Genomic DNA, 144,179 nt, shown 5'->3' with positions numbered 1-144,179 from the left:
AATTTGGATACAGTATCAGTCATGAGGAATGTGTTACATCATAACAATGACAGTGTGGGTAAAACTGGCAGAACTTGACTCGTTCCTCATCAGAGTGATTTACTTAGTGTCTGGCAATCTGTTTTTCACATGATGTTTGTTTCCCATAAACAGTTTCAACATGGGAGAGTATGGTGTCAAGATAACACGCATATCATCAGTCATTGCAGAACATCTACATGGGCTGCCAAGAAAATGAGACTCTTTTATCTCTAGCTCCTCTAAGTGCTTGTGTTTTAGCTATTGTTTCTCATAAGGTGCATGATTGTTTTCTGAAACCTGACCATCACCAGCTCCATTATGTTGTCACCTCAACCTGAGCTGAAGTCTATCAAGGGAGCAGGGCTGCCAGGAGGGACGGGGTGAGACTGGGGAGAGACTCTCTTCCAGAGGCACTAGGAAAACAGTGCTTAGAAAGTAGCACAACAATAGAGAGACTGGAAGTTAAACCACAGGCAAACACTGAACAATCTGTGAGAGATGCATTGCACCACACTGTTTTTATGTGACCTTTCAAATCAAAGGCTTTTGGTATTAGTCAGATAGGATGTGAAATTTTTCCATCGCTTTTTGTGTGTATTCCTTGTACTTAAAAACATTCTACATTTGAAAGAAGCAGGATGAATACAGCTTCAAATAGCAAGGAGGCAGCTAACAACTGAATCTCAAGGCATGTTTTGATGGAATGTAGCTATGACTTGAAATACAAACAACAGAAAATAAGAATACAATCTTATCATCTTATTGTCATAACTCACCATTTTATTCAAGGTAACTTACAGGAGCTTTGGGGTAGATTTATCTCACCCAAACAGAACTGACTTATAGCTAAATAAAGAGGATATTTCTGATTTGAAAGAAAGATATTTTGAGTCCTGCACATGGCTGCAAAAAAAGTTCCCCCAAAACCAGAGGGGTGTCAGTAGTCTCCACACCTGATGAACATGCATTTTTTCACAACAGTTAGCTTGCCCAAGTCTCTGCTTCTGACTTAACAAAGGGAACTGGTGACTAAAAATGAGACTTCAGTGCTTCTGAAAACACTACCCCTTGTGGACTGCACAGCCGCAGTGTCTCGAGGCAGGAGATGCTCTGAGTCACCTCACATCCCTTCCAGCCCTTTTTCCCTAAGATGCTGTGAGTTCCTCTGGACCTCTCTGGAGCAGTAATGGAGCTTGGCTGCATGTCATTTATAAAAAGGAATAAGCCATTAAAGCATCCAGTCATGTCCTGGCACCTGCAGGAGAGCTAGCTGGATAAGAACTTCTGAGTGGATCTTAATCTTGGCAAAGGAAAAAATAAAACTTTGGACAAAAACAGTGCAACTCTGGTATGAAATCTCAACCCCGTATGCCAGATGAAACAGAAAGTGCTCAGGACAGCCTATTCAGAAGTGTCTGCTCGGGCTCAAGGAAACCAGCAGCTGCAGTTGTCCAAAAGAGAAGCTTTTGGCTTGGCCTCTGATTAATTTCTATAGCCTCTACTTCTGGGGTTTAGAAATATCTTGGCATCTTCTGGCTCCTCAATGTCCAAGAAGAACAAGACTCAGTTTCCTATCCCAAAACATAGAATTGCTGATGCAAAAGTCAAGAAAAAATTACTATCATTTCTGGCACTGAAGTCGGGGATGAAATTCCTGTCAGCAAACTAGTGTGGCCCGGATCAAGGTTTCATCCAGGCTACTCTGTAACTATTGTGTATAAATTATTACACATAAAAACTACAGTCTTCCTGCAAAGCCCAGGGTGCTCTGGCCTGCAGAGCCAATCCATACTGGCCCCGAACAGCTCATCCCTGTGCTGGGTGTCCCCAGCTGAGATGCAGTAACCCAAGGCAGTACCAGGAAGGGTGCAAGGGTGCAAGCTGAGAGTCACACACAGTCTTGGCCACTGCAGCTGGAGGTGCCTGGTGCCAGAGCTTGGTCACAAAGTGCACAGGCCTCCCACTTTTGATTGTCACTTCCCTGTTTCCATCTCCTGGGACAGAGCTGGGCTGGGATACAATGTCAGCACTCTTTGCTGCCACAGACCTTCTCTTCCACCTTCACATAATTTCTTGCCCTATGATGTCCTCACCCAGCTTCTCTGTCATTCATTTCAGGAGTAGTCCTATCTCCACCCACATTCCAGTTGCTTCTCCCCCCACCACTCCCAAAAGTTTTGGATCTCTACCTTCCTTTCTGTGCCCTATCACTTTCCAGCTCAGCTCTCACACCAGCCCCTTCATCCAGTGTTCCCATTCCTGTCCACGAGGATCATCATTGCTCCACATGGTGTTAGGGGATGGCTGTTTTCAATCCTTCCCTCCCATATTACCTCAGTCCCAGCAGTGACACTGAGTAAGAGCCCAAGAGTCACAATCTCCATTTTAAGCTCTGAATATCACGGTAGCCCCTGGAGATAAGAGAAGTAATTGCTTGGAAAGTCCTACTCCATCCAGGAATGGAATATGCCCAATACTTCATTCATACAGTGAAACAATCCTAGTTCGAAATTTCATTATAATCTACTAGGCCAAGTGCAACAACACTTGCAAAAAAGCCAAGTTTCAAGTGAAACTGGACCAATTTACCATCTGGGGTGGAAAACTTCATTCTTCCTATTAAGTTTTGCTCTGCATCATGGGATCCACTGGAAGCCAAAACAGAAGGTGAACTCATATGACAGAGACCCTCGTCAGCTGAAACATAAGGAAAAGTTTATGTGCTCCTATGCAGATTATCTACAGTTCTATGTCCCTCTTCCTTTTCAGAAATTTTTTTTGCAGGTGAAGACAGAACAGGCACAATGTATTAATTCTTATGTATGTTACGAGGGACTCGAACATAGGATGCAGTAAACTGGCCACTGAATAACATATGTGAGCACAATTTGCATTAATAAAAGCAAAATGTTACAAAGGAACAGAATACCCAATCATTTGGGGATTTTGTCATTCCTTCCTGCGATTCTCTATAACAGCATGTTACAATTATTTGTCAAGACCTCCTAATTTTTCCCAGAGACAAAACCTCTGAGCCTCAGGCAAGCCTTGGCATTGCAGGCAGCCTAGAGATCCAACAAGATTTTGTACGTAGTTACTTCTCTATAATTTCACCTGAATGCCAGTGGAAAACCCACTGCTGATCACAGTGAGCTGTGAAAAACAAAAATGTCAGAGGAACTGCAGAGCCACCTTCCCTTCCATGCATGGATTCTAAACTGAAATAGCTGTTTCAAGTGAAATATGAAGAATTATCTCCAGCTGTTTCTGGTGAACAGCTATCTCAAAGTAGTGATTTTGTAAGGCCCATTTCCAGTCTCTGTTACGTAGTGTTACTGTCAGCCTGAGCACTTAAAAATCTTCTCCAGTGAGAGCTCCCCAAAATCACAATATAAAAGCCCTGCATTTTAATTCCTTTTATGTGCCTGTTGATTTACGGCACTGCAAGTGTGGTACTTTCTGTTCACATTCCCAAGCTTTTCTCCACATGCAGGGGCTGGGATGAGCCCCGTACCGCAGGACTCCAGAAGAGCAGATGTTGGGACTCTAGCAGAGGGCTGGTTGACACAACAAGCCTCATCTCTGCTGTCCCTCAGTTCCTGATTCCTATATATTATATAGATATATTATATAGATATATATTATTTCCACAGATGCGATACTCCCTGTCCTGGATGTAATTAATTTCACTGCAAAAAGAGCTCCCTGGCTATCGAAAATCTTATATTTGTTCAGAAGATCTCCTGGTTTCTCAGGTTGTGTGTGTGTGTCTCTTTTCCCTAACCCCAGCTAAGGTACTAATATTTTCATGAGCTGGGCTCTGTCCCTTCTGATGGCCACTTAATTGGCAATGCTCTGACCACGTATCTGAACTTGGCAGCATGGACTGTAGCTTTTGGCTGAAACTAAGTAGAAAAGGGGAAAGAAGGAAAGGAAAGAGGTAGCGTATTTTTTGGGGTTGGGGTTTTTGAGTTGGTGTTGTTTTGGTTTTTTTTCAGAAGCTGCCTTGTCTTACCTGGATTCACATCCTGCCCTTTAGCTAGAAGTTTTCAGACTCACACCTTATCCTCTTCCCAGCCGACAGCTCACCCAGCAGATTAAAGGCTGGCTGGCACAAGGAGCCTTTCTGACGTTTCCCCGTTTTGGAAAGTGGTATCTGAGTGGAGGGGTTAAGGCATCCCCTTGGGTTTGGAGTGACACAGCTTTTATCCCCCAGCCCAAGACACTTTTATGTGGATGACACAAGAAATGCCAAATCTGCCTTTTCATCCTGTATTTTCTGTGCTTTAGCAAACGTTCTCAGATTAAGACCTGTGCTGCACAGAGGAGTAAAGCCAGCTCTGATCCAGCTGACTTGAGCCATGCTATTTTACATGTGTTGAAGTGTTACTTTTTAATCAAGCACTAGGACTTATTCCCACACTGGGAGCGATTTCACATATCCAAATGATACTCCTTCTGCCTCAGACTCACAAGGTACAAAAAAATGTATCACTGAAACAGAAGAGTGACTAATGTGGGGATGTAAGTAATTTGTGTGCAAATAGCATGCAAAGAGCAGGACTGAGACTGTGTCTGAAGCCAAGTGTTCCGTAAGTCAACTCATACAGAGTGGGAAGTGATAAAGGGTGTGACCCATGAGAGAAAAGTCTAAACTAATTAGGAGGATCTCCTGCTGAATGATATGTGGAAGCCTTGACATTTAAAAAAGAGAATGATCTGTTTCAAGCAGCATTACCATGCAAGGGGTGCTCACAGCCTGTTTGCTCCAAGTATGCTTTTTGAAATACTTATTCCAGATCAGTCCCTGCTTTGATCATTTTTACAGAAACACCCTTTTGCTTTATATCAAATTTGGAAATTGGCAGTCTTGGCCTTCATTTCCTGGTATGAGTCTCCCAACACCAGACATCATCATGGCAACACCCCTTAATCTTAATGCTCCTGGGACTGTGACTAATGAAACAGAGAAGAGTAATAGATTTTTAGGCCAAATAAATTACTAAGGTTGCCTACCCTGACCTCCTCTGCATGCCACAGAGTCTCAAGCAGAGAGTGAGTCCAGCACAAGAAGGTCTCTTTAGAAAGGAAACGTGAGCAGGGAGCCTCCTGAGGGAGCTGCTCCAGTGGCTGGCCATGGAAGAAGCACTGGCAGCGCTCCCTGCCCTCCAGCAGAGCTCGGTGGGCAGGAGGAGGGAGTGGCTGCAATGAGCAACTGCAAAGCAGGAGCATAGCTGGATGACACACACACTCTGGTGAAGATCAGGTTGGTTTGGATGCTGTTGTTTTCAGAGGCTGAGGCTCCAGGAGACAGACATCTTTCAAATGGAACATCCATGTCAGAAGTCCACCGCAGGTACTGCAAATCTGTGACCCTTGAAAACTACAAACGGTGTTCTAAGTCCAGAGCTGTTCTGTGCCAGAAATGAAGGCTGACAAGAAAAACCTAGGCTCCTCCCCACTGAGGGGAAGACCCTTCCTTGCCTGTGTTAATCCAAGCCACAGGATTATATTTTCATTCATGAATCTTCAGAAAGGTTTTAAGGAGATAAAGAAAGAACAAGAAGTTACTTATATCAGGTTGGCTCTCAGAACTTATGTCCCAAAAATATTGCACAGATTTTCTCACTACTAGTATTTTTCTAGAAGCAGTGGAGTTCATGCATGAAAGGTGATGTGGAAGTACAAAACCTGACTCTCAGATGTGTGGTGTTTGCAGTCAGACCTGATCCTTCTGTTGAGTGCAGCCGAGCTGAGCTGCTCTGGGCGCTGGTGGGAGGTTGGACCTCTGGAGGCAGATGAAGATCTTCTGACACTGACAGTGACTCCAGCTGCTGCACATTGTGCTCAACAGGATACAAATGGGGTGCTGTAGGTGAACTAGGCTGTGGTCTTTCCCAATGAGACCTGATCTGGACTTCAGGAAACCATCACCATCATTTTCCTTATAAAAAAAAAAAATAAAGTAAATACAAAAGGCTGCTTTAAACCCCAGTCATTACCAGAATAGAAGCACAGTCTTTAAAATTACAAATATGTACATAATTGCACGGTCTTGATTATAGCTTTCTGTGTTTGCCTGGCTACAGATCTGACAACTTTGGGAGACCCTGGGCACTCAGATTGCCTTTTTTTAATCAGATCACTGAGTTAAGTGTGTGCATATAAAGTCTTTGGACCCTAAGTTTAGTGACCTATTTTTGAAAATCTTGTTCTGTTTGCACCCAAGCAAAATTACCAACAGTATAACACAAAGGGCTCTTATAGCTGGACTAAACACAGAAAAAACTTGAATTCTCATCATAGGTACTCAGAGGCAATTAATCCCCAAGCTGAGCAGCTGTAGAAGATGCCACTCTGAATTCAGAAATGCAGATGTTTCACCCATTTCATTACTAATCAGCTAATGCCACGTTCTGTTGAGTGACTGCTATGAGTCTCTCCTCCTCAGTATGGCACCCACCATCTCTTTACCTTCAGCTATCATCCGTCTCAGAACATCCCAAGGCAAGGCAGGATTTCCACATGCTGTCTTTGGATAAAAGCTTCTCCCCAAAGATAAAGAGGACCCCAGGGCATTTCAGCATCCTGGGCAGCTCATTACACAAACTCCCCTCTGCCCTCTCCAGTCTTCTCTGCCCTGCCTTTGCCAGCAAGGACCTGGCAGAAGATCCAGGGGGGTGCTGTGAAGTCAGCAGAGGCAGCATCCGCAGCCTCCCCGACTGCACAAGGTCCAGGGCTCCATGGAGTATTCCTGCTTAATCCTCACTGAAGAAGGAAGAACAATTTTAGAGCATAGTAAAGCATTTGTTTAATTCCTCTTAGGTGCATGGTGCATTTTAATGAATAAAATATTGGATTACCTCATATAAACAAAGTTTAACACGATCATGAATTGAGGCCTGAGAGTGCTCTCTGCAAGCTCTGAAATTGCCTTTGGGAAACTGGCAATGTTTGGCATTTCCTGACTGTATATATTTTATGGAGTATATTATTCACAAACATAAAATGTGCATTAAATAAAGGTAAAACTTTGTCCAAAGCAGTGGGGTCATTAAAGATCCCATGGCACTTTATACTTATTGTGGGTGTTAGCCCTGGTCTTCTGGCCAAAATCAATTTGGCAATTACAGGCTGTTTGCCTAAATTCCCAAGCAGTTTCAGTCAGATGCCATATTCCTTGCTTCCTCCTGAGACTATTGAGTAGCAGCATTGTGTGCTATGCTCAACAGTTTCTGTGTTTCATCTTTTAAATGTCTGTATGGGCCATGTCAGAAATGGGAAAAGCTAGAAAAAGTAAGAGGACACTTGGAAGGTTTTGTTTGTCTTGGGAGGATCTTTCTGGGGTTGGGGTGGGGTTTATTTTTGCTATTTTGGGTTGGGATTTTTGTTTTTTGGTTGGTTCCTGGTTTTGGGTTGGTTTTTTTTTGGGGGTGGGGGGTGTGGGTTTGTTTTTGATTTTTTTTTTTTTTTTTTTTTTTTTTTTTTTTTTTTTTTGTAATTTTTATTTATTTAGTTTAAAAGTAAAACTGAAGAGAATTAAGACATCCCCAAAAAAAGGGTCCAGCTAATCTGCAGCCACACTGGAAAAATATGGTTACAAAATGTTCTTCAGCCCTGACCCAGTTACAACCTGAATTTAATTTGCTGCCTGCATTGCCCATGGCTGTAATGCATCTCAGGAGCATGTTATTCACATGATAGGGTCCGATCCAACACCCATTCCTTTCTGTGAGAGTCAGACTGCTGCTGCTAATAAGGATGGCATAATTCTCTCCTCGTCGTTATGGCTGCAATCGTGTGCCAGAGGTTACATGTTCCTTCAGGCACATGCTTTTAAAGAAAGAGTTTATTGTGCACTTTGGTGGAATCTGGAGCTGAAGCACAGAAGCCATATGTCAGGGGCTAGCTGTTTTTATATGGAGGCTTGCCATAGTTACAGCTGTAGGTAATTATTACAAATAATAATGACTAACATTTATGTAACAGCTTTCTCCAAGCATCTCAAATCACTCAGTAAGCCTTATATATTGATTACAAATCCTGAGCCAAATTCTGCTTTCATTCATATGCACACAACAACGATGGTAATCTCCACTGGGACTAACATACGTAGCTGAGGGCAGAAGTCAGTCCTGTGCATACATGTGTGTACATGTGCAATGGATATACACACACTTAGGTAGGGATATAGAGATTGGTTCACTTGCTGACTGAAAACTGGAGCCATGATACAATCTCTGAGCAGCATTCAGCAACAGCAAAAGCAAATTGGGATTAATAAGTATTTCCACAGCACCGTATTCTTTGGGAAATTGGGCTTTGTTTTAATCAAAAAATTTCATTTGGACAAACAAACCAATCTCCAAAGAAATCAGAAAGAAAAGAGTTGGTCTCTGTTCTTGGTTTTTTGGGGTTTTTTTCTGAGAAACTAAATATCTTCAGCAAATCAAGATATTTGCATATTACCAGAGTAAAATGTATTTCCCAAAATGAAGATAAAATACTGTGACATGTCTTAATGAGTCCTTTATTTTTTTTCCCTTGATGAATAATCTGTGAGAAAACAAAGAACTAACTTTCTCATTGACAACAAAAACAAATCTGGAGGAGTCAAATTTCCCATGAAAAGAAATTCTGTTCTCCAACCAGATCTCCTCAGCTAAGAGATCAGAACAAAGATAATGACCCTGAAGCCTTTGCTCTCTCATGTTTACATAACCTAGGAAAAGTGGACAGAGGAGCCTTTGCACCATCTTTTAACTTCCCACCTACCTGTGAGTTTGGTTTAGCAAAAGTTTGCACCTGCAGGTTGTTCTAATTCTTGCATGCTAGTAAAAGAGAAGAAAGCAAACTGTTTTTGAATGAAGCTCTTATATGGGAGAACTTTGGATGAGTACAACATAATCATCGTAATTATGAGTCAATCAAGAAGCTGAAATAAGCAATCCATCTCCTGAGAGAAGTCCAGCAGTGAAAATTTTCTCTAGCATTGTAAGAGGCCTCCAGCTCCAGGCTAACCCAGGAAGACAAGAGTCAGGATGTGAATATATGACACTGTTTCCTACCACACATGGTTTTTGAGATTTTCAATACCTGTATTGAGCAGGCACAAGACTGCCTATACAACAGAAAGAAAAAGTTGAATGACTTGGCAGCAGACAAATCTAACAAGTCTCAAGATTCTGGACAGCTTCAGAAACCATAATCAAAGAACACAAATCACTGAGACAAAAAGTGCAAAGCATTTACTCTGATGCAGTGATAAGAACACTCAGATTCTGCAGCAAGTCTCCTTCTACAATATCCATTAAAATGAACAGCACTGAAGTATTTATTTTAGAAATTAAAAAGCACCCTGGTGAATTATTCATCTCTTTCTCTGACTTTAGAGGAGACAGCATGGTACAGCACAGCTTGTTGTAATACACAACAGCATTTTGATCTGCAGATTTAAAGAATTTCAGATTGCTTAGAGATACATGAGGCTCCGTGGTGGTATGTAACATAATTTCTCACACAGTCTAACCACTGGAACAACTCTTGCCTTAGAGGAGGTAAGTGGTAATGTGAAACATGTTGTTTCCTATTGTGAAGTTTTAAAGAAATACATTACATGCAAGTAATTAGACTTTTTCCTTCATTAATATTCTAGTTAAATATATGCTACTAACAGGCAGCTCTGGGACAGTTTAGACAGCCTGGCTGATACATAATAAAAAACAAGGGCCTTTGCTAAATCATGTATTGAAGTTTTTCATAAGAATAATTCCACTGATTTCAGAATAATTTCTTTTTATTTACTGAGGTACACCTGACAAGAGAATCAGGTTCAAAGTAATTCTATTGACACTTTGAAAAAGCTCACTCTCATCTTCACAGAGAAACATAATAGTTGAGATTTCCATTTTAAAAAATATCTGTTTTGATGAAATACAAAAGCATATGCTTTAACAAGCTGCTGCAGCATTTCCAATCAGCACAAAAGCACAGATCACATTTTAGAGAGGTATTGTGAAATATTTTTAATGAAACCCGCACAAAAGTTCACCCTCAGAGAAAACTCAGTCTACCAGACTAATACATCAGTAGAAAAGAAAATGAAACATGAAAACAAACTCTAGTCAGATGACGATAGGAAATGTTAGCTAGCCTAGAGGAATGGAAAGGCTTGGAATTTAATGCAAAATTTAACTCTTCTTTTGACACAGGCAATTATCAATGCTTCTTTGGTTACAAACTCCACAGACATAGAGGCTATTTGTTGAGGAGTTGGGTGTAATATAAATCATTCTGGGAGAGCTCTCACATCTTTGGCAGGCCTGAAAAATCAGGTCAGCTATTAAGGACTATAAACATAGGTCTGTCTCCGTTCTGGATTTCTTTTTCGCACCATCCTTGTACTCAAATCATCCATACAAAAGTGTATCTTCTTCCTGCAGCCCTTGTGTCTGCATTTCTCTTCTGGCTGTTTAAGTCATATAATGCAGCATTTTTGCTTCTGCAGCCAATGCCTAGATCCTTGTCTGCCCTTATGAAAGAAAGTGATATCCCAGGAGCTTTATCCCATCTTGTCTGCATTTAAATCTCAATTATAAAAGCAATCTGTCATAAGAAGACATGAAGTGGGACCAGTGCAGAGGGCTCAGGCTGTGTACTAATCACCTGAAAGGGCAGTTCAGGGGCTGGTCCTGCTAAGGATCTGCAGTGGGAGAAATTGTATGACTGGGCTGAGCAAAGTCCGTCATCCTGAAGATCCTCAGTTTTCCAGATGCGAAGTGTGAATAGAAGATCTTACTATTATTATTAGCCTTGGTCTCTCCTATCAGTTTTGATATAAAATATTCAGGGAGAATTTATTCTTATTGAATGTCTGAGCTGCACTCCAGACAATGAAGCCCCCAGTCTCCAGTGGTTCCCCTTGTAATACAAATAAACTATAGTGATAAACATGTCTTTCAAGGAACAAGTTTCCCTGAGTCAATGGAGTTCAGAGTAGCCCCCTTAGGCAAATTCACCCTTTCATGCCTAGCATTTAAAACTCATTTTATGAGCTGGTTATATGTTTATAATGTTTAATCTTTGCCTAATACTTTTTATGGGGTCCTTGTGGATGAAGGGTACACTTTGAGCGAAGTCAGACTATGTGAAAACTGCTTACAACAAGAGCTGGAAGGAATGGTTAGCTGAGAACTGGGGAATAATCCTGTAGGTCCTTAACACCAGAATTTGAAAATCAGGGAATTATGGCTCTTTTCTGTTATTCTGCAATATTTTTCCCAGCTTCTGTTTTGGGCCATGAACATTTCCCTATAGCCAAAATAGATATGCTAATGGCTGGATGGCCCACACCATTGTTATATTGTCTCATAATAAAACCAGCATTAACTTGCCTTCTCAAAGCCTTAACTGACTGCAGTGGGGTTATTCAGCCCTTAATACTCCCTGACTGCTGCTGGAGGCACCCACACAGGAGGTTGACCTTTAATCCTATTGCACTGCTTCAAGGTAACTCTGTTCACTGTGCTTTGCAGTGTCTGGCTCTCAAGGGAAGCATCTCTACAATATTTAGCTATGAGATATTATTCTTTTAAACTCAAAGGAAATACATTTGTGCTTTCTTCAGGGGTTCTGGGGAGTTTTGGGGCTGTCAGTGCCTACTGATGACCTATGGCAGTATTACTCCACTCATCAGCACAGAAGTCTTCCTACTCCTCCTTTTTCTTCATCCCATTCTTTCTGGATCTCCTCTGAGCTTGTGATAGAATGAGCTCTCCAAGGAAAAAAATCAAAGCTCAGCTCCTATCAAAAAAGAAAATTCCTGATGATTTCAAGAGACTTAGGGTCATGTTGTCCATCAGGGGTCTGTGTTGGAGCCTGTTCTGTTCAATATTTTTATTTGTGATATGGATTATGTTACTGAGTCTTTCATTGGTAAATTTGCAGATGACACTAAGCTGGGAGTGTGCGTTGATCTGTTGGAGGGTAGGAGGGCTCTGCAGAGAGACCTGGAACGACTGGATGGGAGGGCAGAATCCAATAAGTTGAAGTTTGATAAATCCAATTGCCAAGTCCTGCACTTTGGCCACAATAACCTCCTGCAACATTATAAGCTAGGGACGGTGTGGCTGGACAGTGCCCAGGTGGAAAGGTGTCACTGTCAGACACGAAGTTATTCACACAGACACAGCTTGAAGTGTGATGAAAGAAGAACATTCATTCTGTCCTTTCAGTATTTATGGGTTTTCAACAACAACCAGGGATTGGATAGTCAGGTTACTACCTTCCCACCTTCCCAGCACTGGCTGTGAGAGACGTCCATCAAAAGGCATATAAAGATATGGAATGTATAAACATTTATGTTTATAGTTACTTTCTTGGGAAAGTGGCTAGAAATTATGAAAAAAGTATCAAAAGGCCTGATTCTCGGGGTGACAGAAAGGGACCTGGGGGTGCTGGTGACAGCAGCTGAACATGAGCCAGCAGTGTGCCCTGGTGGCCAAGAAGGCCTGTGGCATCCTGGCCTGGATCAGGAGTAGTGTGGCCAGCAGGAGGAGGGAGGTCATTCTCCCCCTGTGCTCAGCACTGGTAAAGCCACATCTGAGTGCTGTGTCCAGTTCTGACCCCTCAGTTTGGGAAGGACGTTGAGATTCTGGAGCACATCCAGAGGAGGCAACGAGGCTGGTGAGGGTCTTGGGACACAAACCCTGTGAGGAACGACTGAGGGAGCTGGAGTTGTTTAGCCTGGAGAAAAGGAGACTCAGAGGTGACCTTGTCACTCTCTACAACTCCCTGAGAGGTGTCTGTAGTCAGGTGGGGGATGGTCTCTTTCTCCAGGCAGCAGCTGACAGAACAAGAGGACACAGTCTTAAGCTGCCCCAAGGGAAATATAGGTTGGATATTAGAGAAAGGTTTTTTACAGAAAGGGTGAGAAATTATTAGAATGGTCTGCCTGAGGAAGAGGTGGAGTCACCTGGATGTGTTTGAAAAAAGACTGGGTGTGGCACTTGGTGCCATGGTTTAGTTGAGGTGTTAGGGTTGGCTTGGACTCAATGATCTTGGAGGTCTCCTCCAACCTAGTGATTCAGCGATCCTCTGGTCTCTGCACTCCTCTTGCCTTTACTTCTGTGTGCTAATTTCTATAGACAAAAACATTTGTTCCCACAGGCTGGATGACTTACAGTACATGCACCCACAACCACCCTCCATTCACCTTCACAGAAAAACAGTCCCTTGCTGCTCTCTACACCCACACTTGCTACAGTGCCTCTTCACAGAGCTTTGTAAAAACCAACAACCCCGTGTGGTAGAGGGGCTCTGCCAACCCACCAAAGGCTCAGGACCAACAGAATGGAGCCCTGTAAAATGTGCCTTCTCAGAGCACTCCAAAACATCCACAAATCTACCATCAGAACCCAGGGAAAACCCTGGCATTACCCAGGGCTGACACCGAGCTGGCACTCCAACCAGAGGGGGAACAGAGGCACTGGGCCATGAGAACCCTGATCTGTCGTGCACTGGGGCTCATTCAGGTGATCATATGAACACTGCAAGACCCTCTACTTTGTTCTACCAAGCGCAGACCACTGACATAAAAAACTCATATTTTCAGAAAAATATATTGGAGCAGGCTCTCTTTTATGGGAAACAACTCATTATTTCAAACAGTTCCTTTGCCGAGCAGGTGCCTCTGCCTCATCGGGTATCAAGCTCAGCTAATGTTTTGATTGCAAATAAACATCTGCCTTGCTTTTAACTCACTTACACTGACAGTTCCCTGTAGCCATTTGCAGCACAATGTGGTGTGAAATCATCCATGTGAACTGGAAATCTTAATTGTTACTCTTGTCGCTCTCAGTCAACACTGCGGGCTCTTACCTCACACCAAGTGACACCAGAAATGGACAAAGATGTGATGTACTGGTATTTATCTAATACAGTGGCAGAGCAGAAAGGCCCTGAATACTCATTCAAGATGTTGACCTGAGAAAAAATAAAAAAGGAATTATTTGGATGATGATTCAAATCAAAGGCTTGAAAAAAAACACAGAGATTATTTATACTGTAGAAAAACCTTTTTGGCTTGCTGAGTACTTTTAAGCATTTTTCCTTGTACTGTAGTCACAGGGCTGAAATGGATAGTAATTATTTCAGTCCTTAATACAGACTTCAGCCCCCCTCCTTTTCTCCTCCCTCAGGAAAAAAAAAAAAAAGTTACAGGTAGTAATTTTCCTTTATTGGCCAACACATAGCTGTGTGTGAAGAATACTCTGGATATCCAGCATGATGTAGGCTTTGATGGATGGAAATAAAAGATCATTCTCTTCAAGCTGGAGCTGAAATGTTAGCCTTTGAGAGCAAAGGTTATTTTATCAGGAAATAAATCAGAGCTCTCTTTCATTACTGTTTTTTTCCGTGCTCATCTCAGTGATGACTAGGGTGTGTGTTCAGACCACAGGAATCTGGAGAACCACCCAGTCGCTTCATCAGTCCTAGAAGACGACAGGGCCCAGAGTCGGAGCTGCACCATCCTGGATGCTTTTTTTTTTCCCTTTTTTATTCCCTTTTTCTTCTTTTTTTTTTTTTTTGCATTTGGTCTTATTTCTGTTTGTTTGTTTGTATGTTCTCATTTATAGGCTGGTGGTTACAGTTCATTCCATGGACTCTGAGCCAAGAGACGCTGGGTTTTTCTTCCAGCAGCCTGTCCCCTGTGCTGCCATGCCACAAGATGCCATCCCATGGCTCTTCCTGATCCATCCCCAGGGACCACCTTCCCCCAGTCTGTGGACAGCACAGATCCTTCTGCAGATCAACATCCAGGGCCCTTCAGTGCTTTTCTTCAAGGAAGAGGTTTTGCCCTGCTGTCTGAGACGTCTCCCCTGTGATCGCAGCTCACTGCCAGCTCCTTGCGTGTGGCACTGGGACAGTGTGCCAGCCACAGGGCTGGCTCCAAGGGATGTGGCTATGGAGCCTCCAGACCCCCACAGGGTGAGGGACATTATTAGATCTTTCCTAGGGAGGCATGCAGGAAGGAATTGCACTCTGCCCCTGTGTCCAAAGCCAGGGGAAAGGGGGGGCCCGACTGGAGCTGTGGGTTGGAGAGGAAGGAGGGGAGGTTTGGGGAGACAAACACTGGATGGCAAGGAAGGAAGGCACTGGGACAAGCCTGCACATACATAAGCATTCCCCAGGGCGGGTGGCAAAGGCTGCCAGCAGGGCAGAACAACAAGTGGCCCCGGAGAAGCAGGGGTGGGTACGTGAGTGAGCAAGGAGGATGAATACAGGCCTTGCCAGGGAGCCAGCCCCATAAAGTATCCACAGCCCCAGGCCCACAATGCCTCCCTACATCAGTCCTCAAATAAACTGGGACACCACACCTTCAAGAAAAGATACAGCTATTTATAAGCATTCCAACTATGCCTTTGATGCTATTTCAAAACCTAAGATATAATTTAGGGTTGCCTTTTTTTCTCTCTTAAAAAAAAAAAAAAAAAAAAAAAGAGAGAGAGAGAGAGAAAGAGAGAGAGAGAAAGAATCAGAAAATAGAGAAAATAGAGAAAAGAAATTTAAACCAAAAATACAGTCCTACCATCACATCTCACCACCAATTTACAGGCCAGCCCACTCAGCCCCTCAGCCCCTGCCTTCCTGGCAATCAGACTTTTTAATTCATTGATTTAGTATGGAAATTTTACACAATTAAGTGTGTACTTTTTCCAAATAGGAATTTTGCATTTAACAGTTGCTAGGCGTACATCACCCATGCCACTTCAGGAAACCTAATAGATATCACCATTTTACAGATGGTAAAATTAAGACATCAACACACTAGACAACATATCAAGTTTGCCAAAGCAAGCCTATATCAGAGATAAGGTGAGAGCATGACTGCTTCATTTTCTGTTCTGATGCTAAATGCCACACTTTTCTTTTTTAATCTATCTTACTTCAACCTGGCAACAATTTTAAGTCTGACTGGAGAAATAAGATCTTCAAATTGAATGTCTCTCAGTGATCTCACTGTGACTCTTACTTTTTTTTACACCAAAATCCTGCCATAGATGGAGTTTTTTGTTTGTTCTTGACAACAGTGTAGCTTGTACAATGTCTTAATCATTGGATATACCCATCTTTTTGGATACCTCTCTGTTGTATTACAAAGGTCATGAAGTACTTGCAAGACCCTAGCTTTAGAAGTGTCATTGATCAGGTCCATGCAATATTAGCCATGCCAGAAGGTTCCTTTGGATAAAATAAGCAGGATTAATGCTGTTGCAAATGGGTCACCTCATCAGGACATCTTTTGCCTGCCCATATTTTGCACAGCTTGCAGTCAGACATGGTTGTGAAAATTCTCTGATGAGGTTTTGAAGGGGGAACAATCAACTTGTAGGGGCTTCTTCTGGCCTGGCCTCCTCAAATGAGATGAGTTCAGCATTTCATTATCCTGAACACGCACATCAAATCTGATAAATTTTAGAAGGCGGCATTTTAACCATGGCTGTGACCTTTTTCGGTCCTGGCCTTGTGCCCATGATATCAGTCACATGCTATGAGAACAGCAGCTGGGTTTATCACAGCATACATTTTCTTCTACCTAATTACAGTCCTGAAGTCTAAATTATCTGCACAGCTTTGTTTGAAGTCTACAATGCCTGCTTTGAACATCCCTTAAACTTCCCGTCAGTCTTGCAAAATCTTTCTCTGATTGCTCTGTAAGGTTTCTCGAGGACCCATCATTCTGAGCAGGAACCGACAAAGGCAGCATCTTCAGCTAAGTGCAAGAGGCAGAGTCTAATTCAGCAACAGTATGTCATGAGTATATTACAAAATATTTATATCCTTTCACTCCAGAAGTGTAGTTTCAATTCCTCTCCTCCTTTAAGGCTACTTTATGCTGCTCAGGTGATAAAAAAAAGAAATGTTTTAAGGCATTAAAGCCCTTCTGCTAGGAAACATCATCCTTATAAAACAACTTGCCCATTGGCTTGGGAATGGTGTATTGACTCTGGCCCTCTCAAGCCAGTGACCCTGGAGGGAAGGAGGGAGAGCAATGGGAAGGACAGAGCAAGGACAGGGAAGGGGAAAGGCATGCATGGAAAGAGCAGCACGCAGAGTATGAGGATGCCCTGACACAGCTCAAAGGATGCTGCTCCAGGGCATCCATCAGAGTGTGCTGATTTGGCACAGCCTGGTTTTTGGTAGCAGGGGAGGGCCACAAAATTGGTTTCAAGAAGCTGCTAGAATCTTCCATCATATCCAACAGAGCCAATCTCTGATGGTTCTGAATACAGACATGCTCTGGGCCAGTTAGAGAGGCAGGTAATGCCTCTGTGATGATGTATTTAAGAGGAAAATCAAAACTGTAAGCACAGGTTTTTTCCAGGGTCAGCCTGTGGCGATGTGCCATGGCTACCACCACCTTGGCGTGGCCCACAGCGACCCTTCCCTGCCTGGCCCTTCCCAGTGCCCCAAGTGAAGAGGCATTAAATAACACCAGGGCCACGGCAGCCACTGCTGCCTGCGCGGGGCCAGGGGGACGCCTGGCCAGCAGCGAAAACATGGCAAGTGACTCTTCAGTGAGGAACCTAAACAAGATCAGCCTCTGGGCACTGCAGGATCCCACAGGAATCTTTAAATTAGTGGAATTTGTTGGCACTGGTACTTACGAGCAGCAGCTTTTCTTCTGGTTGGAGAAAAAGAGGAAGTGAGGACATGAGAGGAAAAACAACATGGCAGCACCAAGGTCAGTGGAAAGAAAGAGGAGGAGGAGGAGGTGCTGCAAGTGTCAGAACTGAGATACCCCTGGTGATGACTATGGTGAAACAAACTGTCCCCCTGTAATGCAGGAAGTCCATGGGGGAAGCAGAAATCCACTCACAGCCTGTGGGAAAAATACACTGGAGCAGGTGGATGTCAGACAAAACTGTGATCCAGTAGGAGACCTGAACAGAGAGAGAGGGCCCTTGCTTCCAAACCAGAGCAGCCTATCCTTAAAAGACTGCAGGGATGAGTGACGCACACCACAGCAGTTTTGGGAAGACTGTTTGCCCATGGAGGGACCCCACAGCATAGCAGAGAAAAGACTCTGAGCAAACAGAAGATCTCAAGTGACGAACTGGCCAAAACCCCCAGGCTCTGTCTTCCTGCACTGTTGGTAGGAAGGAGGGAAGGCCTGAGAGGGAAAAAAGGTGTTTTAAAGGCTCATTATATTTCTCATATCCTCCTCTGACTCTGTTAATAAGTTTACTTTATACCTTTAAATTTGAATCTTTTTTGCCCTTAGAGTGTTCTCTGCCAATCCTCCTCTCAACTCTTGAGCCCTTCGTTAATATTTTTTTTTTCTTTTCCTTTCCTGTGCCCAGCTGAGAGCAAGAAAGGGGTGAGCAAATGACTTTTGTGAGTGTCTGGCATTTGGCCAGCGTCAAACCATGACACAGTGTGCAAGGGGAAATCCTGAAACCCTCGGAAATGCAGCCCTGCCTCCTGGCCTCACAGAGGGTATTTTATCTGTACCATACTCTTGGTTGGAACTCCATAAATACCTGTTGAGTTTAACATTTGGGACAGCCCAAGTGCATCACTGAAGACATTATACTTAGCTGTGCAATATGGGGGTAGTTAGCAAAATATGCTGTGAACAGACTTTTCTTACACACCATTTTCAAAATGCCATAAGATTATTCACCTCATTTTAAATACATACTGTATTTGAAATCTGCTTAAATATATCTTTAACTGAAGACTGGACAAGTTCCAATAAAGTCATCTATATAGTTGAGTAAATTATATTCAATCTATGACCATATGTTATTTTATTAAATAAAAAACAACAAAAATTGTCATTGCCAAAGAGAAAAAGAAAATAGCTTCCCAGAAAACATGTATTTACTTAGTATTATGGCTGCAATACAAGTTAAGATAAGCCAAGAGATTCAAAATCAAGGCTATCCTTTATGCTTTTACCCAGCAGCTATATGAGGTAAGAGTCAAGTGCCAGCCATAACTTGCATTTCTTGTCCAGCACTGGTTGATGTACCAATTTGTATATTATGGCAACAGGCTTCATCTGTTCTTTCAAACCCTTTCCTGCTTTTGCAGTGCCTACAATAAACATCCAGAATTATCCTCTTCCTGACTTATCTTCCACCTTTATTTAAGCCAGAGCTGCTGCAGCCCAGCTGTCCCTGAGAGGATGCCATTGCAGAGTTGTGGGGCTTGGCCCTCCCGAGCCCTTTGGTGGTAGGGGCAGTACCTGACAGCCTGGCCCCAAACCCAAGGACAGACCCTCCTGGGAGGGGCAAAATCCCAGAGGTCTGAGGGATGGGGGGGTGGGATGGGGGCCAGTGGCTGGCTGAAACAAGGGGTCAGTGTGTCCTGGCACAGGAAGTACCTCGAGCTCCTGAGTTCTGCAGGAACATGATGTATATTTCTCCTGCAGCTTTGGGCAGCTCCAGACACCAGCTGCCTCCACCCAACCTCTCTGGACTCAGATCATCTGCCCTCTCAGGGTACACTCCAGGCCCTACAGGCACTAGTGTGAAGCTGATCCCTGCCCTGAGCAATGGTCAGATGGGCTTGCCCATACTTAGCGCAAGATCCAGCAGGAAAGAGAGCAATGTATCCTCCATAATTCGGAATCACCCAGGCAAAGCTCAGGATTTCACAGGTCCTGCCCAACCTTGTGATAAGGTGCCTAGAACCAAGAAGAGCTGAGTATCAGCCACAGCAGAAGTAGATGGTGAGCCTCAGTCCACAAACTCCACTACTATTTACTGTACAGGTTGCTTTAAACTAAACACCTGAGCCACAGAAAAAGTCACCATCATATCAAGTTCTGTGAGGGATGATCCCTTCTCTGACAAGCATATTGGAAGGATAACCTGACATTGTTCTGGCAGATGAGCTCTGTTCATTTCTCTGAACCAGTATCACAACACCCAAGCAAATAATTTCCTGATATATTTTCCAGAGTTCCCTTATCCACAGTATTTGTCGTCACAGCAGCACATGGAAAGGAGAGAAGGATATGTGCAGAGGTTGGTGTGGGAGAGGGGTCCCCCACCAAGGGTTTGTAGGGTGAATGGCTTGCACTTGAATTCAATGCATGCTGACTGACAGGCTAGAAGACTAAAGGGTTGCATACCAAGTGGAATTAAGATGTGCTAGTTTTTCTAGCTCCCATAATTTTTAAAGAATGGAAAGAAAAAAAAAAATTCTCGTGGAATTAATCTATTTCTTATGCTCATTCCAGCTGTGCTTAATTTACCCTCTGCTATTTCTTCCCTCTGATCGAGGAATGCTGTACCCTTACATTCATATTTCCCCTTAAAAACCCTGCGTTGAGCAGAGCTTTTCTTAATTGCTTTAATATGCAGCATTCTGGGATGGGAGAAGCTGATCCAGAGTGACACTGCTCTTTGTCCCCCAGCATCACCACAGCCCTGCTCCCCACTGGAGTCCATCACCCACCCAGCAGCCCCTGCTCACTGCCTGCTGCCCACTGGCTCATTTGACCCAACTCTGCATTTGCAGAGAAGCAGCCTCGTTATGTGCTTGACACAGTGACACCAAGCACCCTGCAGCAAAGCCAGAATATTTCCCTCCACCTGACTCACTTTCATTCATAAATTGAAAGGTGAGAGAGAGGCCTTTGGGTGGTCAGATGGAACCCGGCATCCTGGCAGGACTGCCCAGCCGTGATTTAGCAACCAACATGCCAGATGGACCAAGGGAACAGGGATGGGGCAACACCAAGCCAAAAGGCAAGGGGAGCACAAAAGGGAGAAACTACGGAACAGGAGGGAGATTCAGAAGTTTGAGATTTTGTGCGTATGTGTTTGTCTCGACCTGGCTGCAGCCGGTTTCCATCTGAAGCGCCTCAGATAACCTGGGCTCTGCATTAGCTCTTGCATATCAGACAGGCTGATGACAGAGCATCCATGCTGCAGGCAGCCTAACACTTGCCACAAGCTCTAATGTCACAGAAAGACCTCTCTGCAGGCAGAACAAGAGCCTTTCACTATCAAGTATCCTTGGCTGGACCACTGACACCTTTATCTTAGCCCAGACCCAGAGCAGGAACGCATCTTCCACCACCTTCACCTGCCGGCTCCTACTGACCCACCCTGCAGATGGGGTTGCAAGACTGTGAGAGTAGTGGCTACTTGAACCACAGCTTCATGTGTTCTTCAAGTGAGTTTCCATGAGTTGTCCCAGTGGTTTCATTTTTCTTGTCCTTGAAACAGTATCCCATACCCCAGCCAAGGTGTTATTTTGTTCAGCAGGACAGGAGTGTCCAGGAGGGAGCTACAGACCTCTCCTGAGGATGAGCCACAGAGGGGTAATGTATCTAGACCCCAGAATATGATGACCAGACTGAATATAACGCAGCTCTTTGCCAAAATAACCACCCCATGTAGGCCAGTCTCAAGTGTACAAGTCATTAGGTCTAACATATGTGGCAGAACTGCCCAGCAAACTAGGAATTACATAACAATTTATGGGGAATAGAATGCATATTCTATGCCAGAACTTCCTCCTCGTGGAAATTTCTCTGTAGGTATTTCTCCCCAGTCCTGTCCCCCTGCTGAAGATGCCCTGACCATCATTCAGTCTTATGTGATGCCTCTTACTAAAAAAATATTTTGTTTAAAAAAAGGCTGAATGTGGCACTCCGTGGTTTACTTGAGGTGTTACAGCTGGGTTGGACTTAATGATCTTGAAGGTCTCTTCCAACCCTGTGATTCTGTGATTCTGTGACTCTGTGATTCTGTGATTACTAGGAGTCTGTGGAGACAGCTCCCTCTCTGAGGTGTTTAGGATTCATTGCTCCCCTCTTTGAAAGCCACTCCAGAAAAGCTTGGGACAGATCATGTAGCAGGAATTGTTTTTTCTTCTATTTTCCTATTTTGGCCTTTCCAGAGTCAGCTAAGCAACCATAAACAGACCAAACTCTTGAAAGGAAGGAAAAATAAAAGAGGCAGGCAAGATGATGATGTGAAGTTTTGCAGTGGGACTGGGAAGGTGACAAAGAGGTAAATTATCTGGCCTTTTACAGAGATGGTCAATGGTGGTGTGTACACAGCGCCCTGCCTTTGGCTTTGGAATGGCCAACAAGCAGCAGCCCAGTGTCTAAAGAAGCTGGCTGAATCCCCTGGATGCCAGGGAACACCGGCACCACCATGCCCACTAACAGGCCAACCTGGGGTTTCCTCCTCTTGTGGCCACAGGTATGCTTCACCACCGTCTGGCTGGCTGCTGCTATTTATTCCATGATTTTTCTAAAAATGTGCTCGACCTAGATGTCCAGACTGTTGCCAACCTCCTTCTTTAATAAAAGTAACAACAGCAAGGTATTGAAAATCACGAGGCATTTAGAAATATACAGACTCCTTTATGGGTGAAATAATCTAATAGACAAGCTGTTGTTAATTTACAGCCTCAATTTTCAGACACACTTCTTGAGTCAAAAGTACTTCCTGCTCCATAATTCCTACAGGGACACAGGTGGCCCAAATTGCAGTATACATCTACTGTACATTAAAATGTATTTCGGACTTAGCTTAAACATTTTTGAAATCTCAAGTTTATGTCTAGACTATTTTAATCAGCTAAATGTCATAATAAGCCATATGTTGGGCTTGATAGGTTACATATACCAGCCCTGCTCATAAAGTATCAAAAGGTGTTTTTAAAAAGGAGTCTGTGTTTGTTTTACCAGGAAAATGGTGCTTTTAGTCAGTCGTATCAGACCTACTGGCAAAGTGCACAGGCTCTGACGTAACTACTGGGAAAGAGGGAGGCCAGGGTGGCCGCAGTGTGGGGAACAGAGATGGCTCAGTCCACCCCAGCAGCCCACGCCAGCTCTGCTGGCAGGGAGCCGTTCTGCTCCTGCCCACTCGGAGCCGACGGCTTCACCCCGTGGAATGGCTGCAGGCACAGTCACCACGCACCCCATGCCGGCTTCTCTTCCAGAAGCATTCCTGGGCTGAAGGGGGTGAATATTTTTTGCCAGACCCTTCCATGCAAGAGCAAAGAGTACCAGCCAGATCCTGAGCTCCACTTTGCATCAGGTCTTACCTGTGTAGGGGGTGACTTGCCAAAGCAGAGCAGTGCTGGCAGGTTCTTTGGGTTACACTAGAGAAAGAGGGCTTTCACCAATAAAACTCTGCCATTACCAAATTAAATTAATTAAGCATAACTGCACAAAATCAACCATTCTTTCTCCAGAGATTTCACTAGTATAAACCAGCAAAAATCAAAGTCTCTTTCCTGAGCATTGTTAAGCCAAAACACCCAGCTCAGGAAATGACCCACGACCAAAGGATGCCTCATGCCAGAAGGATGGTTCCCCACCACGTAGGCTGAAAGGGATCCTCTGTTTGCTCTGAGCCGCAGAGGGCCTATGGAACACAGACACGTAGCTTGGACTGGCTCCAGCAGCCAAGGATATACATGCACACAAATTCATCACACTGTCGTATGAGATTATTTCCTTATGAAAACTGGCTCCCTTCTGGATGCAGAAATTCCCCTTCAGCTTCCAGCCACTGCCGCAGGGAGGTCTTGCAGCCCCAACTCAGGAACCCTGACCACCAGAAACACTTGGTGGCTATGGGCCATGCCATGCTCAGTGTCCCCCCAGGGCAGTATGTCCATCCCCCTCATTCTACTCTCCTGACAGCCCTGGAACAGAAGACTTTTATTGGAAAAACCACATATGGCCCTAGGAGACATATCTGTGTGTGTCCCAGTGGATGAAATCCCAGGAGTTCTACATCTGGGCACTTGCTTCTGGAGGTTCCTCAGGGACTGAATATACATACAGGAGAGCTTAAAGAGTATTTTAATCATAGTCTTTCCTCAGGAAAAACAGTCCATTCAGTGCACAGAGATCCCCAGGGACAACACCTGAATTGTGACTAAAAGTAGAGTAACCCTTTGGTTACCCCATCATAGTTTTTCCAGGGAATGAGCCATTTGAGATAATAGCTAGAGTGACCCACAAACTGTACATCAACCCCCCTCACACTAGCCCAATTCTTTGGTTCCTGGGTAATTTAGCCAGTCACTTTCCAGATGCAGTTATTCTTCCTCCTTTTAACAAGCCTCCAGGGCAGAGGATGAGAGAGAAGTTGTCACGCTCTCATTCTGCAAAGAAAGTGTACTTCCTCTGCAGAGTGTGAAATACAGTCCAGTGGGGTGAAACCATGAAGAAGCAGAGTGTGCCCAAGGTACCAGGTAAGAATACTGGCTTCTTTAAAAATATATTTTACTGTCAGTTTCTCCACCACAAAACATAAATCCTTACGTGATCCCTTTTTTCAGAGTCCCCCTGTTTGCCAGCAGTAAACATCTGAGAGCTGTTTTTATTCCCACAACAGTTTATTGCCATGCAAATACCATAATTTTCAGTCTCTACAAACAGAGAGAGATCGTCATCCACCCAGTTTGTTACTATACTTGCTGGGCAGAAGGATGTAGTAAAAGTCATGATTGCCCTTGATGTCCAAACTGGAATTCCAGTTTTTAACTCTTTCCCTGCCTCTGCAAGCTTAGGGTTTCACTGTGAAACCTGGAAGGTTTCACAGGTTTTGCTGCAGTGTAGGTCTGCCCAGCATCTTCCAGTCTGTCTGTCTATGCCTGGACACGAGGAGTGAGCTTACTTGCTGCAACAAGCAACTTTGGCATGTAGCACTGCAGGAAGGGACGAGGCCAGCCGGACTTAGGTGGCCTCTCAGGGTGTTATTGGTATAGATGGATCAGCCCCTGTAAGAGAGGGCATGTGAGCAAATGTTGTAATTCTGCAACTTCTGGATGACTGATTCCTAATATGGGTGAACAGGAACCAAGAAAAGAAAGCAGGAAGCGACTAGGAATAAAATGGAAAGAGTAGACAGTATCAGCTGAGTCTTTTTTTCTCAGACATGTAGTTCAGCTAGGCTGGGGACATCTAGTTTTCTGTAGAAGTGAATGGTGATACCAGAGCACACATAAGGAATGGGATCTGCACTCATCAATAGAGAGGGTAAATTCTGTTGTTAAATCAGAGACACACTGAGTCTTGCTGTCACAGCTGCCAGGATTATGCATGAGCTTTCAGTCCCTCTACCTGATAATGCTCTTTCTTGCTTTAACAGTGTCACTGAGGCAATAGCTGATCCACGTAGGATCAATCCACTTAATTAAAGCTCCTCTAATGCTTAATACAACGGTTCTTCTAATTCCTTATATATTCATTATGGAAATGACATGCCTCCAGAGACTTCCAAAATGTCAGTCCTGGCTATATCCTTAATAAGGGCCTAGAAAGAGCTTCCCTGGGTCCAGACATGTAACTCACCCAGTCTTTTCTTTCTGTGGGAAGCAAATCTGGCTGTGTTGGAAGGGGACAAGCAGTGTCCCCTCTCACCTGGCTGAAGGGAAAACCAGGGCTATGAGGCACCTGCTCTTCCTGCCTAAAATCAGCTCTACAGGGAAATCAAGCACTTGTTAAGGAGACCCAGATCCCATTAACAAGTACATCCATCTTTCCTGTCAATTTGATGCACCACTTTGTTCCCAGATGAAGGGACTTGAACACAGCTGTTACCTTGAAGGTCAAACTCTGAGTTCAGTCTTGCACCTGAACAGGCAAAGGACACTTCTTGATGTGATCCTGCAATTATACTGAGACATCTCATCTAAACACTTTAGTACACTTTCTTGACATAAAACATTTTCATAAACACGTACGTTTCTTTTATCATCGAAATGCTCTATGTGGCTTGTTTGGGATTTTTAAATCAAATCCTTTTGTAAGGTGTTCAAATTTTTAATCTATTTCTCATTAAAAGTTGTTGTTTTTTTCCTAGAAGCATCTTTGCTTTTATTTTTTGAGGGTCTGTTGAGATTTCCTTTTTTAAACTTACAACGAAGATGATATTTTTAACAAGCAGTAATTATAAAACACAATACCTGATAGCTTCACAGACAGATGGATCACAAGAGAGTGTAACTGGAGGCGGGTAGGAAATTACACCCCTACTATTCACAGATGCCTCTGTTCCTTAGACAGAGACACTTCTTCTGATCCTTGAGAGCTCTTTAATCTAACAAGCACACAGGGAACAAAATATCCTCTTCTACACCGAATGTTGTTGACTACAGCTCTGTCAATCAGCACAACATTTCAATTAGGGTTCAGACAGTGGATTTTGACAAATCACTGTCTATTAGACCAAAGTTGCTGTTGGTACAAGTTGCTAAATGGTGTGATGCATTTTTCATTATTTATCCAGCCCTGAATCAAAGTATCTGTCTTTCTAAAATATATGCTACAGTTTCACCATAAATTGTTGTGTTGGGAGCAGTTTTCATAGTACAAAATCTACAGCTTTGTGCAGCACTAGTCAAAATAGGAGTAAATTCGAAAGCAGCTTGGGACCACAAACAACAACCATTTTTTTGCTGAGTTTTATGTTTTTAAGTACCAAGGAAGGATACAAGGTTGCTAAGTCACTCAGGCATTTCTGAACATGCCTAAGTCTTGAGTAATCTCCAGTGTTTCTGTACCATTTCTATTTCCAGAAATAACCTGTTCAGTTCTATGATGAAAGGCTCACACCCACACAGAAGAGCACAGAGACACCAGGGGTGCCTCAGTCAGAGACATGAAACCCTGTCCCAGCTGCTCCAAGGCTGTCCCAGGAGAGCATCACCCCAGGGGCCAGAAAAGAGCCAGGACCACGAGCCCACCGGGGCAAATCTCTGGGGTACTGCGTAGGACAGGACTGACAGGAGGACAGGATTAGGTCATTTGTGCTCTGTTTGTGTATTTCTATCTGTTTTACTTGGTGTTACTTGCAGGCTGTGCACACAGGTGTGTGTGTGTGTGTGTGTGCACTCAGGAACCTGCTGGGAGCATGTGCTCAGTGTCACTGCCGGCTGGGCCTGAGGCTGTGGAGCTGCAGCAGCTTCCCCTCTACGGGGCTACTGGTTTTGGCAACTTGTAATATAAATCTTGTGGATATTTTTAGACAAAACTTGAAATTAAGCATCCATAACTCTTCAATGAATTGTTAAATGTCAGATTGAAATAAAGCATGAGCTGCAATGGTCATTAATGGAAGAACCATGGGGAAAGTAAATAACAATATCAGATCCTCTTAATAAAGCCACAGTATCTCCATTCCATCTTATCATCCAGTTCTATCTTAAGCTCCTCTAGCACTGAAAAAGATAGACATGATATGGAACATGATGGAGGGAAAGCCACAAGGCAGGGAAAGGCACATCCTGGGAGGTCTGCAGGCTGTCAGCTGTCAGGGCAGAGGACAATTAGATCAATGTAACATATATTTGTAAAAGTGTCCTGACCAAGCAGATCAGCCTTACCAGGACCTGATGCCCTCCCAAGCTGCTGAACCCACTGACCCAGAACAGAGGCAATCAGGAAGGCAGCAGCATGGCCAGCAAGCAAGAAACGTGCACGGAAAAACAGAGCCATGCCCAGAGCAAATCAGATGCTGGTGTTTCTCCTGGTGTCTCCCCTATACCAACACCAAACACATCCAAGAAGAAGCAGTTATAAAAATATCATTCACAAAATTAGAAGACAAGGGGGAGGAGGAGGAACAGAGGGAATTATTGACAACATCAGTCAGTCCAACAGACAGACACCCACACCACTGCCATCCCCCACCAGAAACTGGGCCAGGTCTTTATTTGTTGGGTTGGTTAGTTGGTTGGCTTGCTTGTTTGTCTTGATAATAATACCCTGTGGGTTTCTTCTTTTTCACCTTTTGGTTTTCAGCTTTGAAGTTGAAAAACTCTCAAGCTTTTCTTCAATAAACTTAGAGCATTAGTTAGAAAATTGCCTTCTTCTAACACAAAAAGAAACCCGAGATTCTTCTCTGCTCACAGAAAATGATACTTAAAGAAAATATTAACATCAAGAGCCACACAAGAAAATTGCTGCACCATCATTTTTTCAATTGGCTGCAGAAAAGAATATATTCCTACAGGGCAGGTGAGGAGGGCTCCCCTTTCATATGCTACTTTGACCAAAAAATCCCAATTGCTCATCTGTGAGGGATGATTTAATTTTCCTTAGCTATGGGACAGGCAGAGTATGAGAAGAGTACAGAGGTCCAATGCTGTCTCTACCAAGTGCTGCAAGTCCTGCACTTGGCAGGGCAGAAAGATTTGCTCTTTGAGTAGATTTGCTGTTACTATTATGAGGAATGGGCTGCAAAGTGCCTGAGGCAAAACAGCAGGATGCCTCTGTTTTAAGGAATGTGTGTGTACACTGAGTATATAAACCAGATCTGACATCCAAAGCGGCACCAAAATTAAAAGAAAGTGAAAAGAATGCTATTTATGACTGAAAAGAAAAATCACTTTAAGATTAGGAACAAGCAAAAGAGAGCCGGCAAACTATATAATCCTGTTGCCTTGTCTCTTCCAGTGCTTTGAAACAGCAACAAAAACGGCCATGACATCGATGTTTAAAATGCAGCACATGCCCCAAATGTTTTTACAGTGGTTGCTCACAAGCAGGGTTAAGCTCTACTGCAGCACAGCCAGATTTATCACTCAGCCAGTTGCCCACAGAACAGGATGTATGTACTGGAGAGATCAAGTACTACAGACCATCAGCCACTCCTAAAAAACTGGCCTGAACAAACAGCTACTAAGTGGTAACCTGCTCAATAATTACCCCTTTAATATGCAGCAGGATTGATTTACCTTTTCTTTATGGTAATCATATCATCACTCACCTTTCCTAGGTGGGAACCTTCAGCTCTGTTGCCCTGGGAACTGGGCAGGTGGATACAGGAAGTGGGAACCTGTCACTGCTACAGGATCAGCAGTGGTCACAGCCTGAAGCCATGAGTTGTGCATTAAATATTGGCACATGACATCTTTTTGAGGTGAAAGAAGCTTTTTCTTAGCATTTGCCCAAGACCTTGATTACAGGAATTAAGAAAGGGTAATGAGTGATGCCAATCAGTCACTTCCCGTGCTGTGCCCCAGCCCTGCACTCTCCTGTCAGACACACAGTGCATCTGCCAGCTCCTCCTCAGGGCAGGTTGGGATTTCCAGTTTAAGCTGTGACCACCAGCTGCTGACCCCAGTGTCCACGGGCTGCCATTGATTTGACACAACAGAAAACAAAAATCCCTAGAGAGACCCCACTGCTGGGGTACAGGGCAGCAGCACACAGTCCCCTGCAGGGCAGTCATGCTGACCCATCTCCTGACGGTTTCAACCATCCCTAGGAAGGAGTTTGGGTTTCCCGTGAAGCAGCAAGCTCAGCAAACTAAGACTTCACTGAACAGGCCTTGAAGTCCAGCTCCTGTGAAACTTTTTCTTCCAGTGGGCCAGAAGAGACCATTCAATTTCCAATTTCCTGCCTGCAGCTACTTTGAAGCTGGCCCATACAACTAAAGTGTATTTTTTTAATGTTAAATTAAAAAATTCCTACATTTAATACAGAAAAATTATTACAGATGCTGAAAGGTTTCTAATGTTTCATCTGAAATGCATACATTGGATTAATGGATGCAATGTCTGAATTAATGTACATCGTTGTAAAGAAATAATTGCTAAAGTTAAGTCTATATGAGAAAACCAGTGAAGGTGGATAATTACAAAACAAGGCATGTAGGACTAGATAGGAACACAAATTCTACCTCAGCCACTTATCAATATCAAAGTACTTCAGACAGAAGTGATTATTTCAGGGAATATATGTAACAGCACATAAATCCTTCATCCATAGTGCCGCTGGTGCAGCCAAGTTCTTAACAGTCATCCAGCTCAGCATTGCTCTGTGGGGCCCATGGGCAATCCACAATCCGTAAGGCACCAGAAGGTGGTCCGGGAACTGATTGCAGAAAAATAATTAAGAAACTAAACCAAAACACACACACAGCATCCCACACAGTTGGCAGGCGCTTATGTCAGTGCCTGCCTACAGGCACCGCTCACTCCCTGGCTGCTGGTGCTCAGATCAAAAAACCTTGTAGTTCCTTTGATTTTAAAAGGTTAAGAAATGCTCATGTAGCTCCTGAGAAATAGGGCAGAGCTCTGACTTGGGCTCCCAAATCCTGAGTCTTCTCCCACTGAATCAGGAATGTGCCACCTCCTCCCCACTGTTCCTCCATCCCACAGAAACATCCAGCAGCATGTTCCCTGGCCAGTAACATGCACAATATGCCTCTCAAATTTACTCAAAAGTCTTACCCTGGTCCCAGCCCCGTGGTCCCAACCCCCTGTTGGTAGCATTGCAGGGGCAGGACCGGACCCACTGTGCCCAGGTGCTGGGTGGGCAGTGCCACCACTCCAGAAGTGATGTTGTTTCATCTGCCCTTGCAGAACCACCCCACCCATGATCCCCTGCCTGGGAGCATGACATGGAATGCCTGACCCTGAAGAGTCTACAGGGCAATGGAGTTAAACCATAGCTGCAACTGAGAGATGCAGTTCATCCAGTAGCTAAATAAAAGGTGAAAGGATCCCATTATTCATAAATTTGGCATTCCAACATCACCAAATGAAAACAAAGCTTGAAAAATAATAACATCCAGAAATATTTTCAGCTATGACAGACCCTGGAGGAATTATTGGGTATGCATATTTAGCTGGTTGATATATTTTATTAGTAAAGCAGATTTCTCTGTTACAGAGTCTGTCCCAGTCTCCAACTATGAGTAAAAGAACATTGTTTCTCCCCAGTAAAGAAACAAGCATCTTATAACTGCCCAGATATAAGAAAAATGTAGTTCAGGGATTTTATTTTTTTTTTTAATTACCCTGTATTTAAAGAATTACCAGCAAGCACCCTGTTTCTCTTGTTGGGAGCTACCATCAAAAAGTTGCCTGACAATTTTTCTAAGAGCCAAGAAAGTCAGCTAGTAAACATGTGGAGTTGTGTGGCCAAAGGTACATAAACTGGCTTCACATGGGACCAGCAGTAGATCAGATTGCATTGGGCAGAATGAAATAAAAAATCCCAGAAGTCTAGTTTCTTTGGAAATGTACCAAAACTGTCTAACCATACCAACCTGGCACATCATATGTAAAAAAGTGACTATTTCCTAGTACAGTATATGGGGTGTTTTATAGAAGTCAAAAAATCAGAATGGCCTTAGTCTGACATCGTAAACACAATATACTGTAATGTCACTGAGAGACTACGTGTTACCTACTTGTCCCAAGATTAATGCTGAAATTGAGCACACAGATCTACCTACAGTTTCCCTCTGAGCACAGACATGCCTGAAAAATCTCTTTGACATACAACTTGGAAATAGTTACAATAACTATGTAATAGTAGAAAGCACTTCTGTTTAATTCATATATATTATTTACATTGGCCCAGGGAGTTTACAGCACTGGGAAGCAACACTAAGGGAATGACACCTTCTTGTGCAGCAAATCTTCTTCTTATCTGCATCACAGCTACCCTCCTGCTTGCTGTGACAGCAAGACTGTGTTTGGAGACACAGGTTGTTCTTTCTCCCGGGTCCCTCCCCACCTGGGGCAGCACAGCAGGGACAGAGCCCACAGCCACCGGAGTAGGGAAAGCAGGTCTGCAGTGAGGCAGCTCTCCAGCTTGGGCTGGCTTATCTGGTGCCATCCAAGAGGTAATTTTTTTCCCTTTTGTTCAAGACCAGGCCTGCAAAGGCAAGTCTGTGTGTAAATGGGTTGCAGAAGATTAGCAGGTGTCTCTATGCAGTTGATAAGGTTTAGGTTTTCATGATAGTAACAGATGCAATTCTGCTGTGCTTCAGGTGCAGATGTAGGTTTGACAACAGGGAGGGAGTTATCATTGAAGCCCATGAGCCCAGTCACAAACTGCAATTCTGGAAGTTACTACATCCTTAATCTATTCATATTTAGCATTTAGATTAGATTATCTCTTTTAACAGGCTGCACTGTGTCTTGGAGTCAGTGCTTCATTCTTGCTGAATTAGAGATATTGTCTCCGATGTAACTTAGAGATCACCAGCAGCCTGGAGGCACAAATCACTTAGTTTTCAATAATGAGAAAAAATGGTAATTAAAAGATGTTGCAGAAAAAAAAAAATCTAACATAATTTTATGCAAATCAAGGCTTCTTTAAATGCAAACCAATATTTGTTAAGATTATTTTCTCAAATATAGCTTGTGAACCCCTAAAGGAAAACACAATGACTTAATCTCTCCTGTGAGATGCCAAGAGTGCTAGAGACATAAAATGTAAAATGAAACAACAGTTAGATTTCATGACATTTGCTCTAACTGCAGATACTAATCACCAGGTGTCCATAGGCATGCAGAAAATATACCAAAAAAAACATGAGAAAGCACTAGGAAACCAATATGATCAACTGACTTGTAAACAGCACAGGACCTAAAGCTGGAAGTTTCTGCCCACGGTTCCTGCATGCCAGCTTTCAACACAACTTTATGTACCTCCATCCTAGTGAGGGCAAATCAGTCGTGCTTGTAGCAAGTATCTCCCATACTTAATGGTTAATAGATTTGTGTGGTGATCCTTTTGGGTCCCTTCCAACCCAAAATATTCTGTGATTCTGAATCTAACAAAGGTGGCCTTCCTTGCAAATGTAATGCATGCAATGAAGAGTCTAAATTCTATTTCTGACACTTGCTCCTAAAGTGCGAAGGTACTTCTGAAAATGGAGTCAGACACAAAGATTTACATGCTCTTCTTTTTGCCTTGTATGGTTATTAACTTGTAGCAATTAACTCGGCTGCGTTCCTGCTGGTGCCTCTCTTCTCAGCGAGCGTCAGTGGGTCTCACAGTTTGCTCTCCTCACTGCATTCCTCAGCTGTACCAGATGTCAGTCCCTTCCCTTCAGGAGGGTTAAAAGCTCATGCTCAGAAGGTCCACAGCCCTTTCTAGCCTCTCCATGTCTGTCTTGGTGTTTTTCTCCTTCTTCTGCCATGAATGGACAGAGCACAGAGGAGCTGAACCAAGTACAAGATTTTTCAAGTTATCTGCTTGCTATCACTGTACAGCACTGAATTATTTATTCCAGCTTCCTAGGCAGGTGTGTGGCAAATTTCCATACAGCTTTAATGGGAATCAGATTGCCAACTTCAAACCCAAATTCTTCATCTGCACCACAGCATGACTGTGAAGTGTTGCTGAGCAAGGGCGGGGTAACAGCTATGTAGGAACAGACCGCAGTCACAGCTGGGAGAAGTATGTGGGTCTCACTTAATAAAACTTGATAGAAAATATTTGTAGCTATTAAAAAATATCGACAAAGGCACGATACACTTCATGTAACCAGCACGATTGTCTCACTAGGATGGGCACGTTCTGGATTTCAGAGTTTGATCATCAGTGGGGACTCACTCCACTTTCAGAGCACACGGGAGCAGACACACACCTGCTGGCAGGCACAGGGGAGGGTGGCACAGCACAGCAAGAGCACTCCTTGCATGCAGACTTGCTTTATTCCTGTTTCCAGGTGCAAATGCAGGGTTTTCAGAGTATCACATACCCAGCATGAAGAGGTGGATCTCATCCATGTACAAAAGATATTGGACGAGCTGGCCCTCACCCCCAGTGTGATCTCAGTGGAGGTACCAGGGGGATGTGCATTTGACTGACAGTGCGTGTGCACCTGAGCAGGTAACCCTGTGCCTCCACTGCAGCTGGCAGAGCTCAGGGCGCAAACATCCCATCCAAAAGTGGATGCCTTCATCTGGTCCCCTGACCATCACACACTTCACAGGGAAGCACCAGAGGACCAGGTCCAACACAGGCAGCAGAAGACAGCTGAGATGAACCACTCTGGGGCCAAGTGATACACAAGAGCTCTTGGCAGGTGGCAGCCTCTAGATCAAAGCCATCTTGTGTGGTCTCATCAAAGGGCTTGTACAGGCCAGCAAGCAGCAATCCAGGCGGCATGGCAGCCAGGATCTCAGTGGTACCAGTATTGCTGGATCTGCTCTGGGAATAGGTAGTGGGATGCTCCCTGGGTGGTGGCTCCCAGCAGTGCTTCCCCTGCCAAGTTGATTGCTAAATATTTATCCTACCAACCCACAATCAGGAGAGTTTCCTGAGGAACTATGGGATGCACTTTCTGCACAGCACTCTACAGACCTAGATGACCAAAAAAACCTCTAACCAAAGGCAAGAAACATCCCTCTCCCCAAAAGAACCAACAACCTCCCCCCTCATTTCACAGGGAAAAAACAGAATGCCTTTATTTGTTCCCTGACAATGTCAAACATGATTCACAGTCAGATGTTAAAATAAAATGGCCTCATTTTTACTGTCACTACTACATTGTGCTGATTTGGTCAAAAATAAAACCTCTTAAAAATTACAAAAAACTGCACAGCTTCTGGAACAAAAAAACAGATCTGAGCGGAAGAACAAAAAGTTGGTACAAACTGATAATGTCTGAATTTGTTTCTTTTAATAGATAAATATCTGTGATTATCACAAAAGGGGTAGAGCCAGCAGTTTGACTGAAGAGTCCTTGACTGAAGGGCCCTCATGGTCTCCCTAGGCTTGCACAAATTGAATGACTGCACTGCTGGCATAGCTGCTTGCCTTGCCAGCAGGGTAGCGAGGGATGGTTGGGAAATTATGGTCTCAGTTATGGATGGGGAGAGGGAGAGCTGTGCCTGGATACTGGCCATGTTTGCAGTGCTAGCTTGAAACTGTGCCAAGGGTAGGCATGCCTTTATCGCAGTGGAGCAGACAGAAGCATTCAGTACACCTGAAATCTAAGAGTTTTCATTTGAAACATCTCTAAGGGGGATTCAGTTGCTCAGGGTATCACACAGCCTTGGGTGAAGCACATACTTGGGAGCAACTTCTATCCTAATTATTCACTTAAATAAATAAGAAAATAAAATGGAAATGGAAATGAATGTGTAAAAGAGTTCCATTTTGGTCATTGTTTTGAGGCTCAACATGGAGTTCAATACTGCTGCTGTCTCATCTGGATCCATCTCCAAATAAGATGTTTCAAACCAGGAAAATTACACTTTCAAATTGACTCAGTGAGCTGAATATTGCAAACAGTGTGCAGTAGTGAAGGGGAAGCTCTGCAATGCTAGTAAAGCTAATTCTGAAAGAGACTCACAAACAGAAATGGCAGTCACTGGACAACAGCAAGATGGTGCTGGGGGATGTGATAGGTTCAGGAGCCTTGGTGAAGCAGCTGAGCTCTGGTTTGCAGAATTAAGTGATGAGGACACATTCCAGTTCTTCAGAATAAAGTGTCATCTGTGAACTATATACCTGAGAAAAAATTTCCTGTTCTACCAAGTCCATTTCCACTTAGCACTGGCCCACACAGACACCTACTCTCTCTTCCCAGGTCACCAGCATAGTCTCACCACTTGCAGAAAATTGCTCATCATTGCACTGGCTTCAGTCTGCTCACGTTCATATTTATACCTAGTTTGAGCTGCCTCCAGGCAGAAATCTTCCCATTCAGTAATATGAAAACCCACCTTTGCATCTGCCCTTGATGTCTCCCTTACACATGGGCATTTCATCAAGTCAGTTGATTTGTTAAGGCAGGTACATAGCTCTATGTCTTCCTAGTTCCTTCCCTTTCCTCTCTGCCACCAAGACATTCCAAAATGATCCCCCCTTTGCCTACCCTCTTAATGATCACCTTCCAACCTGTGTTTTTGAAACACATCCTGTTTTAAATCTGGCCCCAGATCCACTGCCCTCTGACATGCCAGGCTGGACAAAGAACAGGCACTTGCCTCCCCCCATCCTTCCTGTAACCTCAGTGTCCTCCTGCCAAAACCACAACACTCATACAAATCCAAACCAAGAAACATGGACCTAAAGCAGGTTTTTCAACCCTTCCATGTCAGAAACAATGCATATTCTTAATAGCCATTACTCTTGTTATATCCCCTTTGGAGAGTTCAGATTTCAATCCATGTCCTTGGCAAACCAGTTGTGACAGGGCAACCTGTGATGGGCACTCAGATGATGAACTAGACTTTCTCTGGTGACTGCTAGAGAAAGTCTTGGAGATGACAAAGCTTTTCATGACCAGTGTGAATAAAATCATTCTTGCAAAAAAATTTAGAAGTTAAAAGCAAATGCTATTAGAACGTAACTTTTTTTTTGCTATCCACAAATTGTGACGAGTCAGAAAAGGCCCTGTTATTCCTGAATATCTCACCCTTCGGTGATGAACAGGATTCAAAAAGACCACAAGAAAGCAGCAGACTAAGGTGGTACCTGTTTGTCAGAAGTGTCTCCTCCTGTGGGATTAGAGAAAACATCTCTGCCCAGCAGCCCAGGTGCCAAAAGCACAAGCTATCTGTTCACAAACCACCACACTTTTGTACATGGTGACACCTGAGCCTGCTTTTGTCATTTGGGGAAATCCATCTTTTTATCCCACTAGTTGTGGACACTTGTTCTTCACTGAAGTTAGCCCTCCTTCTTGAGCACAAGCTGCCCCTACTTTCACTGTGCCCTGCTCTCACCACCTGCAGGGAAGTATTGAGCAGAGCTTTATCACCAAAAGCAGTGGGAAACTGCACTGAGAAATGGCATAGCCTAGCAGTGCCTCCCAGCACTCATAAAGAAAAACAATGCAGGAATTGGTGAGGCCTAAAAGATTTTTAAAAAATAAATAGTTTCTCAGTAGCAGGGTCTCACAGGAGGTGGGTCTGGGCTTTTTTTTGCCATGTTGAGCAATAGTGATGGAGAAAAGTGAGTGGTCATGTCAGGGCATGGCGCAGAACAGGAAGTTATGATCTTGAGAAGATTTCATTCAAAGGGACAAATAAAGCAATGAATTAAGGTATCCTGGTGGCAAAAGGGCTATTACATGTGAAATAAACAACTTTAATGAGGTTGCAACCCTGGATTTATAGTCCCATATTCATGTGCAGGACTTCAGGTGCATAACTCCATTAGCACTAATGGGATGTGCACAATTAAAACCCCATACAACAAGATGAGACTGCTTCTTATCATGGCTATTAAAGTCAGCCACTAACAAGCTTCAAAGAGGCTCTCCCATGTAGTTCAGCAGAGTGATCCAAAAGAGAGAAGCTCATTTGTAGCTGAGATGATCACTTTGCAAGGTGGGCAAGAATGAGCACTTACTGTGAATTCTCTGTATGGTGGATATGAATGGGCTGGATGCTGCTTCTGCCCCTGGATATTTCAGATCTCCTCTGCCAGGAATAGGCTTCTGCTCTCCATAAATTGTCAGTAAAAGTGTTGGCTTCAGTCACCATCAACTCCTTCTTTCAAACTGGGGAGGAATTGGCACAGAGGATAACCTTGAACTTGGGGATAACCTGATTCCTTGGCACACTGCATGGCCACAGGCTGAGTGGCTCAGGTCACAGACACAGTGTGTTCCTGAGGCTCCCAGCCTGAAGCACACAGAAAGTACTCCAGGCAGCTGGGCTACCACAGTACAGTGTGGTGACTTATCTCAGGCAATGATTCATCCCTCTGAACTACTTGCTCCCAAAGATAGCTCTGGCACAGCAGATATTTAGCTCTGAAAATAAAAGCTTCTGGAGATTCAAAATCAACATGACACAGCATTGAAGATACTCTAGATTTTCATGGGGACAAAAAAATTGCCTAACACATACAAAATACAGGACAAAATAGCTCAGTATTTTAAATCTGCAATTGTCTCACCTGTTCTCAGGAGCATAGCACATATTATACACCCAAGCGGCAATATGCCAGCTGAAACCCTGCTTGTTTACCTATTAAATAGTGCCACCAGGCAGCCATCTCCAGTTTGAAAGGGCAGCAGTTTATATTACCAGTTTCTTAAAAAAAACAATGCAGATAATACACTCAGAATTGTTTTCTTGCCAGAGAGAGGTAAAAGCTATTTCAATCTGAATAATGCCAAAGCATATCTGAGGGTAATGGAATAAGGTGCAGAGGCTGAAAGCAGAACTACAATGATAAAACATTAAATACCAATATGACTTTAGATATTATATTATGATCTCCCAAGAGTTGTAACTCTGCAGATATATGAAGCATTCAGAAAAATTGAATTGAACCCATCATCACACCATTATTTTTCTACAATATTAAAAATGTAATTTTACCAGAAGCCATGGAGAGTCCTATGATCTTAATACATTTAAGAGATTTTTACAAGCTGAAGTTGAAACTGACTGAATTTTCATACACATTCTTGTTCACACTTAAGTCTGATCTGAAAGCTATTCTCCTTAGTTTTGCACTGTAATGCCTATATTCTTACATTCTTAATACTCACAGATTTCAACAGTACAAAATTTTGACATCACCCCTGAAAAGTCCACGTTCACACAGAATCCAACAGTTTCACCATCAGCTTTAGTGGCAGCAGGCTTAAGCCTAGAAGTCTCAAATCTGATAGACATTAAAGAATGAGCAAATTTCCTGGTTAATCTAATTTAGCTAGCACAAGAACATTCTCTACAAGGCCAAGGATATTACTGGCAGCACAAGTAGCCACACTTATGAGGAAGCTACTTAACATTTTCCATTGTAATACTCTGCTTCAGGATAATTTTGAACAATTCAGGCTAAACATTCCTGATGTTAGCTGTCTGACTAATAGGATCTTTTTTGGGAAGCTTTAGCTCAAGGGATTCAGCTATTTCCAAGGCTGAGGTTACAGAAAAGGAAAAAAAAATTAAAAAAAGAAGGAAAACTAGAGTTTCATATAAAAGCTCTGGCACTTTCATAAGGGAAAAAAAAGAGTTTTGATCTTAAAATTCAAAGAATGACCAAGGATGAAGGCTGACAAAGAGCACAGAGTATGGCTGAAAGTAAGTAACATGATGATCTAATTACAGAATTAAGAAACACAAGAAATTAAAATCAGGTGCTAAGAAGAGGGGAGGCAGAACAACCTTGTCTGGCTGGTAGCATTACAAGACCAGAAGGGCTCATCACATCTATGCATTTTGGCCACACCACGGCTTTGCTGTTCAGCAGGTAGCAAAGCAGCTCATTAACACCTCTCTGCTGTCAGGTACACATAGCAGGTGTGTATTGAATTGTGCTGCTGCTTTCCATTCTCTTGGCTCTCAAAGAGAGTAACTGTGTTTCCAATACAGCCTCAAACACAGCTGGCATGGCAGTCTACACAAATTCATGCAGTAATTTCTGCTTTACTAGACTTAGGAAATCTGAGCCCTCAAGAGACAGGAAAAACCTGAATTGTCAGTGCAATCTTCATCCTGTTACTCAGTACACAACCTTTTAATAGCCTAATCATGTACTATTTTCTCCATAAGATGTAATAATCAGGCAATTATACTTAGATTCTCCAAACGATATCAAGGGCCTACTGAGCATGGGCTGGATTGAGCACATGAAGTACTTTAAATGCATATGACAGACCACAGCATTTGCCTTAAGGAGCTTACACTCAGAAAATACAAAAGAGAGAATTGCCACTTATTGTACTGGAGGAATGCAACACTGGGATTCAAGGGTGGTTATCTGGATCTACTGTACCCTGGTTTAGATAGGATTCTTGTTGGGCTCACGCCTACAGTTGTGAATGAAGAAGCAGCTCATATGTTTCAAATCAAGAAGAGCTGCCCTCTACGTAAATAAATTATTCACCCACGTCTATCAACAGCACTCCTGACACTCCAGCACCTTGAGTGGCATATTCACAGCTATGGCCTGGTGGCAGCCAGAGCTTGTGGCTGGTGAGCCACAAGACATGGACATGCTTCTCTCCAGGAATGAAGGTTTCCTCCTTTGGGACTGATAAGCCCATGGCCCAGGTCCTCCTTCACTTCCTTCACTGAGTAATGTCCTTCTGTATTTTGTAGGAGAAAAGCACAGTTTGGTTGTCCCAAGAGAGGAAGAAGCAGCAACTGCCTATGAATGGGATGAGAAATTTCAGACAGATGCCTGATTTGTACCACTTCTTTAAGACAGATGAAAAATACCACATATATACAAACATATACATATATATTCCTCTTCTAGAAATGCTATGATCTAATGAAAATTCTTATGATTTAAGAAATATTCACACGCACAAATTCTGAATTTTCTGCCAGCATATGTAATTTGTAGAAAAACACAAATAAGTCACTTTGCAACTGTGGAAGTGGCTTGGTGCTTGATTCAGAAACATCTTATGAATTACCTGATTTCCCTTCTACAGAAACAGAAAATTAAAATATCTGGCTATCCCCTCTAAGCAGAAATTTTTCCTTGCAGAGTGGGGATTAATTAAATATTCACAGAAGTCTTAAAAAAAAATAATTTGCACATGGGAGCTCTATACTTCCAACTAGCTTGTATGACCACACTCCATGTTAGCCAGCCCAGGGTGGATGCTGGTGGTCCCTGCGAACACAGGTCTGCACAGCCTCCCCCTCACACTCACTGCACTATGCACAGCTGGTGGTGTCAGCATTAATGAAGGATGATGCTGAGCTTTTCTAACGAGGCAGAGTTAATGCAGTCATGCAGTCTCTTAGCGCATCTGACACCTTCTAAACTCATTGGCCAAGTGCAGTGACAAGAGAGAGCAGTGAGCTGAGCTGCCAAGGTCCTGATCAGCCCTGCAGGACGCGTGGTCCCGAGGGCTGGGAGCCGCGGCCATGGGAGCCGAGCAGAGCGCTGGACCAGCACTCGCTCCGAAGTGAGAAACTCCTGGAGAGAGAACTGAACATCTAATGTGGCAGTTGTGTGTAGGAGTCATTGTGAACAGCTATTTGTGGTTGAACTAAGAAGACCAAAAAGCCACAAGAAACCAAGCCCATGACTGCTTCTGCTCACATATATAACTGTAGAAAATACTCTTCTATGAACTGAAAAGGTTTTTCCCCCCCAATAGTACTAGAAACTTAGATGTCTTGGAGTACGACTTCAGGAGTCATGTTAAAAATTATTAACTTTAATATGACCTTGAAGTCCATGTAAAGAAGTTGTTAACATTGCTGAAACTTGTAATTGCTATTAATTTTGGAAACTATTTTCTTCATAGCCAGTAACAACGGATTTGCCAGACTTCCGTGTTATGTTAAATGCTACAGCAATTAATATGATCATGCCTTTTTGCTTTATTTTTTCTCAATGAAAAAATAAATAACTGTCTGTGTGGAAATCACACATTTGGTCCAAACCAGAAACTGTTCATGTGTTAAAATTCTTGCAAGACAGATTAGCCTTGATCTACTTACTTCTAAAATACATAAATTTGTCATTATTAGTCAAGATTTCCCTTTCAAGCACATTTATTACCACATCTTGAAAAAGGCAAGTCTATTGTAATTGGTGAGTTCCAGTTATATAATATGCTTTTAAAGATTTGGGAACAAAAAAAAAAAAAACTTAATCAGTTCTGTGACAGAGAAAACCTACTTAAGTGCTTTGTTTTCAAACATCAGGATACACAATCAAGCAAACACTGCACGTGCTATGAAACCCCTCAATCTTTCAACCACATTTCAGCTTTCTAACCTGAGGGATATGGTTCTCCATCAGTTTTACCAAGAGATAAGGGATGAAATCACACACTGAATAATGAAAACATGACACAATTTTCATAGAAAACTATATTTGTATTGGTCAAATCCAGGAGAGGAAAAAAAAAATCAAAATATTAATGTATCATATGACATTTAAGCAACATCACCCTCAGTAATGGAGAGAGACTGAATAAATTGATCATTCAAACCAGAATGACAATCCTTGCTGCACATATTCATCTTACAAAGTCTGGAAGGCTTCACCTGTGTTTCTGATGGATGAATACATTGCTATTCTTCCTTGTTCATTTTACTGACACTCTAATGCCTTTTAGTATCATTGTAAAATGGATCTGGCCATTTTTCCTCACATATAAATGCTTGTTTTAATTGAATAAGACATTAACTATTCTTTTATTAAGGAGCCTTTTGCTTTTCTCTCAGTAAGGAGCCTTTTGCAAAGCTGTTGTTTTTAGAGACATCCTCCACAGTTCTGAACTGTTCACTACTGCTCAGCATATGACAAGTTGCGTCAACAGCAATCTGTTCTGTCAATAAAAGATCAAAAATAAAACACAAGCCCAACTTTGTATAAACCTCCTTCCAGTAGTGAAGTCGACAGGAAAAGCTTCTGAACGAGTCCCTCTGGACTAGTCCAAAGAGCAGCACCACCAGCTGCTGAGCAGCACCAAGGCTTTAAGACCCCGTGCAGCTGAAGGGCAGGGGCATGAGAAAGTTGAATTTGGGACCATACCTCACACCTGAGCAACTCAAACCTCCACCATAAATAGAATGTTCAGATCACAGAATTTAAAGCATCATTCCAACTGCAGACAAAGCTTTCCAGAAGAATTCATGGAAAAGTAAATATGACAGAAGGCATGGGTTTTAGAGCAGCATACTGGTTTTGCTTAAAAATCAACAAGCTGTGGGCAAAATCTGAAGAAAATTAAAAGGCAGCATAAAATTCAAAGGAAGAAATGCACATGCATGGAAAATCATGAGGGACGTATCTCTCACCCCAGGGCTGTCAAGCTGGATGAGAAGCAGTTCTACAAAGAGCAATTCTATTCCTCCTGCTGCACACACTGCACATATTTTGACTGGGATATTATTTGCATCACCAGCTCCTAACGACATCTAACAGAGCACTCGGAGTTCTTTGGCTGCCAAGCGAGAGCCATTAAATAGTTCTTGCTTCTTAAAGATGCCTCAGATTGTCACCAGTGATTTGTTGTATCAGAGATTTGTCAGAAGGCAAAAACTTGAGCAATATAGACCAACAAGATGAATGCATGGGCTCAGAAATTTGCAAAGGGTAAAGAGCATAAACACAAAGATGTCAAATGCTCTTTACAAGCGTTATTGGCTGCCAATGCCAATCCCATCGAGCATTCTTGTTAGCACCAAAGAGGACATCTGCAACCTCACTTGGACCTTCTCTACTCTGCCCCTTTGTGCACATGTTTACACCTGCATAAACACTACCCATCCTTAGATGGCAGTTCCTTATACCCACACTGGTCAGCTCTGCACACATGTCCAGACTTTGACAGGAAACACAGGAGTAGAATTATGCCTCCTAAATGTTTAAGTATTTGGGAAAACATCATGCAGAGCTGAAAAGAAAAAAAGGACATGATAACCTGTGTAGAAGTGGGGGACAACCCTGTGTTTCCTCCATGTGGGCAGTCAGCAGCAGAATGCTTTAGTTTAGATGGAGTATGGTCCAACTTTGGGAACACCAAACATGTAAACAGTGATGTCACACTTGACATCAGCGATGTCAAGGCATGGCCACACCAAGTATGTTCAGATTACAGAAAAGCTCTCCCATTTAGTTTCATTTTCCTTAAATATTAATGTTAAGGACTAGATTCTGACAACAATTGTGGCAGTTAACAGTATCTAAAGAATTATTTGTTTTTTTTAGTTAAACCTATAGATGGTCCAAAGTTCAGCACCTTTTCCTATGGCCTGTCCTGAGGATAACTGGGGTGCCAGTTCAACCAGACACATTTCAGACTGTTAGAAATGCTGAGATTGACCTGTTCCACTTTGCCTTGAGACCGAGTGGGAGCATGCAGCATTCATTGCTGTGACTACCTCAAATGACCAAAGCACAGACTTTCTGACTCTTTATGCAATACCAAGTCACATCCACCCCACCCTTCACCAGCAAAGCCTTTTTGTCTACACATGACAAAGGCACTGGGAGATGGGCACAGCCCAAGTGCCAGTCATGGCACTGGGATCTGAGCTAGTGCTGTAGTTAAGGGAGATGGCGCTTCACATCCACCTGGGCTCAAATCATCAGTATAATTAGACATTTCACAAGTAGCAGTGGAACAGAGACAGTAAATCACAGCAAAATCTCACCAGCTATACTGGTAAAGATCCTATTTATTAAACAACTAGAAGGAATGCTGTTCTTCTCCAGCATCAAAACCAAGTTAATTGTCCCCTTTTTTGTCCTTTCAGATGTCACTTTTGAAAGACTTGCACATCTATCTTGGAGAGCCTGTAAGATTCACACCAATTAGAGATGGATACCATAGTAACACTTTCTCTTACAAGGATTATAGTTCTGCAGAAATAAAAAAAACCAATTACAAGCCAGCAATCCCAACACAAACCTTCACAGTTAGAAGCCTGACAGAAGAGACAACAGCTTGATGCAGACTGTGAGTGTAACTAGCAACCACAGGGCAGTTTTTCCCTTGTGTGCCATTTGGTCACCTGTGTGTGTTACCTGTGGATGTGTAATGGAGAGAGAATCATGGGGCAGAGGCTATGCCTGCCTCTGCAATGGCTTGCTGACCAAAAAGAAGTTCTAACTTTTTTATATGCATTTCTTAAAGACACTATGTCACAACATACTCATCAGTATACAGAAAAGCCTTTCAGACAAGCAAGCATAAAAAACAGGTAGTGCCACAATAATCAGAAACAGAAAAGACGTATCTCATGGTGAATGAGCTGCCAGCTCACTTACATTAGGTAAAGAACAAGTAAAAACAAAGTTCTAGAAATACAGAGATTGTGAGTAAAGTCCACACTGATTCCAGTGTGAAGATACAGCTCCATCCCTATTAATCTCTAATTTCCACAGATGTCGGCTCTCTTTTATTGACCAATACCTTCAAGTGACTCCACCTCTCTTGCTTCCCAGAGAAGCTTCCTCTGATTATTTCCACCATGACAGAAGACCAAAGTGTAATTCAAAACAGAACACTTAAATCATCTCCCAAATCTACTTACACCCCACCTACTTTTTGTATCTTATTTCCCTGACACAGGTCTATGTCTTTAGAAGCCACAAATCTCTACTGAAGTCTTCCTTATTTCTTAATGGACTTTAATTGACATTTAGCACATTCAATCTGGCTAAATTAAATCCAGTGAGCTTGTTAAACTTCAGCACAGAATATTACTGCCTTCTTTCTCCATTTACATCCTCAATCTCAAAGAACTAATTCAAAACACACAGGTTGTTTTTAACCTGTTCCAAGTATTTGTTTTGCTAACTTTGCAGACCTCCTAGTATGTATAATGTTACTGCTTCTTCCTTCCATACACAGGAAGCTAGAGTCAGTCTTCTAGTCCCAGTTATGCAGAAGATCGTTTTTTCTCTCTCAAATGTCTCAGCTTAATTATCTGCTCCTACTTCTGTTCTCTGGCAGTTATTTCAGTGCTACAGAAAAAAAAAGAAAATTTAAAGCAGTTTGAACATTTTTTGTATAGGAAATGAAACTCAAATCATGTGGCACTGTAGCAGGATACTTCAGTGATCTTTGACTTCAGAGTTCACTGTATGAAAACTAACACAAAAAAAGGTGCCTAAGGTTTCCAAAGCAAAAGATCAGCCTGGCAATTTGACAGATATATGAGGGCTGAACAAAATTTGCATGCATATCTACATAAATATTGCAATCACTATGGTTTAGATTGGAAATAAGTACTCAGTCTAAACCCTAGGTTTCACACACTTAGGACTTTACAAAATATTCACCTTAGAGGCTGACATATTCCATGCTAGGTCCATATTTAGAGGATGTTATTTTAAAAGACCAAACCACACTTCTTCAGCCATTTTAGGCTCCTGGAATTCAAGACACAATGACATGCAAGAGGAAAAAGACAAAATCACAACAGCAACATGTGCGAGTTGCCATGAACTAAATCTAAAACTTTCTTGTTAAAAGGATAAGTAGACCAAGTTCAGGAATAAAGACCCATCCACATGACAAAGCTCCTGCAGAGAGGGATGCTGCTCTTTTGCACCACACTGGCTGCTCCAGCTACTTCTGGGTTTTCTGTCATGAACAATTCAGTAGCATCACTGGATTGCACAGAATTCCTTAGATTGAAAAAGACCTTTAAGATCTCTTAAATCCAACCATTAACTGGTTTTCATTCCAGTTCTTGATTCCAGATTCTGAATTCAACCCAGTTGGTGGCAGCAAGGGGAAATGGGAACACAGCAAAATATGGTGGGAATCAGTCTCCACATCCCATTGGTTTTGTATGTTCTGAATGTGAAGTCTAAGAAACATCTGTGATACAAAAGGACCACTGCGCACCAGACCGTCCAAACAGATTAAAGTAAAAATGAGCAACTGCCCCAAGTGTCTAGAGCATTGCAGTTGTAACTTCTCAACCAAAACTGGGAAATCTTAAATTTCTTCTCCAAGTCAGTTATACTGAATATTTGTAATATTTGTTTTTATTTCCAACTCCAAGTTAAATAAAACTTGTATTATTTGCTATGACTAAACATGAATAACTGCCAAACATTTATAAAACCTGAGTGACCACAGAAAATTCCAGTTCAATAAGGCCAACAAGCAAGAAAATACTAAAATATCATTAAAATGTGCCTTTATTTTTCTATTATAAGAGAATTCTACATAAACCAAGCTGATCTGTTTTACAAGACTTTCCTCCCAATATAATAAATTTTCAAGATGATCATGAACAGCGTAAAGCTGTAAATAACTCTTCTTGTTGAGGGCTACAGCAAAGTTTCTTCAGTTGTTGTAATCCTGGAGAGCCTGAGCCATGAAAAGCTTGCCCAGGTTCTGTGCATTGAACTCCTTAATATTCTGGCAGTAGGTATTAATTTGACCTGTCAAAAGGAAAGAGTAAACCCTTGTCAGTTTTGAAATTCAAGACACCCCAGAACATAATTTTTCAAAAGCCAAATTTGTGTGAACCACTGAGGATTTATAGAGAAGCCACTAACTCTGCTCAACTACTCTACACTTAGTAATTTCACATTTTCAGGATGTCCAAATATATTTGGGAATAAGAAGAAACTAAATTAGAAGAACAGGTAAACTGGTATGCTCAAAAAAACCCTTAATTTTCCAGCAATACTACATACAATTTCTGAAAATACATATGACAATAAAAAGAATAAGCAATTATTCCTGCTGAACTGAAAGCTAAATGACATTAATTCTTCAATTGAGCTACTCTAAAAATTCTACAAGACTGAATTTCTGTTCTGTTCTTATGAATATTTATCTGCTAAAATATGCGTAAGAAATATTTTTCAGCAGCACACTGGAAATTGTACCATTCCTCTCTGACATTCTGCTAGACTTTTTTTCTATCTAACATTTCACTTTATTTGCTATTTCAAAAGTCATCAGGGTATGAAGATTTGTCGGAGCTTTACAAATCAAACGTGCCCATCAAAACATTTTTATACTCTTACAGCTACAAGTTATTTCCCTTGTTAGCTAGGAATAGCAAAACATGAAGCCTGTTTAATCAAAATTAAGGCTGTTTAGAAGGCAAATAAACTCTTGATTTAATGCTCTACTTGAAAAGTTTTTAAATGCCTCAGAGACAAAGAGCTAAGTCTTACTCTTTATCCACAAACTTTACTTCATCTAAGTTGAAGTGGATGCTTTCAATTCTTCCCCCGACCATGATAAAAGAACAAACAAAGTGCTTTGGCTGAAAACTGTCTTCTCCTTTAAGTATAAGAGTTTTCAATTCCTTCTCTCCTAAGGGGTGATTCATCCTAAGCTTTCACTTTCACACATACACTCTTCCGTTGCATTTATAAGCTCTGCTAGAGCTGAATATTAAAATACTTTAATGCAGCTAGAATTCAGTAACTGCTAAAAACTATTAAAACAATAGGGTTTTCTAAAAGCCTCTGTAAAAAGTAATAAGTCAAGAACGTTATTTCTTCTAGATAAAGCACTTATCAGTGTGAAGCTATTAAATATTAAAATAATCTCTTGGTCACTTCAAAATTCAGGTAATTCAAATCCACTTTTTTTTTTTTTTTTTTCATGTCAAAGCAATCTTTGATGTACAGTACATTACTAGGGTTCTAAATTTTCTCTCAGTACAAAACATGGTGATAGCTATCTGATACAAAAAGCCTGCTACAGTTAAACAATTTGCTTTCTCATGACATTTTCCAAACCTTTTTTACCTAGCAGGGCACCTAGGTTGTCTGCTCTCTGTTGACACTGTGAGGTTCCAGGTGTTTTTACCCTCCCATGAGGCACAGGACAGGCACTGACAGTGGCTATGCCAGCAGCCCACCCATGAACTGAAGAAACTGGGGGGTGGTATCTCTACCTATCTATGCCTTGTTCCCATTTTTATTTTCCTTTGCCTGGCAGTGCAAGAATATGGAGATAGTTTCCCTAAATCTCTGGCCATATAAAACAAAGAAATTATCCCCACTCTATTTGAAATTAAAACTGTCTCAGCTGCTGCAACAACCAGTTCAAACCTAAAAATGCTATCAGTAACTTGGGGCTGCTGTCAACTGTTCTGAATCAGAAATTCCAGTCCAAACAGCTTATTCCTGAGTCCTGTCTGTACAGCTCCTGATCTTCTGGAGCTGAGGGAGGGGCTGGGGCATGAGTGAAGGGAGCAGTTACACCCATTGATACAGAAACCCTCCCCCATGGAGCATTTCTCCATCTCTCCATTAAAATCTCAAATTTTAAATATCAAGGATAGGTTTTGGAATGCTACCAAGCCAAAATATCACACCATAATGGCAAAGGTAATGAAAACTTAAAATGTTTTCAAAGGATACAACTGTACTTTTTCCCAAGCAGACATTCTTATGTTAAAAGGAAAGTCAAAAACACTGCTAAACATTACCTGCAATAAGGAGTGACTCCATTCTTGGAGGTGGTTGTGGTGGTTTAAAAAGCTTATTGATGTCCTCCTCAGGGAGAGGGGGCTCTCCTCGGCTTTGACGCTGTATATTTTCTTGCTGACGTCTTTGCTGATACTGAAAATAAAACAACAGAATCAAAATGCAGCTAAAAAAAAAATTATTTTCAGATGTTTTCAACAAACCAGCAAGTATGTTTTAAAAACTACATTATTTAATGCAATTTGGGTTACTACAAACAATATAATACAATTCCCAGTTTAGTTCAATTCACTGGAAACAATGCATTCCCCATCCCACACACTGGCAACTTATTTAAGTGAGATAATGGAAAATCATATAGTACTGAGGTAGTGGGGCTACCTTCTAAAATTTTTCAGAGATAAATACTGTATCTGATGGAAAGAATAGAGCATGGTTGATAAAAACCTCCAGTGCCCCACACAACAGAGAAAAGCAAGGTTGGAATATGTAGGTATGAGAATATGTAGGTACCACCCTCAGATAGTTGCACAAACCAGAAATTCTCCCATTTTATGCAAGCTAAAGGTCAAAACAATATTAATGTGAAAGGGGAAGAGAACTTAATCAAATAAGGTATTTTAAGCCAAAAAATATTAACTCTTAACTGAGAACAAAGTGGTGGCTGAAACCAAGCACAATGGTCCATTTTTCCATTAATATGTTAGAACAGCAGCTTGTAAAAGTTTTTCTGCTATATGTTTAAAAAAACCCATTTGTTTTCCATACTGCTCTTTGCCACAGAGATTACTCAAATTATAAAAAAAATAAGACAAACACTTCTGCAGCTATCAGATAAATATTTGCTCTTGAGATGCTCATAAATTCAGAAACCATGTGAGATTTCATACTGTATGTGGCAGTGAGGATTTAGTAATAAAGTTTGTCTTCAAAGCCCTCCTATTCAACACAACAAAAAAGTCTTTAAAATGAGGAGACAAAGAGTACAAAGTGTTTTCTCTCACTTAAATGTATCTGTGATCCAATGAGTCTGAAAACAGTTCTTACTTGGTGGCACAATCTAATGAAGTAATTTTTTTCCAGTAGTAGTGACAAATACATGTTTTTGGACAATGTTAAAAATAAAATCTGAAATGCCCATATTTGTATGTGAATTGCATGTAGTTTCTTCTTTCTTTGCATTACCCCATTCACTTCTCAGCAGTCTGCCTATTATTCTTTATTGAAATGGCTTGCTCTTAATCACAATTGCTCCATTTTCGAAATGAAGTTACGACCACTAAGTATGCTGCAATGAGCCACTACTAAAGCAGCTATAGTTAGTAAAGAAATTAAGTGAGACACCATGGAACCTACTTTGCTCTGCTTTTCAAAATAAATAGATACCCTTGTTGTTAACAAAAACCTTTAAAGCAGATGCCATCTTTCTATTCAAATTAGGCAATAAAGGAAAAAAGAAAATTCTGAAGATAACATGCATGAAGTTTCTATGTCCTTGGGAATTCTACAGCCAGGACAGACCATTGATTCCCTAAAATGTTCCCTTTTCCAAGCTACACTTTACATATGTGAAAAAAAATGCAATTTTGATTTTAAAACAGTCAGTGATGAAGCCTTTTACCTGAACAACAGGTGCTCTTTTCCATAATCACTTTGTGTGGCAATACCTGCAACATTTTTTCTTAAAAGTGACCTGGCCCATTTTTCAGATGGCCAATACTGAATCTTATCATATCTCTGTCTGCTAGATAAGAGTTCAAATTTATTTTTCATGCAGGTTTCTCTTGAGTAAGTAAGTGATTTATTAACTTATCACATTATGTGAATTCTGTTCACCAAAATCTTCCCTCCAGGCTTTCAAATAGTTCTCACCGTGCTTTTTTCCAATTTACCACCATCCTCCTACAGTCAGATGGAGCATTGCTTTATCTGTGCAGGAAGAGCAAAGAAAGTAATACTGCCTCCAAATACCAGAATAGTTAAGGCCGGACAAGACCTCTGGAGGTCACCTTGTCCCACCCTTCTGCTGAAGCAGGGTCACCTAGTGCTGCTTGTCATATTCAAGATTCTCTAATTAAATGGATTTTAATTCTAATTCTCTAATGCTTTGGATTTTAAAGAGGCCATTTGGCACCAGGAATTGAAAGTCAGCATCACCCAATCAGCATCACTATTTATTGATACTAAGCATGACTAAAATATCCTTTCCAATTAGAGAACAGTCCAACTTGTTCACAGTCCACTGGACTGTTTCTTTATTTCTAAATGCATGACTACATGTGATGGTACTAAGACATGGTTTGGAGCAAAACTTGTAGTTTCACCTCTTTAATTTACTGAATCTCTTATTCCCGTGTCCATGGTGTATTTATAAATTATTTTGGTTTATCATAAATCACTAATTAATACGTAAAATAGCAAAGAAAGCTAAATCCATACCACATATCACTGAGTTCATTTGGTAATTGCCCACTGACTAACCCATTTTATAAATCTTCTCATATTGGATTTGTGTGGCAAGATTTTGGTAGCAGAGGGGCTAAAGGGGTGGATTCTGTGAAAAGCTGCAAGAAGCTGCCCTCAAGTCCAATATGGCCAACAGCAGCAGGCTCGGAGACCAACCCACCACTGGGCAAAGCCAAGCCCAACAAGGGGAGTGGCAGCACCTCTGGGATAAAACATTTCAGATGCAGGGGGGGAAAAGGGAAAAAATGCCAGCCAAGAGAGAGGAATGAGAGCATGTGAGAGAAACAGCCCTGCAGACACCAAGGTCAGTGAGGAGGAAGATTTCCCTTCAGCCTGTGGTGCAGAACATGGTGAGGGCAGCTGTGCCCCTGCAGCCCACAGAGCAGGGGAGGAATGTGAAGGGACCTATGTGTGAGGAGGAAGGAACAGCAGATGTATGATGAACTGACCACAGCCCCTGTTCCCTGTCCCCCTGCACTACTGAGGGGAAGAAGATTACATTGGGACTGAAGTTGAATTCAAAAAGTAGGGATGGGTAAAGGGAAGGTGTTTTAAGATTTGGGTTCATTTCTCATCACTGTACTCTGATGTGATTGGTAATAAACTAATTGTCCTATGTCAAGCCTGTTTTGCTTGAGATGGTAATTGGCGAGTGATCCTGGCTTTAGATCAACCCATGAGACTTCCACATTTTTTTTCTCCCACACCCAGCTGCAGAGAAGAGTGATAAACTGACTTTCTGGGGCATTTGGCACCCAGCCAAGGTCAAACTACCACACTGCTTAATTTTGTATTTTTGAAAGATCTTGCTTAGATCCTAATTCATCTGTCTTGGATAGCATAACCCAAAAAAAAAAAAAAAAAGTTTTTTGGAAAAAAAAAAAACTTTTTGGAGAAAAAAAAAAAGTTTGTGGGGAAAAAAGTGCTCATCTAGCTTTCTCCATGTTACCTACCTGATGCTTCTGCTGCTGCTGCTTGCTTACATTCCTCAGGTAGGTATTGTATTTAACAATGTCTTGGCTCATCTCATCCACTCTGTCCATCAGCAGCTGCAGACTCTTCCCAAGGTGATTACTGAAAGAGGAAAAACATTCATGAAAGATTAAATTTACTAATAAAAACAAAGATTTAAAATGAAAAACTCATTCTGTCTCTTGACCTGTATTTCTGCACTAATGGCACCATTTGCAAATTTTTAAGTTCCTCAATACCTTTGTACATATATTTATTTGATGATATTTTACATGGCATCTTCTCCTCTAGCATCTTTGCCCCACAGCAAACATCAAGTGTTTTGGTCTTTCCAGGAACCTCACAGTAATGAAAAAACAATGGCTTGCATTAATTTACAGTTATTAGAGATGCTGGTCATACATCTAAAAGAAAAGGTCTGATGCTTTTGTGACATGAAACTCAAGCAACATTCCAGGAGATGTGCTCAAAGTGTTTGGCTTCAAATTATTTTTTAGAATTTACTACCTGAATTTGGTAGTTCACAAATTTTTAATTATTCCTCTGATAAATATTATTCTGAATAAGCATAGTTAAATATTCTTCAGATCTCCATCTCATTAACTAGTCTATCAAACCATGCCTGGAAGTTCAGCAGACATGGTTTCATCCTGGTTTGTTGAGAGGGAGTGCTGCATCCTGTCCAGCCAGCTCCACATTCCATACCATAGGCAACATGGAAGCAGCAGGCTGGGCGCGTCCAGTTCCAGTTATGCGATCTACTGCCTTGGCCAGACAAATGCAGTCTGTTAAACAACTTTTATTGTTACCATTTTTAGCAATGGATTCAGTATTTTTCAGGAATGTTCAACTTAAGGTATACCTTCCAAGTCAAAGTTTTGGAAGCTTTTAGGTCAGTGTTCATGGAGACATCCTCCTAAATTGTGTTTACAGAATTGAGCAGTGAAAGAAGGACACTTTCTGCTCTCTCTTGATCCCTTTGATCAGAAGCTGGTTTGTTGGCTCTGTTGTCCTACTTGGCTAAAGACCAAGAAAACTCCATCTTTCTCTTCCTCAACTGAAGTCCACTAATATTTATGAGAGTTTCTTTCCATTTAAAAGTTTGTTGCACTTCAATGTCAGAATCACATCCTTCAATCACTGTTTCACCATGTTATCAGAGATTCTCCTTTCACAATGCTTTCCTCTCATCCTACAGCCTATGGACTGGAGAAACAGGCAAAAAGTCAAAAGGGAGCCACGCATGTAACACTAGGAACATTCCTCTCTAAGTGTAAATTATTCCCCAAATCCATAGAACTCATAGCTGGAGACAGAAGCTGGTCATGCACTTAGGAATACCTGCAGTGAACAGAGCTGGAGGCACCCTTATCTCTGAGTGCAAGAACAGCTGTTTCTCTCACTGAGCTGCTCGCTGAACAAAGGTCTGCATCAGGAACTTCAGACCACAATTTATTTACAAGCCAGAGTGTTAAATCTCAGTTGCATACAGAGGCAGATGGTGAGGTTTTCAGCTCCACAGCAGCAAGAAAGGCGCCACTATTATAATTATTTTTAAATTTCTTGGGTTTTTTTTTGGTTGAACATTTCAAGCACATGATATTTAAAACTATGGAATATTGCCATGGCCAGGGGCATACATGTTTTCAGTTTTTTATAGAGTTTATATTGTATGGAGTTAGTGTTAGAACTGGATATTATCAGAAATGCCTGTGTAGGTACACACTAATAGCTTTGTAAGGTATGTAAACAACAGAAAGAAATAATTATTTTACAGATAGTGTCCATGTGAAATGTAGCTGGTTACAAAGAACAATTTTATGTGAATCTCTTTGGGACCAGCTTAGTACAACAGAGTACAGAAACAGAGAGTTATTGTCAGAAGTTGCAGTAACACAGTGTTTGCTCTTATTGCCAGGGCAACAAAAAACAGATAACTTAAACAGATGTGAACTGAGACATGAAGTGATAAGTATGCTGCAAATACAGGACCAGGCTTTTCCTCACTTCTCATATGGCTGATACCCTTTTTCACTCCATCTCTTTAAAAAATAGACAAACAGGAAGCAGTTAATAAAAATGTGTATGTATGATCTCTAAGCAAGTTTTATTCAGCTGAAGTTTATTCTGCTGATACTTAGAAACTTAGTTATTGCTCCAGCCCATAACACTCATCATACACTTAATTTTCCCAGACGGTGCTTTAGACACCTCCATATGTTGTGCATTCCCTACAGGAGATCTCCAAGACCACACTGCCAGGTACCTAAATACCCACTATGCATCAATACAACTAAAAAAAAAAATATTTTTTTTTAAAAAATACATGTATGTATTTTAAAAAGTGGTGCCAGTAAATGCTGCTTGCATCCTTATCTACACTCACTTCCCTACAGGGCTCTGTGACTGTCAAGTGTAGACAATGTGGAGCTCAGCACTTGCATTTGTTGTTCTGAGGGGATCAGTAATAAAGAAACTGCAATTTCAATGGCTGCATTTCAGTCAGCAGATTCAGCAAAAGAGTCAATTAAATTGAGTTTAAATTCAAATTAGCGAGTAATGCAGACCAACAGAAACAGATCTATAAAGCAAAACAGCTGGTGCTGAGAAACCAATAGCCATGCTACATGTGTTTGGGGGGATTCTTATCACTATTGACATGGTCCAGTGATCTGAAAGTGGCTGAGGCACAGTAACTATCCTCCCAAAGCCTCTTTTCAGTTTAGTTTCATCTGAAACAAATCAGGTCTGAGCTCACACCACGGTGATGATCTGAGAGCACCCTTGAACTGAGCTAGAAGACAGCACCAGATTAAGATAGCATCAGGAGACCACCACTCCTCTAGTACAGTGAATCTTCATGTAAGAAAACTATCAGCTTTCCTGCTAAGCATCACAAAGTCCCCCTCTCACATGGGGACTGTGTTCTTTTTTGTGAAGAAATATAGATAATAAAAGAGGGGGGGAAAATTAAAAATCAGAAAAAGTACCTGCTACGTGGATTCCTACACATCTAATTAAGAACAATGTGAGAGCACTCCTTCACCACAACTGTTACCAGAATCATGGACCAGTAAGGAGTGACCCATAGAACTTTTGGAAAATTGTCATTTGAGACTTATTTGTGTAGCTTAGGTAGCATAATGAAAAAAAGCCCCAAAATGATGAACACATACAAACTGCCAAAGGAAAACTGTCAAAGCCTCTTTACCTCATAAAACACACTAGAAACTGTAGTCTGGAAAGCAGTTTCTAAGCTGTGCATTTTTTCTGTAACAGCCTAACATGTGATGGGGTATAATTGTTTACCCACAAGGGCAGGTATAAGATCAGGCAATTGCCAGATGGTTTAATTCTGATTCCTTGTTTAAAAATTATCAAATACAAGGGTCAATTAATTCTGAGGTTTCTGAGAAGTAGAAACTTGTGAGTAGAATAGCCTAATCTGCAGATAACACTGATGGTCTTCCCTGTCTTGTTCTTCATGCTGGCGAGCCTGCCTTTGGCAGTGATGCACTCCAGCATCGACAGAAGGAGAAAGCAACAACTATACCTTAACTGAACTCACAGCTCACTCACTGCACAAGGACATCTTCGTAGGGTACAGATCTGGCTATGAGACCTGAATGCAAACCTTCCTCTTCCCAAGGAAGTGCTCATACCACCAGGGCCTCCCTTTGCAGATTTATTTTAAGGAGAGCAAAGGTCCAGTTCACTGTTGCCATCAAAGGCAGTATAAGAGGTTCCAGAAGCAGCATCTCTCTGCCTCTCCCTCTCTGCCCAAAGGTTACAGCACTCTGAGCTGTATGGATTCAGCTGTTTGTGTGGGCACACTTCAAACACTTTCAGTGAAACAGTCTACTGTAAATGCAAAAACATCCCCTGTTGGGGTTTCCATATTTTTTTTTTTCTTTTTTTGTGGAGGCAAAGGCTGGAAGGGAGGAGTGGGAGTCTGACTTCTTCCATCAGACTATTCCACAAAAGCTATTTGTACAGCCATGTTCTAAAACAGATGAGGAAATAAAAATCTTTGAGGGTAGGAGGGATGTAGAGACGAAATGAGGGTAGTGGGGAGAAACAAAGCAAGCAGCTGGGACTGGAACCTCCAACTGGCTCCGATTCTGTAGCATTCATAATGGAGAACTATACATGAAGCCCATATTTACTTCAGCATTTTTAATCAGCAAAGGACTCCAGACACACTTGCTAAAGGTCTGAAACACCCAAAATGAAGCTTCAAGTCAGACACCCAAGCTTCAAAGAGAAGCAGCAATTCCCATAGCTCACAGTGCCCATGTCCTGCTCACTAGTTTTGCCTTCTCTAGGCACAACTCCCAGGCCTCAGCTGGCACAGCCCGTGGACCTGTGTCCCTCTGTTCCTCTGAGACCCAAGTCACAGTGCTGAACCCAGGCACTGAATTTTGGGCTAGAACAATTCTGAAGCTGGAGATGTGCAAAAAAGACGGCCCCCTAAACTTGCCTACAATTGCCGTAATTGGACCCCCTCACTTATTTAATTTTATTTTGCTTGTACCATGGCTATGAAAGATGAGAATAAGGAACAGCAAGTGGAAGCATTAGAAAATGCTGTATCTGCTGCTCATTTTTTCCACTTTCCATCAGCTCCACTGAGGCCCCTCTCTGCCACTGTTTTTTGGGAAAGGTGCCATCCTGTACAGAACTTTCCTCCTGGTGGGAACAGCTTTGGGTGGATTAGAGAAGTACTGCTGGGCAAAGCACATCTTTTTGACTAAAAATTTGTAAGGTATGTTCCCACCACTTAGCAGAACTTGTTTGCATCTCAGCATTTCAGCCTGATTTAAACCTGTGCTGTTTATGAGGATTTTATTTGAAAGAGATATGTAAGTCAAGAGCCTTGAGTTCCATTTTGTTTCCTATTCTGACTTTGATGTGTGCCTTTGGGCAACACATTTACTCTCTCTCTCTCCATGTCAGGTTCCCCCACCTGCAAATTAGAGATTCTCTTAATTATCTTAATAATCCCTTAAGCACATTGAGAGTTTTGAATAAGCAGTGAAATGTGTAAAACTTAATATTGTTTTTAAAAGCCAAAGCAACTCTTATGCTACCTCTGCAAAAATACTGCATCTGATGGTTGAAAAACATAACTGCCAAGTAGAAGTTAGTGCAGTAAATGTTCAGCACATGTTTGCTTCTACTGACGCACACTATTAGAAAAATTGCCTGAGACAAATTGAGATATTATAGAACAACCCCATTATGAAGCTAGACCACAAAAAAGCTTTTTTTAATTTAAACTAGATCATCAATAGAATAACGAAGAGACGGATGAGAATGAGAAACTTGGTTGTAATTATTTCTGTGAAGATCTGGAACATTATCTGACAGGATTTTAATTCTTGAGTCTGTATCAAAAGACTGGCAGTTCTCCAAGGTCTTCAAGACATTTTGGTCCTTAAGGGTAGCAGAATAACTGTTTGAGTAAAGACCTTTACTTGCTATTACTTGCCAGCCTTGTGCTACTCTGCCTTCAACTTCTTTGCCTAGAGTACTTGAGTCAATTCACATTCCACAAGAGAAACACAACTTTATGTCCAAAAAAGTAAATTACTATATACAGTTATCACAAATATACTTCAAATGGAGAAAGATACTATAGTACAAGCAAAGTACCTCAAATAGGTAGAGCTTTAAACTCAGACAAGGTAGGTGACTGAACATGTGAAAATCCTGATGAAGCAAACTCTCCAGAAGAGAGGAACTATGGGTAAATAATTTTTTTGCCAAAATCATTGCTTCAGAGAGTATAAAAGTTCAGGGATGCTCCTGAGGCACGAAAAAAGACCCCCAAAAGCCTAACAAATCTGAGACTCCAAAGAAATAAAACAACAACAATGAATAACCCCACAAAAAAAAAAACAAACCAAACAACTCACCAAAAACAAACAAAAAACAAAATAACTGAAACAAAAAAGCAAAACAAAATATAAAATATACACACACAATCAAACAAAACAAACTAAGAGAAAAAACAAAGCCAAACCAAAAATGTAGCTTTGAAATTACTGTCAACAGCAAAGTTAAGTGAAGAAGATATGTACCAAAATTAAATGTTGTTATGTTAACATCTGAAATGTTTTAGCCTAAACTGCTGAAAGAGAAAAATAAGGAAATGTGAAAATAAAACTCCAAAATATGGAGGTTTGAAATCCCTACTTCAGGTAATATATGCTTTGACAGAGTAACCTTCGTAGTAGCTGAATTCAAGTAAAAACTAGCTAAATTCAGCAGGCAGTACAAGTCACCTAACCTTGAATAAAGCAGCATTAAAATGCTTTAATTTGCCACCTGCTTTGCCAGTTATATCAATGTAAGATATCATTTAATGTAATCTGCCTAATAACTAAAAGCAGCTATCAAATATTAAAAAAAGGACACATACAAAAACTTCCAAACCAATCCACTGGAGTAATTTCCAAAGCTTTCTCTCCTTCAAACCAAACTAAGCACCTTAAGGTCCTCAACCTTAAGGTGAGGACCAGGTGAACTTGAAAAATCTGCCAAGAAAGCCTGTTTTTAGTTTTCGGCTGGTATTTCTCTTGTTCACCTCTCATTCCCTTTACTGATATGAAGACCAACACAAAAGCCTGTCTTGCACCAGACATTTAATACTAAAACAGAAAGTAATCTGTACGGTTCTTATCTTTTATCTTGAGTCAGGACAGTGGCACAGAACAGTTACTGTGTAAGACATAAAGCTGTGATTTGTGATCTGTTCAAATTACTTTCCATTTCCAGAACTGTATTGTGTCACTAGCAGCAGCCCTTGTTAGATCCAGGGTGCCAGGTAGTTCCAGCCCTTTACACAGGGGGAAACCCAAAGAAACAACCGAGGGCAATGCTGTCAGGTTACCTGGAAACCTTCTGTATCCTCAGTATGGTCTTCCTTTTCACCATAAAGTGATAGAGCTCACAAAGAATCAAATCACTGTCATCTCCTACATCCAGTGCTCACCCTAATGGGAAAAGCTTTGTGATCTTTGACAATGGAAAGAAAATGACTTACAGAACACCTGCGGGGTCCAGCAGACTGATGAGTATCTCAGCAAGAATTCTTCACTTCATTAATTCCAATGTGCAAAGTAACAACTTTACTGGACAGAATTATTGACTATGTATTACTTGTGGCATGTATAAATACCCCAGTAGAGTTCAACCCTATACCCGTTCTCTCTTGATCATTTTCTCTAAAAGCTATGAGATCCCTCAGAACATCCACATAAGGTCAAGTAGAGAAAGAGGAAAATTTCTGCTAACTTAGGCAACATAGGGACCACTAGAAATACAGATCCAGTAACTTTGGCCTTACATCATGGAGGAGGGAGAGGGAGCAGGACAAAGAAGGAAAAAGAAAAAAGGCCACTAGGATCAGAATCTTGACAGACAATAAATACGTTGATGTCAAAGTTAAGTGTTTTACTCCAAAAAACTACTAATGAATACAACCCAGGTTCAACATGCAACAAGATACTGCATTATTTTGTGTACATTATTATTTTGATCAGACCAATAATAATCCAATTGTATTGTGCTGCCTAAGATTTAAATACCACCAAGGTTTTTTTTCATATTGCTAGAAGTCATGTCTACTTTGTTATCAAAAGTGTATTTTCAGGGTAAAGTGCCACCAGAAGAAGTTATTGTTAGACAAAGTTATGAGAAGATAATTTTAGAAACTCTTAAAACTATTTCTGACATCATGAATGCTGCTTGACAATCAGTGACATTTTTGCCAGTTTCTCAGAGCCCTTATTATTTTATTTTCAAATTCATCCTGCTACCAAGTAAAAGAAATGCAATTTCTTTTTTATAAAAATAATTTATGTAATTACTTAAGGAATATTTAACAAAACCAATTTTTTAATAGATCTATTTGCCTGAATTTTCTGAGTGCCCATATTTTATTGAAGAAACACACTCTTCTGAAAAATTATACATTTCAAGCACTGCATAAAGCATATGAGGCTTACAGACTGAATTTAGTCTGTGAATCTAATGCTACAGTTTTACCATGCAGTTTTTCCTTCAGCAAAAGAACATGAAGGGTAAAGTGTTAACCCCATTAAAAGTCAAGGCAAAGCTTCTGTGGACTGTAATGAGACTGGGATTTCTCCCAAGGTGTTAAACTGTGGTTTGGGAAAGCGAACAAAAGTACATCCATTATTGTAACAAGTACTTACCTGCTAGCCAGACTGAGCAACTCATGTCTATCGGCTACTGCAGATTTCTTTTCCAGTTCCCACAACATCACATTGATCAGGTATGAATTCTTAATTACAATAGGCACTTCTTCAAACATGTTTTCATATGCAATATTTGCTTTTTTCAAGCTGTGAAAAAAGTTATGGAATATTTACTAATATAAACAGTAACTCTCTTACTCTCTTTGTTGAACTGGTGCTCCAACAAACAATAATACTGTAAAAATTCTTGATTTTCATAATTCCACAATTAAACGAGTCAAGTTTTGTTAAGAAAGCATTTGCATGGCAAAACCACACATTTACAAAGACTAGGAAAAGCTGCTCTAGGAAAAAACTCCCGTAAGACAAGCAGCTGCCTTGCTTGTTAATAGATACCTACGTGAAAAAGTCTCCAGCAAGAAACTGTACTGACAGGATTAACTCTGTCCCTTCCAAAATATTTTACTGATTTTCCTGCCATCAGTCTTTCTTAAACAGATCTGAAGCTAATTACCACATGATGCTGAAGTACCTTTAAATACCATTACTACAATGAAAAACAATTTTCCCAATACCTGAATAATTAAAGATTTTATTGACCAAAATATTATTCACAAAATATTGTATCTTTTGGAATAATTAAATTCTGCAGTGAATATTAAAACATTAATTTCCAGTGTGAATTTTTTTACAATATACACATAAAAAAACTATTGCTATTGCTTCATAATAAAGTAAATAGACAGTAATATCTTTCATAAAATCTGGAGATAAAAGCATGATTTAGAAGTTTCTAAGGAAATAGAGCCTTTGCTACTTTATGAATACATATTGCATTTTGGAACAAAAACTTTTGCATTTTGCCTCCACCCCCTTTTTTTTTTGACTGATCAGAGGTTTGTTTGTTCATCATTACAGTTTTAGACACCATGCAATGAAAAGAATACATTTTTCCCCCAACTCAAAAAAAGTGATTTCAACAAGTGTTTGTGCCTTTGCTATTGAACAGCAAGCAGCTGGAGGCAAAGGATGCTAAGGCCTACAGATCTGGAACGAGTAGCTAATCTTTTGAAACAGATTTAGAAGTCTGCTTTACTCCAGAAGATTGTGTCCATATGGGGAAGTTAATTTGGAGTAAATATACTGGGACAACTATTCCAGAATACCTGTTCTATTTTAATTCTGCAGAAAAATTAAAGAGCTTAAAGACAGATCAGTTATTTCCCTCCCTCCATTTCTTTTTTTTCTGTTTTTGGCTCTGTTCCCACATACAGCTATCTTCCCCATGGTCCTTACAGCACGCCCACTGACAAGCCCCAAACCCTATTCATGGAAATGCCCAGCTGGCCTTTCACACCTTCTCAGCCCACTGTGCCACTGCACAATTATCACTGCCCACACAGGTTCTCCCCAGCACGCACTGCTGTTACCTGAGCTTTTAAAACACAGCGTTCCATAATCCCAGGTATCGTTCTACATCCCAATAATTTAGCAAACCCTATGAGAAAACATCCTTTGAAGTTACTTACGCTTCTGGAGAGAAGTCTTTTTCTTTGCAAACTTCCATCAGTTTGGGAGTCAGCCTATATGCCTTCAGTGACAAAGACCCTTGGGCAGTCTTAATGGGATCTATTATTAAAAATGGAAGGAAGCCTATTATTATCAAACCCAGACTGCCTTTTTCTTTTTAAATATCTGAATGACATAAACAGGAGGAAAATTGCTAAGTAGCCTTAGTGATAGGAAAATTAAGACAACAAACACAAAGGAGACACTATAACAGAGGCAGTCCTATTGCACTGCTATGTAAAACACAACCAGCAATACACAGTGACACCAATTAGTAAGCTTAACTTGGAGAACTTGGGGGGAATCTTGATCCATTCTACTCATATTATTTCCCCATGAAAGGTCAAATTCACATTTCCATTTCTTTATTAATTATCCATAGAACTTATGTAAAAGTGACCTCATTTAAATAAAGATTCTTCCTTCCAATCATTTTGCAGTAAATTAAAATATTCATTAAACAACATTCTATATGATAAAAAAGTAATTTTAGAGTAGCAATAAGCTAATTCAGATTAAGCTGCCATGCTGCTTTGTGCATGACAATGTAACTGGTGTATACAAAGATTTGTTTTGCTTTGACATATACTCTGCTGAATTTAGGGGGAAATTTTCTAAATAAACTGTTACATTCCTTGGACAAAGAAGCTTAACACTTGCAGCACGATAACAGCTGAAGCATGCCAACAGGAGAATAAAAGCTGTGTTAACATTCATGTTGTCTGAAACTTAACACAGTAAAACTTTTAGCAATCGGTGATAAAATGAAAACCAAAATAGACTGAAACAAGTGGAAAATTCATCAAGGTCTGATGATGCAATGTTTCCAGCCAATATAAGTATACTTTAACAACTTGTTCTTTACTGTAATCCAATTGTTAACATACTGAAACAATTTTGGGGCAGCTCATAAGATTGATCGTATTCATTAGTATTTTTTCTGACAGATACTCAGGACGTTACATTTACTTCTCAGCTGGAAACTATATGCAAGTCTGCCAGATATGGCAAACTGTGAGTGTTTGGGGAGGGGGAGGCTATAAAGCTGTTAAATTGCCTACGGTTCTGATACAGCACAGAACATCTGGTCTGGAGAGCTTGAGGAAACACCATTAAATAGGCAGAAAAGAAAAAAATCTTTGTGCTAAGAAACAGTCCAGGTTTTGTATGCTTCTGTCAGAGGTATTAAAAAAACTTGGCAATTCGTGTGATGATTGGTCAGTCACGTACAGAGCCAGACACGCTAGCAAGCGGGGTTTGTTAGACATCTGGTCGGGTTCCACCAGCCCCTTCCACGAGGGAGGGGAGATGAAGGAATAAAAATGAAGCAGCTACTCCAGCATTCCAAAACGTACACATCAGGGCTCTGATAGCAAGAAAAATAAACAGAAAGAAGGAAACCCTGTCTAGACTTAGCTGCTGCTGAGGCTGCCGTAGACACAGGGTTGGTATTTACTCGAAAAGGCCTGCCAGGCTACTCTTACAGGCAAAAGACAGAATACAAAAATAGTAGTAATAATATTAAGAGGGGAAAAGAGTAATAAAGGAAACCTCATACTAACCGTAAATGAGAACTACAGACTCCTCAATTGCATGCTGGTAACTGAACTGGGAGTCCAGGAGGGCACGGGTGACAAAAGAGCCATAGTATGTGGACTGGTACCAGCCAACGTGAAGATGATCAATGTTTACGTGGCGCAGGCTTCGCATCATTTCCATCTGGTATTGAACTGGATTAAATTAAAAGTATGTTTAAAAAGTAAACTTACATAATTGGTACTATTTAAAGAGAAAGATTGATATTAAATGAGTAAATTCTATTTTATTTTCATTTTTGCAACTGCCTAGAAATTTGTTTATTCACTGGACTATCTTCATTAAAATCCAGAGTTTCCTCAGAGAATGAAAGTAAGACCAGCCTGAGTAAGCAGACTTCTTTCAGCTGCAGTTCATTGCTAAAGTGATCAACGAACTGTTACACATCATTTACAGTGTGCATTACCTTCCTCATTCATAAAAAAATAATCTGATACTGGGTTTCATTAAGCAGTAACATCTTAACATTTAGTAACAAAGACTTATTGTGATTTAAGTTGCAATACTGTCTGAAATTAGGTAACTTTTGGAATCAAAAGGAGAATTATTTCATGAGTGTATGAAACTGTGTCTTTTTCACAACATAAAACTACATTTTCAGTATCAGAGCTTGGGGAACCAGCTATAGCTGTTAGATAGTTTTGATTGCATTTTATTTTCAATTTTCAACATTGTTTCTATTTTTAGGTGTATATAAATGCAAAGGATGCATGGATGTACATATTATTGGTTATAATACACATATATCTAAATACTGCAAGTTACCTTAAACATTAGGGAATGTATTTTTTGTAAGGCTTTTTAAACCAGCAGCTGTAATGTTTCATTGCACCAATACAAAAATCCTATTTCTATTAAATGCTTAATTCAAACAGATCATCTTCATGGAGCAGAGTTCTAGTTAGGAATATTTAACATAAATCCCATCAAACAGAACAACACACTATCGCTTATCAGACCTTTTAAACAGACAGACACTATGCTGGTTAAATTTAAGGAAAGCGAAATCAGTGCGAAATCAGATTATCAGATGAACCAAGAGTCTGAGCCAACTCATAGGAAATCAAAAGCAACAACACCATACAGTCCTTAAGTTTTGTCTGCAGCTGCAAAAATTACAAAGATAACACACACACCCCCCATGCGTTCATTTTTGTTAATTTTTTTCAAGACTTCTACAGACGGAATTACAATATTCACTATAAAGGAAAGAAACACTAATTAATTAGCTGCAGAATGCGCTACATTTTCAGGCCCCACTTCATATCCTTTCAAAAGGGAAAAAAAAATCCACACATATTATTTAAAGATATGAGTCGACATTCTTCAAGACTGGACGAATATTTTTCCAGCTTATCGCTCACTCTTGCAGCACAAACTACAATCTGCAGTGTTCTGGCCCTTCTCATTAAATTGCCATATCTGACTGACTGGATTTCTGAAGTAACCTACATACACTTCCAGAAACCCTTGCAGACTTCTTCTATCAGTATATGCTGGTGATTGCATTCTATACCATCGTATCTTAACAGAAATTACTTGAAATTTGTGTTTCATCCAGGGCACCATGATAATACAGCATCCTGAAACTAATACAGCAAAACCACCCAGGCTTTGCTCTGAAATGCCCTAACACAGGCAGTAAAGGAGAGGCCTGCTCAATATGCCTGTCTCTAAACCAAGGCAAATCTGGAGATGCCTCTACACTCTTCAGGGCAGCCTGCACAACTGATCAAACAGCTATTTCCAATATGCAAACCTTCCCTCCTGCCAGACCTAAGCAAGCTCACTGTACTACTTCCAAAACAGAGGCCAGGCTGAAGCTCCTTACCCAGAGCCCAATGCTTTTGCATCTCAGTGTTTGGCTCAAAAGCAAAGATCTAGTTTGTCAAAGAGGCTTAGTCCTTAAACTTGAAAAGTTTTTGTGGATTTTTTGGAAGTGAAGATGGTAAGTTTCTAAATTTTATAATTAAAACAAGAACACAAACCTCCTCCAAAACAAACTAAAATACTCCAGCTGTAACAATGATTTTGAACTGAAAAGGTATATGGCCCAGTTATTAAATGTAGCTAGGAAAAACTCTTTTGGCTAAAAGAAGCTTTTCAAAGGTGTTATCTGTGTGGAAAGCAAGAATGACTTGTTTCTCACATGACTTGCTACAACATGCTAAAAAATGAAATTATAGTTAGATCCTTTGGAGCCAAATGAAGTCATTAAGAGGAAAAACTAGAAAGGATTTTCAAAAGCAGCTGAAACATATTTTATGATAATTAAATGAAATTAAATGAAATGTGGACTTTTAGATAGCTGAGCTAGACTGCTCCTTGCAGTGGCAATTCTGTTTTAAATGGTGGGCACTCTCAAAGTAGAGGCAGTAATGATGGGGAAAAGATACTTAGACATAGATTCCTATGAAATCATGTGGCTGATACATCCAGATAATTTCCCCCTTGAGAAGTGTAATATTCAAGAGCAGGAAAAACATCCAGATCCTTTACAAACTTGAATAAAGGCATATCATGCTCTCAAAAGTGTTCTTCTGAGAACTAACTGGTAACCAAGTTCCAGGACAAGCTCTTTTCTTAAACACAGTACACCCAGCAACATGTAAGAGATGTAACACAACGTAAGAGATACTGGCCAGAAGAAAAAGGACTCACTGAAAACCATCCAGATTTCACGTCAGCAATTCCTCCTCTCATGGCTGTTAGCAGTTAGATGATAATGAAGGCAATATTGGAAAAAATGTCCAAAAACCAATAAAGCATCAATAGCTAACATCTTTGCCTTGGGAAAACAACTGCAGAAATTAAAACATGATGCAGTCCCCACCAGGGAGAAATGGAAACTCTTTTAATCAAACATATATTTTATAACATGTATTAGTAGCTAGATAGCTCCAACAAGCTGCCAACTTGTACAAATGGGTAACAGTCCCCAAGCTGCTTTTGTTGATACCGTTACTGCTGTTTCTTTACATCGTTTTCCCAATCTGCACAACATCATCTTTTTACCTACAAGCTTAACACAGACTGAGCAAAAGCTCCCTCTTGCCTTCTATTTATTACTCAGTCTGCTGGCATTTGGGACAGTTGTGAACTTTTTCTAATGAATTCACTCTTTCATGTCACAGTCCCTCCCAAGCCACTCTGCAAAGCTTAGACACTTAGTCCTAAGAGCACCCAGAACTGAGGTGAGCAAAGAAAAGGGCAGGGGAACAGCCAGACCAGGATGCTGCCCCCTGCTCCCTCACATTTAGACAGTGTACCTATATTTTAAAACAATCTATTTGTTCAGGGATGTCCTTATGATGAGGAAAGCCAACAGCCACGCTTGCACTTCCCAGGGGTGCTGCTTGCACTTCCCAGGGGTGCTGCTTGCACTGAGAATGTGCAACCTCTGTCTCCTCTCCTGAGCACCTTTCTGAAGTAATTTTTTTAACAAAGTATTCTCTTTTGTTACTATTAAAAAAGACCCCCTCCTTCCTCTAAAATGGCAGGTTTTTGTTAGTTTGCAAAGAAATGCAGGGGAGAATTAAGAAAGCTAGAAAGCATTACTATAATTTGTCTAAAGCAAACAAAGTGCAAAACTGTACAATATGGGTGATTCACTTAAAAATAACTGACTTGTGTGAATTTCTATTACCCAAATGCCTTGGCTGAAAAATCTTGACAGTAGTTCATTTCTTTTAATAAATATTGTAAAATATTTTTAAAAATACTAGAATAACATAAAGACATTTTCCTCTTCTAGAAAATACTGCTAATATTAGAAACTTCATCTGGGCTTTAACACATAGGAGATATATACCCTATCTTACCAAAAAAAAAAAACCCAAACCAAAACAACCAAAAAAAAGTGAAAAAAACCAAGCAAACCACCAAAGAAAACCACACCAAAAACAAAAACAAAAAAACCCAAAAACAACAAAAAAACCCCCAAACATATAACAACCAAACCTTAAACAAACAAACAAAATATATCAGATATAAGACCAAGAACTGAGCCCTGATGTAATGGCCCATTCAACACTTTCAACAATTGACAATTCAATCATGTTCTCTATACCTTAAAATACCTGGTCAATAATTTCACTACTGGAAAACCTAATTTCAGAATAGATCAAAACAGCTGAAGCAATGAAAAAAGGTCCATCATTATTCTAAAATGCAAACAAATCTAAAACCCTGGAGTTCAAAAACAACTGGCAAATTATGCAAGTTAATTTATTACTGAATTGGTTTTTTTACTAAGAAAAATTCATTAGAATTCACCTCTCAGAAGATCACATATGCATGTGCATGTTGCTTAAATTCAGGCCTTAAACAGTTATTGCTACCATCAGAAGAAATGCATTTCAGCCTGGCCACGTTCGGACTACCAGTAAATAGTGCAACATGTGAAACCCTGATCAATGGCAGCCTGGAGGCAATACATTTGATTACACCTTACTTGCTCAAGGCCTTAATTTCCAAAAGATAATCTGAGACACCTTAAGAAATTTGATTTTAAGAGTAGCAAGCCACATGCTTCCTAAAAAGCCAAACCCCATCGAAGTGGAAGGACTTTGTAGCAGTGTTAGGTGCCATACACTGACTGGTTTTCTGCTGCTCCTCACCCAACTTGCTGCAGTGGACCCTGGGCAAAAGATACAAACAACTAACTAAGCTACAAACCACTAACATCTGTGTAGCCTTTGGTCTGCCATTCACAACTGTTTATCTCAACCTGAATTTCCCAAATTTGTCCTTTAACTGTGCTCAAAGAGCAAAAGTTGCATTTGCCTTCAGGAGAGCAGGTCACTGGTTCAAGAACAAAGTGGGCCTTTACTGCTCCCTCACCTTCTACAGCCTCCTCCCAAAGACTGTTTCAGAATGAATCTGAGGATGAATAGTGTCCTTGAAGAATGCTGAGCACCCAGAAGACAGATGAACTAATACTACCTAAAATTTACTCAAGACTTGGCATACCGTCCAAGGGACACAGAAGTCCATCAGAAGAGACAGCATCCAGTTTTTGTGCTAACACGTCTCTGAATTTAACTGGTAACATGAATATGGCAAATTTTGGTTAATCTGGTCAAAATATACTGGAAAAGAGCCAAAACGCTCCTTTCATAGCACCACTATTAATGTGGATAGTATTTTTAACACAATAATTTATCTGTTTTGAAGTCCTACCATGTGGTAGCATGTATACTGAACAAGTGCTATACACTTCACAGCACAAAAAATTTGGGTTTTTCTATACATATTAACTTTGCCAAACCACAGGTATGCTTCAGACAGTATCTTCAATGACTAAACCAAGTTAGCAGATGCTAGTTCAAGGAACCAGCACCATGCATTTGAAAAGAAGGAAAATTGATTTATTTAATTTAATTTAGCACAGAGACAACAATTTGCTTCCCTCCACACAATCTCAATTAATTGTCTAAAAAACTATGAATCACAATAACTGCATCTATTGATAACAATTCCAATTGTGAAGATACAAATAAAAGAATACCACAACCAACTTGTTATGGTTAAAAAATACAACTAAAAAGAATGAGCAAAGAGAAACAAGAATTCAGAATTAATTCCAGCAATGGCAATGTTTCATTTGAAAAAGCCTTCAGATGCTGCTGAAATATATTTCTCTGTCTAAAGTGTGCAGCACATATGCATACAAATATTTACAGATTTTTATCTATATCCAACCACCTCACACATATACACTTCTCCCAAGGCAAATACACAAGCTCAGTAACTCAACAATTCTCCTATTCATGAAGAAAAAAAAAATTACAAGTAAATATTGCCTTCCTCAATAATATTAATTTCCTCCTCTGAAATATCAAGTCAGGGTTACAAAACAGTGCTCTATTTTATGCACTTTTGCTATACTGGGCTGAAAGCACCTGACCTCCTCTAAACTTGAAAGCTAAGCAGACCAGGGTCTGTAGGTAGCTGGATGGGAAAAAATTCACGTGAAAATAGGCAAAAGTCCAAGAGTCATAGTAGTAAGAGGACAAAACCAAAAGCAAGTCAAAAGACTTAATTCAACCCCATTTTAACTGCTAAATTAAGAATGAAAAAAAGGGGCAGAAGATATCTGGCCATTTTTTTTTTTTTTTAAGGAATTTTGTGTTCTAATGAGCTAGCATTAACTGTGGCAGAAAAGTGAACATTCACAAATCTGCATTTTCTGTATAGGCTAGGAGATAAACTGACAACAAATCTTTAGGAATCCCCTCCATCTATGCCACCAAAACTACCTACTTTAGTAAGAGCACGCCAAATCTCTTTTGAGTGAATGCTTATTACAGCAACTGAGGCTTTGCTGGTGCCTTCATGTTTTTTAAAACTAAAAGGCCCTTCATTTTACAAGAAAGAGAGAAACAGAAGAGGGAAAAACTCCTAAGTAGCAATTCATTATGTATGCTCAGTAAACTCATTCATTTTTAACCTTGATCACAACTCAACGTTAGTTTTATGACAGCCCTGTGTGATATTAACTGCGCTCAACAGAAAAAAGTACAGGACACCCAGAGGAGCTATCACAATCAGTAGGTGAACAGTGAAAAGTAACAGAACATAATAAAAAAAAAAAAAAAACATGTGGAGGGCTTCTGTCAGGAGATACTTACCCAAGTGTAAGCCTGTATCTCCAGACTGTTAGCTATTATCAGTTTATTCAGCAGTTGCCAGAGCACAGGCTGCACCAGAGCTGATGACCACAGCCCTGGTATTAGGGACAGGGATAACTGTCCTGGGATCCAGGACACCCCAGCACAGCCAGCAGTGACTGCCCATGACCCTGCTACTTTACAGAGTAAAATGTGCTACCCGTGGGCTAGCACAAGGACACAGCTCCTGGCAAAGCAGGGCAGACTAGGAAAGGGCAGCTCTGTCACTGAGAGAAGCAAGTTTTGAGAACAAATTAATAAAACAAGGAATGGGGAGCACAGGGATGTGCGTGACAGGACAACGGGAAAGTAGCAAATGGAAGCACACCACTTCCTGCACATGTGCTGGCACTCGCCCAGAGTTTTCTGACAGTGGGTTTGGGGCTCTGGTCTAAGCACACAACCACTGAATTAGGAAGCAATAAAAGCCATCAACCTATTACAGCATTTTATCAACACATGAGCAAACACTCAGATAAGCCTTTGGACAAGCTAAATTCCACTGACCACACAATTCTCTACACAACTCCAAATGACGGGAACTTGTCCTGCTTTTAAATAAATACACCCAAGCCTCAAGACAACTCTAAATAAGATGAGTAGGACTGTCAAGGTAACTTGCAAAATTATCTTCTAATATATCCAACATTATTCCAAAGGATAAAAGCATTCTAATACTATCTTTCAGAAATACTAAAATACTGAGTGTTCAAAAAGTATTTTAAATTCAGAAATCCATTTTAAACTAGCATCTTGAAATTAAAGTTAAAATCAAGCAATGTAATTCAACTATTTTGTTGGCAATGATTATCGAGAAGAAATGGTCAAAAGAAAAAGCAACATATTTGAAGGCTTTCTGCTGTATCTTTGGAGCATTTTTTTCATATTTATCTAGAAAGATCCATCTTCACAGTATCTTATAAATGCTCACCAATTAATCCTCCATCTCCTCCTACATGGCAGGTAAATAACATTCTTGTCTAAGCATCCATTTGGCTTACTACACTACTATTTCTGCATTGATTGAAGACAAATTTGATATGACATTGAAATCTTTATCAAGAGAAAAAGTTTCAGTCAGCCTACACTGTCATGACAGCAGTAAATTGTACTACTACAAATGCCATCTGTGCAGCCCAAATCTTACTCTCCTTGCAAGAAAGCAGGAAGATATCTTATTTCCTAATAAACATCCTAATGAAAGCATCAACTGTTTTCTATTAGGAGTGTATTCAGATAAACTTAAGCACCTTGAAGCCTTTACTTATACCTATTTTGTCCAGCATCATTCTAGCTGCTAACATGCAAAGTAGGACTAAAGGCATGAAAAGGAATCATCATGGTTAAAAAACACTGCGTTACAGTAGCCTCATATCCAGCAAGGCACATCCTTTAATGTGGCTTTTTAAAGTTTGCTAAGATATCCTAAACTTTAACAGCCATTGATTTTTGCTTGTTTACTCTAGTGAACAGGTGTAAGCTCTTTCTTTACAAAATATATCTACCTTAAGATGTAAGTTTCAAAGCAATTAAGCACACAATAACACAAAAATGTGTGGTGAAACCAATTCCTTTCCTACATAAATGTCAATCAGATTAATGTATTTTTTATTAATTTTTACATTACATAAATACTCAGAGAGGTTACTCAATTACCTGGAAAAATTTGGAAATGGTTTAAGATTAATGAATTACACAGTCACTTTTACTTTTTTAATGTAACACAGATTTTTGTATTCAACAGTTTGAAAGCAGAACAGGAACAGAATGAAATGGAAACAACTCAAAAATCCCTGCATTTTGAAAATCAGTCATTTTATATGGCATGTATCACGAGAAAGTCAGTCTCATTTTGTTAATAAATTTTCCGTAAGTGAAGAAAAATTATGACTTCCCATAAGGGGCTTGGGGGCTTTTAAATTCCTCATCTCCCCCGGAAACACAGAAAAAACATTTTTCTTCTTTGTAAAGCTTCAAAGTTTGTGTATTTTCTACCAATCACTGCATTTGCATTGCTGAAATTCAAAGGGCAGTGAGAAGTGGAAGGACATCTTACACATCTTATTTGAAGTTGAAATACTCATCTTGTTTTACCAGATCACAATGAAGCAAGTGGTTTTCTGATGGCTTGGTATTAAATATCCACAAGTCTGTTTTCAAGAATTTCTCACACTGTTCTTAAGTTTCAAGCTCACAAAACATGATCTGAACACTGAAGTACACACAGACCCCATACAGCAATTTTCCTGAATTGTCTTTATAGTAATTCATTGCTATCACCTATTTCTTCAATTGAAAGTTACACCAGCTATTTTTCTGTGACCTCCATCATGTAGGGATAACACTACTAGACACTTAGCAGAGAGAATCAATGAAGTTCTAATTTTTGGCAAAACAGAAGAACATGGTAGCCACACCCATAAACTCATCCTTTAAATCAAAATTACACAACTATTTTATTAAAAAATAAAAGGATGCTGTATCTTCAGCATTGCCCTTACTGCTCCTGCTACTGGGGGTCTACTGTGCAGGGCAAGACCTCCCCATGCACTGGGAAGGCTTTAAACAGCATCTGTTGCTTCTTTCAGGATGCAGAAGGATACAACTCCCAAAATTCACACTAGTTTTACAAAGCCTACCAGTTTTATCTAGTCCAAGTGCTGTTACTTGCTGAGCAAACAGCTATGAAATGCCACATTAATTTCCCTCTTTTCAGTAAGAACAGCACTTAACTACCACTCCTCATTTAACACAGCAACTAGGAGTTTTGTCTAGTACCTAGATGAACACAATGTCACAAGGATGTTTCAGCACATCTCTTACAACACTCTTAGAACCCCACTTACATCTCCAAGTAACACATTCCATTGAGCAGTTCACGACAAACTGAGACATCCCACCTGACCAGCTTAGAGAGCAACGACTAAGATGAAAGCTCTAACCGAGGGCAGCTTCTCTTGGATCTCTGCTGTAGGACCATCTACAAGCACTCCTCATGGCTGTCAGCCAGGTCTTCAAGCCATGAGCAACACAACTTTAATTCACACGAGGTACGAGTAAGTCAGAATTCAAGCCAAGCCCTTCCTCATCTGACAGATGACAACAGTATCTCTTCACTACAAGATCCAGGGTCAGACATTTGCTTTGCCAAGCACTGACTTTCAGATAAAATAAGTCAGGTCCCGTTGCTTGCAATTCTGCCACAACAGAAATCTTTGCCCTTTAGCTTGCAGGCAGATTAGAGTGACAGGTTTTCTTCTGGTTCAGTTCTTGAGCTAATGATTGCTACTACACAGCAAACACACATATTCAATCAACACCACTTATTATCACAAGGCAACTCCTCAAAAGAGAGGGAAATCTCGGCTTTTATTATCCAAACTCTAAACCAGAAGATTCTTAACATGCAGGCTTACAAAAAGGTAAGTAAACAACACCTCCACCTTATGATTTCTCTAGATGAAGTGAAAGGTTTGCACTGCACATGTGGAGGCCATGGATCCGTACAAACATGATACCTCTAATAAGAGCCAGAACTGAGTGTATCAAACAACTCCATTTCTTGAGGGGCACACATTACAACAGTATTTTTTGTAGCATATTGGCTACCAAGAGCTGTTTGAAATTATCTTAAGGATAGTTTTAAGTTTGTGAAATAACATGAAGGAAACTGATTTTAGATGAGCTCAAAAGTAGAAGACACTGATCAACATTTTCTAGGGAGCTTGAGGAAAAGCATTCCATTTTGGATGAAGAGAAATACTAGTGGTTTAAACCTTGTGAAAACATTTGCCCAAAAGACTCCTAAATTACTGCAATTAGATCACAAGACATTTTCAGCTTTTTTATTAAGTCTTCCCTGCCAACCAACAGTCACAGCACAGTTATTTTGGAAGCTGTTGACTGCACCAAGAAACAACAGATTAAATCAAACTCTGATAGAGGTAGTCCCTTCCTGCATGTGAAAATCAGCCTCCTTTGCTCCCTAAATATTACATATAATATTATGTCCATATAATATTATTTCAATATGACTGTTGATAGCATTAGCAGGATATTGGAGATGCAAGAAGTTATACAGTGGCCATGTATGCTATCAGGCAGCAAGAGCTTACAGTGAGAGACATGACATTCTGATCAGAAATTCATCATCCAGAACTGATGGCATCAAATTTTCAACACACCTCATCCCACACAGCTAAGCAACGATGTTAGAAGAAAGACAGTGTGTTAAGAATTTGGGAGCTAATCAACTGAGGAAGTATGTTATGCTTCATTAGGTGAAACCTTGCTTTGATGCCAATCCCAAAACAGAAATGTTCAAGAACATCACTAATACATCATTGTACTGCCTCCTTACATGACTGCTACCACAGCAGCTATTCATTAATTAGCATGAGCAATATTTAATTAGTGAAAGAGTATTAAAGTACTTAAGGTTTTAAAAGTGTACAATTTCAGGCATAACAGCACAGACTTCTACAGAACTCCAATATGATGCTTTAATACAGAGTTAGCAACTTACAACACGGGTGCCATGGAGAGCCAGCAGGCAGTTTTGAAAGGCTGAGTGGCAGCTACCAAGCCACTTTGACACAAGAACCATCAAAGTTAGGGTGACACACACCGGTCTTTTTTTAACACACAGTATTGCAGTACCTAAACAACCTAAAAAACAATGGATCAGTTTTCAGAGGCTTTCTACACAGATGTGAAAAAAAGTAAAAGCCTTGTACACCTGAATAGCATTTTAGCTGGTCAAGACAGAGCCAGATTAACTGTGCATTAACATTCTCCAAATACCCAAGTTATTTCTAAACCAGACTGCCAACCTTGTCTTGGACAACCTGCATAGTTAGCATGTCCCATTTTCTTCCCAAGGAAATCAGATGCATCAGCATCACATATTGCCTCCTTTATTTTCAGTTGTGTGTGTATATACGTACACATATACATGTACAGATGTGAGGTAAGTGGAAGAAGAGAGAGGGAGAAAAAATACATACACACACACACTCACACATCCCATACGTAAATATGCATTTAACCATGAATCAAGGTGGATTTCCCATGGCAAATGCTAATGCACATGACCATTATATATATATATATATATATATATATATTTGTATATAATATATATAGAAAAAGTAAGGTAAAGACAACTTCTCAACAATGAAGACACAAAAGGCTGACAGCATTTGTTTCCAGTATTACAAAGTTCATTTCAATCCTTAACCCCATTCCTCCCACATCCTCCCAGAAAATTTTCAGCTTATTTCTCACCATTGCCCAGCTAATATGATGGTTAGGGAAAAATCAGGCCAAGGTAACTCAGAAATTCCCATTTTACTGAGAATTAGTGCTGCAGTAAGGAACTACAACACCGCACAGCATCTGCTCAATTGCATCATTGGTATTACTCAGTTGTGTTTCTAAAGCCCAAGTTAATATTAGTAATGCCTGCCTCAGTATCACTTCTTCAGTGCCTCCTCAAAGAAACAATGAATCCAGGCAGATTCAGAAAGGCTATTCCATAGCCCAGCAAGGGGAACAATAAAAACAGGAGTGGTTAGGTATCTGAGGTAAAAGTCATGCCTTCGCAGGAGCAGCTCTTGGCACATAATAACTTGAGATTGTGTGCCATGTTCAAATGCAAAGATATAAAATAATTTAAACAAAACTAAAACCCACAACAGTTTAAGAATATTTAATTTAGAAAATAAAGCTCAGTGCTTTTAGATCAAGCTACACAGACAGAGACAAGATGAATTCCTCCTCTTTCTAGGGCTTGTAACATCATATAGGAGGATTTTGCAAGCCAAAGCTAATATTTCAGCAACATAGTACTTGCAACTTTTATATCTAAGTGTCGCTTGTTCTTTTAAAGTAGCCAAGAACTGAACTCACACCCTGTTTGAACAGGCAGAAAAAGTGCTCTGTGCCAAGAAGGAAGTTATAAACTTAAAGACGTTTTTTTTACATGGGAAACAAGTTGGGAAGCAGAGGGGCAGATTCACTTCAACCAATTCTTTAATGAGTAAGAGAAAAAAAGCACAGTACATCAGAGCTGGAGGCAGTAGGCTGCGGTTCCACTACTTGCTCAGCTGAAGGACTCCCTGATGGGGGCTGGACAAGTCAATTCTTTCCGCTCACTCTTGTTCTCTAGAGATGATAAACCCTTGGGACAGCATTCACCATTTACTCTGAGCAAAGCCTCAAAGCAAACCAGTTTCATTTGAGGAAGGGATGAATCATCAAATCACTTGGTGGTACCTATTTTTCACTGACAGCCAAAATGCCTTTGTAACAACATAATGTTTACAAATTCAAATTATAGTTGGAGGGGGTTAAAAAGAATACAAGATTAATACTACCCAAACAGACTTCCGAAAAAAGCCACAAAGATGATGAGCCCTGCAGGGTTGTGATCAGCTGCACAAAGGCCATTCGAATGCCAGTCACTATTTGTAAGCCCAAGGGATAAATACTGGATCCAATAATCTTCTGTCACCTTCATTAATGACCTGGATGGTGGGACAGAGTGCACCCTCAGCTAGTTTGCTATGATAAAAACAAGGAGAAGGTTTGTGCTGACTTCCAGAGTGACTTAGGCTGGAAAAAAGTTCAGCAAAGGCAAATGCAACATCCTGTTCCCGGGGAGGAAGAACCCCAGCACATGCTAGGGCAGACTGGGTGGAAAGAAACTCAGCAGAAAAAGCACTGGGGGTCCTGGAGGGATGTCCAGTTGAGCCATCAATGGACCCTTGCAGCACGGTAGTTCTTGGGCATTAGGAAAAGCATTCCCAGCAAGTCAAAGGAGATGAACCTTCCCTCTGCTCAGCCCTTGCAAGACACATCTGGGGTGCTGTGTCCAGTTCTGGGCTCCTCAGTAAGAGACATGGACCTACTGCAGAGGGTTCAGCGACACACAACAAAGATGGGTGCATTTGCCATTCAAGGACAGGCTGAGAGAGCTGTTGAAGACTCAGAGGGATCTTTGGAAATTCAACTTGAATATATGACAAAATAGCTTATCTGTTTGTTTGCCTTCAAACTCTGAAGAAGGGCAAACTTCACAAACAGGCTGTCAAGAGAAGCCGCAGAGCCTCCATCCTTGGAGACAGTTAAAACTCATGTGTGCAACTTGTTCTAGCTGCACTGCTTTGAGCAGGAGGATTGAACCAGAGACCTCCAGACATTCCAAGCTCAGCAATTCAATGATTCTATGACTGGAAAAGATGGCTTAATGAGTTAGAATACAGTAAAGAAAAATAAAAAAATAAATGCTAAACATTCATTTCAGTCACATAAAACATTATTGGTCTTTTTTTGTTGTTTTTTAAGGGGCCAAGATCACAAAGTTCTGTTAATTGCTAAATAAAAATATCACAATCTAAGTAAACCAGGTTTGGCTTGAGAAAAATATAGGTTACTAGAAACAAGCAGTCATAGTGTGATATCTGACCGAAGGAGATTTTTTGTGTTTCAAAAGCATTTATTTTCATTCTACATTCATCTTTTTGTTAGTTATTGAAAACGTTAAAAGCAATTATACAGAGCACTATACAATTCTCAAAGGATTCAGCCTAAATACTTTTTCAAATGCAAACAAGACACGAGTAACAATAGGTGCAAAATCTTTGGTTAACAGCCACAGACTATATTTATTTTAGACACTCTCACTGAATGTCAAAAATGTAACAGAAATTGTTTCAAAAAAATTAACATGGGTAAGCCAGTCTGAAAATATTTTGTTACACAAACTGTGCTTAGATTTGCATCTGCAGTTCAATATGGTAAGCAAATATAAAAATACAGAACTGTCAAAGGACAAAAAGGAAACAAAGCCAAGGACTGAATAACACTGAACGGCAATGTCAAGAGGACTTGAGAATTCATTTTGTTCAACAGAGAAACATGGCAGAAAGAAATGCTAATTAAAAAGCATCTTAGTACACTGACCATGATGTCCTATTTTTAAAGTTGCATTTAAATTAAAAAAAAAAAGAAACAAAAAGAAGTTTAAGGCATCAAGAGCAAATTCAGTAAATTCTCTTTAATACAACCAGAACTACATCTAAATGGGCTGCTGAAGACTCCTTCTCTGCAAGATATTACAAAAAATGCTATTTCCTGAAGCATTTCACTGAAAAAAAATAAAAACTTCCATTTGCCACAGTTATACATTTATATCAGAAAACAGTTCAAAATAATACAAATTCAGCGAGAGGAACATTGACAACTTTGAGGTATCTGTTAAGGTGACAATTCAGTAAGAATAAGTTCAATTTATGCTTACTTAATTATTTTAAATTTCCCAATGTATTTTATTTTTATGTATAGCAATCACAGTATCAGGTCTCAGCAGGAAATCTGCAAACTTTGTAAGAAGTTTACTCTGCCTTAGACGAAAGATGTTTATAACATTCTCAAGAGTCTCTAAACAACTACTTAAAATCCTGTGATTTATGTTTTAAACACCTCCTCCATATTTTATCATTAAAATACTCAAGGGGACTGAGAAGAAAAATCCTTCTTTCTGTGGGAAAACAGAGATAATAATAATGCTTATTAGACAATAAAGCAATGCTTATTAGAGAGCTTTAATGTATCCACACAGACACAGAGGTTGTACTGTATATGCACAAAGCCCTAGCTACGAAACACCAACCAAATCATGTATTGTTGGTAGCATAATTCAACTGCCCAATACATTCAGTTACTGATCAGCTAAAAGCCTAATACACTTTTTTATACAAATAATCTTTCTTCAATTCTTACACTTAAGGACTTCAGAAGCCTTGAAATCATGTCCCACTCCTTCAGCAAGTGGAAGAGAAGATTCCACACAAAAAAATGTCCTTGACAAAGTCCTGAGAGTTAGAAACATTTGACAAACTGACAACTGCACTACTGAAAATTCTCTGCAGAAGAGCTGAATTCACGATGGTTTTACAAATCCAGACATCCAGCCAGGACTCAGCACAATACAGTCCATGGTGAACTATCCCATTTCTGCAATGGACAACCACTCCAGAAAAATGTCCAGGCAACAGCCTAAATGAGCTATATGATCACCCCAACACAACTGAAACTTTGCCATTCCACTATTGTCCTTTAAAGGAGAAGAAGGCCAGGATCTTCTCCTCTCATCTCTAGCCAAAAGGCCATGTGGCCATCCAAGTCTATTCTCACAGCCTCATATCTCAGGCATTACTTTTGGAAGCATGAAGAGGATCAGGAATACTACCCTGGACTTAAAGACATGCTAATTAGCTCTTTAAACAGACCTCCAAATTATGTCTTGGAGAGCAACTGCTGGTCACAAAGAACTGGCCCTGCTAGCCAAATTGTTGTTTTAAAAGATTATAAATTCACACAATACTATCCTGATACAACTTTTCTGTGTAAGCATTTGTAGCTGTTAGAAGGACGCTATGCAATTAAGTCCCAAAGGGAAAAGACATTTGCACAGCCACAAAGGAGACATCCACAAACAAAGAATATGTACGCAGAAAAGTCTTTGTTAAGACCTGTTCCATATTACACAAGAGTTCACAAACTCTTGATCCAACTGTTTTTAAAATTACTCTCTCTTTTACTCCTTTTTCAAGGATAAGAGCAGTAAACAATTTGCTTTCCAATGATGCATGTGAAGTGCAAGAATTGCACTTGATCTTTGCTTCACTTCTTGACATCTAGTGTTTTTGCTTCAGGACTCCACTGTAATATTCAGACCTACTGAAAAGTCAGTTTTAAGAGTATACTTGGTTCCTACTTACCTTCTAGTTGAAGCTAACAATTCACTCTGTTTTTTGTTAAGTGTGCAAATGGGGTATTTCTTTTTCATGGAACTGATACAGTGATGAAAAAAAAAAAAAATACGAGGCAGAGACAGTCCCTGACATGTCCTCACACTATTAAATGTGTTTAATGAACAAAATTCACTAAACATACATAAACATTTCACTTGCTGTCCTCTACAATTTTCCCTGGTAAAACTTTGCAAAACATGGGCTTGCTATACTAATTACACCTAAGATTCACAATTATTATTGAAATTGCTGAGGCTTCTTCATCCAAAAGTCTATTTTATGCTGTGAACAAATTCTAGCAGTAAATATGTAAGATATCAAATCACATAAACTATTAATAAATAAACAAGTAGACAATAAGCTTACATAAACATACAAAATCTGCTCTGTTTAGGGTCACATTATCTTTACAAGCAAGCTTAGTCTAAATCAGATTGGATCATTATACAAAATTATAAAATATCTTGCTGAAATACAATCTAAAATAAAAATATGTTTAATATGAGACATTACAATGATTCTTCAAGTTTTAAAGGTTTCCTTTATCTCCAAATATTCATAACATGTTTAAAATATATTCTGAATTTTATTTCTCACAGTGTTTGACATAAAAAACAGACCAGAAGGTTGCCCTAAAGATAAATGAAACATCTGGTGAAACATGTAATAAGCTTCAGGCTCACATCTGCTACTGAAGTTAGTATTCCCGCACCATAGCTACAAGCTCTATGCAAAGCTCTACAAGAATAACTGAGAACAGGGAGGATTATAGGGAACACATTCTTCAATCTAAATTGATATTTCCTCTTCCATCTGAATCAACATTATGCTTCCATATGTATGCATTAATGCCTAGTGCTAACCCTCAGTGGAAAATAATTTCTGAAAGTAAAGTTATCTCATTTAAAACCTATCCTATTATTTTATATCATAAGAGGTTTTAGGCAGTTTTAAACATATGCAACCATTTATCTAGGCATATTTATACACATAAATATATAGATAAAACTGGATATGTGCATATATATATACACTGTTTCACTAGTTTTAGAGTGCAAGCAAACTTACTACAATTAATTCACCCATATGTCATTACATTTGACAAAACTTATTGGCAAAATAACAAAGAGTAGACAGAAGAAGGCACAGTTACTGCAATTATATAAAAGTGAAACCCTATGTATTTTCAAGCAGTAACTGATAAAACTCAATGTAAGATATTTCCTAAGGAACAAACCATGTGTAACTCACATTCCTGTTTCTATAAGGAGATTACTCAATATTTATCTTGTTTTACCCATTCAAGCGCAAACTTTCAATTTCTTCCATAAACAATGACAGCAAAATGTTTACATTTAATGCCAACATAAATTGCTTTGTATTTGTGACATTTTAAAAAGACCCTTTTGTGCCATGGAGAATTTAGAAAAAGGCAGATATCTGCACAGCAGGGAAAAAACGCACTTATATTTTGCAACAGCTGTGGAAGATCAGTCCTCCAGAGAAACCAAAATCAACGGCAAACTGGGAAGTGTTTAGGAAATAGAATGTTTCCATCACCTCATACTATCATTCACTTCCATTAGTACTGACGAAAGAGAGACCAGATTTTATACAGTTATAAATGGTAGGAACATTACTGGCAGTGGAAACAGAACTGATCACTAAACAACATTGGTTACCAACAAAATTGGTCACTAAACAATTCTAACATCAAACCTGGGACAAAAAAGCATAAATATTCAAGTGAGCATCTGGTTAGTCAGAAGATGAAGAAGTGATATCCATATCCAAGCTTATTTTTCTTGGATAAAAATTTCATCATAGAATTGAAAGTGATTAAGATGTTTAATCAGAGGAACATGGAAACTTTTTTAAAAAATAGATTACATGATAACACAAACTGTGCTGCAGGAAACTCCTCAGAACAGGGCCTTTTTCTCCCATTTAAATTTGCAAAAATGCATTTATTTATAATAATCAAAGAAGTTTTATATATATTTAGTGCAAGACATGAGAGAAAAACAGGGAAGAGATAATAAATGTAATGTGATCACCTAGGGAACAGAAATTAAAGACTGGCCACAGAAAATGTGAACAGGTCAGTAGTGTCACGATATAAATCATACATAATACCAAGAATCTATCATGCAGAAAAAGAATTGCAATACTAAGCATACCAAATTATTACGTGTTATTTGTGTCCTGCTCCTTGAAACCCTGCAGAAAAGGGATAAAAGGTTGCAGGAGAAGAATAGACCAAGAAGGATCGCTTCTGACACAAGGAGAACCAAGGCATGGAGAAGGCACTTGCATTTGTTCAGATTTAAGAAAAAACAAGCAATTCCCAGCCTCTGTTCCAAATAACTGTTGCAAATAATCCACCTTGCAATATAACTTTGGAATACTCTGAAGACAAGCATGATGCAAAAATTTTTCAGAACTCAAAGCAGCTATAGTGAAAAAAACCCACCCTATATCCCCCGAAAAAAACAAACCAACACAAACAACCAAAATGTTAATCTGATGCAGAGAGACCTATGAAGCTTCCATGCTAGGGGTCTAGAAATCTTTATCTGTTTACACTGACTTGTACATAGCAGAGCAGTTTGGATGAATCTCTAGTATCATCTAAATGCTCAAGTAACCTGTCTTTGTGATCTCAGATTTAGTTCTTCCCCTAATCCAGTCATGGCAACTGCTTAGCTTTTTTACAGAATTCAACAAGTGTATAGCTGTGACACAGGTAATACTTTGCTCAGGCTTTTTTCAGAATTACTCTATCTGACATTATCTGCATATATAGCTAAGAATAAAACAAGTCACCACAATAATGTTTACAGCTCTTGGTAATTTTATGATAAAATAAACTCTCTGCTGGGTTAACAGACAACAAGGTAAATAAGCTGGGAACAAAACTTAGATTGTTTCATGTCACACTCAATCCTTTACCCTCAACTGCTGCTGAAATGGGTGGTCCATACCCAATCCTCTTCTTCTTCCAGCTACATGAGCTTCATCAATTTTCTGTATTCACTCTCCAGCAGATCAATAAGCTGATCTGACTTGCTCTGTGGCCATGCAAGCCCTAATGCTGCACAAGACAGGAACAGGCAGCCAAATGCACAGAGGAACAGTTGGGACTGCTCCTATACCTCGGCTGATAGATTAAATCACATGTTATTATGAAAGTTCAGCTACAGAGAACAAATCACTCCTTCTAGAATGAACAGCACTGTAACTAGAACTACCTAATCAATTTTATTTTTTTTTCCTATTCATCATTTAAAAAACCTGTCCTGAAAATATCAAAGAAGGGATAAATTACATGTTACAGTTAATTTACCATACTTGAAGCCAACCAACTTAATCAATACACTGTTGCTTTCAGGGCACAATACAAAAGCCTTGGTTAGCTAATATTTGCTTTGCTGGGGTGCTTAAATTACAAAATTTAAGAGCCAAGAATATTTAAATTAAACTCTACCTACAAAGGTCCTCCTGTAGCAATGACCATTTGCTTCAGAAACAGCAGAGCAATGAAATGGTCTTCTCCCAGCAACAAGTGCCCTAACAAGAGCTGTACCAGATAAGGAAAAACACCAGCAAGACACTTAATAGTTAAATAATTTAAAGTCATCCTGAACTTACAGAATTGATCAAATAATATATATGTACAGCCTTACTTTATTTCTTACATTTAAGAAACTGAAAAAATAATGTAAAACTAAAAGCAAGGGCCCTGTGTCATTAACTGGAAACTTTAATTCACTGAATTTACAGCTTGAAGGACAAATACATAGTCAGAGTGCCTTACATACCGACACAGGATTTATGCAGCAAATTACTACAAAGAAGCATCAGAATTCCAAAACACAGATCTTCTCTTAACAAAAAAAAAAAGTAAACAAATAAACAAAACCAACCACAAAACCACCCACTTCTGTGTGGATAGCTGTCTGAAGAGCAAGCATTTGCTCTGTCATCTAAAACAAACATTTGAGGGGGCACCATGCGTCAATACAAAATGTATTCTAATGATTAGAGATAGAAACCGGTTTGAAACAGAAAAACATGCAATAGAAAAGTGAACTAATAGCCAAGATCTTCAGGCTGCTGGTTTTAGAACTCCTGATTTGAGTATTTTTACATAAAATTAAATTAGGAAATAGTTTCTGAAAAGTTCTATCACCAAGCAGAGTTGCAGGACTAAAAAACATTGACATATCTTGCTTTAAGTTATTCTGCAGTCTTCTCTCTCTCCTGCAATGTGTGCTAATCACTATCCCCATCCATACACATCTGTGGTGCTATTGGCAACTAGGAGTAAGATCAAGTTATGCAGAGAAAATATTGGTACATATTGTATTTCAATCTATGACCAATTAACAACTACATGAAATAAGTCAAGACAGGAACTATCAAAGAAAGTGTCTTCCTCTCTGTATAATGCTATGCAGACAAGATGAATCACAAAAAATATTATTCAAGTTCCAACTGTGAATTGGAACAGAAGAAAGAACAAACAAAAGAATGAAAGAACGAAAGCAAGCAAGAAGAGATTTCTATTCTTGGTAGACTGGCAAAATAGCAGAGTAACTAAAATGCTTGAAACGTGTTTAATTTTACAGCAAATGCAGGATCAACCCCCCAGATTGAGTTTGATCCTTCAGACTGGATGACAACAGCATGTTCCCACAGCACCACTTAACACCTCCATACTCTTTCTAGGCAAGTGACACACTTGGGCATCTTCCTCTTCAATGAGCGCCACTTCACCAGCTCAGGCTTTATGCAACCCACTGAATCACCTTCTACCCATTTAGCAAAACCTCTCAACTTCCTCTCTGAGAAGGACAGCTGATAAAAACTAGCCAGTATATTTTCTTTACACTAGCCAGTGTATTTTCTTCTTATTATTCCCAGCTGCCTTTCTTTCCTTAGTTTGACATTCCCTACAGCTCATTTTCTTTTCAATTCAAACAACCTTTACTTTGCATAGAAAATCCCACCTTAAAACACATCTGTTTTTTTGATACGTAGAGCTCACTAAATATACTGCTCAAATGTAGGGATCCTCTTAAGTTGCTTCCTAGATATACTTTTAAAATAAGTCAATGGCAACTTAAAACACAGCCATTCCTATGTACAGGATCCACAAAGCGACAAATGCACAATCCAGTCTCTTAGTATCTTCTTGTTTAAAAATCATTATAACTGTCCTTCCTCTAGCTTTGACTAGTATACTGATAATTTCTCCATTTCAATTCACAAAGCAAATACAGATAGTTCTCCTATTCAACTGGCTTAATACACTAATAAAGAAGGATGGAGGGGAAAGTAAAAGCTGTTGTTATTACAGCAAATAAAAGTTTAATCTCTCTACTTTTAAGCTTTTGTCTACCTTTCCATTTTCTGCATGTAAATAGTCATTCAATATTAAAGGTTCATTTCCATTTTGGTATTCTCACACTTCCCATCATCTTTTGGCATTATTTCAGCTACATTTTCTACAAAAAGCACAAACACTGCCGACTTTGCTTATGAAGAGTTGTCCAAAACCAGCTGTAAATCATTCTCGCTTTTCTTTGTGGAACTACTCCTCTGTCAGGATGCTTGAGAAAGTTTGATAAAGATCTATTAATTTATCAGGTCTATTTTAATCCCAACACTCAAGTTGCTAACACTTGCAAGCAAGGGAACATGGCAATTGGTGCATTACACAAATCAACATGACCACATTTCGGTTTACAGGTACCTTGACAGAAATAAGCAACTGTATAGCAAGCCCTCTGGGGCCACTATTCTAGTGCTAGTTTTACCTGCTACACCATCAGATGGATGCTGCAGCAAGAAGGACACTTTGCTAGGAACTGGAGAACCCATTTACAACTTCTGAGTCACTTAAATACAATTTATAGGAAAAGACTGGGTTCCATGAAAAATTAGTTGGTAGCTTACAAATTAAAAATCCTCTGAGATACCCAACTTCTAGGCACATAAAAAACCAGTGGAGAAAACATGCTTGTGTTTTAACAGAGACAGTTCATTAAAGTAAATATCTGAAATGCTGAGGTACTGTAAGAATCCAAACACCAGAATGATTTTTAAAAACCTGTTTCAGCATATACTTAAAAACAAAACAAAACACTCAGGGATACAGGCCACTCCATCTCACCAGAACACTGAGCACAATTACAGTTTAAAATGTGCTTAAACAAAGAATTCATGAGAGGTTTTGCAAAAAATCAGACTGTATCAGCTAAAGCACAGGAAAAACTTGATTAAAAGCATGTACCTTATTGTAAAACAAATGTGTTACCCGAAAGTTTATACACTGAAAGTAGTTCCTGTGTCTAGTAAAATGGAAGATATCTCACTTTATCATCTCTGTACTTGCACACTTCTGTGAGGGTGTAACATAGTATTGCCATATAAACTTGGAATGAAAAGCTATCCTGTCCTTCAGTACATACTTTCAACATTTAACAGGTTGAAACATTTAACATATTTGGGTTTTACCATTTGTTGCTTAATGCTGATCACTGCTGTGCTTTTTTTATGGCCAGATTACAGGTACCTTCTCATCCTAGGGTGAAATGTCAATCGAGATTCCCCCTGCCACCAAATTAGCTACACTCTAAGAGAGAGAGAGAGAGAGAGAGAGAGAAAGAGAGAGAGAGCAAATTTACCATTTTATAAATGCAAAGTAAGCCTAGGAAGATTTGTTCCAAGAGAATAAATTTGGCCTTTGAGATATTGTTAAGGGACATGCCCAACCTTCTACTCCATTGTTCCTCCACCTTTGTAAACCGCTCCCTTTGTCTCTTTGTCTGCAACAGCCCACACTTCAACAGCAGTTACCAAGAAACTCAAAAAATTAGAACCATAAAAATCTGCATGTTTTCTTCATGTTATTTTAAATAGCCCAAAAAGGCATCTGAGAAACAATGGGATTCCTTGTGCCTGCAGTGTTAGGTGTTAAGTATGACTAGATGATGGTCAACTCAATTTGTCATTGTCCTTTTCCTCAATTAGGTGAGACTTGTGAAATTTTCAGAACTGGTAGCTGGCTTATTTTAAAGAAACGCTTAAAAATCCCACTTTAATCTGCCCATTGCATGGAATAGTGAAGTTACCAGACCTCATCTTTTGTGGAATTGTATAAAAAAGTAACTGAAAACATGCTGGGTTTGTTTGGATTTTTTCCCATTGGTAATAATTGATTTACACAAATTACACAGGGAAAAAAAAATTAGGAGCCATTAATTAATTACACTTAGAAAAACAACATGTTAAAATATTTCTAAAGATTTTCTTTTCCCCCCTTTTCAATAACACAGTAAGAACCACAAGCTTTATTTATTTTGGAATTACTTACAATCCACTTTTCTCTAGCTGGTTATAATATTGTCCAGTCTTCTAGCAGACGTGAAGTATTCTTTTTTCAATAACAAATTACACAATCTATTAGCAAGTCAGCTATTTCTCTTTCTTTTTCAACTACCATGAAGGCCATCCAGCTATAGTAATTTACTGAAATGTATTTTCCTTTTACTTCTAAATAAAACAATATACCTACAATAAGCAGCAGACAGAGCAGACTTCAAATACTGTGACTCTTGTAACTGTTCAGGTCTTGTTCCCCAATTGGTTTTACAATGATACATTAAAAAAATCTCAAAGAAAATTTTTAGAAGGCATGTTTCTGTTGGGAAGGAGGGAAAGCACTATTTGCATGCCCAATTTTCAGATAAATTATGTTTAAAATAAAATTCTAGCCTGAAACATCAGAATCCTAGTAAGTATGGTGTGCCAAAAACGTATACTACCATCTGACAGCACCTCAAACAGATTCTAGTCATTAACTTCATATGTGTCCTGAAGTGACAATATTTTGTATAAATAGCTCACTTGCTTAAGAAAATAATCTTGTTTTCTTGACTATGTTTGAAGCAAACATTGTTCCTGGTATGCAGACAGATCACCTTCCAAATATCTACAGAGTACACTAAGTTTTTATAATAGGTACTTTATATGTGGTTTTTGTGAAATACTGTCTACCAAGATGGAATACACAATCATAAAGTACTTCTAGTAATTTTTAAAAAGCATACAAAGCATGTTCCTCTGACAAAAAGGGAGCAGTCTGATATGGTTTGGTCCTTCACATGAAGATCTACCTAAAGCTTGAGTAATTATACATTTCATATTCAGTTCCTTCATTTTTAGAACAGGAAAGCCATGGTTTCATATGTAGAGGATTAAGTCCATTAAAGTCAGAGGAAAGAAAACTGTTTTGAACAGAAGACACAAACTGAAATAGAAGTTACTATTAAACAAGAAACCACCACATGTTCTGGAACAGATACCCACATTTTCATTTTGTAGTGTTACCAGATTAGGTGGCACAAGGCAAAGATTACTATCCTCTTTTCATACAAAACACAGCTTATTACCAATTTATGGTGAAATACATTCTTTGCTGTCACATGTTCAGCAATTGTGTGTTTGGGAGCCACAGAAAAGCCTACATGAAACGCCATATCTGCATTTCTGGCATGACTAAGGGAACATATATTAGGTTTCCATATGGAAGTTCTCTCTTAGGTTAACAGCAGGAGTTATTTTAAAAAATTACACATTTCCCTCAGTGTCAAAAACTTACAGGCCTCAGGGTCTCTTGTGGAGGTAAAATAAGCACTTAGCACACAGTTCATCAAATTTCCCAAATGCTGGTTTTTATGCATTGAATCAAATCCCTTGATTTTTACAATGTAGAAAATAAATTTACCCATTTTAGCCTTATCTTTACAGAAAGAGACTATACTAAAAAAAACACAACACCCTGCCTTTTAACTTCTATTTCCCATCACCACTTCACTCCCAGTGACACAGAATTACAACTCCCACTGCAGTAAATACACTGTTTCTTCGTGTATGAACTCTCTTCTCTCTCCCTTCACTCTTAGCCAATGTAGTGCCCATACTTCTTTCCATTGCCCCTGCTGCTTAAGCTCTGCCTGTTTACTTATGCAACTCTCACTGAGTAAATACAAAATTAGTACATTACCATCTTATAAACATAAAAGTGGTACACTATCATCTGCTGCATTTCTCACTGATATGTATTTTGCCAATCCTTCTTTTCCTATTTACCACTGGGGACTACAGCTAATTCATCTACTTTGTCTCAAAAAACACCATAAAGACATTCTTTTCCCAGTTAAAACTGCAAGTAAACATTACCTCATAGTCCATTTACTACAAAGAATTTGTAACCCACCTGGGCTTTTTCAAGTCCCAGGATGTAACTGGCACATTTCTATTCCTCAGCAGAATGGAACTATAATACTATTTCACTGTTATGATATCAATTAATTACTGCATAGTTTCCATTATACAGAATCTTATGACACCCATTACATTTGTAAAAAATTACTTATTATCAAGAAATATAAGGACGTTTACTTTTACACAGCAAAGTTTCTTAAATAATGAAAATGTATTAATTTTTAAAATATAAATTAATAAAATGTAATCTTCAAATCAATATTGAGCTGCAGTGAGTTTACTGGTGTTTCAGTCTTCTTGGGATTTAAGTCTAATTAACTTGCACTAAAAGTAGTCAATTCAATTTAAAAAATAAAAATAAAAATAAAATCTCTTCCTTCAGGGCTGAATCATTAAATGCTAAAAACTCCATTTCCAGCCCACTGTGAAGGGAAACAGTAAATAGGTGTTTCAAATAGGTCAGTTGGATTATTTTCTGTAAAGACAATAACACTGCATGTAAGAGCTATGTTTTCTTGGGCATTATTATTTTACAAACTGTTTTGTAGAAGAGGCAAACAAAACAAATGTATCTTTCAATGAAACACCAAGCTTTTAAAAGAAGTCTCTTCATATTTCTGGGGTTTTCTGCATATTCTAAAAGTAATTGTGTAAAGCAACCGGGAGGCCCTTCTACTTAGCAGGATGCCAATTTAAAAGAAGGAAACAACATGTTCTTTTGCCAGATTCCAAATCAAATTGATGTCCAGGCCAGGAACAAAGAACCACCATGCTCTGAGATAACAATTTAATAAAATTTGTGGCATCCGAAGTAGCAATCTTTACCTCAGCATGATATTCACAGGCATCATATTTAATAAAATGGCCCCAATAAAAGTTAATCAAAAGTGTTTAAATGTATTGGCAATAAAACAATTTTTATGGCAGCAGTGTCAGTTCTCTTCTGTGTGACAAATGAACTGAGCACTGAAAATGGGTGATGCATCAGTACCATTCCAACAACGAAAAACGCGTGCAAGTCTGGCAGGAGAGAAACTCCATGCAGAAAGCTCACAGAAATGAGGAGAACACACAGAACACCACAGATTTTGTACTACACAGAAGAGAAAAACAACCAAAGGGGTTTGCCTTTCTTCAGGAGAACCCTGATTTTACCTAGGCTACAGCAACAGGTACTCCATTAATGTCTGCTCTTCAATTACTTGCCAAATGCAGAACAAGTACCAAACACTAGAAAAGCCAAGGTCGTAAAGTTTGCAGGTATTCTTACAGGAGACGAATTCTGCTCCACTCTCCACCGTGCCAGTTTGAACACTTACCTCTGAAATTTGCAACATATGAATTGTGACCCCAATTAACTTTCTTGGGAGTTGATGATGAATTAGACTGAGTTGGTTAATGTTACATGTATACACACATTACAGCAATTTCAAAGAAACATTTTCCACAGCAGAGGGGATGGAACTAGGTGATCTTTAAGGTCCTTTTCAATCTATTCTGTAATTCTACCATTTTTGAAAACAGCATTAGAAGCTGGACTTAGCTTAAAACCTCTCAACTTGTCATTTGAACTTAAAACTGCTAAATTCTTTTCACAGGCAACAAGCAACAGGACAAGAGGAAATGGCCTCAAGCTGTGTCACAGAAGGTTCAGGTTCGACATCAGGATGAATTTGTTCACTGAAAGGGTAGTCAGGCATTGGAATAGGCTTATCAGGAAAGTGGCAGTCACCATCCCTGGAAGCATTCAAGGATTGCCTGGATGTGGCACTACAGGCCATGGTGTTCAGTAAAAGGCTGGACTCAATATCTTAGAGGTCTTCTCCAACCTTAATGATTCTAAGTTTTCTGCCTGGAAACAATCCTTTACCCTTCTCATCATAGCAATCAACTTGTGCCACATAAAAGGTTTCTAAGATTGTCTTCTGTAACAAAGACAAGCTTTGTACATCTGTTTCAAAATATTTCTCTTTAAGAAACTAGTTAAATTATGTTCAGCCCTAGTCACTCTTATTTTAAGGAAGAAATACTGTATGGCCTTCCTAAATTCAACAGAATGACTAAATGTGATGCAGAGCAGAAATAAAAGACAAACAGCAGGTTTGAGGTAAAAAAAAAGTAAGTAAAAAAAAATTTCATCTATCTTGCATACTTCATCTTATGATTTTGCCTTGCAGCATGAGATGCACTGTGGCCTATGAAGAAGTAGGAAAAAAAAACCAACTTCATCTTGTGAGTCAAAGAGCTGAAATTAAAGATTAAAACCAATTACCAGTTCTGTCAAGTCCACAGTACCTTAGGAGAAAATCCTATTTTTTCTTTTTTATTCTTTTTCTTCTATAAAGCTGAGGTCAAAATACGTATTTTGCTTATTGAGCACATGACTATTACCATCTTTTTCTCACTACCTTTGACTGTCCAGTGTGTTAAAACCAAAAGGAAGTCGCTACTAATAATTGATACACTTAATATCACGTTTCATTATGTGGGGAGGTATGTATACAGCGTACATTTTGCATCCTTGCACACTTCAAATCAGAATATACAGTCATAGTTCAAAAAAAATTCTGAAGTACTTCTCTACCTTAAGAATTACTACTTTGAGTCACCTGTCTGAAGATAGCTTTTCACATACACTACTACAAAGGATGCAGCCTGTAGCACCGTTTCCCCTAAAAAACAAATTTCAATTTCATATACCTCTTTAACCAATTACTTGAGGTGTCCTTTCCCAGGACATACTTAACTTCTACATACTCCTGTTTTCCTAACCAGTATGGACAAGCAGGAATTTTACAGAAACATGGTTAAAACAATAAAAAAATAGCTCTGGCTATTTTATTCATAACATGAATAAAAAAAGACCAATAAGAAAAAACTAACTGGAAGTTTATTTTGCGTAACAGAAAGGTGTGTCCATACACTGAAAGAGAAATACAATTTTATTTAATGCTCATAAATTCTAACAGAGACAAAGCCGTGCCTTCATGGGAGTATTGTTACTTTTTAGTTTGCCCAGAATGCTGCTCTTCAGCATTTAAAAGAGACAGACAATTTGCAGTGCTTATAACTCAGTTAAAAGAACTTCATCTCCTTTTCCAACAGCTGCCACCTGTAAGACCACAGTTCAAAGGACCACAGGGAAAAAAAGCACAGGAAAGGAACTCACACACCTGAAGAGCTGGAGGAACAAAAGAAGCAAGAATCAATTTTTGACTTTTGTATAGGGAAATTAAGTGTTGTGATGCTAGACATTCCAAAATTAGCATGAGATGAACTTCAAACATTTCTGCCACAACTACCCAGACATCCCAAGGAAGTTACTTCAATTCTTCTATGCATCAGCTTCTTTAACTGTAAACTAGTGATAGTTTTTACCTCACAGAGAGGTTATGAGGCAATTAACTGTTCATAAAGCACACCAAGATCGTCAAATGAAAGGTGCTATGCAAGTGCAGGGTATTAATCTCACACTCCAGGTACAAATCATTCTCTTATCCCACCTTCTACCTAGTGTTGGCAGCTTTACAACCATTAAAACTCTCTGCTACATATGCTGGCTCGGTTCCCTACAGCAGACATCTTAGACACAGTGCACTTTTGTGGTTCAGCTACCTACACTTTCCTACATAAAACAGGACATTTGGTTCAAGACATCTGCAGCTTCAGGTACACTGCCCAAACAGACAGCCTGCATGCTGGATACAGACTGTGTTTTTGGCTGCAGTACTACAAGATCCATGAAACTCCTGTCAGCTGCATGTAACATATGTTGCTAGATACCATCTAATGAGCATATAAGCTGAAACGTAGAAGCAGCAAAAGGACCACCAGCCACCCTTGTAAACTTAAGTTTTAATTGCATTTTTAGAAACATGCATTGGTTCTATTACCGGTTAGAACGCTTACACTTCATTCATCATAATGTCATTTAAATAATATATTAGATGGAGAGTTCCTTCTAAATTAATAAAACCATTTTAAGTTTGGAACAGGCAGTAACATAAACACTGTAAAAATTCACACTCAAGATCACCAGTGATACAGATATAGCAGAGGTAGCAAAAAGGACAGTGCAGCAAGGAGATAGTGCTTTTATCAGCCTGGTCTGCAAGTCAGAAGATCAAGTAGAAAAAGGGTTCACAAGCAGGAAGTGCAGAGGAAAATGAGCAGCAGTGCAAGCAAGGGCAGATCTGTTCTATGTTAACAGGACAAGCTGGGGGAAGGAAAGAAAAAGATCAAGGCAGGAGACAGGAGAACTATAAATCAAATATAACCCTCATGCCATAATCTGGGCAGGGAATGGGACAGACTTTAAAAAAGAGGCGACAGTACAAATTGATTTACCACTGAGTGATATTACATACAAAAACATGGAATGAGATGCCAAACAGTTTAGAAAGCTAAAGAAAATACAGCATTTGCAAGTTTCCAGATACAACAGAAGAGCAGTTTTGGAGTCTGCATGTGTGGATGACATGATGACAACAAAGCCATTTCAAAGATAGCCTGGGACACTACGAAGGAAATGCAAAACAAACTATAATGATGATCAAAGTTACACAGCACTGGCTAAATCCACTTTAGTGTTGCATCCACTGTAGCTGCAAGTTATGATTTACTAGTATAAACAAAATCTTTTTTTTTCCCTTCCACATCTCAGAAGTGCTTTGCAGTTCCTCAAGCCTGAAACCAACATCCCTTTCCATTATTTTCTTTCAAGTCTCTTTTGAGTAATTTTCACTTTGCACAGAGCCAATAGCAATAGCATTTTATAGATGCTCAGTGCACTATACACCTCTCTGCTACACAGAGACAAAAAGAAGTACACATATACCTTTACACAAGTTCTGACAAGAGGAAAGCATTCTGGGGAAAAAAATATCAACAGGACTTCTACACAGTTAATAATTTTTAAATTAATATACTACTGATGTGTTTAAAAACTCCTTATCGAGTATGTTCTTTGCTATATTAATGTATATGTTCATGCTATATTAATTCTCTACCTACATAACAAAAAGCAGGGGGACCAGGTCTTAAATTGTAAGAGTTTGAGTGTATATATAGACAAAACATATTTAGCATTAGTAAATAAATTTAATGAGACTCCTAGTTAGTCATCCATGTCGACAATTCTTTTATCGCTTTTAGTCACAACTTGATAAAATGAGAATGGTGACCAGAAGGTGTATTATTTTACCACTTGATAGAATATGCTGAGTTGGAAGGGACCAACAAGGATCATCCAGTCCAACTCCTGACCATGCACAGCACATCATCAAGAGCCCCACCAGGGGCCTCAGAATATCATCCAAACACTTCTCAAACTCTGTCAGTGCTGTCACCACTTCTCTGGGGAGTCTGTTCTGGTGCCCACACACCCTCTAGATGAACAATTTTTTTCCTGATATCCAACCTAAGCCTCCCCTGACACACCATGAGGCTGTTCCTTTGGGTCCTATTATTGGTCACCAAAGAAAAGAGATCAAGGTCTGGCCCTCCTCTTCCCCTCATGAGGAACTTGTGGCCTGCAATGAAGTCTCTCCTCAGTCTCCTCCAAGCTAAGTGATCTCATCTGCTCTTCATATGGCTCCCCCTCAAAGCCCTTCAACGCTTTCTTCGCCCTCCTTTGGGAACTATTTCTCTAATAGTTTAATATCTTTCTCATATTTTGTCACCCAGAACTGCATGCAAGACTTGAGGTGAGGCCACCCCAGTGCAGAGCAGAGCAGGACAATCCCCTCCCTTGCCCAGCTGGTGATGCTCAATGTCCCCCCGGACATTTTTGCCCTCCTGGCTGCCAGGGCACTGCTGGCTCGTGGTCATCCTTCCATCAACCTGGACCCCCAAGTCCCTTTCCATGGCACTGCTCTCCAGCCTCTCATTCCCCAGTCTTCCTGTACATTCATGGATGCCCCATGAAATGCCAGGTGAAGAATCCCTTACGGAACTTCACATTGTTTGGGATTGCTCACTCCTCTGATTTCTCCAGGTCTCTCTGCAGGACCTCCCTGCCTTCAAAGGAGTCAACAGCTCCTCCCAGTTTTGTACCATTGGCAAACTTGCTCAGTGTCCCTTGCAGTCCTGTGTCCAAGTCATGTATGAAGATGTTGAACAGCACAGAGCCCAAGATGAAGCCCTGCAGAACCCCAGGAGTGACAGGTTGCCAGTCTGATGTCACCTCATTCGCTCTAACCCTTTGTGCCCGACCCATCAGCCAGTTGCTCACCCATCCCATGATGTGTTTATCCAGCTGTGTGCTGGACATTTTGAACAGAAGGATCCTCTGAGAGACAGGAAACCAGAAGCTTTACTGGAATCCAAAAAGATTACATCATCTGGCTTCCCTTAATCCACTAGGTGGGTTACCCTGACATGAAAGGAAATCAGGTTTGATATCAGGACTTTCCTCTCATGAAGCCATGCTGGATGTGACCTATGACTACATTGTCTTTCAGGTGTTTTTCAATACCTTTCAGAATAACATTTTCCTTAATTTTGCCAGGCACTGAAGTGACACTGAGAGGCCTGTAGTTTCTGGGCTCCTCCTTGAAAACTGGGATAATGTTAGCCAGCTTCCAGTTAGCTGGGATGTCTCTGGATTCCCAAGACAGCTCAAAAATCAAGAGAGGTTTGGCAATGACATCAGCCAGGTCCTTGGGAATCTTTGGATGAATCTCACCAGGCCCCACAGATTTGTAGGGATACAGCTGGAGCAAAGCCTGCACAGTTTCGGGGTCAACTAAGAGTTGATCATTCCCTCAGTCATGATCCTCCAGCCCAAGGCACCCTTTACAGCCTCTTCAGTGTTGAAGACACAAGCAAAGAATACATTAAACACCTCTGCCGTGTGTCTGTCCCTGTTTGTGAGGTGACCATCCTCACCCTGTAACAGGACAATTTTATTTCTACACTGCCTTTTGCCACTAACAGATTTTAAAAACTCTTCTAATTGTGCCCCATAGCTCTGCCCAGCTTCAACTCTAACTGAGCTTAGGCCACACAAATTCTCTCCTTACAGAAGCAAGCAGCATCTCTGCATTCTTCCCATGTGCTTCCAGTGGATATGCTCCTTCCTTTTTTACCTTATTTCCAAGAGAAGATGCCTTCTGTCTCCCCTGGCTGATTTCCAACATTTGAGAATTGCCTGCTCCTGTGCCCTTAGGAGGTGATGTTTAAAATGTGACCAGCAGTGATAGACCCCAGCACCTGCAAAAACATTTTCCCAGGGGACTCACTAATTCCCTGAGCAGCCTGAAGTCTGCTCTCCTCATGTCCAGAGCTGGGGTTTTGCTGGCACTTTTCTTCCTGTCAACAGAGATTTTAAACTTTATCACTTTGTGGTCAAATGTGGCCAAGACAGCCACCAATCTCCACTTTGCTTATGAGATCGATCCACTCCGTTGACAAGCAGCAAATCAAGGAGGGAATCTCTCAGTCACTCCCCTTATGGCCTCTTCCATAAAGCTGTCATCCAGGTTTTTTAGGAATCTTCTGGCACAGGTTGTACCAGCTGTGTAATGCTCTCAGTTAATTTCTGGCAAGTTAAAGCTCTCCATAAGGACAAGGGCAGTTGACTTGGAAGTGTCCCTTAGTTCCTCAAAGAAAAAATTAATCAGCATCATCACCCTGGTCGAGAGGTCTATAGCAGACTCCTGCAATGACATCTACATTATCTGTTTGTCCCTTGATTCTCACAGGGACTCTCAACTGTGCCATTGCCAACTGTGAGCTCCACACATTTGAACCTTTCTATTATGTACAATGGCAACCCCTAGCCTCTTCTGTCCTGCCTGTCATTCCTGAAGAGCTTGTAACCATCCAACAGGACACTCCAGACACAGGACTTATCCCATCACTTATACCAGTTTCACTTATACCAGTAATGTCAAATTTCTGGGACTGGGACAAAGCCTGAAGCTCTTCTTCTTTGTTCTTCACATTGTATATATTAGCATAGAAACATTTAGGGTGTAGCCATAGACAACACTTGGTAAAGCAGATTCAGGGATCCCCCCCCTTCCTCAAGTTTTGGCACACAGTCCAATCACTCATCACTGGCAGGCCTCATTTGTTCCTTTCTCCCTTCCAAGCTAGCTTAAAGCTCTAACAATGAGCCCTGTTAGCTCCTGTGCTAGAGCTCTTTTTCCCCTTTGAGATAGATGAATCCTGTCAGGTGTCAGACTGGTTGTCAAGTAGATCATCCCACAGTCAAAAATCCCAACATTTTCGCACTGACACCGACCTCAGAGCCACACATAGACCTGATGGATCTCCCTATTCCTATCAATATTATTCCTTGTTACTAGAAGAATCAAGGAAATCACTACCCGTGCTCCTGATCCTTCTACCAATCACCCCAGGGTCCTGAAGTCTCTTTCAATTGCCCTCAGACTTCTCTATTACTTCGTCACACCAGCTTGAACAACCAAGTGGAAAGTAATCACAGGGCTTTATTAGACTGGAAAGTTTTCCAGTAATGTCCCTTACCCAAGCCCCTGGGAGACAGCAGACTTCCCTGTGAGTAATGTCCGCTCAGCACATTGGGCCCTTTGCTCCCCTTAGAAGGGAGTCTCCTATTGCAACTACCCCACTTCTGTAACAGAGGAGGTCGTGATGCAGGGTAGAGGTGGTGTTGCTTTAGGAGGCCCACTATCCTGGAAAGACCTTCACTCACCTCATCCATTGTCTGGCTTTGTAGTTCCAAAGCCTCACACCTCTGCAGAAGGTGCCAGTCCTACTTGTCAAATTCCAAGGAGGAACCTTCCTCCTGCCATGTGCAGTGACCTGCTTCCAGTCTTCATTGTGAACAGACCCTTGACTAACAGTCCTTTAACTAATTACTCTGCAAGGTTCTGAATCCACCTGCTTTTCCTCTACAATGAAGGTTTAAGACTCCCGAGAGTCTTGAGACCATAGTGTCTCTGAAAAGAACCGGTCAATCTCTTGCTCCTTTGCTGAAATACCATGTAGCCTTCACTTCCTCCTGTAGCTCCTTCACCAGGTGGTGACACATCTCTTAAACCACAGCACACCTTCTCCAAAAGAACTGTTAGTTCCAGCCTTGGGGAGAGGTATCAGGCACTCCCAGCAACCTGTGACCTGCAGTAACAGTAACTGTTAGCTGTAATTCAAAAACACAGGGATAGGTCTTTACCTGAGCCAAGGATCTCCAATACCATAATAAAACCAAAAAAGTCTGCTTGAGCTGAAGGCCCAGAATATTAGTAACATCTTTTCTAAAAATCACCTATCAAAAACGTACTCTTAGAAGTGATAACCACTATTTTTATCCAAATTTACAATAAACAAATAATTTTATCAATATATATGTGTTTCCACACCTAAAACATACATATTTGGCTGAAAGAAGGATGGTGGAAGTAACTTAATGAGTTAATGGGGATTGGGAATGCACATTAATATTTTTGATACTTGAATATAAAATCTGACCACTAACATTTGCTTCTTTTTGCCAATACCTTTTTAACATTAAGTAGAGTGCCACATTTGAGACCCGATCCAGACAGAAATAAATTCATCAATGAGAGAGAGCCAAAAGTCTCTTAAACACACAGGCTAGGTCCAGGTAACCCCAGGCAGTGACCATCTGTCCCCATTTATATAGCACTTCCCAGTTCACACCTGTACAAGCAAGGGCTTGGCTACAGATCTGGCTGGAGCTGCTGCTGGCGTAAGGCGTGCGAGCAGGACCCCAGCCCGGAGCAGCACCAGGTACACACAGCTGTGAGTGACAGGACTTCAGTCCACCGAGCCAGGCCAGCATCTCCTGTGGACACTTAATCTTTGAAAGTGAGTAAAAGCATAGTGACACAATGATGAGAACTTCTGAAGCAAGGAAAAATATGTGAATGCATGTGCATGGCCTGAAAATACAGACCTACTGCCATTTCAACTGCGATTGTAGCACTTCCTTGAATGCAAAAAAGAAAAATCAGTGACCAAAGTTATTAAAAAGTTTATCTTAATTATTAAATATTATTTGTTCTGAAAGAGAAAATGCAGACTAATGAAACAGTCACTTGCACATATTTAATGAATTTTAATATTAACACTATAATTGCTAAAAAATATCAAGTAAAAACAAATTTTCTAATATATACGGAAGGTTTAACTTTTGCATGCAATTTGGAAACAGAAAAAAAAACCCCACCAATATCAGACATTTAAAAATAGGGAGGATTTCCTCTATTTACCCCAAATTTTCCCTATTTCCTATTAAAATTACCTGTTCTTATTTTATAAAGTAGTAGATCTTAAAAGACATTTGGACATTAGACATTCACATCAACTACTTTCCTTTAAGTTAGAAAGGAAAAAATCACAACACATAAGACTGAGTAAAATGCCAAATAATTAAAAGTAAAATATTATTTCTTCTTTATACTACTCTGACATACTTGAACTACAACAGTTGAGATGTTTTCATGCAAATGTTGGGTTTCCATTTCATAACTGTACATATTTCCAATTAAATCAAACCACCTTCCCATCAGCCCCTGCACAAATGAAGACTTCCACGTATAGGAGGAGAGTGTATGGAAAATATTACTAAACTAGTTGATCAAATTACAGTAGTTGAAATGCATCAGTTTCAGTAATTTAAAAGTCTCTTTCAAATTCAGGATAAATAGGATATCAAAATCATAGGGACGGAGCTAAAAGTCATCTGATAGCCGTTTCCTGCCATTATACACTGTTTGCAGCAAACATCTGGCTAATGTATCCTTCACGACCTCCCCAAACTTCCACACAACCTGCCCTACTATACCACTACTCTTATGGTGTTTCTCCTTACGATTCACCCTTAATTCAAGTTAAACCCGCTGCTTCTTCTTACAAACATCTGGAACACAGGAAAAAAACTTGGGCAAAACCACTTTCCTTTACAGAGGTTAAATCAAATGGCCCTTCACCCTCTCAACACTGAAGAAACCAAAAGCACACAACAGAAACAATCCCAATTAAGAACTACCATCACCATTACTATAAAACACTAGCTGTTACGTACTAGCTGTAATACTGAAAAAGGGGGGGAAGGCAGGGGAGAAGGAATTTTTAGCAGCAGATAACTCAGCAAGAAAAGCAGTGTTGTCTGAAGCTCAATAATATGCTCAAGTATCCATGACCAAACCAATACCAACATACTACCAGATGAGCAGCTCTCCTACGTCTGACAATCAGCAAAGCCTCAAAGAGCTATAACCTATGCGACCTGTATATAGTGATGGCTTTATTTCATATCTGCAGAACTCTATCAAAATTTTATCAATAGAAAAAATAAAAACAGACCTTTCCCCTATTCAAGTTATTAAATTGGATCAGATTTTATTAATTTATTAGCAAGAGTGAGCAGGATCAGAGGCGGGACCCAAGTGCTCCTTCTTTTGTGTTGAATTGCCATTTAAATGCAAGAAGAAAAAGCAAAGGGAAATCTTAAGGAGCATGTCTGCATTGTAAGAAGGGCTGTGGTAGGAACCCTAGGCTGGACCTGGAGTCAGTAGAAGTGCATTGTAGAGCTGTGCACCAGGCCTACAGCCATGCCTCCCTGCGACACCAGCTCTGAAGGGACACCACTGCACCACACCAGCACACACACGGCCTTACTGACGTCTGCCCTGATCCCCCATCCAAGATGACAGCACCCCATTCCATGCAAACTCCTCTGTCTGCTGCCAGCAAGCCTCAGTTATTACCACTCTCCCCATGGCATGGTGTGTCCCACATCTGCTGAAAGTCATCTACTGCTCTTTCAGATTACAGGTCTTGTTAAACAGGTGCTTTTGTTCCCAGGTTGAACTAGCATCTCTCCCATACCAGTTCCCCATGTGAGTACTGTCTTGATTTTTGCAATTCTTCTTTGTGTTGTGTCAGATTAAAATCTAAATCACAGTGATGACAAGGAACATTGATGTTGTAAACAGACACCTCTTTAAATAAAGTTGTGATCAAAGCATCGAGTAGCCCAATAAAACCCAGGTGGTTCTAGCTTATCATATGCCATACTCATTATTTCAAGTGTCCCATTTACTAGATTTCCAGGTGTCAACAAAAGGTTTGTGCCAGATCTTTCATTTCTGGATCTGTTTATATATCTGGTGCCTTTTGATAAGAAGGTCTAATATTAAAAAAAAAAAAAAAAAAAGTTAAAAAAATACCCATTTTAAAATCAGGCATTTCGCCACAGTTGGCAAAACCACAGAAACCAGTGTGTCTTTGTATTATTCATCATCTACACAAAGCTTAGCTAATTACAGAGGAATACCAAATGACTCATGTTTGCCATAGTTTTCTGTGGGCCAATATATTTACCCAAAAAAGTCCAAAAAGTTTTTACATTTTTTGTTACCTTTAAGAGACTTAATCTGCAAGTTTCATATAAAAACAGTCAAAATTTTTAATTACTTATGGATGTTGTTACCTTTAAAATTACTATAAGCTCTGACAGCAAGCAAGCAAAAAGAAAAAAAGCTGATTTGACATTTATTCTTCATTTAACTTTGGGCTTTATGTGTCTGAATATATCAATTAATTTTTCACTTGAAACATCATTACAAGAAAAATGCCTTGGAATATTTGGTCAGGTATCATACAATGGAGCACTGTGAATAGCAGGAACCTTTTTTTCCAATGTCATTTAAAAAAGTAAAACCAAGAGCTCAAATTTCTACATTTGAGGATAGAGGGATGTTTTGTTTTTAATTCTACACCATACCATCAAAGTAGAATTTTACAAGGCGCTTCCTCATCCCTCACTGTGTTATTCATCATTTAAAGGAGTATCTTGCTTCCCCTCCAAACACATTATTTTCTGACCCACTATTTCAATTTGTTTTCGTACAAAAGAGACAAAATTTTTGCATGGAAATTTGGTTTAGAGGTCTAACATTTCTAAAATGCCATGGCATTTAACCTTCCAAACCCCCACTTGCCTTTCAGTTACAACTGAAATTTCAGTTTCCAAATTAGCCAGGTAGAGATGCCAACAATATTCTACTGAAAGCCATTAAGAACTGGACACCTAAACTCCTGTGCTGTTTCTAAAATGTTTGAGCAAGTATGTGTTTGTATAATGTTCAGGACACCCAGAGCCAGCTGACGCCTCTGGGCATGAGCACAGTAAAGCATAAATCAGGTCACGCTTCCTAGTTTGAGAGCTACACAGCTTTCAGGGTGGAAGCACTAACCTCATTCCAATTTACATCTAAACATTTCTTACTCCCACTCCTTATTCCATCTCCTCAGCATTCCTCATATCTCTAACACTTGGTGCCTATTGGAAACCATCACTGCCTCCACATCTAGTAAACTGACCAATCCCAAACCCATCCTCAACTGTCCTTTCCTCTACTCTTCCATCAGTAACACACCACCAAATTAATTTGACACTGAACTAATCGAAAAAGAAAGCACGTGGCAGAATGAAACTATACATTAAAAAACATATGTATATACATGTATACATATATATGTTTGCAGGCAGACATTTCAATTAACATTTTTTGAGTTTGCAATTATTTATTCTGAGGAGAACTGTCATATTTGGTGTAGTTCCTGAACAGCTGGTGTTGCACCCTTGTCTCTCTTATTCATGATGGGAGGTATGTAACTACATATGACAGCAACATATCAAGTCTAGACAAATCATTCTCCGTAGAACTGAAATAACAAAAGCGAAAATTCTGCCCTTTTATCTTCTACTCCTTGTAGGACTGAGGACAATGTTTCTCAGCTACACGAACCACTAGGCTCAGGGGACGAAGACCTTCAGAATTTCCTGAGTAACAAAGACCTCCATTTTTACAAATGCCTGCTGTTCCACTATGTGAGAAAGGCTTTTGAGCCTCAGTGTGTACCAGGAGTGGCACCCAGTGTCCAAACTGCATCCTTACAACAGCGTCTTCAGTTCCCTTCTCAGTCTTCCCTTGTTCCTTTCTCCCAGGCTGCAGTTACAGAAAATCAGCAGCTCTCTGCTTAAATTGTACATATACCCTAAGTAGTTTACTTACACTTTTTGCCAAACTGTTTAAATCAACTGTGCATAGATGAATGAAATTTTCAACTATTCAATGTGGAGAACAACTATTAAGTTTAATAAAATACTTCAATTAAGCTATACAGACACAGATTTAAACTCCGAATGAAATCAACATTTGCGTAACTATGGGCTTTCAACTACACTTAACAACTGACTTCACAGTCCCAGGCTGATTTATTCTCGATCATTGTCACTGCTTTAATAGTCCAAACCAGTCTTCCTAAACATGTTTTGTTAGAACAGAAGTAAAAATCACTAAAAGAATTGGGAAAAAAACCCAAAACAAAACAACAGAGCAACAACAAACAATTTTCATGTTTTGCAGCTATGCGGGATTTTAAAGATCATCTACTGTGCTTGGCTAAAACAACTGAGTAAAAATGAGTGTAACAAATGTACAAAATAGAATTGTTTAGTTCTTCCCAAAACTGATCAGAGGGCTAACTTAGAAACATGATTCAACACCTGGCGTAAGTTATAAAGAAAGCTTCCCCCAAATTGCTTCAAAAGATATGATTTCTAGCTTTGTTTTCTTTCACTATCACAGAGTGGCAGAAAACAGATCAAGATAAAACAATTATTATAACAGTTATCCTAAAGCATTAAACAGCTATTATTCTATCTGTAAGTAAGCGCACAGCATGGAGCAATGGAGCAATACAAATTGGTAAAAAGGAAAAGAAAGAATAGGGGAAAAAAAAAAAAAAAAGAGAGAAGAAGATAGGGAAAGGAAAAAAAAAAGGTATTTCCATTTACATATGAAAATCAATACCCCTTTCATGTGGTCACAGTTTTCCTGTTTCACTAATACCAAAACTTAACCCCCACCATAACATCTCTCCCCTCAAACAACGAAGCACAGCACTATCTGCCTCACATGTGCAAGCTACAAGAACATTACATGCACCTCTTCAGGAGTCAAATGCCTTGCAGCTAAGTGAAATTCTGAGTTCATTAAAACCTAAAAGATTAGATCTCAGCTCTGCTGCAAATATCTCTAAAGAAGCTTTTGTTCCTCAACCAAAGATACAAAACTGGCACAATTTAATAGTTTATTGAGAACTTCAAAATACTGATGTTCAGTGTCTGTAGTTCCTCCATTACCCTTCTGATTTCTCTGCTGCATAACAGAACACTATAAAATCTGCAATACACACCACGCGGATCAGGTTTTTATATATAAATATATAGATATACACACACACAGATACTGAGTAACATGTTAAAATCCTTGAATTACTTCCCTGGTAAGATTTATTTTGTTTCAACGAGACTTCAACTTGCAAAAACACGCACACATTGCACAGCAATGTATCTCTTGTTAGGTGCCTAATATGGCCAAGGAAACCATTTTGATTATTCTGTGCCCGCTTATGCATTGTCCTACAAAACAATAAGATAGAACAGCAAGAAACTAGCAATTAAGAGGGTCTAAATGCACATCGGGAATCACTAAAATCCACGCTACCCTAGTCAGGAACAATATGACTGATGAATAGGCCATATTATATTAGGATTGTTAGCAAGTGTTAAAAAATTATCCTTAGCAGATGTCCCTTATGACCTAAATATATCACACAAAGAACATGCCTGTCTTGTATTCTAAAAAAGTTTTAAGAAATCTCTCCAATTTTATTACTGACTAGAGCTTCATATGTCTGCATGTTGGCTATAAATATGTAGAGAGGAATTATCACACTAAACTTACAAAAACATATAAACATTTTACTGTAAACAACTTATTTTCATGTCTATTTTTCTACTGCATGAATTTATGCTGTACTGAAGCACGTAATCCAGTAAAAGAAATCAAACTGTATTCAGCACAGTCAAACAAAAGACAAGCTGCATACTACAGCAACTTACTGACCGACACACCATAAACCAAAACAGAGTAAATTTCTTCAGTTAGATGGGTGAGAGCCTTGTCTGCAATAAATACATTTTGTGGATGCAGTCAACACAGAATTATATGAATTTAAGCTACTATACACTATTACACGTGCAACTGTGTACACCCTGTTCATCTTCACTACAGCTTTAAAGAAGTATTTACTTTCTTAAATTTTGCTGATATTAAGATTCTATATACTTATATATACCTTCAAACTACAGAGAGAAGCAAGATTTGCTCAGTTTGAGCTTTCTCAGTTTCTCCATATATTTTTCACCGCACCACTGGATTTCACAATACATATTAATCATAAACAACTAATGCTAAAATAAAGATACAAACGTAAACTCTACTAAGGATTTTTCTCTTTTGTATCAAAGACTAGTATTTTTCTTGAACATCTTTAAAGTTCTATAATTTTTATGAAAAAAAAATCTTATATCTCTTTAGCTCCACTGCTGCAGTGGGTTTCCCGCCAGTAAAATGGATTTAGAGTCTGTTCCTCAAGTATTTAATTCCAAATTCAGTCCTGAACCTTGAGCCAGCTTCTTGTCTCTGCCTTTCTATCAATAAAATAAACGTGAACAAAAGAGGTGCTACTTAGGTTTCATATGTACTATACCTTGAGTATGGAATATTTTCTTAGAGAATAATGCTACCTAATTTTTCCACATTTTGCAGTTGATAAATCCATAAAACATTATTGAACAAAAAATAAGAATGAAAATTATTTTTCATAATTTGCTGCTACTATTTATTTCAATCAGTTTCTATTACCTTTCACACAGATGTATTGATTTGAACTGTTTTTCAATAGAACTATAGGTATTTCCTTAATTTTAGCTCTCAGAAAAAAAAATAGGGGATTTGTTCATTTTGCTGCACTTTCCTTCAGCTCCCTCAAGTTTATTACAGCATTCTTTGGGAAAGGAAATGGCTAAATACTTGCATTAGCAAAAAAGGAAAAGAGGGGGAATGGAAAGAGGTAATAAGAAGGTGTTAAAAGAACTCTCTCTTCCTCTTGGTCCAATCCCACTGGGAAAAGAACAGATGAGCAGAGTCCAAGTGTATGGTAAAGGCTGAGGGGAACCACAAGGTCCACAAATAACTGGTCCCCTAAGAAAGGACATGCTACAGACTGAAGCAAGACATGCAAAAAGCACAGAGTGTGATCCAGGCAGTCCAATTGAAAACAGCCACTGCACCACATTGTCCAGGACTGAGGAATAATAATCAAGGATGAAGAAGTTGAAAGATTTTAGCAGAACTGACAATGCTGTCTTCACAAGGTTTGGGCTTCCTTCTGGATGAAGCTTTAGTTCCTCCAAACACAGAGGTTGACACAAGAGCAGATATTAAGTATGTGTACAGAAAAATATATATAAACACACACGCACTTTCATTATTTAATTTGTTCTCTGCTTCTGTGTTCTTTTATGTCTTTAGTCAAAGTTGAGCTGATTATATTAGCACCAAAAAAATTAAACTCAGAATGGCTCATTTGTAATGTTTTACCAAAACTGAAGGTAAAAAAACCTGGGCTTTCATATTGCTGACCATAAAAAAATGAAGCAGTTTGTGCAAGTCTTGCAAAATTATATGAAAAAATCCATATAACAAACTAAATTATTGTATATCATGATTTTAAATAAAGAATATAGCTAAGATAGAACACAAGCTATGAAGTAGAAACTCCTGGCTTCAAGATGAAATCCTCCATATAATGAAATGTTTAAATGCATAGCTGAGTTGGATACAATCTCCCAGCTCATTCTAAGGCTGCTAAAAAATGGCTATATACATCTAACTACCTAGCTCTTAAAACAGACACTTCTCTAACTTCATTTCAGGCTAAGTAAGTGAATATTCTTAAACACAATTTTCAGTAAAGTACAGCATGGAAGTTTATTAAGTATTATAATAATATCCCTGCAATTGCGGATTGTGGAAAAAAAAAATCCAACAACCTATGATAGATTTTTAGGCTAGGCTTTCCTGTTTAAAATTGCTCAAGGAAAAATGGCATTAAATATGTTTTCTTAAAAAAAAAAAAAAAAATACTAACAGCTAGTAGAACATTTTGCATTTTAAATCAAATTACACTAACTTCTTTTGCAGCAAAATTTCAATGGAACCTGATTTAAATAAAAGTTTAATATGCACGGTACTTTAAAGAGCAAAATTATTTCTCTTTTTTGATACAAAATTAGATGTTGAACAGAAGGATTAACCTACCGCTTTAAAGCATTGCCCCTACAGTAAAAATCAACTTGAAAATCCAGAAATGCAGTAAACAAAGCATTTCAGGCAGTTTGTCCAATACTGTCAGAAAAGAAATAGCTGATACGCAATTTTTAAGTCTGCACAGTCCAGTAGTATAAATCCCCTTAAATGAGCCAAGGAGTTCCATCACAAGTGCTGCCTCCTCTTTCTTAGTTACGCGTAGTAGAACTGGGAAGCAAAGAAGCAAACCCGCAGCAGAAGCAAGCTCCTGTCCTGCTTTTAGGATACACACATGAAGTCTGAATCAAATTCTCCCCATCTACACTGAGCCTTAGAGCACGCAGCACATTTTGGCTGATTTAAGAACCGAAAAAACACGGAGTCAGGATAGTCAATGCAGTTTGTAACATATTTTCTGAATTCATTTAGTGTAAAAGATTACATGCACCGTATCAGATGAAGGTACCGTGTACCCTTGACTGCCGCAGGCCCCGGGGCTCCCGGCCGGGAGCGCGGCGCGGGCCGGGGCCGTGCGCTGGCCACGGGCGCCCTCTGACGGCAGCTGTGCCCAGCGCCGCGGCCACGGCGGGGACACGAGCGGGGACAGCCGGGGGACACACGGAGGGGACACACAGGGGGGGAACAAACGGGGGGGGGACACACGGAGAGAAACACACGGAGGGGGCAAACGGGGGGGAAACAAACGGGGGGGGGACACACGGAGAGAAAACACACGGGGGGGACACACGGGGGGACACACGCGGGGGGGGGACACACGGGGGCGGGACAAAGGAGCGGGCACGGAGTGGCGGGGGACGACACCCGGACAATTCACTTGCCTCGGGCAAGACAATTAATAGCACTGTTTCTTAGCACTTGTGATAATAAATCCATCCTTTGGCATACACTGCCGCATCTGACAGACAAGCATCTACACACCCAAGGCATCCACACAGCCCGCACCCGGCAAAGCAGCCTTTCACCGGGATTTCTTCTTTCTTACACATTAAAGACAAAAACCTCCAGTCATTACAGGTAAGTCTGCACAGTATGAAAACTTAGGCAAAACATTCAGCAGGCTACACACCTGCTACTCCACTGAACCATCACAATTACACAAACTACATCAATACCAGCTTCCTTTCAGGAAACAAATCAAGGGCTCGCACTAGGTACAGGTAGAGTACAAAATAATTCAGGTGTGATTAGCGGTTTTATTAAAGAACCTTGTGAATATGTCTTATTAGATGACAATTAAGCACATAATAACAACATCTTTGTGCATCAGTATATTGCAATATCAGTTCTGGCAATCCACAAAACAAATATCGAAGATCAGATGAAATTATTCCGAGTGCTTAACAACTGACCATCCATTCTCTGTCATAATCATCTGAATTCCTTAAATAAATTAAATCTTATTGAGCCTGAGGACTATTTCACACATTCATTCACCCAATAAAAAGGAAAAAAAAAAAATCAAAAAAACAATTTAAAATTCTACATAGTTTCTTACGTAAGAGAACAAGGTGTAACTTCATAAATGCATGGACAAACCTAACAGGCTTTCACCAGCACTCAGTTGTTTTTGAAAAATCAACATTTATACAGTACGGCTTTCTTCCTAAATTACAACTGGCCTTACAAAAAACACAGATGAGGAATTCAGATGAACAGACTACAACTGGAATCAGAACCAAGGCTGTGATTCAGGAGCTTTGGGTCATCTCTTCCTGTACTTACTGAAATAATACTCAAATTTCATATAGCCTGATTTATTTCACAAACATTCAATTTTCTTACAGTAAAAGACAACAGACATGAGCTACAGCTGTAATACCTGAAGAGAATAAACCTATACAAACAAACAAAAAAAAAAAAAAAAAAGAAGTGAAAATTGCATCTACCTATTCAGAACATAGTTACAGTCACTGCATGTTCAAGGTCTGTCATGCAACAATACAAGAGAAATACAAGATGATAAATACAATGATAAAACTTTTGATTTAAAATGGGAATAAAAGAAGAAAAACTGACAAAATCTAGGCTGGACAGAAGCCTTTACAGAAAGGAGATGAACCAACACTGCTGGAGGGCTGTGATTTAATGACACCAGGACTTCTATACCAATGCTAGCAAAAGAAATCAACCCTCAGAGAGTTCATTTGGACCCTATTGCAACAAGGCTTATGAAAGGTCTAGAAATGAATGTCTTAAGGGAACAGCTGATAGACCTGTGTTTGTTCAGTCTCGAGCAGAGAAGGCTCAGGAGAGACCTCATCATGCTCTACAACCATCTGAAAGAGGGGTGTAGTGCAAGGGAGGCCAGTCTATGCTGCCATGTCTGCAGTGAGAGGACCAGGGAAATAGCCTTAAACTGAGATAGGGGAGATGCAGATTAGGTGCTAGAAATTTTTTTTTCCAGTGTTAGGGCTGTCAGGTGCTAGAATACATTGCCCAGGGAGGTGGCAGAGACACCAGCCCTGGAGGTGTTTAAGAGGTATCTAGATCTGGTCCTGCGTGATGTGTTTCAGGTGTTACAGTGGTAGTACTGGGCAATGGTTGGACTTGATGATCTTGTAATTTTCTTCCAGCCTTGATGATTCTGTGATTCTGCCTGAAGCCCTCTGCTTCTGCAAGGACCACAAGTCACAGGTGAGCGAATGGGCAGCACTGCAGGTAAGGCTCAGCAGCTCAAACTGCTGCTGCCCCTGGCCAAATAAAACCCTGAATAACCACTATTTATGAGCTATAATACCTGTCCACATGCAGCTGCACCTATTTGAGGCTAAAAAATAGTGTGTTTGTGGAAATGTTGCACTTTGTTATTTCTAGTTTTTACTGAATGACTACAAAACTAAATTCAACCTAAGGCACAGAAAACCAAAGGTAATAGAATGTTTAATCATTTAGCTGACTTCTAACCTGGAAACCAAAATGAATCTCTCAACTAACAAAGTAAAAATCATGTTAGAGGATAGGGAGAGAAGGCATCAGCTTTCCTGCTGAAGCATTTCAGAGGGAATCTAATAAAAGAAGAAAAAGTTACAACCATATAGAACTTATTTTGATGTATAATTATATAACTGTCTCAAAGTTCCGACTGGCATGTTTACCACATGACTTTATTTATTATCTTAGCTTTGTAACTAAGTTACTAAAATACACCAGACTGAAATAAATCTGTTTCAAAATAATGTCTCGCAACATACTGAGTGACAAGAGGCATATTTCATTTTTAACTGTTGGATTTCCAAGAAGGAAATATAAATTTCCTTTAAATGGGGAAAAAAAGTTACTCAGTGTAAAGGACCAAAGATAAAATCAATAAAGTGCAAAGGATTGAACTTAACATGTTGCTTAGAAATAAAATTTATAGACATGAAAAATACATTTATTCATCAGGAAGAACATATAGTAAGTAAGATAAATTTTTAGTAAACTTTAGCTGAAAGACAGCAAAACTATGCTCAGACAATGGCTTGGAAGTACCCTAAAGTGAAAGCACTTCTCAGAAAACTACCCTCAGTAAGACAAGCTGGAACACTGCATCATTTCACAGAAGTACCTAAGCCAAAAATCCTTACAGCACAAAATCTGATTTTCTCTAAACAAGACCTGAATCTGTGGGGTGGAGGACATGGGGAAAGGGAGGCCGGTGGCACAGAAATAGGGGCTGTATGTGTATATCACTGAAAGTATCTTCATGAAATTAAACATCAATGCTTTGAAAAGTTAAGTCAATGCCTATGAGGATTTAAGTGCACCAGCAATAAGGAAACAATTATGTGAAAAGCAAATGCCTAACCAAAAGCCTGAAGTGCAGCCCTAAAATACTGAACATTCACATTGAAGCATCTTTTGCAGGCGACTCAACAACAATGCTGCAATTTTCCTCCATTAGGTCACACATCATCAACTAAACTTCACCTACAGATTTCTAACAGAGCTGGGTTGAACCCTCTCACCCCCACTAAAAAATCTCATGCTACAGCAGGCTAACCTAAGTGTTTAAGACTTAACTGACAAGAAATCTTACCAAAAAAATCGCACTTTGCAAAAAGAATCACAGGAAGACAACACTGCAGGAGAAACTTTCTGAGATGAAAAACACCTGTGGAATCATACGTGGTGGACAGCCCACCCAGATTTGCAATAAGAATTACTTGAAGCTAAAAAAAACCTCTCATATTTTCTGTAGTTTCAGAAATAGTCCAATTCAAGCTGCATTAAAAAATGTTCTTGCACTAAAAGAACAAATTCAGATAGGTTTTTCTAAAAAAATAATTTTTAAGGAATTCTGTAACTGCAGATAGTCAAAATTTGGTATTATCTTAGGCATTAGCAGCAAGAAACAAAATGGCACCATAACAAAAGCATAACTACACATATTTGAAGAAATAGTTGTTGTAAGCAAGTTTAAATGCATCTTTATCAAACTGATTCTTAAATGTCATGCATACCTATTTCAAGTTCAATTTAAGGATATTTTCATAGCACTCTCAAAAATGTGTTTTATATTAGATCTGCACAGCTTAAAAGAGGAAAACATTCACGTAAATGTGTCTCGCCAATTACCCAACAGTTTATTTGTTCAAATATCACCCGCTCGTACAAAAGCTCAAATTCTCTTAACAACAATCACCTCGAGACCACTAAGGCCTCCATAAGGAAGAAGATGGTGCAACATCATGCCGACAAAAGAGCACAATGTTAAGTATTATTCTGTGTAATAGCAGCACTGAAGTACCAAGGCCCTTATATTTTCTCTCCATATCTATGGTCCTGTATTAGTGCAAACATATAAAGCCAGATAGGGTACTGAAGTAACACACAAATCTTAGGAGGAAGGAGGTGCCTTGTTTTCTTTGGTTTTTAGCAGCATGAATTTTAACATTCTGGCACATAACAAGAGATTTCTCTACTTGAATTATCTGCATCTAGAAGAAAAAAGAATCTTTTGAAGATCTGGCAGGATGCTTGCATAGGGAAACACAGCTCCAGGGAAAACAAACAGTGGGCATTTATAAAACATTACTGTTTTTCACACTGGCAAAGCAGAAGACAACTCTGAGGAGCCTAGAAAGATCCAAAGGCTCAAGCTAGCAACCTCAACGGCCATTTTGTTTAGGTTTTCATCTTCCCTAAATTCTACCACATAGGTTAAAGAGCTCAACAGACCCACACTAAGGGAATGCCGAATGCACATGAGCACCTTGCATTTCCTAAATAGTTCAGTCTATTTAACTGTATTTCACTGAGAAGAATAATCCCTGAATCAAAATCTCTGTGATCCAGGCTAGGGGAGATGGAAACCAACATGAAATTCTCCTGAATTGGCTTAGAGGGCTCAGCATAGGCAAGCTCCCCTGATCTGGCTGTGGATTCCCCACCACTGCCAGAGGCAGCATCAGCCTCACTGCCACCAGCTCACTTCCCACTCCGCCTAGAGCTTGCTCTGCTTTCTCTGCCCACAGCATGAGAACAGAAAGTTGAAAAGTTAAGGGGTCCAGGTGAGGGAAGCTTTCCCTTTGGACCTTACTTAATGCCAGGATTATTGCCTACTTGCTAAAAAAGGGAAAGAGAAAGACTTGTACCAAAAATCACTTTCCTGGAATGAAGTTTCTCCCAAACATGAACAGTTGTGCCCTGCATACCAGATCACAGGCTTACAGCTCAGCACGTGAGCCGTCCTACATTGAGCTGAATCCATCTCTGACACTGAGAAATTCATTTCAATACTTGCTCTCCTATCAGCTACATGGAAATAATTCAGCCATTTTCTACAGAAAAAAATGAAGCATGGGGTTCAATTAAGAATTTAGATTACGTCAATCCTTTGAAGAGCTCCAGAAGAGAAGGAATCTTTAAAACATTTTTTAGGCTTTAGTAAAATATAGTTCTGACTCAAGCACCGTGTTATTGTAGGACAATTAAGATTCCTTTTTGTTTTGCACTCTTTTTTCTTTGAGCTAACTGTGTAATCCCACAAAGAAAGCAATAAACAGCTACAAAACCCTACCAAGTTGCAAAGAATTCTTAAAATTATCTCTGCTATAAAAAGCAGGGTCCAGGATTCTTTTCTTGTTAGTTAAAATATTAATTTAATAATACCTAAACTCATTATAAGCAAGAAAAAGCAGTTTATACTTACAGATTAAGTGTTCTTACTCAAACTCAATTATCAAAACAGAATTAACTGCAACTACATTGACTATATTGCCTCTTCAGTTACTCTTGAAGTTAAACTGACTCTTTATGCCCTAATAAAGTTCTTCTACTAGTATCATTAAATACACACACTCATAATATCAAGATTAGAATTGTAAGCTTTTTAAGTTTGCTTTATAAATTTGATGTCATTCTGTGCCAAGCCAATCATACTAACTTACAGTGTCGGTAACAAAATACTAGGACCAGCAAAAAACACTGAGACAGACAGAAACCACTCATGCTACATTCTAACTCACTCAGAAAGCAAAATGATCACCCAGACTCCAAGTTAGCCAAAGCCTTTTAAACTTAAAAAGCTCTGCTCTCCAGGCTTTCAATGAATACTTAACACATACAACTAAATCCACAGAGAGGCAATCTATGTGCCAAGCTACATTCAGATGTGTATGTATGCATACACAGCAAATGTATGTATGCATACACATACACACAGCTATTTCCATAAAATGCTTTAAAGTGATTATAATTACAGACAGAAAACTAATGTAACCTCCCATGTGGACAGTCTCATCCTAAAATAAGTGTCCATACAATACAGTATTCACCCACTCTAACCTCCCTTATACAGACAAGCTTTAAGCTGGATACTCAGGATGGCACTCCAATTGAACTGTTGACATCTCAAGCCACACTAAAACAATCTAAGTATATACACGCTTCCACTCACTGTGAGGGAAAAAAGGCCTTTGTAGCCCATATAGATTTTCTTTTTAGCCTAAGTTTTACAAAACTGTAACTATTACCTTCATCAAAGTCTGCATCATCTTCTGTATGCTGAGGGAAAGGGAAGCAATTTGTGATTTCAAGTCTGTCATCCACCACAAGACCCAGCAGCACTCCTTGGACCACTTCATTCCCCTGTCCTTCTTCTTGGTAATGTTTAATGATCTTTAAAACAACCTAGAACACAAAACAATAAAATCATAACATGCAATGCATTACTTTTGTCCTCAAACTATGTATCTGGAATTTTAAATTTGTTGGAAGGATTAGAGCTGCAAACCAAGTGAGCTATTGGCTTAAGCACCAGGAATTTTAATACTGGTAGAGGAACAGAAAGTCATCCTAATATTAAAGGGAAAAAAACAAGACCATTAAATGAACCATCAAAATGCAGTTCTAAACCAATTTTCTGAAACATCATTCTAAAATGAAATATTGATCATTTTTACTTTAGCTTGTTGCATTAACTGTGAGCTTTTAACAGTATCTTGCAGGCCCAGTAAGCCCCCTCTTGAGGGAAACAGTGCACAAGAAACTAAGAAAACATCTTACAAAACTATGCAGAAACTGGTAGGAATTTTAAAGGTGCAGATCACATCAAATTTCAATTGCATTTATCTTCCAAAGTACAGCTCACTGCAGTTTTACTTCAGATGACAGTTCAAGTTTTACTTCAGATGATAGTTTAAGTTGCATAATGTGAATGGTATGTCATAGGGTATTTAAGAAAAATCAATGATAAAAGAAAAAAATGCATAAATTGCTCATAATATTTTTAACAACATAATTCCCATTTCCTTCCTTAATTCTGAACTCTACAATAAATAATTCTCATGAGATGATACTATAAATTGGAACAGTATGAAAAAACCCCTCAAAAATAGTCAGTTATTTGCTAGCAACACTTCATACTTAAATAACATTTTATACTCAACAACAATAACTACAATAAGGTAAGAGACTAATCGCAAACACTGACTTAAAAGAACTTACGCTTTGTCCAGTGTAAGAGAGATTTATTTTACTAAACCCTAATCCATCCATTCAAAATTCAACAGAAAATGCCTGATGATTATGTTTTCACTAAAGCAATGCTATTTTAACATCTGCTGGCAGACTAGTTTAGTAGATTTCAGCTCAACCGCCCTTAGAACAGACTTTAAACAAGAACTGGCTTCTAGTGAACATTCTACAGGGGAGGGCAGAAAAAAAAAAAGGAGGTTAAGCTCATATTTACACATCAGGAACATATGTTTGTCCCTAGCTTTCTCCTTTGTGATTAGCAGATGTCATTTTTTGTAAAACACCATTACTGTATTAAAGTACAATACAGGTTAAATGAAAGAAAAAGGAGACTAAAATAGAAATTATTTACAAATACAGTGCTTTCTTGCCTTCTTGAGCTTCATAAACACAGCCTACTTGAAGACAGGGCAGAGAGGGTAAAATTGAAAATAAATACCTATTTCCAACTAAGTTGGATTTAAGTATCAAACTGTACTAACACCCACTGATTCCTTGTTTATTTGCAGTATCATTCACTTGTGCTTCCTCTTGCATCTCAATATACTTGCATTGAAGCTTCTCAGTCATAGGTAGAAAACATTTCACTCCAATACACATTCACATCTGTCACTCAAGTCCTTTGCAGCCACACCCTTTTTATCCAATTTGTTAAATTTGTTAAATCTCTACAGAGCAGAGACACAGAGATAGTTTGGCTATATGCATCTCATTTCATGGGAAAACAGCAAGGAAATGAAGATCAGTGGGCAGTGAAGCAGTAATTAATGCTGATGGAAGCAGTAAAGTAACCATCAGTTTGAGATCACCTGGATGTAGAAGATGAATGTTCCACAGTCAACACATAACTAATATTCAACTTGCATTTAGTGTAAAGCTGAAGTTTATAATATATTTTCCCTGTCTTCCACAGTCAAGAAACCCATAACTATCCTGTCTGATTACAGCACAGAGAGCTCTCTGCCTACTACAGAACTTCTCAGCATCTTTACAGTCTTGTAAGCTTCACCTTTTCCAGTATTTTTCTCATTTTCTCTTGAGCTCTCTATGCACACTGACTGTCCCTGTTAATGTGAGTATTGTTTGTCTGTTTGATTTCATTCCAGGAGCATTTGTGATACGATGCCAATTTGCTGCAGCATTTCTGATGATAATTGCTCACAGAAAGCAGCCACAAATGAAACAAGCATGGGCTGTCACAGAGTATCGATGATTTTTCAGAGAAAGAAAACTAGGAGTTCAAAGCTCTGAAGTATTAACTAAAAACCCCAACACACAATGAAGTAATTACATAAGCCTGCACTTTTCAATCTCCAGCCTGAAGACCAGAGCAGACGTCACCCAGGGAGACAGAGACCCCAGGGATTTAAGCCTACCTGCAACATTACTTTCCAACAGAATCTGACAAAGGGAGCAGAGAAGTTCATGAACTCAATACTCCAAATTTCACAACCATTAGGACATTGCAGAAGTTTGTGTTTACAACTGCACTGGAAAATATATTAGCTACCGAAATCACTTAGAAAAAGATGCATCCAATGACACAGGATTCCTGTTTTCATTTTGTTCTTTGTTCTGGACAGTTTTATAACCTACCACCAAAATACTGCCATATGACCAAGAAGGAAATGTGCTCTGAAACCTGTGTTTCAGTACTAAAAATAGATCTTCAGGTGTAAAGCAGGACTATTTCTCTAGTAATAACATCAGCTACAACTCTAAAAAGGTCATTTCCATTTGTTTGCTAGTATAGATACAGCAGGAAGAGTTGACCAATATGCAAACACCAATGCCATCACATTTCCGACTGAATGCGCAGACCAGGACTTCATACTGAATAAACCACATATACCCAAGAAAAATGAGCACTCATTCATTACCTAGATAACTTGTTATCTAGACATTTCCTAAAAGAAAAAGATGTTATGTTTGTGAAGCAATCAGAACAGAATTAAAGTAGTTATACTGGTCTGAAAATAAATGTAAAAAGTGTTAATATAAATAATGTAAGTATAAAACAGCACTTTGAGAAATACCAATTTCTCCAAATAACACTTAAAAAATCCCAAAGAAATCTAAATGAACACCAGTATAACAATCTTTTAGTCAATGCTGATTCACTTGCCAAACACCATTTATAATTCCCATCCAACTCCCTAATAGGAGATATTGCCCTTTATACAAGCTATGATTGTTTTTAAATATCTGTAGATACTTCACTGCAATGCCATAGCTACACAGAATCACAGTACCCAAATCAAACCACATTTCAACTGCTACTGTTATTTAAGTAATGCAGCTGGCCAGCCAGGAAAGGTTATGTTCTTTAGGAGAAAATGTATCAAGTAACAAAAAAATCCTCAGATTTCTAAACTCTAGTACCCTGAACACAAGTCAATAATTAGTGTATCATGATTTAGTATATCAGCACGTAAGAAATATTCAGGTACATAGTGACTCTTTAGAAAAGGATACACAAGTAACTTCTAAATAAAACTCAAGAGTCCCCCAGACTTGTAAACTTAGTGTTCAAAATACCAAAGTAGTTTAATCACTTGGAGTAGCCACTTGTCAGATTTTAATGACCATTAATCCTCAATTTAAAAAAAAAAAAACAACACCAAAACCTTGCAGTTCTGCAGTGCTGCTAATCTCCAAATCTTCAAAGCACTGCTCAGACATTAAGAATGAAGTCATACAAAAAAAAATTGAAAAAAAAAAATTAAAAAGCCATTCTGAAACTATTAACAACATCAAAGATACATATTTTAACTTCATACTGCCAAATTTTAAATTGGGCTACATTCTGACATCACAGTTGTTAATTTCAAAAGTTTGTACCTCACCACAGAAATACGTGTAACATAAACCCCCAGCTGAAGTATTGTGAGCCTTTGGGGGTTCTGTGAAGATCCCACTGTAGGGACATGAATATACCAAGATGCACATTTCTGCATTTATGTAAAGAGAAACAACAGCAAATCAAAACACTGAGGATTCATTTACGGCAGTGTTCCGGAGAGCTGAATGTCACCACATTGAAAACAGATTTCCAGTACCTGTGCTATGTCTTACACATGTGAAATGAAACAAGAGAGAGCTTCTGTTAACCCACTGGCTACATGATGTAGCACACTGATCTACAGTCTTAAATTAAGTATTTATATCTTTTTAAATGCTTAACATTTTTTGCCACCCAAGAAAGCTTTGTGGTCACAACCACTAGCATCAACTGCCAGCATCTGGGGAAGAGGATGGGGAGAGTCTAAACAACTCTGTGTTATGTAGCTGCTTTCAGCAGTAATGTGGAAGGTGCCACAACACTCACATCCTCTCAGTACTTAACAGTACTGCAATGCTGGTCAATATTTAGCTTGGCAAAAGGGTCTTGAAAGCTATGACTGCTAATAATGTGTGATACATTTTGAATACATCCATATCACATATGTAGCCTTCTCCATACAAATTCTTAAAACTCAAACCATGAACTTTTATATTTGAGTGTTTCAGGACGAGCAATTTTACTTAAACTCCTAGCATAAACCAAATTCAACAGAGAACTGATAATGCAGCTTTGTAAATGGATAGATCACAATGTCAGTCATTACTAACAATGACTAGGTAATTGTGTTAACTTCAAAGATGCCTAGAATCAACATCTTCTCGATACACATAAAATGCATAAATGTCACCTCTGGATAATGAATTGAACTGTTTAGCAATTAATATCCACATGAAGACATAGCACATTTCACTCTAATTTAGTGCCAATGTCTCCTTCCTCAGGTAACCCTACACCAAAAGCAAATCTACAACTGGTGTGCTGAAACAACCAATTAACAACAAACAAAATGAAATTTAATTAAACAGTTCTGAAATCTTCAAGTAAGCATGGAATGGCTTTGTTTTTAAACAAAGACATGGAAAAAAATACAAAAAAACTAGATATCATGAAACATGAGCAATGTTAACATTTTAATAGTTCCAGATGAGGTTTTTACACACTACAGATAAGTGCTTATCCTACACTTACAAAAGACAAGTCCTGGAAGCTGACCAAGCAAAAACTTGCCTTAAGCTAATTTGTCTCCTGGCTATAGTACCACTTGATAAGACAAAAACAGAAACTCTCAACTTTCCTGCCAGGAGAAAGGAACACTGAAGTAAATTAAAGATATCATTGCAACGATTAAGAGTAAGAAAACATATGTCTATACACATGACGCACTCCTCCAGATGATTAATGAGACAGATATTTACAGAAACACATAAATTCCATCTTAATCAGTGCAGTCCACAGAAATGGGTTCTAGAAAGCGCTGTGATAGACAACATGTCAGAAGCACAAAATCAACAGGTTGATACCCTGGTCTCACAGCTGTTGGCTATGAACCTTTATGGCACAATACCTGCCACCACATGAAGTCATGGCATGAGTTCAGCACCAAGCTGAGTTGTGTGGTTGACAGTCCTGAAGGACAGGATGCCACCCAGAGGGACCTGGACAAGATTGAGAAGTAGGCCATGAGAACCACATCAGGTTTAATAAGAGCAAGAGAAAGGTGCTGCACCTGGGCCAGGGCAACCCCCAATACCAACACAGGCTGGGGGAGGAACAGATGGACAGCAGCCCTACCCAGAAGGACTTGGGGTGCTGCTGTATGTGAGGTTGGACACGAGCTGGCGATGTGCACTCACAGGCCAGAAAGCCAAGTGTGTCCTGGGCCACATCCAAAGCAGTGTGGGCAGCATGTCAAGCAGGTGATTATGCCCCTTCTACTCCACTCCCATGAGATCCCAGCTGCAGTGCTGTGTCCAGCTCTGGAGTCCTCAATGCAGGAAGGCCATGGTCCTGTTGGAGTGAATCCAAAGGAGACCACCTCTGATCACAGAGATGGAATACCTCTCCTATGAAGACGAGCTGAGAGATTTGGGCTTGTTCAGCCTGGAAAAGAAGGCTTTGGGGTGACCTGACTGTGGCCTTCCAGCACCTGAAGGGAGCCTACAGGGACAATGGAGAGGATTTATTGTATTGCATGTAGTGACAGGTCAAGGGGAAATGGCTTCAAACTCAAAGAAAGTGGTACTAGATCAGATATTAGGAAAAAATCCTTAAATGCGAGGGTGGTAAGGCACTGGCACAGGGTGCCCAGAGAAGCTGTGGATGCCCCATCCCTGAAGGTGTTTAAGGCCTGTTCAAGGTTGGATGGAGCTCTGAGCAACCTGGTCTTGTGAAAGGTGTCCTCGCCAATGACAAGGGGGTGGGAACTAAATGATTCTTAAGGTCCCTTCCAACTCAAACCATCCAATGAAACAGAAGATTAGAGGTGAAACTAAATTTTACATGTTATACTAATGTCAAGAAATATGACAATTTCTACTGATAAACACAGAATTCACTTAAATGCATATTCCAGGTTATTTGCAGAGATCTTTGAATTTTTTCTAGATTCTATTACTGAACAGGACTGCATTTTTGACCATTCCTAACATGATGGATGTCTATACATTTTTTCTTTTCTTCTACTTAACTTTAGAATAAAGGCTCTTAAAGCTGTCAGACCAATTTTATCTCAGGAGAAGTACAGGAAAATAATTTTAAAAACAGTTTTCCATTAAGACCTTCAACATCTTAAAGTAATTGATTTGGCAGATATCTTCAGTCTTAAGTATGTTTGGTGGCCAAAAAAAAAAAATTTTATTCCATGAGAAATAATCAACAAGATATTTAATCTAAACATTCTGTTGAAAAACCTAAGGCCAAGACTGAGTAGACTTTAAAAGCAAGGTAGCTTCAGAAAAATGTTGTTTTGAACAGCAACTTCAGAAATAACAAGCCTTAGCCCTCACTGCTTTATCTACTAAGTGTAGCAGTCATCCTTTGGACAGAAGACCTCAAACGCCCCGCAATAATTTACCTTTATCTTGACTTGCTAGAGCCTAAACACCAACATTTATAAAGTCTTTGTAAATACAGTTCTTGGAATAGTAAGCATACATTTATGTCACTCAACAGCTAATTCAACACCAGATGTTAAAATCTTATTTTTGAACTTGACAGAAATTTGGGGCTTAAAAACAATAATTATATAGGAAGCATAACAGAATGATGCATGCCATTTCATACCATCTCCAACGGGTGCAAATATCAAAATATCCTTTTGACAAGAGCAGAAGCTTCTTGGAGTTGAGCCTAAATTCACCAACAATGAACAGCATGTATTGATCTGAGGTGGTCCTCAAGCAGAGGATGCTACATACATTTTCACATTGAAGTTATAACTTATAGGAGTCTGTCAATTTTGTCTCATGTACGTCCTCAGCACCAAGCCATTCTGGAAACCCATGTTAAATTGAATGGGAAGTAGTCTATCTTGAACTATGGGGGGAATGATGTTACATGCGTCTGTACTATATTAATATTTTTGAGTAGGAAGCATATGACAAGCATCCAAAGCTTTCTGTTCCCTAGGTGTCTCATTACATCCCTTGGTACCAAACATAACACTTGCTTAGTTTGTAAACATCAAGACTTCAGATGACTTAACTGCAAGAGGGAACTTCAGTAATCTTTCTACTCCACAATACGTACATGAGGCTAAAGAAAACTACTGAAATCGTAACAGATTATCAATTTAACAAGTCTTTTCTGTCACTACTGCTTGGTTTAGGAACCATTTTCTCCTGTAATTATAGGAATCTATATGGTTTTCCAGATTACCTCTTGCTTATAGCCATCTCACTTTCCTTCAGCATTTGGTTGGGTTTTTTTTCCAACAGGACAAAGAAAGCAGTAATATCCATATGCAGCAATAAGCCAGATATAAGATCCCTTGTCACTTTATCTCAGTAAGTGGCTGACTCAAAGCACAATATTAAGCCAGTGACAGGCCAAGAAGCATTTTATCACTTCTTGAACATTAACTGCTTATGTGCAGTGTTTGGGGCATGGCTGAAAAAGATGTACCTTCCTTACCCTAGAGCTTAGTCTAGAAAAAGTAGACATTGAGTTAATTTATCACTTTCTGAACACTCTTGCACAGATAATGTGTAGATCAGCGGCATGTCAACACAAACCAACAGCAAAGCTTCAACCACCACCAAAAATGCCCAACAGAAAGTACTTCTGAAGTACCTGCTCTTTCAGTTGCTTTATTCCTCTTTTAAAGAACTACTTCCAAACTGCTGAGATTCAAGAGCTCTAGAATCTCCCTAAAAGCAAGAGGAAAAACCATTCTAACAAGATGGGGGCCTCCCTACAGCAACACAGCCTGGCTGCACCTTCCAACAGCCCCCACTTCCAGCCAAGGTGGTTGTGCCCACAGTGGAAGCCCAGATTCGTACAGACACTGCCAAGTGATTGACACACACACTATTCACTCACTGAAGCAAGCTCAGCTGCTGCAAACATGGGTTAGCTGCCCACTCATGCTATTACTGAGATACTTTCGAAGTCACAAAGATTTTTAAAAAAATATCATAGCCTATAAAAAAAAGCTACTTCAAATTACAAAAATCACTGATTTCATGTAAAACCAGACACAGAACACGAAAGAGACCATTTCTCAACACCTAGAACTAAAACTGGTTAATATCCAAAATGGAAAAGACAGACTCAGACAAGACTCCACAGGTAGGTGGAGTTCAGACTGAAGAACTGAAATAGTACAGACACCAAGCCTGCTTCTACACAAGTACAACATTAGAAGGGAAGATTACTGGGTTTTGGCTAGAGGCATGTTGGGTTTTCATAGACTGTGGTTTTCCTTGACTCTGCCAGGAATTTACATTCATCAGCTAGTATCTTGTAGGTACCGTGAAATACCTGTTTAAGTCATTTATTTACTCATGTCCAAGTGAGCTGCTTGTTCTTGCAAAAGGAAGCAGTTAAACACAAACTGCAGTACATCAAAAGAAAAACTAATTAAACAGTGGAGAAAAGCAAAGGTTATTAAAACACAGAAAAATACCGAATGTTAGTCAAGGTGTGTGTTACCAAATAGATCAATCTCTTCTTCATTTTTGTCTCCCTACAGTTGAGTTTTACAGCAGTTCAGATTAACAACCATCTGCAGGGTTAATCACAGACCATTAGCACACTTTAATATTGCCTCAATGCAAGCAAAAATGCACCATTACACATGCGTATTGAAACTTCCCATTGCTGTGTTTACCACACTGGTAAAATACAGTTCTCTGCAATACAAAGTTTCAGAACACATTTCACAGTACATGGATTCATGCACATTCCCATAGAAACCGTCAAGGCCAGGGGCACTGCAGAATCACTTCCTTATAGAAACACTTTGGTAAAACAGCCTCAGGACCTCAACCGTGTGAGTGGCAGGGCATCAGATGTTATTAGCACACTGTCAGGAGGCAGTGATAGGGATGTAATGAGATTAACATCCAAAATTTTGCTGGTTGCAAGAGGTATGGAGCATTTCCCCAGGACTACTTACTATATTATTTCTTCTATTTCCCAGATCTTACTGAACACAAAACTTTTGAAAACATTCAGTATTTCAGGCAGTTTTTTCAAATTGCCAATATAATTCATATTTATTATTTTTAATGAATTCAATATTGAGCCATCATTTCAAGAATGAAAGTTGATGAATATACTCCTTCAGAGCACAACATATGGAAATTATATAGAAGTGGTAGAGACAGGCACAGTTTCAACATTTTCTGCTCAAAACATCAGAGCTTTACATTTATACTTCAACATACAGTTGATACATATGTTCTGTGTACTAGTGAATCACCATTGTTCAAAATTCGTGGCGCTCACCAAGTGATGAGTGTATTCCAAGTTTAAGGTTTTCTTCAGCATCAACTTCTAGCAGCTTCCTATAAAAAATTTTAAAATGACAGCCAAAAGCAGCAGTAGCAGCCTATTCTTTAATCAGATTGTGCCAGACTGCTACCATTTTGAAGCTAAAGAAAAACGGCAATACAGTTAGCCTTATCTATTTGACCTTCAAAAATTAGCGAAGTAAGGCAGACTTAGATAGGGAGAAGGGAATGGGGGCTCATCTGAAACTACTGATCTTTTCCAAAAAACATACCCTGCACAACGAAACTGGAATATGCTATTTAAGGGTGTGTCTTTAAAGCATGCCTTCCATATGCATTCAACAGATGCTTCCAAGTAACCAGTAAAGTCCCTACTGGACATGACTTCCATATCGTTTTAATAATTTATAACTTTCTGCACAACAATTTTTTCCACATTGAAACACTCAGCCTTTCTGGCAAACACTTTGTTATATGCTAAGGGGCTGCAACAGAGACAGATCCTCCTAATAACAGCTAGTACAATCCAGAGAATCAAGCCTGCATGGAGTCTCAGTTTTCCTGCTGACTTAAAAGTATAAAATTGAGAAGAATAAAAAAGCCCAAACCATGAACGACCATTATTGCTTCAGCTTTCCCACTTTTTCAACAGAGATTTGCCTTTGTATCATCATCTGAACACTGCCACATGAAAATCACTTCCAGAAGAGTTCCATTTCTAATAACAGCTACTGTGACAATGAGATTAAAAACAATCATTCTAATTTTATCGCTGAAAGTGCCAATGGAAAAGGCAGTATAGCTTTCAAATTGCTTCCAAGGAGTGATGACAGCTGCTGTAAATATCCTATGTCTCATCTAAAGTTTAAAGACCTTTAAAACTATTAATTCTTTTTGCATTGCTAATAATATAATAGTAAAAACCCTAAGATCTAAGTGCTCAAAACTCAGCCCTCCACTGACAAACCGTTTTGTCAGACTGCATACTTTTCTCAGGTATGCACGAAAAAATACCCAAATATTAGTAAGTGATTTACACCTCCAAGTTCCTAAACACTAAGAATTTGTAAAACAGAAGGGGTATGCACACTGCTTCTTGGACAGATTTGGGCTCCAAAGAATAGGAAGGATGTGCAGCAAACACACTGCAAAGCAGAATACAATGTGTAAGCAGAACAATGGCAAAGACCAACAAGTCTTACATGCTGAAAGCAACATCCTAACACTCACTTTCCAGAAAAAACCCAAATATTTACAAAAGAGAATTAGTCTGTTATTGCAGGCATAAAGCAAAATTCAGGCATATCTTCAAACTCCAGTGAGTAAATAAGCCTCTCTATTAACTTTAAAATTTGATTAAGCCAAAAGAGATTACCAGAATGCTTATCTGGAAAAAATAGCCATATACAAGTCATTCAAAAATATTCCAACATTGATGCTGAAGTAATTTTGCATATGCACATTACAAAAGACATTATCAAAGTTAAGCTCTATTGTCTTGGTTCTAGATTATTGAATAATCATACAAAATACTAACAAGAATATTTATTATACAAGCCTGAATTTTTTCCATGTGGTACATTAACAATTTATTTACTTTCCATTAAGCTGATATGATTCTCATATGTGGTAACCTAATTAAACTCCTACACACAGTTGGTAAAGCTGGTATCATATCTCTGGAATCCTAATGCTGCTGGAAGATTAAAAATAATATTAAAGAAAAGTATGCTCAAAACTGAGAAGGTATTTTGAACATGGGTTTAAGTACAGAAAAACAACACCCAAAGTAACCATACCCAAAAAGTATCTCTAACAAAGAAAGATTAATGATGAAATACTACAACAACAATAAGACTATGTGTATAGATTCATGTATAAGAAGATACATGATCCTTTTTCAAAGAGTAGGGGTAAAAAAAAAAAGTTGGCTGCTCTTTCAAGGCCTTTCATATGACCTATAAAATTTATTTAAAAGGTGAAAGAAAAAGTCCTAAGACTGAATAGGGTGTAGGACTTGTTCATTTCATACACACCACCAAGGGCCTTTCAGAATCTGTACCTGCTGGGTTTCTCCCTAGGGCCTGCAGTTCCATGTACATTTCCCTCACTTACACCACACTGAACATCAGCTGCAAAGCTCTCTTACAACACATTGAAAACCAAAGGAGAACATTTGACAATGTTCAGTGTGCAAGCAGACATAATGCACTGCCTCAGCAACAAAGCCATCACTGGTAACCTCCCAACACATAGAGTCAAAGTTAATGCCAACCAGGACAAAAAATAATGACTATTATCAGCTGCATTTTAGATGCAACACTTTCATCACTAAAAGGTAAGAATTTATTCAAAAGGTATCTGGTAAAAATAATCTTGTATTTTTATTTCTCTCAGTATTAACACACCCAAATAGGAATCAGAAGAGCATGATCTCCTGTTTTCACAGGAGCTTTGAATACACAATTACCACACCAGAGACCAGTTCAATATGCACATAAGAGGGACAAAAAATCCTTTAAAAGAACTTTAACTGCTAATGACAGCAGTGTAAAGGGCAACACATTATTTCTCTTTGCATGCAGGAAAAAAAAATAAAATAAAAGCCTGTTTTAAAGTAAGATTTTCTCCTTAAAGTTTTGAAGGGTAACACTGCTCAACACATTTAAGCCACCTCCACATCTAGATTAACTCCTTTTGTCAGCACACTAGTTTCACGGTATGAAGCGATACCAGATGTTGCAGCTCTAAATGCCTCACTAGGGTACACTTACCAGGACACTTAGGAGATGCTGAGTGCACCACTGCACTCTTACAAATAATTTAAAGTTTGTGCTCTGTTAGCACATATTCACTGCTATCCACTGACAAAACACACTGAAATTTGCATTCTCAGACCATCATGATATGGGTACCTTACCCACTGCAGTTCAAGAAATTTCAAGCCTGAAAATAGTTATATTCCAAGGAGGCTCCTGCCCTTTCAACTTACCAGCACACATTAATGCTTTCTCTTCTGAATTTAAGCACAAATTATATGTCAGAAGTTCACTTCTGGGTTAGATTCATGCAACTCATTGTTAACACATGAAGATTAATAGAATATAAAACAAAGCTCTTCTGTCTTCTCCATGGTTCAAAGTATTCATGAATACATCAAACCAGTATTCAATTCAAACACAACTCTCAAAGCCAGCATAATGTGATCTAATTTTTTAAAGAAACAGGTCAAGGAAAAGTCAGCAAGATTAAACTTCAACTTCAAATTCCATTTTAACTCCTTTGGAAGACATACAAAATACAACACTGCCTGAAGGACATTATTTCCTAAAATACTACTCTAAGCTCTGCAACGTCAAGAAACTGTACAAATAACAGCAGGCAGAACCCACCACTGTGCATTCTTGCAAACTCTTCAGAAAGGGTAAAGAAGGAAAGGGAAAAAAAAAAACAAACACACAAGAAATGCTAGAAAAAACACAATATTAAGCACAACTTAAGAAATGTCAGAGATTTCAGCCAGTTCAATAAAAGGCTTCACCAGTACTACAAAATTACTCAAACACTATGGAAATTGATTGTTTTCTTTCAAGAGTGTCAGAAGTTGCCATTTTAAAAAGTGCTTACACAAACATCTGCAAGTCTTAGAAACTGATTTTCAGTTACCATGGTACCTTCTTCCATTCACTGTGATCAAACATATCCTCCAGAAGGGCTCCTCCCTATGAACTGAGGATACAGCCCAATGTATCCAACCCCTTTAAGGTAAAAATGGATGGTAATAAAAAAACAAGGCACAAGCAACTTAAAGATCATAATTATGAATAGAGTAACTACTGAAAAAGAATTCAATAATGATGTGAGGGTTTTTTAAAAATGCAGACCCATATTCTTATCTATGATTTTGTAAATAAATAAATAAATAAATCATATATATATATATGTACTTACCATAGATAAGAATACAAAGCACTAGGCATATTACAACATCACCAAATCAGGGATGGTGTAATGAAGCTTAAAGTAACAGTCTTTGATGAAATCAGTCCTATCTGACACAAGAGAATGTGGCACTATAGCCACACTGCTGATGGTGGTACACAAATGCAGACAAGGCCTACAACTTTCAACCATCTTCTTGACATATTTATGTTTTGGCCAATGTATGTTTGTATTTACTATAAACAAACTTAAAAAATATCTTAAGGTTTAGTGGCAGTTCATTACTAGTGTTAAGGCTTTTGCACATCAGCAGATATGAAGATATAAGAATAGAAACCTTTTGAGAAGCCTACATAACTTTTGCTACTTTCTACAATGCATAAAAATTTTGTGCAATGGACAATAAGTGTAAAAAGAAATCCTATGCAGTGTTTAAGTAAAAAAGGAACCATCATTCCCATTAATTAAAATGATACAAGCAATGCACATATTAGTGCTTTAGCATGAGTCAGGATCTAGTTATATATGCAAGAGCCATGCATAAGCAAACCTTTTTCAGTCAGCTAACACTGATCCTCAGAACCATTCCTGGGTGTGTAATTTTTTGAACGTGTAAATAAATGCAAGGGTAAGACTTAAAAAGAAAAAGTAATTTGGAGGTTAAGAATTTAGTTAGATGAATTTAGTTACTTTTACCTTCCTTCCTAGAATAACCTCACACAGATTTGCAGAGAACACAACACCTTCCCAAGTAAAACCATATTGCTTTGTAACTAGTCAGAAGGCAAATTAATAAGAACATTTATCTGGCCTAGCAGCACACCTGCCTTGCTAAGAGCTCCCTATCTCCCATCCCAGAGCTGTTATTTTCCAGAAGAAAGTTTCCATATATCCATCACCTGCATGTTAGTGGTCTGACACAACCCACAATCCACCACATGGAATATCTGGTTTTGGACATTAGTTCAGTTTCCAAATAATTCAGACTTAGATTCTCACACTCCAAAAAATGCTACTTACCCTATCAGATCTTATGCCTTTGAATGATACACCAGTTCACTTCTGCCTTCACAGTTTTCTGTGTTGCCTGATATCACTACTGAAATCATGAAAAACGCATAAATATGCCAAGGAAGTGCTCCACAAGTATAATTTTAGACAGTGTAGTAGGGTTAGGAGCTTCCCTAGGGAAGCTTTTTAGAGAAGTGTCCAAGATTTGATGGAAATCTAGCATCTTCCATTAACCTAAAAATCATTCAAAGGAATAACTGTTTATGTTCTAAAATCCATCAGCTTATAGTTTGAAATTTATTGCACCTTACTGAAATTAAAGACTATAATACCAGTGAACCAAATCTGATTAATTTCAGCAGCAGAATTATAAAAAATTTGGATCCCATTGAGGAATTTCTAGAATACAACAAACCTGAGTCCATCAACACCTCTTGCATTAAAAAAAAAAAGTGTAAACAAATTATGGCATTGCTGTACAATTATTTCTGACAGCTTGCAACAATCACAGAATCAGACAATTGCTTAAGTTGGAAAAGATCTCTAAGATCATCAAGTCCCACCGTCAACACAACCCCAGCACAGTATTTACCATGAAACCATGTCTTTAAGTGCCTCGTCTCCGTGTTTCTCTAAATGCTTTTGAGGAATGGTGATTCCACTACCCTGGGCTGCCTGTTCCACTATTTAACCACTCTTTCAATACAGAAATTTTTCCTAATATCCAATTTAAACCTCCCCTGTACCAACCTGAGGCAATTTCCTCTTGTCCTATGACTTGTTACCTTGGAGAAGCGACTGACCCTCACTTTGCTACATCTTCCCCTCAGAGGGTTGTAGAGATGGATAAGGGCCTCCTTTTCTCGAGGCTAAACACACCCAGCTCCCTCAGCTGCTCCTCATCAGACCTGTGCTCCACTCTTCCCCAGCTCCACTGCCCTTCTCTGGAGGTGCTCCAGCACCTCAATGATTTTCTTGTAGCAAAGAGCCCAAAACTGAACATAGGATTTGAGGTGCAGCCTCACCAGTGCTGAGTACATGAGGACAATCACTGCCCTGCACCTGCTGGCCATCCTGTTCCTGATCCTGGCCCAGATGCCATTGGTCTTTTTGGACCAAACTGGCTCATGTTCGGTTGCTGTCAACCAGCACCCCCAGGTTCCTTCCCATCAGTCACTCTTTTCCCAGCCTGTTCACTACTGTAAACACAAGCTTTCGTTGGGCTACTTGACTGCAGACAACATGATGGAATCTCTATTGAAATTTCTACAACAGGAAACAAAGACAATAGGATGCAATATAGGGCACTTAATCTGATCTTTCTGTCTGAATGGCCAAAAACAAATACATGAACTCTTACATCTCACCTAAAGGAAAAATCATATTTTATAATGTGCTTCTGGAGGATTACCAGGTCCACTCAGTTGACCTGAATCAACAGCAGCTCACAAAGCAGATTATATGCCTGACAGAGAAAACCCAGAGCAAAATAAATAAAATTTAACAGTTATTATCGAAGTGTATGGCACCAGCCTGCAGCAGGAGCAGTCTGCTATTCACTGCTGGGTTTTTAGGAACATTTCACAACTGGTCAGTTTTCACCACTCCTTGAAAATGTTCCATGCACCAAAGCCACAGGCACACAGATAGTTGGACAGAACCGGGCAGAAAAAATTTAATTCAAATTTTCTCTTTCACAAGACCTACTATATATAAATAAATTATTCTTCCTCTTCACAAACATTTACTATACTGTATATCTCCAGGATAAGAGCTAAGTACTACCACTAATAATACCAAGCAGGGTTCAAAGCTTGTCTCAAAACTATGATCTTCTTTCTCACAACCAGAATACCAACTCCTTCACACTTCAGCCATAGTGTTCTGTTGAAACTCGGCAAAGATAATGAAGAAACAATGTTTCAATTCTTAATAAGTAACTGTTTTCTTCTGTGTCATTAATAGTATTACCAACTCTCTAAGACTTCAACACAAAAAGATCCAGCAGCAAAGCCAAGAACCAATTTTAGTAGATACTTTTCCACTTTAGGCCTTCATGGATTGTCTGTATTAGGATGGTTCTGTTCTCTGCTAAGTCCCTTTATTTTTCATTAAGCAAACGCAGGAGGTCCTGACAGCCCTGACAGAGAAGGGAAAAAGCACAACAGGCGAAGAAAAAACCCACCGTGCTTGTCAATTCTTACACCTACGGAATTTTCTGGGTATATGGTATGAGCATGAGGTACAAAAGCTGAAAATAGCAACTCCGGGAACAGGGACGGCGCAACTGAAAGATGAAATGGGACATTTAAAGACAACTCGCTCTGCCCTGGACCGGCCTTTGTTTACACAGAACAGGAGCCGTTCCCCTCACCAGGGACGAGCAAGGGGTGCCTGGCCACAGCCGGGAAGCTGGGCAAGGGTCCGATGCCGTTCTTGCCCAGCTTCCCGGGAAGCGCCGGTCCCGGCAGGACACGAGGCTGCGCCGCGGCGCCGCCCCACGGACGGGACCCGCCGGCGGCTCCACGCGGCCACCCCGCCCACCCCCCGCCCGCGGAAGTCCCGGGCCCTGTGCTCACCAGCCCGTCGATCTGCACTTGCTTGACGGCCGAGTCTCCCGCGGCGGCGGCTTTGCCTTTGCCCTTAGCGGCACCGAAGCCGCCACCGGCAGCGGCCGAGCCTTCCTTGCGCGACGCCATCGCTGCCCCCGCACGGCCGGAAAGGGAAACGCGTTGCACCGGAAGCGGCGGCGCGGCCGGGGCGGTGCGCGGCCAAAAGGCCCCGGGCGGAGCGCGGCGAGGTGCGCGCGGGGTCCGGCGTTGCGGCGGTGCTGCCTCAGGGCCCCGCGCCGGGCCTGGCTCGGGCCCGCGTGTGCCTGCAGAGACCGTGCCCCCGCGCCTTGTGCCTTGTGCCCTGCGCCTTGTGCCCTGCGCCTTATACCCTGTGCCCTGCGCCTTATACCCTGTGCCCTGTGCCTTATACCGTGCCACGCGCCTTGTGCCCTGCGCCTTGTGCCCTGCGCCTTGTGCCCTGCGCCTTGCGCCTTCTGCCCTGTGCCTTGTGCCCTGTGCCTTGTCCCAGCTCATCCAGCATGGGATGGGCCAAGACAGCCTTCCCTGCCAGCCTTCCTCTTCACAGAATCACAGAATCATGTACATTGGAAAAAACCTCCAAGATCATCGAGTCCAACCTGTGACCCAACACCACCTTGTCACCTACATCATGGCACTAAGTGCCACGTCCAGGCATTTCTTGAACACTTCCACCGATGATGCTCCCTGGGCAGCCCATTCCAGTGTTTAATCACTTTTTTGGTGAAGAAATTCTACCTGATGTCCAACCTAAACCTCCCCTGGTACAGCTTGAGACCGTGTCCCCTGTTCCTGTCATCCTGTCGCTATCTGCCTGCTACAACCTCCATCTGGCTACAACCTTCTTTGGTTCCAAAATGAGGAATATGTAAAAAAAATTTTAAGAAAATGTTCTTTGACATTTGATCTTTGTATACCTTCAACCCTAATCAACAAGAAAGGAGACTTAAATCTGTGAATTAGGTAGCAGCTAACAAGATCTAAGTGACGTTCAGGCATTAGAAAAAAGAAATGCTTGTTGCCTTGTTAAGATTTAGTGCTGGATATGCTTCAATGTTCTCAGACCTGGGGGGAGGTTAACAAAGAGCTTGGGAAGAAGGATGTGCCACTGACAGTGGACACAAAGAATGCAGAATTTATAGGCCACAAGGACATTGGGCAGAACCCACAAGACAAGGAACTAATAAGGACAACTCAGAAATGGTGCTGAATCAGCTCCTGTGGGGTAAAAGGTAATTCCGGCAGTGGAAAATTAGGACTCAAGAAATCCAGCAACTCAAAGGAAAAAAAAAGACTTAGCACGCAGGCTACTTAACATGAGAAGCAAGAGAATCATTAACCAATAAAAGAACACTAATTAATAAGAGAACTTATCTTCTCAACTCTGTGTGGATTGGCCTCTTGCATACCAGCTGAAAGAACCTGACTGGGGAACATTTTCAGGGAGATGTAGAGAGCAGTAAGGCCCCCCTTGAGCCTCCTTTTCCCCAGGCCAAACACACCCAGCTCTCTCAGCTGCTCTTCATCAGACTTATTCTCCAGACACTTCCCCAGCTCCATTGCCCATCTCTAGATTCGCTCTAGCCCCTTAATGTCCTTCTTGTAGTGAGGGGCCTAAAACTGAACACAGGATTTGAGGTGCAGCCTCACCAGTTCCAGCTGGAGGGGAAAGCTCACTGCCCTGGTCCAGGTGCCACTTGGCCCCTGGCAAACCATTTCTGACAGCCCAGGAACCTCCATCTGCACATTTCTGTGGCCACCTCGGGCAGTTCTGATGCCACATGAATTTCCAGCCCTGTTACTGGGCCAGCCCTGGGCAGCAGCGAGGCCTCCCCAGCATGGTTGAGGAGACTGTGGTCTTAAGGGAGGATTTACACCTAATAAACCTACATGTGTTGAAGGAGATGTACTTCTAATAGATTTGAAAACTTTGTGTATTATCTTTAGAAAAAGCAAACTGCTGTGGAGTGACATGAATATCTGTCATGAGCATAAATAACAAGGCAGCAGTGCAAAATCTTAACATTACTCAAAACCCTGAACTATCAACTTCTCATGCAATTCTCACGAAAGAGTTTGTGTTGCATTAAAACAGTTGGTTTTGCTTTGCTGCTCTATTTTGTTCAAGGTAGGGTTTTTTTGTGGTTTTTTATTTTAAATTTAATTTCAAACTCTACTCTTCAAATTCCTTCTGAAAAATGCAATGGGCTGTGAAAGGCAGCCCTACCAAACCCCCCAAATCTGTTCCTACACTATGCCAAATATGTGACTTCATAAAAATTTATCTTTTCAACAATGTAGTTAACAGTAATTTCTAATCAAGAGTGAGGAATGTATTTATCAACACCAGTATTAAAACATATCTGTATTTTCCTGCAGACACAGACCAAACATTTGCCTGTTCCTATAAAACTATTCTAACATCACTTAGAATAGTCCCTATCAGTTGCTTGCATTGGTGTTGGAACAAATTCAAGCAAAGAATCTAGTATAATAATCATCCCAGTGAGACAAAAATGCCACTGATATCACTGACTAGAACTGCATTGACTCTAACAAGAAATCCAGACACCCAGCTCTGCTAAGGACACCCTTACTAGATATCTAAAGCAGGGTATGATGAATCCCACTTTACATTTTCCACTGGGAAAATAATTCTTAAATGGAGATTGAAGGGGAAGTTCAGAATGGCAGCATCACTGAGGTCAAATACACCTTGTGCCCCAAAGAGATTGAAGTGCATGTACAGTGGGATTAGAGGGCTTTTGTACAAGCGGTTTGTAGAGAGGCTGATGCAATAATAACCCTGAGCTTCAGGGCAGTGTGCTGTGGCCAGCAATCTTAGCCATCATGTAGGTGTTGAAAATTTGAGTCCTGCCTTTAGGTTTCCATGACTGAAGGCTGCACTCCCACTGGCATTGCCTTTTGAAGTTCTTTTCGAGAATTAAGTTGTTTATTATTTCACTTAGCTGTTACATTAGCATGAATATCCAGTTTTAATTTACAATATCATAGAATTATAGAATATGCTGAGTTGGAAGGAACACATCAGGATCATCGAGTCCAGCTGCTGGCCCTGCACAGCACTCACACCCTGTGCGTGAGAGTGTTGTCTTAATGCCTCTTGAACTCTGTCAGGTTCCAAGCTGTGACCACTTCCCTGGGGGTCTGTTCCAGTGCCTAACCACCCTTTGGGTGAAGAATCTTTTCCTGATATCCAACCTAAGCTTCCCCTGACTCAGCTTCATGCTGATTCCTCAAGTGCTGTCACTGGTCATGAGGGTGAAGAGATTTGTACCTGCCCCTCTGCTTCCCCTCCTGAGGAAGTTGTAAACTGTGATGAGCTCTCTCCTCACTCTCCTCCAGGCTGAACAGACCAAGTGACCTCAGCTGCTTCTCGTACAGCATCTCCTCAAGGCCCTTCATCACCTTGGTTGCCCTCCTTCAGATGCTCTTTAGTGGTTTAATATCTTTTTTATATTGTGGTGATCAAAATCACCCCCTAGGAGTCAAGGTGAGGCCACCCCAGAGCAGAGCAGAGTAAGACAATCCCCTCCCTTGCCTGGCTGGCCATGCTGGGCCTGATGCCCCCCAGGATGCCAGGATAGCCCTCCTGGCTGCCAGGGCACTGCTGGCTCATGTTCAACTTGCCATCAACCCCTAAGTCCCTTTCCATGGCACTGCGCTCCAGCCTCTCATTCTCCTGTCAGTACACAGCCAGAGTTGCCCTGTCCCAGGTGCAGAATCCGGTACTTGCCCTTGTTAAACTAAATCTGATCAAATAGTTCTAATTAAAGAAAACAAGGAGTAGGAAGCAGTACCATGGTAATACAGTGATTTTCAATTCCCATCCATGGTCAGCTGGAGGTCTGTGGATGTGATACACTTCAAAGATGTTGCTGAAGTGTATTTAAATAGAAAAACATACTTTCTGACAGTAAATGCACAGTGCTTTACCACTGACAAATTCTTAGGGATCTGAAAAAGAATGAAAACTCCTGGGATAATACAATTGTGTACTATCCTGGCCCATGAAGTTTTTGAACAGAAAGTCAATGTAATGTTTAAAAAAACCAACAACAACAAACAAAGCAAAAACAAACAAACAAACCAAACCAAACCAAAACCCAACCAGCCAACCAACCAAAAAAACCCCAAACAATACCCCCAAAAAAACCCCCACAAAACAAACAACAAAAAACACAAACTGAAAAAACCCCACCAAAAAAACCCAACAAATAGCTACAGAACAGAACATCACCATGTTCACAGATACTGCTGTGGGCACCTAAAATATCCTTATTTAAGGGACTGGCATATGGCTCACTATTTAATGCACTGCCAGAATAATTGAGTCAATTTTGTTAATTATGATTAACATGAAAAATGAAAAACAAATATCAACTTTCTACTTTAAAAAACTCACAAAATCACTGGGGCAAAAGGCCATAAAAATTTTCACTGTTGAAAATTCTGAATTCTTGAAAAGGGGGCCATGAAAAGGTTGTCAGTGTGAAAAATTTAGAAACGTTGCCCAAGCTACTCAGGAAAACCACAAAACAGAAGACTTTCATCACAAAATACTTTAGAAAATTCAAGTAGTGCACAATTTCCATTAATCATTTTTAAATTATACTCTAAATCAAAAGACAGCTGGAACCAACCAAAACCCTTTAATTCCCCAGTCCTGTTTAAGTTAAAACCTTGGTGAAACTGAGATGTGTCATATCCCCCAAAGCACCTCTGCACCATATCAGGGCTATGAGCAGAACTAGAGTTGCTAAATAGAAATTATCTGATTAGGGTTCAAAGATATAATCCCTTCCAAATCGTCAGACTGACTTTACCTTAAGGGCTAAACCAACTTGAGTTTCGTTTGTATATGCTGCCGGCTAAGACCATGCACCAGAGATGGGCTAGCCTGCAATGACTTGTTACCACTTAGTAAATAGGTCATGTCTGAATGCTGTGTTTTTCTTCCCTGCCCTTTCAGCAATTCCAAGTATTTCTGAGCATAATGAATACTTTAATTTCATTATCACAAAGTGTAGAGGAATAGGGAAGAATCACTTAGGATACACAGAGCAGTCTGTACTTGCACTGAAACATAACAACACCCAAATACAAACTTGCACAAATGAATAGAGTTGCCTAAACCAACATTAATTATGTTAAAAAAATAAATGTTTCCAGTAAAATAATCTCCAAAACTCAGTGGCAAAAGATTCTCCTAACGCAAACTTAAAATAGCCTTGTAATATCTTGCAGTTTACAGAAGTTTCAAGTTCAGAAAATCTCGGTATTCTGAAAGAGGTGATGTATTCAGGCTCAAGCTTTCAAGCATGGGGAAACACAGGCTTGTGGTACATCTCTATATGAATACATTGGTGACCTTTTTCAGTGTGCCACAAAGGAATGTTCCTATGCTGCCTCAGCAGACCAGTGCTTACGAATGAAGTAAGAATTTAACATCTTTTCCTGTATAAAGTAAGGCTTGTATTTGGGCAGAGTGTAGTGATTTTAAGGCTGTACTTAATCCTCACATTCAAGTATAAAGCTATTCTACATAATTCTATGCTTGGCATGGCTTCTTCTTTTGAAATCCCTTTCTTATTCACAGGATCCCTTTTGATAGGAACCTCTCCTTTACATGCCACTCTCATATCCCTTTGGGAGAGAGAAAATCCTAATGACAGGAGGTCCCTCTGTGTATCTACGAAGGTATCTGCAGTGGTTTGACCCTGGCCAACAGCCAAACACCTACCCAGCTCTCATCCCCCAGCACAAGGGAAAAGAAGGATGGCAAGAATGCCAGTGAATAACATTTCTGAAGCCATGGAACAGACAAGATCTCTTAAATGCTCATTCTTTTCTTTCCTTTGTTTCCCCCCAAAAATATGTAACAGGGACCCTCATGTCTCACCAGCAGATGCAGTTTTGGTAGGTGTAACAATATAGAACCTATAACTGCAGTTACGTTCAGCAGCATTGTCTGCCATGTGCAGGGCAAGTCCAAATTCCAACTCCAGCCTCAGGAAGCAGCCTTGTGTATAAGCCTTGTGTAATTTAGGAGTTTCAGCTATTGTGTCCTGCTGACCACAGCAATTTGAGACTCAAAGAAATAAAATATCCCCAGGCATACCAACCCATGTTAAGGTAGGTTCTCCTTGATAAATGAGGCAGTACTACATTCTGAATTTGTTCAGACATCACTTATCACCAGCTGCAACTCACTGAAGTCAGGACCTCTGCATACTTATTTCTACAGCATGTACAACTTTCTGTTTCACTGATAAATAATCACCTTCTCAAGTGTCAGGTATTCATCTAATGTTTACTACTTTCCACAGAGGAGCTCAATGGGAAAAATTAAGATTGGGCTACATAAATGCATGGGCATTTTGTTCAGGTGGATTTTTAATTACTATTATTTCTTATGAGGCTAGTTGTGATTTTAGAAGTTAATGATACCACTGCTGAAGTCTATTCCACATTTTTTTCCTAAGTTTCTTCAAGACAATCAAAATGTAAGGAATTTGTTTTATTTTTGTTTTGTTTTTTTTTTTTAATTTGAAGTAGGAAATGGAAAGTAATAAGGGGCAGGAGTGATAGAAAAATGGTAAGAATGGGAGCTGCAACAGCACAGAAACCCCCAGGGACAAACATCAAATGCAATAAGGAACAATGGGACAAAAATATAAACCTGGAAAATGCAATTTCTCTTCTGTAAGAATGGAGGTTTCAGAAGCCATGAAAGGTTTCAACCATGCTATTACACAGGCAACCTTTTAGCACTTACTGGAGTAGAAGTATAGGCATTATATTTAAAAAAATGGAAGTAACATAATAAGATATTTCTGCATGTGAAGGAAATATTAAAAAATATAAGTTTTTTCCTTGGGAAAGTTTGGGGTTTTTTCATCACTCAACCTTTTTTCTCTCTGCTTTTTGCAGTAGATGTTTTCCAATAAGTGTTTTTAGTTATCTTCTATTCTTCTAACTTCTATGTTTCAGGTGTTGATAGCTATTTTTTATTATTAATGTACAGCATCTCAAACCCATTAGCATACAGCTAACAGGAACAAAAAAAAAATCACAAAGGAATTAACAATAAAATTGCTTAATTGAAAATGCATTTGATAAAACAAACTCAGACATTTTAAATGCTAATTTTGGCCTGTAAAACAAAGACAAGGTATTTCACACAGTTACCTTATGTTTATAAGCAGGGCTAGACTCTTTCTAGAGTATCAAATTAGAAAGCTATTCAGGTGCAGGGATCATGTATGATTTATTACTGAACTGTAAAAATTCCACTTCTCTGTTCCCAATAAACTGATTTCTCCCTGAAATCAATGAAAAAGTGAAAAGATACATATAGTATCTCAGGCAACTGAATTGAGTTCTCTGTTGAGCAATAAGTTGCTCAACTCAACTCAACTCAAAAGTTGAGATCAGAATTTTGGCCATAAGTTAATTTCTTGTTGGGGGTAGGCTTCCTACATGATTTCTCTTTTGATGTCAATTTGTTCAGCCTTCTCTTCATAATCAATTCATTAATCAATCAATTAATTGACCCTTCTGATTCTTGATGACACACAAGCCATCCCATGATGAATACAATAATCTTCTCTAAAGAGAACTGAGGAAATTAAAATAAGCATACCAAAAATCCAAAATGTTTTATGTCTTCTGAGTTTCCTGTCATCTCCAAGGTAAAACCATGTAGGTGTTTAAGAGAACTAAAATAGATTTATATTTACTTTGTATCAGATATAGTAAAAGGGGGAGAGGGATGTTCTGCTCAAAACAAAGCAATAGGCACAATAGGAGATGAGGTGTAAAGCATCACTCTGTTCTTCCCCTCTACCTACCTTGCACATCAGGTATAGGATAGTCAGGTTTGGCAGGGTATCTTCCTTTCTCCTGTGTTCTTCACAACTCACAAGCTGAAGTTACAATTCCAGTCCTGGGTACTCCATTAAAACTTCCCATTTTTCTACATTATGGCACTTTTACATCCTTCAAGGGCTTCTACAAGTGAGTACAGAGCAAGCAATACTTCAGTATGTTACACATGGTGCAGATTGGCAGCTAACTGGTGCAGATCTTGAGGAACAGTGCACGGAGGGAAGGCTGCTCCAAAACAATGTCCTTGTGTGTCCTTACAAGAGCATGAAAACAGTTATTTAACATGTACATCTTAAAGAGTTGCATCAACCAAAAAGGCTGCATAAACTAAATTATGTGCACCAGAGACATGTATCTTTTCAGAAAGTTTAGTTACATTGAATAAGATCTGATTCTGTTCATCTTTTGTGTGGATTTAACTCAAGGCCAAAAAAGAGAGCAAAGCTGGTTTAACATTTGAGGAACTGTCAAGAATCCCACTGGTTATTTTCATCCCTGTAATTTCTTTCAGCTCTAGTATTACGGCACGTGCCACAACGAGATCCCAGAGAGCGACCAGTATTCTTGGTGCATGGAGCACACTGTAAAAAATGCTGCCAAAGGGATTGGTTCTCGTTTGGCAATCCAACAACTGATTTATCAAGCACAGCCTTGAATAGGTGCAGGGATAAGAACCAAAGATTTGGATATGGGCACAGGGTTAAATGAGGGGCAAAAGGCTCAGATCTGAAGGTTGAGGTCCAATAGGGACAAGGGAAAATGGTGCAGGGGAGCAGATAAGGGTTGGGAGAACCAAGGGGATAACGGGGGTAGAATTGTCACACTGTATTAGGAACGGCAGAAGCACAACACAGATTCTCTTAGCTTTGGTTGCAAAAGAGAGCAACTTTATTCTTCCAGATCTTCTTTTATAGACAGTTCCAAGAAGGTCCGAAAAGGTAAAACTCATTGGTCATTAAACCAACACATCACCATCATTGGACAGTTGGGAACACCACCCCTTGACTGTTTCTTACAAGTAAACAACAAGGATCCAAACAACACTTGCAACGATTGTTTTCCTTCTCTAAGGACTGTTTGGAGTCTTCCTTATGATTTCTCAGGCCAGAGTGGGAACTAGTTTCACACAGGCTCAAGCTAATGCCTGAAGCCTAAAAATCTCTTATTGGACCATTGTCAGTTCCCATGTGGACTAGTGTGGCAAAACAGAGCCAATGGGAGAAGGAAGCAAAGGGAAGGAAAAACATTCTATGAAAGTACATGAATGGTAAACGGGGACTGAACAAGGGTGACATCAGTTCCCACACACTACCAGAACCCAAAAGGCGCCAACTTGTGGCTGAAAAAGGCCCATGGGAAGGAGGCCTTTTCTTTTTTCTGGAAGGGTGTCTTGCCCCTTTTGCCTCTGGCCTCCAGGGTTTAGACATATTGGTAACAGGCCCTTGGGCCTCCACATTCTAGTAGGAAAGGTAAAGTTTCCTGCAAAATCTTTGTTCTCCAGAGCATTCTCAAAATACGTACTACTATAAGCAGTCAATTAAAACCTGCATTGATATTCTCTGTATTTTATTTCTTACCCTTGTGAAACTATATATGCTGATCTCCACATTAAGTGTGTGCTTCCTATGATACACAATTTAAAGGATAGTTAATGTGGGACATACAGTGATGGGCTGTTATGGTATCTAAGCCAGAAATAATTTTCTAGCTATGGTAACAGTAGAGCCAGAAAAGCAGAAGGCTTGGTCATACAAAAAATTCTCATCTGCTGAAAAACAGACACTATAAAAGAAGAACGCACATAATGAAGACTAAAATTCAAAGCTCAATACCAGCCCCAAGGCAATGAAAGGAAGGGCCAGCAATGAATAATATACATTTTGACAAATATAATTTAGCAGTAAATGCATGTGAATCTTCTTCCATGGCCTATACATACCTCAGAAAAATTAATAAAAAATACACCTAGGAAAATATTTTCAGATACACTCCAACAATGTTTTATGGTCTGTGTTTACTACAGTTTGTTGTTTTTTTTAATGTTGAAATGGAAAACCTTATCCTTTTCTCTTTTTTTGTAAATCAGTTCATTTTTCATATTTAAGCATGGTGCTAAGCACCACTGCAGATAAACCACTCAGCACATTTGCCCAAAGCAACACATGCAGATTAAAAAGGTCTGACACAGGACAACTTGGGGAGAATCCGAACCTATTTTCTCAACAAGCTACAAGCATTTGACAAGTGCCAGCTATTAAGGGAAATCCTTGTTACTAGGCCTACATCAAAGCTCCTTTGATAATGAACAGCTTTCATTTCAAGTAATCCATGTCACAGCAATTTTGTTATTTAATTCTACTACTGCATTACCTAGCACTCAAAACCAGAGCTGAACTTATTTATGCCAAGAGATAGTCTGCTCTGCAGAGAGCTAATTTTCTGCTGGAGCACATTTTGTGCAGTGTGCCTGGTGAAGCCCAGCTTCCTGTGAGCCCACTGCATGGGCTCGGGAAGCTAAGGGTGGAGATCTCCCACTTTGGATACAGAGAAAGAAGGTCTCCTTCTTCAGTGATACCTTTTCTCATAAGTAGTGTCTATTTACATACAAGGTATTAATATTTTTAATAATAAAGACACAAGAACTGTTTTGTCAGATCAGAACTGTACCCAGAAACCTATATCCTGTCTGGCAGCAGACAAGGAATTTTATTTCAGAAAAATAAGTTCCCCATTTCAAATTTGGTTTCCTGTCTTTAGACAAAGCAAGTCAGATTAATAAGGTAATGTTAAAACAGCCTCCACATTCCTCCTCAGGCTCACTTCTGCAATGACACTTGCTGGTAAACAGGCTACTGAAGATGCAAGTGGTTTGTTAGTTCTTCAATAAAATGCACACATTAAAAAAAAAAAAAAATACCAACCAAACACCCCAAAACACTAGAACATTCAAAACCCCAAACTCAAAGTATTTTAGTGGTGCAGCCAGATAATTGATGAAACTTCTTAATTAAAAATACATTGGCTAGAAACTTCTGAAACATAACCTTCCCCTGAGCTTTATGACAAGCTTTGCTGTGCTACTGACAGTCTTTGTAAGGGCATGTGGAATACAAAAGCATTTGGTTCACTGCATTTGTTCAGTATAAGAGACAACAAGAAGGCAAGTGAGCTATGAAACAAACACAGGTAAACAAAATTTGCTGAATATGTAGGTGGTAACAAAGACAGGAGTGGGGAGTAGAAGCCTTGAGGCCATTAAAGGAGCTTCCCAGGAAGACACCCTGAAGAGGGTCTGTCTGAGCTCTGTCTCTGGTAAGAAAGGGAACACATGATTATCCACAAGTACCACAAGATATTTGAGGGGATGTATAGGACTGAGCAAAATTTCTTACGGGATATGAGCAAGAGTCTGCAAAATTTTCTATGGCATGGTCACAGAATTGGCCAAAGGCAGGGAATGGGAGGATTTAGGAAGACACATGGGAAAATGAGGTGTAAGGGGACTTACATGTAAGCTGGCAGCATTCAGTACATTTGTCTTACTGAACTCTCTACCTGATCACAGCAACTAGTCTTATCTTTTCATGAAGCTTGTTTCTAACTTTTCTTTCACCCCTTAATATCCTGCCCCAGTGAATTCAATCCTGTGGATGTGTAATCTGTTATCAGATTTAAACTGGACTAGCCAGTGAGCAGGAGACACACATACATGCACAGGAGGGCCAGGGTCCAGGCATGGGCATTAGATGGACTGAAGGGCCAGCCATGGGCATTTGTGAGTGAGGATGTTCTGGTGAGTACAAGGAGTGAGGGTGATCATCTGGGCATTTCGGTCCTGTTCAGCTGTGTAAGCAGGACTTCACTCTCTAAACTTGCATTATGTGTCACTTCTGGTAGAGTTCTGTGCGCTGTGGTAGTCTGACTGGCTGGCTCTGTTAGTGTCCTCTGTGTGTGCCATGCTTGTCCAGGACACATGGGAGCACAAGAATCTGCTGGGTCCAGAGAGTTTACGTGCATGGATTTCAGCAGCCAGAAGCAACAAACCCCAGGTACCAAAGATGTATGGATTCAACACCTCTCATAAGATCCATAGGCTTATTTTTTAAAAAAATCTACTTTACAGATGGCACATAGGAATAGTAAAAGAATTGAACTTAAAAGGAATATGGCAAATTTTAGTTTATGCAAAATATTGTCAAAATGTGAAAGAAAATACTGAAAGAATTGTACTTCTCTGTACTCCTATAGTAGTCTTATAGACATAATTTTTAATATTTTAAATTTATTAAAAATAAATTTTAAAATAACTGCATAAATGTGAAATACCATTTACATAATTGTACTGAAAGCAATTTATTATCCAATTAATGCCATCTTCTGACCAATTAAGAAGGAGAAATCTGTGAAGAAGGAGGTGCTGTGTTTTGCCTGCTAGCCAGACTTCTGAACATATTCCACTATACCAACTGCATTACAACTTGTCTGTCATGATACTATTTACCAGGGGAACAGTATTTCATC

At 39.7% G+C, this 144,179-nt stretch overlaps 1 protein-coding gene across 1 annotated transcript; it reads right to left on the bottom strand.

Annotated features, from left to right (window-relative positions):
- Positions 1–46,357: 46,357 nt before the first annotated feature.
- On the bottom strand, positions 46,358–131,882 carry EIF3H (eukaryotic translation initiation factor 3 subunit H). The gene is made up of 8 exons (XM_005516950.3): positions 131,736–131,882; positions 114,402–114,558; positions 63,429–63,596; positions 61,827–61,926; positions 60,295–60,444; positions 52,054–52,174; positions 48,637–48,769; positions 46,358–46,621 (listed from the first exon to the last, which is right to left on the bottom strand). Exons 1-8 carry the CDS (start codon positions 131,853–131,855, stop codon positions 46,524–46,526), a joined length of 1,047 nt encoding a protein of 348 aa, XP_005517007.1. The 5' UTR covers positions 131,856–131,882; the 3' UTR covers positions 46,358–46,523.
- Positions 131,883–144,179: the final 12,297 nt, after the last annotated feature.

This window comes from Pseudopodoces humilis, chromosome 1 (genome assembly GCF_049639895.1).
Source record: "Pseudopodoces humilis isolate 2021_Gansu_Grassland_sample_001 chromosome 1, ASM4963989v1, whole genome shotgun sequence".
NCBI lineage: Eukaryota > Metazoa > Chordata > Aves > Passeriformes > Paridae > Pseudopodoces > Pseudopodoces humilis.
Note: the sequence above shows the minus strand (reverse complement) of the source record. Positions and strands in the feature narration are given on the sequence as shown.

Coding starts and splice junctions, on each gene's coding strand:
- EIF3H (XM_005516950.3), bottom strand. CDS start 131,855: ATGGCGTCGCGCAAGGAAGGCTCGGCCGCTGCCGGTGGCGGCTTCGGT. Junction 52,175..60,294: donor TTGCTCAGTCTGGCTAGCAG/GTAAGTACTTGT, acceptor TTCCTCTTTCAG/TAATCACCTTGGGAAGAGTC. Junction 48,770..52,053: donor AGCAGCAGCAGAAGCATCAG/GTAGGTAACATG, acceptor TTTTATTTTCAG/TATCAGCAAAGACGTCAGCA.